General features: G+C 40.6%; 1 long non-coding RNA gene across 1 annotated transcript; it reads left to right on the top strand.

Moving 5' to 3' along the window:
• Positions 1-469: 469 nt before the first annotated feature.
• LOC111096100 lies at positions 470-88,543 on the top strand. Its single transcript, XR_005358850.1, has 5 exons — positions 470-591; positions 721-842; positions 81,827-81,947; positions 86,164-86,285; positions 87,452-88,543. It is a non-coding gene; the product is annotated as an uncharacterized LOC111096100 (long non-coding RNA).
• Positions 88,544-121,896: the final 33,353 nt, after the last annotated feature.

The following is a 121,896-nucleotide window of genomic DNA, read 5'->3' as shown; positions in this document are numbered from 1 at the left end:
ATTTCCATTATCTGACTACAGTAGAACAAATGGTTTGAAAACAGCACAAGCTAAATTCTAGGAAATTCTACATATTCTTGGGATAATGATTTGCAACGTTTTGAAATAACAGATAATAGTGTTCACCTAAAATGACCTGGAAACTCAACAAAGCATTTAAAAATGAACTGAACCAAATTTTAATGTTCTAGAAATATGTAGCATTATGAAGCTGGAACATGTTGTTCACGGATTGGTTTCATGTTCTGTTCTGGGGCTTTATCTTTTTTTTTTTTTTGCACTCAATACTACAAAATAGTAACTTGTATTATTCTCTCATGGCATCACATGTCTCCATTTTGTCACCAGGATGAGATTGTGTTGTCCCTCAGAGCAAGGACCAGGTCTTAAAATTCTTTTGCAACAATTATCACAGTACTCAACTGACAGGATTCAATATGTAGGAGGCACTAAACACTTGAAAGATTGAAATGTTTCTTTTTTCTTTCAGACTTATTGTCCAACTAACTCATTTCATGTGAAAACCCTAAACTGTCTTCATTACTAGTTTATAAGCATAGAAGGAGCTGGAGAATTCTGAGTATCAAAATGGTTAGTTATTCCTGCAGTTTAAGAAACAAAACTAACAAAACAAAACTTTCTCACTGATTTGGTGGCTGACAGATCTCATACTCTATGGTGCTAATTGCCTTACTCATTTTTTTTTTCCATTTGAAACAGAAGTACCAAAGCACATGCATGACCAGACTGAAAGATGGTTGTGTTCTGTACAGCGGCCATATTCTGATGGATTCTGGAAGACAGAGGGATGAGACAAGCGGCTGCTGGAGTATCTCCAACAGGTAAAGCCTATGCTCTCACAGGGTGGTGGCAATGGTCATGAGAGGTGGGGCCGGTTTCCAAATCTGAATTGAGTTTTTTGGTTGGAAAGACAGAGTCTGTTGATGACTTTGCGTGAGGAAGGAGCTGTTGAGGGTGACGCAGAGATTTCTAGCTTAGGGGACAGGAGATTGGAAAGGCCAACCACAGAGTCAGTGACAGAAGGCATAGTGAGGAACTGGATATAATGGATTTGGGTAAAGACATATTGAGTGTAAGTTCAGTTTGAGACTTTTGTGGTATGTGAGTACCTCACTTCTTAGAGTTTTCTCTCACTAATGGATATTATCCTTCTCCAGGCTTTCCCCAATGCTCCTCCCTGAGGATGGAACACATCTCTGATCCTAGCATCCCTTGAATGTAGTTCACTGTCAGATGTTGGTTAATGAGACCTGCTAGGGCAGAAGAGTCTAATGTCTATGTCAAGTCAGTACGTTTAGAGAACTCCAACACCCTACCTGCCCCCCATCCCCCAATGAATTCAATCCCTAAGCACCTCCCAGGGACCAGTCACAGTGCTGGGTATTGAGGCTGCAAAGCTGCACTAGACACTGAATGTGCTGTCGGGAGCACTGGGCAGGAGATAGACATACCAAAAATACAGCTCTACGGGGGGGAAGCACAAGAGTAGGCTGAACCTAAAATAATTTCAAGAAGGAGTTTGGTTTATGGTTGAAGGTCCCTAAATAGAGGTTCTGTGTTCCCTTTCTGGATACTCATCACTGAACTAGATACAAATCCAGCATAGCAATTTTTAGGCTGCTATCTAAGAGAGAAGCTGATGGACAGATGCAGCTGGAAAGCAAAAAATATGCCATCAAAACAGAGAAGACCCTTCAGGGTCGGTTGAAGAGTGTCAGTTGAAGAGAAGAAGACCCTTCAGGGTGAGAGTCAGAGTGTCAGTTGAAGGCTTTCTATTAAGAACCATGTATTTTCAGAAGTTAGGTCACAAACATTTGAGATTCTTAGTAAAACAAGACTGTAGAAATGGAATGCAGGATTGCATTACCTTGGACTTGTTATTCAGTCTGCTATAACATGTAGCAAGTCCCAGATAGTTCCAGGTAAGCCTGAGGACTCTGCTCTGCAAATCAGTTAGGGACCCAGTTTCTGTGAAAGTTCTGATATCTTTAATACATAGTTTCCACCATTGCTCCAGGCATTGACATCTGGCCAGGGTAAGGGGGAAGAGCACAGAGGGTGTTAGCGCAGGAGGATTTTATAGGATAGGCTGATCAGGAAGTGGTATAAATCACCTCTGATCATATTTAGTCTCCAGGTTACTGCAAAGTGGCCAAGGGCAGCTGGAAAAGGCAATCCAGCTGTGACTCCAGGAAGAAGAGGAAATGATTTGGTGAACAGTGAACAGTTTTTGCCACAGCCATGGGTGGGGATGGGAAAACTAAGCCAAAGGGGCGTTCTGGAGACACAGCCTGAAAGAAAAAGTTGGAGGGAAGAGAACAAGATAATCTCTATTGAAACAGTTTAAATTCTCCTTCACCTCTCTCAGGGAGTAAGGCTGGGTCACAAAGCAGTCAGCACTTCCAGATTTTCCAAGTGGCTTTCACAGATGGAAGTCAGCTAGGAATCTGTGTGTCTGTATGCAAATTTACATCTTTACTGTGAGCTATGAGTGTTGTATAGTATATTCTGATTATTATGCTCCTTTTTATGACATCATGTTCAAATGCCATTCATCTCTTAATAATAATAATAATAATAATAGTAGTAGTAGTAGCTATTATATATTGATCTGTCATTGGCCAAATTGAATTTTCTTGATGAATCTATTAAGTAGCTACTATTATTATAAGAATTTTGTAGATGAGGAGATGCAGGCTTAGAAAAGTTGCATTATAAGCAGTTAATATAAGGCAGAAAATGTTACTCTCCTACTTAAAAAATTAGTGGCTTTCTGTTGATTAGAATAAACCAACCTCCTTACTTTGGCCTACATATCCTCTATAATATGGCCCAGCTTAGTTCTCTTATTTCTTCCCTTCCTTCTCTATGCTCTAGTCTCAGGGGCCTTCTTTTTGTTTCAGATCCCAAATTAATCTTGCCTTAGAGCCTCTGGACTTTGTATTCCCTTGGCCCAGGAATGTCTGGATTGTTTTTGTTAATTAGGTTGCAGGTCAAATCTCATCTCTTGAGAGAGGACTTCCCTGACCATTCTGTTCAAATGAGCATTTTCCTCTCCAGAATTGTTCTCTATAACCTTTTTCTGTATCATTTTCTTCATGGCAGTTGTTGCCCCAGAACTCTTTTGGTAATGCATCTTATTTGCTGTCTCCGCTTTCACTGTAAAGCCCATGAAAATGATGTCGTTGCCCATTTTGTCCACTGCTCTGTTCCCAGAGCCTAGAGCAGCACCTGACATGGAGGGCACTGAGTAAATATTGCTGAATGAATGAAGAAAAGTGTAACTCAACCCAAGTTATAAATTAGCAAGAAAGTGGAGCTGATATTCAAACTTTTCTTGCTTATAGTAAAAACAGCTGGTGACCACCTACTATGAGGTCTAGTAGGCATTGAGTAAACACTGTTGGATGGACCCTGCAGCAGTGTTCTCCAGGACTGAAGACAAGAACTTGATAGAGCTCTGCTTGCATTAGGGACCTCTGGGCCAGATGCCCTATTTTTGGGTTCTGTCATTTGTGACAGTCTATGCAACCCTCCAAGTCTGAGTTTCTCTGTCTAAGAAAAGGGGTAAAATACCACTTATCTCATCTCATTCTTGTGAAGACTAAATAAGATAAGCATGTGAGAACTTCGCTGGAGACTCTAAAAAAATGATATGAGCCTTTATTTTTGTCAGAAAGAAGTAGAAATGCACATTTGCTTCTTCAGCCCTCTCCATGGTGCGGTTTGCATAATGGGAGGTGGGGCAGGTAAGAAGCGAGGCCCTGAGCTCGGTTTGGACTTCCTGGGGCAAAGCCAAGCCAAACCTGCACACTGATGATGGGGCCTGAGTACAGACCTGTCTTAGTGCCCACGTTAGCAGAAGCTGGGAGCAGTTTCTGGGGGCTGAAAATTTCTTTCCCTGAAAACGTGACCCCACCAGTGATCCACTCTGTGGTTGGAAGAAGCTTCTGTATCCCCGAGTGCAGAGACAATTACCCCCAGTAGGGATGTGCCATGGGGAGGGGAGATGGTTGCATTTTGCGACACCAGGTTTCACTTTACTGCCACACAGTTAAATGTGAATTTGTGATAGTAGTAACGGTGTTATAGGGCGTAGGGGCTTTTGCCAAATTTCTCTAGACATTCTTTGATGACTTTGGGATACTGAATTGTCTTTGCTACTCTTTTACAAGTTCGAGAATACACAAGCAAGATGATTAACCTCTGCTTCAAATAGATGCTTAACATGTTTTCTTGTGTGTTGAGGAGAAGTGGGCAGAACCCTTAGTAATTTTTCCCAATTGCTCATTTTACAAAGGACACAATGAGGTGCTATCTAAGCTTAGGATGCTCTTTTGTGGTGGAGTTGGGACTAAAACTGAAGTCCTCTGACTCAGAACAGGTCTCTGGACACAACATATCCTCAACTAAATAAATGTTAGAAAAGAGTTACTTTTTGAGCTTCAGACTTTTTCCCTTATTTGTCCCATGATACATGCTACTCTTCAGTTTAACACCTTCTAAGAAGCATATAGATCTCTGTCTTGTAAGCCTTTGTGCTGTCCTCTTTCTCAACATCATTGCAGGTATAGAGATTTCCTAGAGGAAATGTCCAAAAGTCTTTGGGAGCTGCTGAAGAGCTGGGGAACTCAGAGTGTAAGTGGAAAATATTCTAAGACTCTTCCTAGAAGAGCTTTTCAGCTGAAAGAGGTCATTACATTTTAAGGATTGACTTTATATCTTTTATAAGCTAGGGTTAATAGGATTTCTAAATTATTCGCTATATGGATTCTTTTCTCCCTTGTGAATTGTTGCACTTAAAAAAATTTAATTGTAGTAAAATACACATAACATAAAATTAACCATTTGAAGTGTACAATTCAATTGTGCTGATTATAGTCACATTGTTGTGCAACCAATCTCCACAATGTTTTCTTATTGCAAAACTGAAACTCTATACCCATTAAATAACAACTCCCTATTTCCCCCTGTCCCCAGCCCCTGGCAACCAAAATTGTACTCTCTCCATGAATTTGACTACTCTGGTTACCTCATACAAGTGGAATCATACAGTATTTGTCTTTTTGAGATGAGCTTATTTAACTTAGCATGCCTTTAAGATTCATACATGTCATAGCACTTGACAGAATTACTGTCCTAAAACTGAATATTCCATTGTCTGTATATACCACATTTTGTTTATCCATTTATCTGTTGATGGATACTTGGGTTACTTTCATTTCTTGACTATTGTGAATAATGGCTTCTATGAATGTGGATGTATGCCTATCTCCTCAAGACCCTACTTTCAATTCTTTTGGGTATATACTCAGAAGAGGAATTGCTGGGTCATAGTTAACTATTTTATTTTTTTGAGGAGCTGCTATACTCTTTTCCATAGTGGCTGTACCACTTTACATTCCCACCAACAGTGTACAAGAGCTCCAATTTCTCCAAATTCCTACAACACTCATTATCTGTTAGTGTGTGTGTGTGTGTGTGTGTGTGTGTGTTTTGAAAGTAATCATCCTAATGAGTATGAGGTATTTTGCTGTGTATTCTTACTGTATTTCCCTAATGATTAGTGGTACTGAACATCTTCTCATATGCTTGTTGGCCGTTTGAATATCATACTGGGGAAACATCAACTAGAGTCTTCTGCTCATTTTTAAATCTGGTTATTTATTTATTTATTATTTATTTGATGTTGACTTGTAGGATTTTTTAAAAACATTTATTTTATTTATTTTAGAGAGGGAGAGGGCAGAAGGAGGAGAGAGAGAGAGAGAGAGAGAGAGACTCCCCACTGAGTGTAGAGCCTGATTTGGGGCTTGATCCCATGACCCTGAGACCATAACCAAGCTGAAATCAAGAGTCAGATGCTTAACCAAATGAGCCACTCAGGTACCCCATACTTGCAGGAGTTCTTTGTGTACTTTGGATATTAATCCCTTATGAGACACATGACTTGCAAATAGTTTTCCCATTCTGTGGGTTGCCCTTTCATTCTGCTGTGTCCTTTAATACATAGAAGTTTTCTTTTTTGTGTGTATGTAGTCTACTTTATCTACTACTTTCTTTTGTTGCCTATGCTTTTGGTGTCACATCTAAGAAATCATTGCCAAATCCAATGTCATGAAGATTTTCTTCTGTGTTTTCTTCTAGGAGCTTTAGAGTTTTAGCTCTTAGGTTAAGGTCTTTCACCAGTTTTGAGTTAATTTTTGTATATGGTAGAAGATAAGAGCCTGTGTTTACTCTTTTGCATGTGGAGCTCCAGTTTTTCTAATGCCCTTTGTTGGAGAGACTGCCTTCTCTCCACTTAATGGTCTTGGCACCCCCATGAAAAATCACTTGACCATATATGGAAGCATTCATTTCTGGCCTCTCTATTCTATCCCATTGGTCTATATGTCTGTCTTAGGCCAGTGCTGCACTATTTTGATAGCTGTAGCTTCATAGTAAGTTATGAAATCACGAATTATGAGGCCTCCAACTTTGCTTTTCTTTTTAAAGATTTTTTTTTGTCTCTCCTAAGTCTCTTGAGATTCAACATAAATCTTAGGATGGATTTTTTCCTGCAAAAATTGCTGCTGGGATTTTGGTAGAGATTGCATTAAATCTATAGATTGCTTTGGATAATATTTAACAATATTAAATCTTCCAGTCCATGAAAATGGGCTGTCCTTCCTTTTGTCTGTATTTCATTTCTTCAGCATTTTTTTTTCTTTTTGGTAGTTTTCAGGGTACAAGACTTTGCCTCCTGAGTTAAATTTATTTCTAGATATTTGTGTGCATGTGCATGTGCTATTATAAATGAAATTGTTTTCTTTTTGGATTGTTTATTATTAACGTGTAGAAATACAACTTACTTTTTTTTTTTTACAACTTACTTTTTAATGTTGATTTTGTATCTTACGACTTTGCTCAGTTTATTAGTTATAACAATATTTCTTAGGAATCTTTTGGGTTTTCTATGTATAAGATTATGGTGTTTGCAGAGATCATTTTACTTATTCCTTTTCAATTTGCATGCCATATATTTTATTTATTTACTTATTGGCTAATTGCTCTGTCTACAGCTTCCAGTACTATGTTGCACAGGAGACATGAAAGTGGGAATCCTTGTTCCTGAATAATACAATTATCCTGTGTCAAAGTAAACAGCAACATATAGCAAACTGATTTCAAAGGAGAATATTGAGGCTGATAAAAGTCAGACAGAGGAATTTCTGTAGGAATATTCTTAGACTCCTGCATTGCTTTTCACTCTCTAGTGTGCTCCAGCAGGGACAGTGACCTAGGGCACAGTCACATTTAATAGATATTCATGAATGAACAGGCATTAAAGATTTCAGGAACAAGGCAGCAAAGTCCCTGCTTTTGAGGAGCTTACAGTCTCATTTGGGTGTATGTGGGGAATAAACCATGATCAAAGAAGCATTAAGAAAAATGTTGGAAGTGATAAAGTCCTATCGAGAACATTCAGCAGGATTGATGGGTAGGTAATGACTAGGAGATAGTTAAGGCCATCTCATCTGGAGAAGTGACACTTGAGCCGTGCTATAAATTAGGGCAAGCACCTGGCCATGTTAAGACCTGGAGGTATGTTCTAGACAGAGGAAGCACAGGTGAGTGAGTCTATGGCAGGAACAAGTTTGGTGTGCTCAAGCAAGAGAAAGGAGGCCAGTGAGGCTGAAGCAGAGTGAGCAAGGACAAAGTTATAGGAGATGAAGTCAGACAGGTTGGCTGGAGCCAAATCCTATAGGGATTTATTCTCAGAGTGATGTGGTTTGATCTACACAGTTAATCTCTGTGCTGCTGTACAAAGAATGGGTATGAAGATAATGGGCTGTACCCACATGGCTCCCACACATCCCCTTGCACAATCATTTTCACCCATTGAGCACAGGAAATCCCTGCACCAGAGGCTTGTCTTCCATTCTTGTACCAGGAACCAGCCAGTTTTGTAGTACTGCAGGAGTGATGAGAGGAGAATAGAAACAGAGAAGGTAAAGAGGGAAAACCAAAGCTCAACTTTAGGACATTTGGGAGACTTTGACTAGAGGTGAAAATGCAGCTGATACTGTTAGTACCTTGTCCATATGCCTGCCTTATCCCCTGGAAGCAGTCCTCTGCCAATGACCACCTGGGAGATGCCAGATAAATATTCAGATTCCCTTGCCCTTCATGTGATAGCTCACATGTGTTCTATGTGGTTTTCCAGAATTCCCCAGCAGGACTGATCCCCAGTTGCCCACGGAAGAATCTTGCTTGGTGGTGCACCATTTATTTGCTTCCTCTCTGTCCCATTTCCTACACCCCTGGCATTCATATTCTTGTCTCACACTCTGCTTCTGGGGTAACCCCACCTATGAGAAGCCTAAAGATTATTACACTGGCTGTTGGGGTTATGTCAGAGGATCCATTTATTGAGTACCTCCTGGGTATTTTTCTACAGACTTCTAGACATAGGAGGCAATATGAAAGCTTTAACTTGTGAATAGATTTTGTAAATTACAAACTGCTCCTGCAGACTGGATGTAAGCAAGCAAGATGAAATAACATCTTTGCTTTTTGTTCAGTTTGTATCTCCAGCATTTAACTCTGTGTCTGACTCTAGAAGACCCTGAAAATACTTATTGGATGAGTCAGGTAGAAAATATGGCAAATATCCAGAGATGAGATGAAATGCACATACTTTGTTATTTCTTAGATTTTTTCGGGAAACCCAAGGTGATGGATAAACATCCTTGATTCTCTTTCATTTTATCTCTGTTCCCAAGCTATAGCTGGGAGCTGGGAGTGAAGTGTTTGCTGGGGCTGTGATATTCACTTAGTTTTTCTTTGTTAATTTATCTGAGCTTAACTTTTATTTAATAATTAATTAATAATTAAACAAACATTATCCAGCATCTACTAAGTGTCAGGCACTCTGATGAGAATATGGGGATACATGGGCTAGCAAAGAGACACAATCCCTTCTCTCTTGAAACATAAAGATTGTTGGGGATAGAGACATTGCACAAATTATTACAGATCTACTTTTTAATTATAGTTGTTTTACGTACTATAAAGTATAAGTACAGTGTGTCATGGAGCATATAACTAGAGACCTATTCTGGTCCAGAAATCTAGAAAAAGTTCATTTGAGAAAGTAACCTTTAAATTGAAACTTAAACGTAAAGTGATTGAATTAAATATTTAGCTATTTCCTCTTTAGCTTTGAAATCCTGTGATTGTATTCCCACTTTAAACACGGTTTAAATTCTTATGTCAATCTCTGGGCATAGTGGTGGGTTGTGGGTCTAAGTTATGAAGCCAACTTCTTGCACATCAGATGACTCCATAACAAGAGGCACACAGGTTCTTGGTCCAGTTGATTCAACACTGTTCCCTACAAGAATGTGTTGAGGATTTTAAGGACACAAGATTGTGATGTGTCTGTACTTGTTCTGCCAGTTTTTCTAACTTCCTGTGTGCTCATTCTTATTGGCCTGCCTCCTTCTTCTGTTGACCCATCAACATATCTCTAGTGTGAATACTGCAGGGATATGCCTGAGGACAGATGCACACTTTTGGAGATGGAAACAAACGTGATTCTGAATTTGAAAAGAATAGGTTCAGATAATTCTCATGTATAGGCTCCAGATATTGGTGAAGATTCAAATTCAAGGAGCTGTAGAATATACATTTTTCTGGGTTCTCTTTTGTGTGTGGCACAATTACACTTACAGTATTTACCCTCACACCAACTGAAGGACACTAATTTTTTCCCCTGCTGACATGGCTTTTCTAGGTCTAATCTCCTCTAGAACCCAAACAGGGCAGCCGAGGTGCTGTCCAGCAATTGTGGGGAATCTTCATGGAATTTTATTATGAAATCTTGAAACAATAAGGTATCAATCCAACATTTCACTAATTTTTAATTTTTTCATAGAATTTGCTGATTAACTAATGGCTGAATAAGCCAGGAGAGAAAGTTCATTTCTTCCTAAGGCAAGTGACTCATTCCATTCTTCTTTTTTCTAAAATTTATCCATGAGAGACACACAGAGAGAAAGAAGCAGAGACACAGGCAGAGGGAAAAGCAGGCTCCATGCAGGGAGCCCGATGTGGGACTCAATCCTGGGTCTCCAGGATCACGCCCAGGCCAAAGGTGGCGCTAAACCACTGAGCCACCCAGGCTGGTGACTCATTCCATTCTTTAAATGGCTCTGTCCATTGGCTTAACCAATACCTATGTCCCTATAATGTCTTCTCCATTGCTCTTGTATATTTTCTGTACTCTGCTCGAACAGGTGTGGAGCTGGAATTTTTTTTTAAGATTTTATTTATTCGTGAGATACACATCATTACTAGTATCAACCACTAGACATATGAGTGGAGATGCTTCCAGATGATTCCATCCTTCAGCTGTTAAATCACTCAAGCCTTTAAGTCCTCCCCAGATGAAGCCAAGACATCCTATAGCAGAAACAGTGGTCTTGCTGTGACCCGAGTTCCTGACCCAACCAATAGTTTTTCTATGCCATTAAGTTTTAGGATGACTTGTTATGCAGCTATAGTAACTGGAACAGGTGGTTGTATTGTGCAAACAGTTGACTAAATATGCCTGCAGCTCAGAAGAGAGATTCAGCTAGAAATGTATCCCTCTGGATTTCTGCATTGTAGATGATGGCTGAAGCTCTAAGAAGACGTGAATAATTTAGGGCAGTGTGTAGATTTAGAAGAGGGTTAGGAATGTCACTTTGGGACATAACAACATTGAATGTCTATAAAAGACAAGGAACAGGAAAGAAGCCAAGAAAGGGGATATCAGAGAAAGGAACAAATACATGAGAGAGGGTTATTAAGGAAAGCATAGGATGAGCAAATTTTGTGAGACGTGTAGGGATCAGCACTCTCAGCTGCCACGAAGAACACTGGAAACTAGTTTAAAGATAAACAGGTATCCTTGTCCGGAGCCGTTTCTGAGAGAGAAGTGAGGATGAAGGGTGGATGGAGGTGTGGTGAAGAGTGGTAGCTTACATGGAAGGTTCTTAGTAAATATTTGTTGAATGAATCTGAAATGGAGTTCAGCAGAGATATGTTGGTTACAGATGGAAGAAGAGAGAAGTAGCTGACAGAGAGTAGAGAGCCAGGGAGTCTTGGTGGGGGGAAGGGGAAGAGAATATATTCCAGCATTTGTGATGGACGCTGCAGCACGGAAGAGCAGCTGTCTCTTGCCACCCTCCACCCGCACCGACCCACACAGGCAGCTGGGGTGACCCTTGTCCGGAGCCTGTTGAACACACACTCTGCAGTGACCAGAACTGCTCTCAAGCTCCAACCGGGGGCTCTTTTCACCGCATCACAGCACAGCCTGGATGACAGTGGCATGGCCACATTGCCAACACTTCCCAGAACATGCAAGTCTTTTGTTTAATAAGAGGGTGGAGGTTGGGGGAGGGAGAGAGTAGTCAGCCAACTATGAAACAGGTCACAGACTGTGGACTTATATACAAGTGCCATGGAAAAAGTTAAGAACAACATCTTTTATTCTGACAGCACCTTCTTTCTTCCAAAAGCCCATAACACTTTATAATTCAGATTTGTTCCCCAAATCATCCAATCCAGCAGAAACATGCCATTTCCTTTGTGAGTATACTGAGGAGGTCAAGAAAAGGGAGGAGGGAGGCAGGGTAATCCTTTCAGACAATTAATATTCTGATTTTTCACTTACATCCAGGTTTAGAACCAAAGACCTAGCTGTTTTTCCACAGTAGAAAGACTTTTCACTGACTTTATAATTTCTGTTTTACATTGTCAATTTAAGCTCGTTTTGAGATGATTTTTTTTTTACCACAGTTTCTTGACAAGTGGTTTAGGGATGAGTTATGCCAAAAATCTGTTATTTACTAAGTAGAGAGAATCCTTGTCTAAATATATGTTGTAATGCTGCATTAAAGGGATAGTACAGTTGACCCATGAACAACGAGGGGGTTGGGGTGCCACCTGCCCCTGTGCCATCAAAAACTTGTATATAACTTTTGACTCCCCCCAAACTTAGCTACTAATAGCCTACTGTGACCAGAGCCTTACTGACAGCATAAAGTCAATTAACACACATTTTGTATGTTATGTGTATTATATACTATGTTCTTATAATAAAGTAAGCTAAAGAAAAGAAAATGTTAAGAAAATCATAAGGAAGAGAAAATGCATTTTTAGTACTGTCCTGTATTTATCAAAAAAATTAAAATAAAAACCCATGTATAAGTGGAGATGTACAATTCAAACCCGTGTTATACAAGCATCACCTGTATTTCAGTTCAGCTGCCTTTCAGGCTCCCTGGTCCTCTGTTGGGCTGGAGAAATTCTAGGTCAATGGAAAATTATGATTGCCTGAAGCAAGTTAGGAAAATAAGTGAATTATGGATCTTTGCCAAGTCATGTGCCTAAGAAACCAACTCAGACTAACCAGGACAGCAAAATCCTCTTAAAAATGACTGTTAAAGTACTCCTGCCTTACATTTGCTTGCCAGATACTGCAGATAGGCCCCTTTTGACTCTTATATTCTGAAGCAGCTTCTTAGGAGAAATGATTAGAATCTCCATAACCTCAAGTAGTCAACTTGTTCTAAAGAAGAATCAGCCTTTGAGTCTTCTCCATGTCCTGGGACCTTATTTGCTGATGAATGCCTAAAACGGGTGTCCTCTTATTATGCCATTGAAGCCAAGTCAAGAAGCTGTCAAAGAGCATGCTGTTTCTCCTGCCAAATCATCGTGAGACACAAATGTTTCCAAACTTGCTTCTCCGCATCTCCCCAAATGTATTAACCAAAGAACAAAAGGGCAAAAGAACCAAAGAACAAAAATGCTCTAGAGCATTATTTTATCCTTTCTATATTTCTTCCCATAAGGACAATGGCTTCATTCAACAGGGATATTAGAGTCAATTCTAGGAGTTGTCACAGTGGCCTCATCCAGGGACATGGTGGACTCCAAAATAGGCTCTGTAAGGTGGACACCTGCTGAGATGAACCCCAGTCTGTCTGTATTGATAAGCTTTCAGGGGCACACCTGCAGAGGACCTTCCTTATTCCTTAGGCTTTGTGATGGTTGCTTGTATATGTCAACTTGACTGGGCCATGGGGCACCCAGATACCTGGTTAAACATTATTCTGGGGTGTATCTGCAAAAGTGTTTCTGGATGAGATTAACATTTGAATCAGTAGAATGAGTAAAGCAGATTGTCGTCCAGTATGTGGGCTGAGGCCCTCAGAAGGCGTGAAAAGAACAAAAAGGCTGAGTAAGAGAGAATTCACTTTCTCTGCTTGCTGGTCTTCAAGCTGGGACACCAGTCATCTCCTGCCTTTGGACTCAGACTCAGACTGGGACTTACACTATCAGCTCTCCTGATTTCCAGGCCTTTGGCCTGAAGGTCTTGGGAACCTTCAGCTTCTATAATCATGTGAAACAATTCCTTAAAATAAATAAGTAGGTAGATAAAGAAGTATGTCCTATTGGTTTTGTTTCTCTGGAGAACCTTTGTTGATACAGGTCTCTTGTCATGTTTCCTTTAGTCTCAATGTTCAGGTCATGATAAAAGACAAGATGGATATCCTGACAAAGTCGTGGTCTGGAATTGTGCATTGTGACCCAATGTCACAATGGGGTCCCTTCTTACTACGCTGAGTGGGAGCTTCAGTCTCGTCACTCAGATGGTTAAAATGACGGGGGGCCTCAAGTATTAATATGATCATCTCCTCTCTCCCATCTAATCTTTCTTGGGTTGTTTAGTATGAAAGCTCATTTACAGGGAATTTCTTGTTTAGAGAAGATAACAGTGTAGAGCAGATGACCAAGAAATATTTCTTCAAAGCAATTATAAATCCTTGACCATCCTGGGTATGACTGTCTAGTCTGCCAATTATTTAGGTTCTTTAATAGTAGAATCTCCAGCTGTTCACCTGCTTGCAGGTGATTTTAGTAACTAGTTCACAACTCAACTTGAAGATGATCATGGGACATGGAAAATAATGAAAGTAGAAGCAGTTCATGATTTTGAAGTAGAAAGTTCATACTTCCCTTTTTCTTGGTTCGATTGAGATAAGACTGAGGTTTAGAGATTATATCTGGGGTTTTTTTGGTGCCTTTTACTGGGGTAAAAAGTGGAATATGCCCCATCTGAAAATATCAGTTCCCACTCCTGTGCTATCACAGTTGGAGGTATGCATGTCATTTGTTAAAAATGGCAGCTGGTAATTTTGTGTATCCAAGAGAAGCTTGAAGAGAGAGCCTTGCATGAGCCTCCAAAGGAAGGATCCAGTTTAAAAAAAAATGACTCAGACACTCAAACACTTGCTTAAAATTTATGTGGGACATTTGAAATATTTCCACAAGAAAATTTAAATAAGCCTCATAATAATGATTAGACTGGGGATCCCTGGGTGGCGCAGCGGTTTGGCGCCTGCCTTTGGCCCAGGGAGCGATCCTGGAGACCCGGGATCGAATCCCACGTCAGGCTCCCGGTGCATGGAGCCTGCTTCTCCCTCTGCCTGTGTCTCTGCCTCTCTCTCTCTCTCTGTGTGACTATCATAAATAAATAAATAAAAATAATAATGATTAGACTGGCACAGACTGAATCAGTGGGAAGAAATCACAGTGAGGAACTGGGAAGATAGGGCAGCATTCTTATTTTTGCTGCAAGCTTACTGTATGGTCTTGGGTACAGCACATCGCCCCTCTGGGCTCTGACTGTCATGATATCACATGAATAAAATGGGGGAGATGTATGGTTTTCAAACTGTATGTCATAGTGTCCTGCTGTCTGCAGAGGTGAGGATAACCTGAATGGGGGCTCCCAGACCCTGTTCAACTGGAGAAGCTCCATTTTGATTGATTTCATATACATATGTGGCTTTCATGCAAGGTTTCATTTGAGGAAAATTGTCCATAGCTAAAAATAATTTAAAAAGAGCTTTACAAACCTTTGACTAGATGATCTCTAAGTGTTCTCTCAGTCAGAATATTTTGTGTAATTATTTCAGCACTCTTCACCAAGAGGGCAATCCCTGATATGTCCATGGGGCAGGAGAGGGGACAAGAGAGATACACCTAAGTGCTTAAAATGGCTATTTTTTGTGTCTACTCATTCAGCACACTTTGTTCATCACTCATCGTACCCCCAACTTTATTCGCTTTCTAAAAATTATCATTGCAACTTAAAAAGTTCCTCTATGGGGACTTATGGGTGGCACAGTCAGTGAAGTATCTCACTCTTAATCTCAGTTCAAGTATCTGACTCTTAATCTCAGCTCCGATCTTAATCTTAGGGTTGTGAGTTCGAGCCTGGTGCTGGGCTCCACACTTGGCATGGAGATAACTTAAAGAAAAAAAAAAGGCTGCTCTGAGAACCAAATGCTTACATGTATCAAAGATTTTTCTTCATGATGTTTGCCCCCTTTATACTTCCTCAAATGTTTGATTTTATTTTGTAGCATCTAGAATGCCCAGGCTAGATATTATTTCATTCAGAGAACATCCCAAACATCCCAAAGTCAATGGTAAATGTTTGGATTTTTTCTTCACTATTTGGCATGCTAGTTAGCACAAATGGGAGACAATTCACTGAAACTTTATCTGTAGAACCTAAAATCACATTTTGTGCATAATATCTCACTGGGGATAACTCAGAATCCTTATAAGCCTTTTCTTCTCCAGGTGGAGTTAATCAAAGTGCTGAAGGGCAGAAATCTAAATCTTATCTTGTCTTTTTCTCCTTTTTTTTTTTCCCATAAAAAGACCTTAAAATGTTTTAACAAATCCAGATTCTTTTATCATTGGTGCTTCAACTAGTCTTAATTCTATTGGAGCTTGTATTTTTTAGTCTAGATACCATCTGTTAAAGAAATGGATCATCTTTTAGGGTCTATAAAGCCAGGTCTGTGTTTCCAAAGCATGCCTTGAGATATGTACTTCCAAATGACACCACAACCTAAAAAGGAAGAATTAGCCTTTTTGTTATTGTTCTTGTTAGTTTTTTAAACTAGAAAAAAACTCATAAGGTAAAAATATTAGGCTTTGTCCTCTAGTGTTTTAAATGATTTTCCTTTTTACATCCAAGATTCTAGGATACTGCCCTTACTGACCAGGACAAAAATGGGACAGCTTCCCTTATCCATAGTTAAGGAACCACCTTTTATCTGCTTGCAGTAAGGGTTTAAGAACTTTTCTGCCAAATGTCTATGAGGGAAATTACATAGCAAGTACTTAGTCAAGCATGACTGTTGAGAAACTTGCTTGCCTAAGTGAAGCTCTCATTTTCCATTCTCACAGCTGTATCCACGGTCATCAAAGCAGTGGAGAGCAAAGCTTTATTTGCAAAGGCTACTCATTAACGAAATCAGTCTAAGAGAAGGCATTCCCTCTCTGTATCTCTATCTCCATCTATATCTATAGCTATACCTGCACCTGCGTCTACATCCACATCCACATTACAATTTCTATCTCTATCAATCTCAACATCTATCTATCTCTCTCTCTCTGTCCACTCCACTGTAAGCCTCAGAAATACAGGGACTGTGTTTACTCATCTCCATGTGTCCCACAGCACTTTTCTAGGGAATCAGACAATATCTGAAGAAGTGAATTATATAGCATCATCTTCCACATGTCTAAAGACTGAAGTCCAAGATAAAGAGGGATAAGTCAGTAGATTCCTAAAGTCCATTATCACCATGTCTGATCAGATAAATTACATTCCCAGGAAATTATAGCAATAATAACAAACCATGACTTATACAAGTTGCTACAGTTTTTGAAAAACCAGGACAGCAGACTTTATCTTTTATCATTTGATCTTTCTACTATGGCGTGAACATCATCCTGCTCATCTTACAGATGAGGAATCTGAGGCTCAGAAAGATTATGTGTCTGGTCTTAGATTACACAGCTAGTGAGTCTTAAGGCAGGATCATCTGCAGACTACATGCTTTTATCTATCTGCATTATGACCTACCTAAATGAGATAAGGGAAAAACAATTCAGTCAGTGTCTTATATAGTCCCAAATGCATAAGATATCTATATTATGCTTCCTTCTAGAAGTCCGGGCATCAGAAAACCAACCAAATTTTTCCAAAGTTGATAAACTTCTCTGTGAGAATCTGTGGCTTTGCAATAATTCTTCCCTCATGAGTATCTGTCTGACAACATCCTATGGCTTGGCACACAGCAGCCTCTCTACTCTCTATCTCATTTCCCTCCATTTGGAGTTCTGCAAGCACTTGCATCAGCTGGAACCAGATTGAGAGAGGTTTGGAGTCTCATAGAAGTATCTGGAAAAGACTTGCTTCCTGGAACCTGGAACATAAGTTTGGAACATATTCCAAACTTCTATTAGGACAAAACAAAGCAAACAAATAATCTCTGAATAGAGTGTTGATTCTCTTAGCTTTAAGGAGGTAAGTGGCTACCAAAAGATATTAGACCAGTAGCTACTAAAAAAGAGAAAACAATGGACTAATAAAAGTATCTTACTCCAAGAAGATCAGAAGCAAGGCCTTGCCCCTCCCCACCCCTCCATAGCAGTGGAACCAGCTGCTCTCAGGAGTTTTGACTATGATATTATAATACCTATTACTGTCTAGGTTTCTCATTGAATTTACTGCTTTTTCAATGTTGTCCCTTAAATTTTGGCACTGGTGGACTAAACTTACTGCCCAGCTGACTGAGTTTTTAATGGAGCTTGACCTTGATTTTTTAAGACTAGGGAACAAAGGCAAAGGGAGATTGGATCCAGGGAGGATCTTCCTGGGGTGACTTGACTTGTTTTAGTTCAAGCAAAAGATGGAGCCTCTCAGCAGTCACTTCTTCCATAAAACACTATTCTTCTTCCTCCTTATGTTCCATGCTCTCTGCTCTAGAGGTTTAATCTCTCTAAATATTCCCCCTGACAGAAGCTGCCTCTGTTACGCCACTGCCCCCCCTCCCCCGCCCTGGGAATAAAAGTCGAATTCCTTCACAGAGCATTTCTGGCTCCTCACATCCAGGGCTCACCCTACCTTCAGCCTTATTCCCCCTTCCTGTTTTCGTATTCCAAACATATGTGCTCCCAACTCCACACATGGCATATGTCTGTGTGCCTTTGTTGTATTGTTCATTCTGCCTGGAAATGCCATTTTTCCTATCTTTGCATTCCTAGAGTCTACCTTTTCTTCAAGACCCAGCCACAGCACCTCTTGACTAAAGTTTCCCTGATTACCAGGCTCACGATAACCCACCTACCCCACCTGTAACTTGGAAATTCTCCCCCATCTGGATCCTATTATTTACATACATGTTTTATCTTTCTGGGCTGGTTCTCTGTTGGCACCACCCCAGCCTTCACCTTGATGTACCTTGTTCCATGTTCTGGAATACTGATCCTTAAACACTCTGTCAGCTGGCTCCCTTGTCTGCCAGCTTCCATTTGACTTTATTTCATGAGAGGTACCAGTAGGGAGATCAAGATTGGGGAGGAGAGCCCTGCCCTCTCTGTCCCTGCTTTAGCACTGCATCTCTGCCAATAGCTGCCTCCCTCCAAGCCTGCAGCTTCTGCCAAGCAGCCCTTCTACTGTTCAGCTCTCATCAGGTTCCAGTTACACTCCTTCCTCCCCTGTTCCTCCAGCCATAGAACTAGTGATGGCTTACCATTTGTTGCTGCTGTCTGGATGCTTCGATAGCTCTTGTTAAATCCTGTAACACACTCACGCCTCTGTATGTGGTCCTTTCATTAAAATATTTTCATATCCACCATCTAGAGTGTGCTGTGTTTCCTCCTGGGACCCTTACCTGATATCCATCTTAAAGGCATTATTTGCAAGCTCAGGGAAAGGCTAAGGGGTAAGGTGTTTTGAATTGCAGTCCAGCTCTGCTTCTCACTACCTATAGAATATTGGGTACTCCCTTCCCCTCTCTTTGTTCTAGTTTCATAATTTGTGAATTATTCCTTCATGAATAATCTTGCAGGTTTGTTTTGGGGATCAAATGAGATCACAGGCCGGAAAGCACTTTGTATGTCTTTGTACAGTATTCGGTGTTATTCTGATTCATCTTTTAACCCTCCATGATGTCATAAGTACTCAATAAATGAGCTGTTTCATATAGATCTGTAGAATGAATGGATGGAAAAGATTGTTTTCCATGTATTTTTCAGAGTCAGCATTCCAAAAGTGTAGGAAGCAGACAATCTACATAGTAAGAATTCAGAGTAACAGAGGACCAGTACGTATCACACACAGAGAGTCAGCAGAGGCCCTAATGGGGAGTTTTCTGTTCAAAATCCATTTTGGCCAAATGTTCTGTAGCTGTACTGATTTTTAGTCTATTTGTTCTAGTGATTACCAAGAAAAAAGTGTTGCAGAGATCTGTTTTGAACTTCAATAGTGGAGGAAATGATAGGAAGGAAGAGGCCTCTGAATGTTGACTTGGGCCTGGGATGAAACTAAACATGGCTGTGGAGAAGTCTTAGCCTTCACCCAGACTTTGAAAAAAGCCAGATTCATTAGGAAAACTCTGTTGCTCCCCACAGATAGCTCTTGGTTAACCTGTCCCAGTTTCAGAGCCACCAACATCTCTAGCTGATTTTATCTGCAAAGATCACATACACTTTTCTCCATGAACATACAGAGCATACTATGGCAATCTGGTACCAGATCTGCATTGTGTTTAAAATGGCCATTTGACATCCATTGTGAATAGGAGAGTGTCAGTTGTCTGTGGAGAATTTTCATCAGAAATGTGGGGTGTAGTGAGTTAAATGGTGGCCCACAAAGAGATATGTTCATGTTCTAATACCCAGATTCTGTGCATGTTACTTTATTTGGAAAAAGGATATTTGCAGGTATAATTACATTAGGGATCTTGAGATGAGAACATCCTACATTACCTGAATGGGACCTAAATCCAATGATAAGTGTCCTTATAAGAGATAGAAGAGGAGACGAATCACGTGAAGGAGAGGAGGCACGTAGGCAAATATTGGAAGCTAAAGGATGCCAACAGCCACTGAGAGCTGGAAGAGGCAAGGAAGGATTCTCTCAAGAGCCTCAGAGGGAATACGGCCCTTCCAGCGCCTTGATTGTGTACTTGTGAGAAAATAAATTTTGCTGTTTTGAGCCACCAAGTGTATAGTAATTTGTAGCTGTAGGAAACTAATACACAGAATAAATAATGTTTGCAAAAATCCCAGAAGAAAATCTGCCAAAAGCCATTGTTCTCAGTGAGCTTAGTATATTGGAACAATTTAGAATCCTAAAAGTCTAACTTTGTGACCTCAAGGGCCCCAGGGGCCCAGGCAGTAACTGCTTCTCCAAACACGAGAGACATTTGGACACGTGACAGTTCTGCCATTTGGTAAAGGTGGCTTTCTTTATAAGCTACTTATGTGAACATGAATTGTTGTAAAATAAATAGGCTTGGGAACTAAATGGCCCCACTGAGAAGAGCTGAAGCCTGTGAGGAATGCCTGAGGCGAGGGGCCAAGATGAAGCGGTCTTTAAGGCATCTGGAGAAGAATGCTACACAAAACCCAGGGTAGCTTGGTTCAAGGACAGGAAGTGTTAAAATAGTGCCTAGTAAGAGCTGGAGCCAGGGACTTGGCAATTTATCATTTTTGTGAAAAAAAAATCCCGAGCACATTCCATTGAATGTCTTTATGAAGGTGTTTTGTGGTTTGGAACACTGTGGTTCCTGGGCACTATTTCTGACTTCCAGTGGAGAGCTGGGGAACTGTCTATCATTTACACCTCCTCCGTCTCCCTCTCACAAGCCAAGGATAATGCTTAAGGGGACAGCATCCATTTCCCCCTATAATAATTTATCTTTAGAGAACCTCAGCTCTTCCTTTGATTAAACAGCAATGCACTGTAACAAATATGCATCTGTCCAAACCTCTTCTATTAAGATTTATCAATATTGACCAATCCATGGACAGAAGCCTTTCTTCTTTTTTCCTCACCTTCTCTTTAGATTTTCTGGCCTTAAGGGAAACAAAAGCAAAAATGAACTATTGGGACTTAATAATGATAAAAGGCTTCTGCACAGCAAAAGAAATAGTCAACAAAACTAAAAGACAACCTACAGAATGGGAGAAGATATTTGCAAATGACATATCAGATAAAGGGCTAGTATCCAAGAGCTATAAAGAATTTATTAAACTCAACAGCAAAGAAACAAACAATCCAATCATGAAATGGGCAAAAGACATGAACAGAAATTTCACCAAAGAAGACAGACATGGCCAACATGCACATGAGAAAATGCTCTGCATCACTTGCCATCAGGGAAATACAAATCAAAACCATAATGAGATACTATCTCACACCAGTGAGAATGGGGAACATTAACAAGACGGGAAACAACAAATGTTGGAGAGGATGTGGAGAAAGGGGAACCCTCTTGCACTGTTGGTGGGAATGTGAACTGGTGCAGCCACTCTGGAAAACTGTGTGGAGGTTCCTCAAAGAGTTAAAAATAGACCTGCCCTACGACCCAGCAATTGCACTGTTGGGGATTTACCCCAAAGATACAGATGCAATGAAACACTGGGACACCTGCACCCCAATGTTTATAGCAGCAATGGCCACCATAGCCAAACTGTGGAAGGAGCCTCGGTGTCTATCGATAGATGAATGGATAAAGAAGATGTGGTCTATACATACAATGGAATATTACTCAGCCATTAGAAATGACAAACACCCACCATTTGCTTCCACGTGGATGGAACTGGAGGGTATTCTGCTGAGTGAAGTAAGTCAGTTGGAGAAGGACAAACATTATATGGTTTCACTTATTCGAGGAATATAAAAAATAGTGAAAGGGATTATAGGGGAAAGGAGAGAAAATGAGGAGGAAAAATTAGAGACGGTGACAGCACATGAGAAACTCCTAACTCTGGGAAACAAACAAGGGGTGGTGGAAAGGAGGGTGGGTGGGGGGTTGGGGTGACAGGTGATGGGCACTGAGGGGGCTCTTGACGGGATGAGCACTGGGTGTTATGCTATATATTGGCAAATCGAACTCCAAAAAATAAAAATAAAAAAAATAAAAAAAATAAATTCTGGCCTACTGAATTCAGAATCAACACATCATTTTTGATGTGTTCTTACTATTAAACAAACTGGAAATATGACACCTTCTAAAGTGTATTGGGAGTGTGGCCAGTAAATCTGATTCCCCCAGTAGGGGACCAGATCAGGTGAGGTCTCCGGGGACCAAGATTGTTTTTTTGTTTTGTTTTTATAGATTTTATTTATTTATTCATGAGAAACACAGAGAAAGAGAGGCAGAGAGACACAGGCAGAGGGAGAAGCAGGCTCCATGCAGGGAGCCAGACATGGGACTCGATCCCGTGTTTCCAGGATCAGGCCCTGGGCTGAAGGCAGTCCTAAACCGCTGAGCCACCTGGGCTGCCCCCCAAGATTGGTTTTAAGGACACCAGTCACCCAGATGTAGATCCAAGTGGAAGCTGATGTGAAACTCTGCTTAACGAAGAATGGAAGATTTACAGTCAGAAACGCCATTCCAGGCATTCATTCTGAAAACTGAGAGCAGAGAAGGGCTCAGAAGCTACGTGAGGGCCTGGAAAGGATGGGAGCTTGAAGCAAGTTGAGAATAGGGCATCCAGGACTCATTTTTATTGGGTGCTAGCCATGTGGTACTATGAGCAAAGTCAGAGCAAATAAGATCACAATTTGGGCAGTGTTCTATCCTGTCTGTGCTCAAGCTCACTCAGCAAGAAATGAGGCTCCTTTTTTTTTTTTTAATTCGCTAGAGCACTTACTGCATCAAAGATTGATTAAACAACGTTCACTAATTGACTTTTAAACATTAGGCAATAAATGATGCCTGGTTTGGGGACTAAGATAATAGAATTCATTTTAATTTTTCTGAGAATTAATAATCCTCATGGTATCATTTGATTAAGGACAGAGAGCTAATCAGAACTACCTGAGTGGCATTTACTTTCCAGACGTAGGTGTCTGTTGATTGTTATTTTTATGGTAATACCATTTAAAAATTATTCTCATTCCACTTTTTGCATTGATCCTTTTTCAATTCTAGGTAATGGTCAATTACTCTTAGCTGATTTTTTTTTTTTTTAAAGTACAAAATCTCTCTCAAACCTTCAGTCAAAAATGCTTTGTGTCCCGCTAAAGGGCTCCTTCACTATTGCTATTGTTACCTTTGCCATATGTTCTGGCCATGATTTTCTGAGTACCTTTGAAATGTGATCACCTCTGACATATCAGAAAAATAAAAAATCAGGAGACATCTCATCTATGCAGCCTGATTCCCAAAAGGTTCCCTAGAGACACTGAGCATGCCTAGATCCAGATGGGGATATATAATCTGAACTGCTGGTGAGGCCAGGAATTAATAGATCAAGCAGCAAGGAGAAGTCAGCTAAGCAAAATGATGCATGACATATCATAGAGAGAAGGCCGCAGCTGGAATGCAGTGAAGCACTGCACCCTTACTGTTGGAAGCTGTCGTGCAGACGGCAGTTAATAATACAAAGCAAGTGTCGGATTGGATTTACTTCTCTATCCTGAATTGTACCACAAGCACAAACAAAAGATGAAAACAGAACCCTGTTCCAGGATGGAGGTGGGTGGGTAAACACTCTGAGTTACAGAACTACCTTAGCAAAAGAAATTTCATGAAAAAGAAACCTTCTGGAGCCTTAGTTATACTTGGGAGGATTTCACACAGAGACACCTGCAGTGCAAAGCTCCCAGATATTTCTCCAGATTTTGTATTCCAAAGGTCCAGATGCCTTTCATTTGAGTTAGATCCCAAGTCTTAAGAAATCTGTTTAATACTTAGTAGTGCAATTGCTAGGTTGTAGGGTATCTCTATTTTTAACTTTTTGAGGAACCTCCATACTGCTCTGTAGCGTGGCTGCAGCAGTTTGCATTCCCAACAGCAATATAGGAGGGTTTCCTTTTGTCTGCATCCACTACTAGGTATTTACCCAAGGGATATAAATATAGTGATTCAAAGGGGCACACGCACCCCAGCGTTTACAGCAGCAATGTCCGCAATAGCCAAAATATGGAAAGTCCAGATGTCCATGGACAGATGAATAGATAAAAGAAAAAATATATACAATGGAATATTATTCAGCCATCAGAAAGGATGAGTACCTACCATTTATATCAACATGGAGTGAAATAAGTGAGTCAGAGAAAGACAAGTATCATATGATTTCACTCATATGTGCCATTTAAGAAACAAAACCAGATGAACATAGAGGAGGGAAAGGTAACATAAAATAAGGTGAAACCTGAGAGGGAGGGAAACCATAAGAGACACTGAACTCTAGAAAACAAATTGAGGGTTACTGGAGGGGAATTGATGGGATGGGGTAATTGGGTGATGGGTATTAAGGTGATGGGTGATGTAATGAGCACTGGGTGTTATATGCAACTGATGAATCACTAAATTCTACCTCTGAAACTAATGAAAAAAAAAAAAGAAATCTGTTTAATTGAGGACCCATCACTTGGGAGGAGAGGCCTTCTAGCATCCATGACAATATTGCCAGAGGTAGTGGCTCTTTTGTGAATAGTGTACACAATGTGGTATTCTTTAAAAATATATTCAATATGAATCATTGAATAACTACTATGCACCAGGCCCTGGGCTTGATGTTGGGAATATAACTATAAGGCATTTGAGAAGTTTGCAGTCTAAAGCATGAGAAAGAGAACAGGATATTATAGGGAGATTTACGTACCTTAGGAGGAGGTATAGAGTGGAAAGTAAAAAAGCAGACCCCGGAGCTACATTCCTTGGTGTGCATCTGGCACTCTGGCACTTTTTAAGGTGAATTTCTTAACATCTCTGGATCTCAGTTGCCTCATCTGTGAAATGGGTATAGTAGTAATTCTTTATAAGTTGGTGAAGACAGTGGATGAGTTAATTTATATAAAGCACTCAGAACACGGCTTGGTACATGGTGAGCATGTAAACATTAGTCTGTTTGAGAGACAAACGGGTGTTATGGAAGTGCATATGAGGAGTAGAGCACTTTGTCGTGTGGTGTCACGGAGGGCAGACATCGCAGGTGAGAGCCAAAGAGAGGAGGGGTTAGTGGGTGGGCAGGACATTTGGAGCCTGGGGAGGGAGGGAGACGTGTATAAAGAGGGAGACAGGAGTGATGTTGGCACACATCCCCGCAAATAATTTAATGTTCTCATGTTGCCTGATTCATTTGGCAAGAAAAACAGGTTCACAAGTTTGCTGCCTTCACCAGATGACAGATTCTCATTTCTCTAACACCTCTTCTGTGAACTGTCCCTGATAGATTTGGTTAGCTGCTCTCCTTGCTGTGTTTCCATATCCCTTAGTGACACCAGTCACACGACACCGCACTTGTTTACTCCTCTGTCTCCCCAATTAGGCTGTCAGCTCCAGTATGGCTGGATCTGCTGCTTTCCCCATTTCCTGGTGTTCCCAACATCTAAAGCAAGATCTGGTGCATAATAGGTACTCAGGGAAGGTGTACTGGATAAACTGTGTAGCTTGTGGGGATAGGGACAGAACAGTGCTAATTTTTCTCATCTCATAGCTCTTCCTCAGAACCCAATCTTAGTTTTTCTCCTTCCAAATGTTCTGTCCTTTTCAGATAGAGCATTTAATCTTTGAATTATTGCAGGTGCAAACATGTGGGCACAACTTTTCCCTCCAAAATTAATCAGCTAATTCTTTGTTGCAATGAGGTAAGCATTTTGAAGGAAAACAATGGACAAAATATACTTAATATCGACAGTTGTCAAAATCCTGAGAAGCTTGCTATGAAGAAATTCTCACTCTGCAGCTACATTGCAAAGTAAACCTCACACTGAAGCTTCTTGCTGACTTTGACATCAAATTTGGAATCATTCCCTCAGCATTTCTTAGATTATCTCAATTAATTTCCATTTATGCATTTTCCAAGGGCTTGTGCAAGAAGTCTATGGACAACTCACTTGTAGGCATTTGTCTTCTTTGTTCTTCTTTTTCCTCCCTCTTTTTGACACTGAAGTTTGGGAGTTTCAACATGCAGAGCACTGCTAGCCAAAGGACATTTTTCTCCTCACTCAGAACCACTCAGCATCTTTACATGGTTCCCTGAGAGATCATCTGAAGTGCAGAGACATCCCTAATGCATAATTTCAAAGGCCATTTCCACATTATAAATACCAGATCTTGTGAAATGGGAGCAAGACACATATTTGGCTTGTTGACTTATTGCACACACACTGAATCAGGACAGGAAAAGACCCTCTAAGGTCTTTGAAGGGTAGGCTTGTAGCCAGGGAAGTCACGTCGTCATTGCACACGTGGAAGATGCCTCAGACCTGTCATGGCCATGGCCTTGAAGAATGTGTCGACCCCCACATCTAATATACAAGAATTATTGATTCATTTATTTACTCAACAAAGATTTGCTGAGTGTGCACTCTGTGCCAGACATTGAGGATAAAGCATGTACAGGATAGATAAGGGCTCTGTCCTCATGGAGTTTACATTATCACAGGGAGAGACACACAACAAACAAATATGGAGATAAATAGGACAATTCCAGATAGAGGCAACTGCTCTCAGGCACACAGGGAAATAGTATAGAGAATGAGTAGGCTCAGGGAAAGCCTCTCTGTGGAGATGACATTTTAGTTGAGGTGGAATGTTGAGAAGAACATTTGAAGATGTGGGCAGGAGGAGAACATTCTTGGCAGAAGTTAGTGACAGATCAAGGGTCAGCTCCATGGTCCCTATTCCTGTAAGACTCACCAGTCACACCAAAAAAGAAAAAAAAAAAAAAAAAAAAAAAAAAACAAAGAAAAACAAAAAGAAAAAATTAACAACCTGGCCATTTCCAGATGACCTAGGGCCTCTGTGTGACACAATTCAGCTGACATCATGCACATCCACATCGCATTCTGATGCCTCTTCCTCCTTTCAATAGAGCAAAAGGTCTGAGGTGGGAATGGCCACTTCATTGGAAGGCAGAAGAGAGGGCTCTTGTGGCTGGAGCAGAGCAAGTAAGAGGTGGAACAGTTTGATTTGATTGTTATTGTTAGGATATAGAGCATAATAAAACTAGCTGTCATTGCTAAGTCTGATTCTTTTTTTTTTTTTTTAAGATTTTATTTATTTGAGAGCGAGAGAGAGCACAAGTGGGCAGAAGGGGCAGAGGGACAGGGCAATAGCAGGGATGCTAAGTGGGGAGCCCGATGTGGGGCTCTATCCTAAGACCCCAGGATCATGACCTGAGCCGAAGGCAGATGTCCAACTGACCAAGCTGCCCCATCGCCCAGCTAAGTCTGATACGTTTAAGAGCATTATCATATTTGTTACAGTAGCTCTATAAAGTAAGTGCTATTATGTCCTCCTTTTGTAGATGAGGAAACTGAAGCTTAACATACCTAAGGAGTTGGCCCAAAGTCACAGAGCTGCTAAGTGGTGGAGTCAAATTTATGTGTGTCCCTTCCGGAAACCAGACTCTGGTGTAACTTTGCTCATACTTTGCTTTTGAGAGGCGCTAAATATGGAAGCCAAAGCCTTGGCTCCTTAACATCCAGAGGAGCCTGGATGGAACAGCACTAGTGATCTGGTTGTTTCATTTTCACTCTGGCTCTTTTAGAAGAGGAAGAATGAGCAAACTGATTTTTCAGTGTGCCTTTTCCTTGTCAACGGGAAGAAGGAAAGGGTTTCCAGAGACCTACAGTAACAAAATAAGAAGTAGAGTTTAGGAAGGAAATGGTCAGACCACAAAGCTATTGAGAAGCATTGAAGCTGATTCTTCTCTTTGTCATTTATTCGTCCTTTTTTTTTTTTTTTTTTTTTGATAATGTGGTATCTTATCTCCAGAGCTCTAGCACTCCCCAACCCCAAGATTGCTTTTTACTTAAAGAGAGTTTCAGTTCAAGAAAAGACCACACTCTGGTCTCCTAAAGCACGTGAACTGTGTACCAAGGCCTAACCTCATAGGAGAAGGATCTGGAGGGACCTGGAGCAACACAACTCTAAGAAGCTGCCTTGATTAAGCTTGATCATTACTCATTCATATTAAACCTCTGATGAAAGGAAAGGATTTCAGGTAACTGAAAGACTGGCCAAACTGCCCTTGACTTAGGATAAAGGCATTCTGCTGGTGGCCCTCTTTCCTGTAATGCTTTTGCCATAAGGGAAAATTGAACTTCAAAGAGCTGTGTGCAAGAATTTTATCAGGAGGAAATGCCGTAGGATGTGCTTCTTCTCTTCTCACATTTGTAATCACTAATCATGCATGTTTTAATTAGAGGTCCTCTTCACATAACTTACCAGAGCTACAAGAACATTGAAAAACAGAAATGAAAACTTAATTAAACTCCTTCAAAGAACATAGAGGAGATTGAGTTTAACCACAGTCTGATTCTAGAACAAATTAAATATTTTAATTCAAGATAAATATAGTTTCTTACATGAGTAAACAAATTTACCTGGAAAATATTTTCTGCCTTCAAACATTGATTGATTTAAAATTATTTTTTTCCTATTTATGCAGCACATTTTACTTATTTCTCTCAGAATGCTAAAATGTAACAAATTCTCAAAAGAAAAGGAAGGCTAAAACTGAGTCCCAGTGCTAGAGTGACATGCTTTCTGAAACTGCCAAACTGGACACGTTTATATTTACATAAATTACATAAACTAACTCATTTAGTTTTCATAGGTACTCTATGGCATGAGATTCTTGAACCTATTTTATGGATGAGGACTCAGAGTTTAGGTAGATTCCATAATTTTCCCAAGATCTCACATCCAGTAAGTAGTAGAGCTGTGATTTTGGTTAAGGCAGTCTAGCTACAAAACCTGAGCCCATCGTCACTATAGTAGGTGGCTTCTCAAAGTCATCTTTTCTCTCTCTGCTGTACCACCAAAATATTTGATATTGTGCCTCTCTTAGAATATCTGGAGAGTACTGCCATCCTATTGGAATCTTCACTTTAATTGTTATCATAAATTGGCTGTTCTTTCTTTTGTTAAAACATTTTTTATCCTACAAAAGTAACAAACTTTTATACAAATAATGAAGATGTGTTAAAAAAAAAAAAACACAAGAGCTACAGCCTGAGTTTTAAAGGATTTTACAAAAAAAATAAATAAATAAAGGATTTTACAGGTGATGGATTTGATTGCTCATTTTATCTAGGCTTGTTATTTATTCCCAGTGATTCTCTGATGACCTTGTTCCCCCTCAGCCTCCACCACTGTTCTTCACTGGCTGGACTGCTTTCTGCAGACACCTGGCACTCCCTGCTGATGCAGTGACTAGACGTGTTCTCTTTCTCACCCTTATCTTGAAGGTTCCTGAAAACTGAAGATCATGTGGGTGCTCCGTACACTGTGAATGTTTCCTCACCACATAGAGACAAAAACCGAACTGGGCGGCATATATGATAAGACTATATCCAAGAATCAAACATATCTAAACAGAGGGAATTTGCTTTTGATTGATGTTTTGATGAATTCGCTGGAAAGTTTATTTTAGAACTCTTCAGAAGACATCTTATAGATGGTATAATCCAAACCATTATTTTACAGACGAGAAAACACACACTCAAAGAAATGCTGAGAAAGGAACACATACTTTGGCATCAGATAGATAAAAATTTGAATCCTGGCTCTGCATGCAAGTGGCTGGCTGTACCATCCTATCCCTGATGCCTTCTGAGGTTTGATATAAAACGGCGAAAATTGTTACATTTACTCCACCACCACTGCTATCCCTCTCTCTAATCTAAATCTCCCTAATCTCTTGTGTGGTTTCTTTTTTTTTTCAATAATAAATTTATTTTGTATTGGTGTTCAATTTGCCAACATACAGAATAACACCAGTGCTCATCCCGTCAAATGCCTTCCTCAGTGCCCGTCACCCAGTCACCCCCACCCCCCGCCCTCCTCCCCTTCCACCACCCCTAGTTCATTTCCCAGAGTTAGGAGTCTTTATGTTCTGTCTCCCTTTCTGATATTTCCTACCCATTTCTTCTCCCTTCCCTTCTATTCCCTTTCACTATTATTTATATTCCCCAAATGAATGAGAACATATAATGTTTGTCCTTCTCCGACTGACTTACTTCACTCAGCATAATACCCTCCAGTTCCATCCACGTTGAAGCAAATGGTGGGTATTTGTCTTGTGTGGTTTCTGAAGAGCCTCCTGATTTTTACTCCTTGTAATCTGTTCTCCACTTAGCAGCCAGAATGGACTTTCCTAAAACTAAAATCAGATCAGACTTTCTTTCATTGGTTCTAGGATAAAATCTCACAAAGCCTAGCATGAGCTGCCCTTGCCTTTCTGGGCTTTGCTTCTCTTCGTGGCTCCCCTCCAGCTACACAGACTTCCGTTCTCTTCTTAGAAGGTGCAAAGCTCTTTCTGGCTTGAGAGCCTCTGCATTAGCTGTTCCTGCCTTTGAGGTGCTGGCTGCAGGATGGTCCTTACCCGGCTGACTCCATTTTCCTTCCCCCATCCTGGTCACTCTACAAAAAGGTCCACATGTTGGCCTTTGTATATCTCATAACCCCTTTCACATTTTCCATCACAGCAATTATCATCATCTGCAATTATCATGCATTTATTTATTTGTATTTATGATTTTATTATTTGTTACACTTTGTCAAAGTTGCATTTATTTTCAGTGTTTCATTGAACTCTGCAAGTGTTAATACATTTGTAAATATGAAAATAGTGCAGAAGTACAAGAAATGAAACATGCAAATTCTCTTTACTGCCCAGTAGTAACCAAGGTTAACAGTTTCCTGTCCATATGTCAAGACTAACCTATACACATAAAAACATTCATACACACACACACAGTTTTTTATTTAACCAAAATGTAATTATACTGTACATGTACATACTGCTTCTGCCTTTTTACCTATTTATTCTTTTTACTGGCTAGCTTATCTGTACATGTAGATCTATATATATATATATATTTAACATCTAAATCATGTTGTTTAGCTATATCATAATTTATTTAAACCATCCCCTTCCTGATGGATACTAGGCTATTTGTTCCTTTTGTATTTTAACCAACCACACTGCAGCAAACAATAATGTACACATATATCTGTGCATGTGCCACAAAACAGTCTAGACAAGAGAGAATTACAGGATTTTTGGGTTAAGGAGAATAGGAATTTTAAATTTGAAGAGATACTGTCAAATTGCCTTTCCTATAATTACCTTGCTTTTAACAGAAAATGGATTAGGCTTAAATTATCTGTATCTCTTCCCAAAATATAAGATCCTTGTGAACAAAGCCCTTATTTTATCAGAGAAGCTTTTGACACAAAGGAATCCTTCTCAAATGATAGATATTTTTATTGGTAACAATACTAGCATACCTATTCATTTGATGTGAAATCATAGAGGGTAGCAACTTGTTACCATGGGATCTCCTTGGGGCTAGCAGAGTCAAATTTTAGGCTTTTTCTATATTCCTGGAACTGGGCAGGCCAGCACAGGGTAGAGGAAAGTAGCCTAGAAGAAGCCTGGTGGGCACAGCCAGGACCACAGGGGTCAATGACAGTCATGGTGAGTACTGTCAGGGCCTGGAGTCTGAATTGTGCTCGGACACTGGCTGGTCCTCAACTCTACCCCAGGGAGTTAGACGTTCAGAGAAACCTGTAGGACAGAGAATGCCGGGTATTACTGTCTGGGGCTCTCAATTACCAGCTACTTTTGACTTTGGCTAGAAGAAGGTACAAACATCTACTTCAGGCCACGTTAGATCCTGAAGCCCCATCACCAAATCAGCCATGAAACTTGTCAAGAAAGTAAGAATTCATGGGAGAAGTCTCAAAATAGCACATTCACAGACTACAAGAGGTTTTGAACTTTGCTCTGCCCTCTACCCTGCTACGCTATTCTCTACCCTCTAGCATTTTGGTGACCCAATTGTAGGTCTTAGCTCAAGCCTGAGCTCTTCCTGCTTAAAGCAAGTCTGAGAAAGTAGTAAAAGTGAGGAAGAACTGCTCAACCCGGGACACCTGCGTGGCTCAGCGGTTGAGCATCTGCCTTCAGCTTAGGGCGTGATCCTGGGTCCAGGGATTGAGTCCCATGTCGGGCTTCCTGTGAGGAGCCTGCTTCTCCCTCTGTCTGTGTCTCTGTCTCCCTGTGTCTCATGAATAAATAAATAAAATCTTAAAAAAAAAAAAAAGAACTCAATCCAGGGCAAGGGCTGGCAAAGCCAGGATCCCAAGGTAGGCTGCAAGGAATTGCCCTGTTAGCAAGAGAGTGGCCTCTTCTATACCTTCAGGTTGGACGTTGACCATCAAGGGTTGGACACATTCTCCCCCAGCCCAGTTTTATTGAGATATAATTGACGTATAACACTGTATAAATTTAAGGTGGATAGCATAATGATTTGATATATGTATATGTTGCCAAATGATCACCACAATACAGCTAGTTGACATCCAAGGTTTAGATGTTTTTCAGTGTGTGATGAGAACTTTTAAGATTTACTCTCTTAACAACTTCCAAATATGCAATACAGTTTGATGACTACAGTCATCATGTTGTACATTACATCCCAGAACTTCTTTATCTTATAGCTGGAACTTTGTACCCTTTAACCACCTTCACCCATTTTGCTCACCCAACATCTCCTGGCAACCACTAATCTGTTCTCTATATTTATGACTTCATTTTGTTTTATTTTGTTTAGATTTCACATATAAGTGAGATTACATAGTATTTCCTTTCTCCGTCTGACTTATTACAATTAGCATAATGCTTTCTAGGCCCATCCATGTTGTTGCAAATGGCTGGATTTCCTTCATTTTTTTATGGCTGATATATATCTATCACATTTTCTTTATCCATTCATCAGCTGATGGACACTTAGGTGGTTTCCATGCTTTGACTATTGTAAATAATGCTGCCATTATCGTGGAGGTGCAAACATCTCTTTAGGATAGTGATTGTTTCATTCAAATACATACCCATAAGTGGGATTTCTGGATCCTATGGTATCTTTATTTTTAATTTTTTGAGCCACCTCTGTGCTGTTTCCCATAGTGTCTATACTAATTTACATTCCTGCCAACAGAGCACATCCTCACCAGCATTTGTTGGCTCCTAATTTTTGATGACAAATTCATCTCATTAACCTTAATGATTAAACTCATATCTTGTGCTGTTTCTGATCACTATCAGTAAAGAGGATGTAGACTTAAGATCAGACACTATTATTTCTGATCAGGAGCTCATAGGGCAAAGGCTTCTCTCTTCCCTCCTACCTCATCTTGCATGATCCTAATTATTCCCACCTTATTTAATCAGATGAATTTTGGGCAGAGAATGAGAGAGAGGACATTCAGTTGTGGAACATGAGTTGCCATATTCTTTCAATTACAGATAAGGTTATTAATACACAAAGGTAACCTCCAAGGATGACCTGGGCTTAGACCTCCTGTAACCATTAGGATCGTGATTTAGCAGGGCCCTTGGAATTGACACATAAAGTCACCTACATATAATAATGGAACAAGATAAAAGCAAATAAACACACACAACTGCAATGGCAACCCTGGGGTTGGAGCATCTGGGCAGGTCTGGGATCAAAAAGGGGAGATGCTTCGGGAAGAATTCACCTGTGGCCTCCTTTTAAAGTAGAATCCAAAGGAGAATAGGCCAGTTGGAGAAAGGGAAGCATGGAGGCATGTCAGCCTTGCCAAAGTAGAGAACTGTGGGGCCAGTGATTTCTGCTATGATCCTAGCTCTGCAATCTTACATCTTGGTCCCCATGGTTTGTGAAGAGATGTCAGTGACTTCTCTGATATCCTGAGCTTTGAATTGTTCTTGAGTCTCTCTTCTCTCCATTGAAATGAGACTGCCTTGAGTCCCATTCCCTCAGAGACCTAGTTGTTGCTGGAAGGCAATGCATGCTATTGGATTATCAACAAAATCTACTAAACATAAAGTAATTCAGACTGTTACCCCTTTTCCTCACACATACAAAGAATACTGAAGCCTTTGGAAGGCTCACAGATGAGACATCAAGGACAGGGATTCACTGATCATGACATGCTAGGGAGAAGATATATGTTAATAGGCAGGCTTATTGTGTTTCCCTATTGACACGGTAAGCTCTCAGAGTTACAAGGGTGGCTCACATTTTGAACACTAAGTACTAGGCATTCTCATAGTCAAATAGTCACAACAACTTTTTTGAGGTATGTCTTCTTATTCACATTTTCCTATGACAAAAACAGAGGCTCAGAGAAGTTAACCAAATTCACACAGCTAATAAGTGGCCATGCCAGGGTTTCAATTCCTGTCATCTGGCTGTGTCTTGTAGAGGGCACCAATACCACTTCCTCCCAGGTTGAACCAGAAGTACTCAAGTGCTAGTTGCTCTTGATTCAAGTCAGTGTTTTTGGTTAAGAGCAGGCCTGATTTTAGTAACATCTTTCATTTCTGAAGAACTGGCAGAGAAAATGGGAGGCTTTGATCTCAAGGCCAAGCCAGTTTTCTACATCTAAAATCCAAAGGGCTTGATGTATCCAGGACCACATAAGACCACTTAATGTCTGTTTCAGAAGAAATAATTCCCAAATAGCTTCAAAATAAAAGTTCTCTTGCCTTTCTAGTGAGAACATGTAAATTGGACTTAAGTCACCTTAGAATCACATCATTTCTCAACTACTTCAATGTGATGTTCCAATCCCATCTCTTCAGTGCTGTTTCATGTCTTTTTACCTAGATAATCTTGGCCTGTAGCTCCCTGACACTTTCATCAGTAAGGTGAAAAATAAGACAAAAAAATCACTCTGTAGTTTACCAGTTTTCCCCCAAGCTTGTTGCTCAGCAAAATTCACATTCTACAAATCTCATTTCCTCACTCGTGTTTTTTTTTAATGTTGGGTTTTTATTTTAGGGGGGAGCATTTTTCAAAATTGTAAAATACAAGGATCTCTCTGTACTATTTTTGCAACCTCCTCTGAATCTATAACCATTTCAAAATGATTTTTTAAAACCTTGTGAAATGCACACATAATAAAGGAATATGTATGGCTTCAAGTGAACACCCATGTGCCTGCCACCCTGTGTAAAAAAATATAATATCCCCGGTGCACTGAAAGCCCACCTCCCACAGTGCCATATTCTCTTTTCCAGTTGTATTCCCTTGTCTCTTGCCCAGAGATGCTACCTTCCTGACTTGTATGTTTACCATATTTTTTTCTTCACTGACTTACCAAAAATGTTCATATCTCTAGATAATTTGGCATGTTTATTAGCTTTTATCAATGGAATTATTCTGCATTGTGTGAACTTTTCTAGGATTTTTTTATTCCTGAGATTCATCCATTTCACTGATGTAATTGAGGAGGTTATCAAGGGAGGACATGTTTCACCATTCCCACAGCCGGAGCTGTTTTCAAGAACCCATTCCTGAGAGAGTAAGGTGTCATTGGACCCATCTGTATGGTACAATGAGACTGAATCCCATTAAGGCATCTTTTAAGATTCTGCTGGGAAGGTGCAGAGATGTACTTGTTTTGCGGCTGCTTAAGACAAATATCCTATATAAGTTCCCTTGCTTGTTATATTTTCTGCCTACTGACCTGGAGTGTTTGGCTTCTTTCTTTGTCCTTACCTTGCCCTCCATGAATGGGCCAGTTTGTGAACTAACAGTCATTTATTTCTTTATAGGCTGTATGCTATTCCAATTGTATGATTATACCATCGTTCATCCAAACTATTTATTATTGACATTTGGGTTGTTCTCATTGTTTATAGTGGTGCTTTAGATATTCTTGTACACATTTTTGAATCCACACAGAGTTTTCTCTAGTATATTTAACTAGGAGTGGAATTATTGGATCATAGCTTAAGTACACATTCTACTTTACCAGGTGATACCAAACAGAAATTCAAAGAGTTGTACTTATTGACTCTCCCACTAATACTGGATGAGAGTTTCCATTGTTCTACAGCCTCACCAACACTTGATATTGTCACACTTATTTTTTTTCTCTGTCTGACACATGTGTAATGATGTCTTATTTTTTGTTCTAATATATATTCATCTGCTTACTAACAAAGTTGAGCATATTTTCAAGAATTTGTTGGCTATTTGAGTTTCTCTTTTATTGAGTGCTCATTCAAGTCTTTTGTCCATTTTCTCTACTGGGTTTCTCTCCCTTATTGATTTGAAAGGTTTCTTTTTGTATAGCTTAAATATAAGTAGATTATTGATTATATGTGTTGAAAATATTTTCTTTGTTTATGGCTTACCCATTATCCTCTTTATGGTGTCCTTTCAAGAATAGATGCTATTAATTTTAATGTTAAATTTTCTACTCTTACCCTGTTGGTGCTTTTGTATCTTAAGAAACCCTTCCAACATGAGGTTGTGAAAATATTTTCTGAATTATCTTCTGAAAAGTCTATAGTTTTGTTTTTTCATGTGTATATCTTCAATCCACATAGGATTGATGTTTGTGGATGATAGAAAGTAGAGGTCAAGTTTCATTTTCCCTCTATGGATAAACAGTTGCCCCAGTACCTCTTTTGGAAAAGTTGAAAGTGCTATCTTGTCCTCATTGCTTTGACTCCTGTCATAGGTTAAGCATAAACCTATGTGTGGGTCTGACTGTGGTCTCTACTGTGTCCCATCAATCTTTTTCTATTCCTGTGGCAATTCAACACTGTCTTAATTACTGTAACTTTATAATACATTTTGAATGACACTTTCCTCATCTTTGTTCATCTGGAGTAACTTACCTTTCTTGGCTTTTTGAGTTATTAGAATCAGATTATCAAGTTATATTTAAATTATTTTAGAAGAATTGATGTGTTTTTGATTATTGAGTTTTGTAATCCAATCCTTGATTGATTTGGTCATTTCTTTATTTATCTGAGGATTCTTTGGTGTCTGTAATGGACAGGATAGGCCAGGTTATGTTGTGGTTACTGCTAACCTTTAAACTCAGTGACTTAATGCAAAGCTTATTTCTTGCCTATGCTACTTGTCCACTGTATGTCAGCTGGGGATCCACTCTGGCTGATGAAGCATCACCATCTGTTTGCAGGGGTGGTGGGAAAGAAAGATTGCTGAGTAGTACACTGGTTCTTAAAGCTTCCACTCATCTTTCTTCATTCAAAGCAAGTCAGGTTGGTCACAACAGGAGCAGGAAAGTGTGTATATAGGATGAAAGAGAGCCAAATATGATTGTGAACACCAAAGCATCTTTATTTATTTATTTTTTTTTTACCAAAGCATCTTTAAATCAAGATAATTTTATAATTTTCTCTATAATGTCTTATTATATTTCTTCCTAGATGCTTCATATGTTTGTTGACATTGTAAATGGTTACAACATTTAATTTTTTTATTTGCTCCTGGCATATGAAATGTAATTAATTTCAGTATGTTGATTTTATTCAGCAACTTTGCTAAATTGTCTTATTAATTTTTAAATTTATCTGTAGTTTATTTAGGATTCTCCATGTACTGAATCAAATAATTTGTGAGTCATAACACTTTGTTTCTTTCTATTTCCATATCTGTTATTTTCTTTCCTTGCCTAACTGTTCTGGATACAATCTCTAATACCATGTTGAATAAAAATAATGATGTTGGGCATCATTATCTTCTTCCATATCTCAAAGACAAAGCTTTTCATTTTTCATCATTAAGTATGATGCTTCTTGAAGCTTTGTTTATTTGTTTTTAGTAGAAACTCTTTTAATAGATTTCCTACTATACCTAGTTTTCTTTTTTTTTTCCTGTTGTTGTTTTTTTATATCCCCATGACTTATTTATTTTATAACTGGAGATTGGTACATTTTGATCTCCTTCATCCATTTCTCCTGCCCCCCCCCCCCAATCCCCTGCTTCTGGCAACCACCAGTCTTCTCTGTATCCACGAGCTTGGTTTTGTTGTTGTTGATAATTCTTAATTTCTTAAGAATAAAAAAAGAAATCACCAGTGGGTGCTCACGTTGATAAATGCTTTTCCTGCACACGTTGGGAGAATTTTATTTTTTATTCTTTTTCATTTGTTAGTGAATTGAATTACATTAACTGAAAAATTACTGAAATTATGTTTTCTATTATGGAATCAGCCTTGCATCCCTAGGAGAAACCCACTTTCATCTTGATGTGTTATCCTTCATATGTTTTTCCGCATTATGCTTGTTAATCTTTTGCTTAGGATTTTTATAATTCCCTTCCTCATATACATCATTGTCAAGTTAGGTACTGAGGTCATACTATTACAGTATAAGTAGCTGGTCAAACCATCTTGGCTTTTACTTTCTTTGAGGGGGATTTTTTTTTTTTTTTTTTTTTTGTCAGCTCACTAAAAATATCCTTGTTTTAAGTAGATTTTAAATAAATTCTTGATATTCCTCCTTCTTCTTTCTTTCCCCCCATTCTTCATAGGCCTACTTTTTGGTATTATTTAATGTTATAATTATTAAAATTTAAAACTCAGCAAAATATGTAAGCAAAATATGTAAGAAAAATGTAAAAAAAGAGAAAAATGTAGTAAGCTATATTTTATTCAAAGGAGAGAAGGAGAGGAAGATTGAGGCTGTGGCTAATGTGTATTAGGACTGATTTTTAAGTCAAGTGGATTTTTAAAAACTATATGACAATTACAATATATTTATTGAGAGCTAATTTGTTTATGGAGACTTCACTATGTGTTTGGAATACTGATTTGCAGGCATTATCTTATTTATCTATGTAAGACACTTGCATTGACAACTTTATGGATAGAGGGACTAAGGATAAATGACTTGTCCAAGGCCACATACCTGCTAAGTGCCAAAGCCAGGACTCAACCCAGTCCTGTTTGGCTCCCCCAGACTTTGAGCTTAATGTCTGCATTATGCTGTCTGTCATGTCTCAGCTCACACACAACAAACAGTGGAGGGTCCCATTCCATGGATGGCTCAATTCCAACTCCAAATCTGCTGAAGATTTGGATAGAAGCTCCCAGTTTATAGGTAATTGTTTTTAGTTTCTTTAGGTCTTGACTCTAGACTCAGTTTTGACCAGAACTTAAAAATGAAACAGCCAGCAGCAGGCAGGACTGGTTAGTTTGAGAACCAGATCTCTTAAGAATCATATCATTCTATTTGGCCAAAGTAGTGACAGCAGTGAGCAGACAGTCTGAACCTTTCAGGTTTATGTTTGAATTTAAATCCCTATTACTAAGGAGAAGCTTCTTTCATGCTGTACGTAATTTCACACTCAATACCTTTTTCTTCTTTTACCTGTAGTAGACATTCTATTGTAGATATTTGGGTGTGATGGGAGTGTGGGTAGGTGGAATATATGAGGGTTGGTAGATGTCCTAGGTTTCAGTCAATTTGAAAATTAATTCAGTCATTAGGCATCAACTTTATCTGGGTGTGAGGAGTTCCCTTAAAAATAAAGAAGTAAAAAAAAATAAAAAAAATAAAAAAATAAAGAAGTAATTGGGATTGGCAAACCTGTGTGCTCTTTTTCTTAGAATATTTATAGTGATAGTACTGGAGTTCTCTGCCTCTCCCATACTTGCTATGTGGGTTTTATCTAATGATTCCAGACATCACAGAGGAGATTATGATTCTGAATGTTGTCCTCTCATTTTAAGAAGTTGGAGTGCCTTGATCCTAGTGGGAGATGATTTATTATATCCACCCTCAAAAGAGGCCTCTGAATATAGCCCTTTCTTCCTCCTGCCCCAGGATGAGCTATTCTAATCTGTGGTGAGAGTTACATATAGAAACTCAATCATTTTATCTCCCCTCTCATCCCTCAGCTACTTTCTCTGAGAAGTGGGTCATTGTAGGGACTGTGAGACAGGACAGTAGTGGGGCTAACCCAGGAGAGGCTGCAGAAAGTAAATGAGAGTGTAAGTCTTAAATACCTGGGCTAGAGATTGTATTGTATGAGCAACATATTGTATGATCTCTGAATTATTAGTGGGAATCATGAGATGAATAAAATATCTAAAGATACTTTTTACCAGGTTGGTGTCTATAGATTCAATACATTATTCCATAATCCCAAGTCACAGCTGTCATAGCTTATGCAAGCACACATGCATACCCATGCATGTGTATAGGGAAGAGAGACATGGAGAACACATGTTCCTATGATAGCAGACAAATGAATTTCAAGAGAATTTCAACCAATCAGGATATCTTAATTTCCTTCTGTAATTGATCATTTTTTAAGCCAATGTTAGAGATAACTCAAGAACAAAGGCCAAGACTTCTCTAATGAAATATGTCTCTTTAGGTCCTGTTCCTCAGAAGTGTCATTGGTGAACTTGCATTGGTAAAAGAGTAGGTGTCTCATATGGTGGCAGCATGGATCTGGGTAGATCAGACCCACAGAAGTCTGAAAGGACGTCAGGGTTGTCTTCTTGTAATTGTTCCTGAAGGTGTCCCATTCTAAAGGCAGGACAAATAGGCATGTCATTAGAAACAGTGGTACTGGTTGGGGATCATCTTCATGTCTCCATGCTGGGCCAGTGTCCTAACACATGGCTTATAACTAACATTAACATTAAAGGTAATGCACCTCTGAGCCACCTTGACCCTCAACTTGTCCTTCTGAAAGTTATCCTCTTACCTGTTCAAAGTAGTTGAGTTTTATATCCTTTTGACTAGTGAGATAAAGCTGGAAAAAGAAATTGGGTCTGACTCTCAGAAGGTCTTCAATGCCTGCTTGAGAGTCATTGTAGGTTCTGGAGAAAAGGAGCAATTGATCATGGTGCTCCTGAGGAAGATTAGTGTGGCGTAGACCCAAGGGGAGATTGGGGATGCAGAGCCTAGTTAGCATGCTATTAGAATAACCTGGGGAAATGATTAAAAGGGTTTCAATTGGAGCAATAGGAATAAGAGAATAAACATGGGAAATATTAAGAAATAGAAGAGGCAGAACTTGGTGAGGTGGAGAGTATGGTGAACCCAGTATTTACTTTCTATTTTATTTCTTCCCAGTGAATTCCCAGTTTGGAATGTAGCTCTCTTCCACATAATCCTGGGCTTCAGGGGGAAGGAAGCAGACTCTGTTCATCCCAAGCACCAGTAGATCTTGGCTAACCCATGATTATTTGCCAAGGGGATTGGTTTTGAGGTGGTCATGTGTCCAGGTCGAACCAGAGGGGTGTGAGGTAAGCTGTCCTGGGCCTTTGGAAAATGTCTCATTTCCTTGTAAGAAGAAAACACTCTTAGACATGTCCTGCTTTCTTTCCTGGTTGTTGTCATGTCTGGATGTGGTGCCTGTATTTACAGGTCACCATCTTGTTATCAGGCAAAGCACAGAAGATGGCAGAGCCAAGGGAATTTGGGGAAGTGAAGACGGGGCCTTGAAGATGAATCTTTGAGTTTCTTCTCATGTATGATAATACATTTCCTAATTGTTTCAGCTCCCTGGAGTCATTTTCTATGGCTTGCAACTGAAGCCATCTTGATGTCATAAGAGAGATGAAAAGTTTAAAGCAAGGATAAGGTTTCCCCGCTGGGACTAGGAGAATGGTGATTCCTTCATCTTGTGGTGAACAGTGCTTGGACTAAGTTCTATCAGATCTGGGCAAAATTGCTGTTCTTCTGCTTTTATTCTGCAACTTTGGAGAAACTGCCTAAGTCCTCTTAGTGTGTTTTCTCTTTTCCAGAAGTATAATAATTATGCATGTACTCAGGGTTATATGTACATAATACATATGAATGCTGTCACCAGTAGGCGCTCAGTAAATTTTGGTTTCCTACTTCCCCAATTCTACATCTGCCATGTGGTTCCAGAAAGGCAGTTTCTTCCTCAACCAAACCTACCAGCCTGCTGTTATGGAACCCAGCTCATACCATGCTCACACCATGCTCACACAAAATAAGAGATCAATAAGGACTGAACTGAAATGAACCAGAGGTTAGGGAGCAGAGAAGGATGAAGTTCATGGTTTTATCAGGGAGGGGATTGGTGGGCTAGGCTAGGAGCAGGCCAGAGCACAGTTTTGCAAATGATTAATTGAATAGGATGCTAGAATATCAAATGATGGATAATAAGCAGGCAGTTTCAAAAGGCCAAAATAGAGTCAACCATTTTGGCCTTTTGTTTTTTCTGTTATGACAGCACCGTATTTGTGTTAGTTTAATATTGATTTCAATTTTAAGTGGCATTGGGAGGCATCTAGGGAGGAGCCACAGGAGTACTAAACCTCAACATTTTTAAATGTTTTTTTTTAAAGATTTTATTTATTTATTCATGAGAGACACATAGAGAGAGAGAGAGAGGCAGAGACACAGGCAGAGGGAGAAGCAGGCTCCACGCAGGGAGCTGGACATGGGACTCAATCCTGGGACTCCAGGATCACACCCTGGGCCAAAGGCAGGCGCCAAAGCGCTGAGCCACCGGGCTGCCCCAACCTCAACATTTTTTAGGTGGTACAATAAGGGATTAAGAGACTTGGAATTTGAATTCTGTCTAATAACCTCTAAATCTGCCAACTTATTGAGAAGCAAACTCATTTAATTATTTAACATCATGTAAGAAAAAAAATTTAACATCCTTGTTCAGTTGGATGAACAAGGCAGCTTTGACATCGATCGCATAGAACCAACCTCAATCACACTTGTGCTGTAGAAGCACAGTTAGCAGCACAGTGTGACACTTGGCAGGCTGAGACCTGGGTATCAGAGGGGAGACTTTCCACGTGGGAGGAAGCAGGGACCTGGGGTGGCCTTGAATCTGTGTTTGTGGTTAAAGCCCTTGCATTCAGGCTTTTCATGGCTTGTCTCAGTGCCTGGAGGGGCCATACTACATGTATTATGCAGTTGCAACTGCAGTAAATATAAATTGACCTCATTTACTCATTGCTTGGGTGTAGAATTTCTGGATGTGGAAGGACAGATTGAATAGTAAAGCAAATTAAATGACAATTTTGAATGCTGTGATCATATTTCCTGGTTACGAGGGCTTCGGTGGTTTTTCTGCCAACTGAATAATTCTCATTTGAAAAACACAGATGTATGTTGGCAGGTCCTGTGCTATCCCAAACATACTGTGAGAAGCTCAAATATAGTTATTTAAATTACCGGATGAAAGCACGAGTCCTCACCCAGCTCAGCTGTTATAAATGCTTACAGGATCAGAGTGCTTGGCTTGGGCTTTGAATGGCAATTAGAGATGTAGGTGAGAGGAGAGTTATAGGAGCTAAAGATCTGGGAAGCTGGGCATAAGTGTCAGTGCTTCTTCGCATCTCCTTTCTCCTCATTTCTGTAGTAATAAAAAGAGATGTTGGGTAGCTTTCACCCTGGGATGAGGCCGGGTATCTTCACAAAACCATAGCAAGCACCCAAAGCAATCCTTTCTTTGCAAAGACCAAGAAACCTCCCACTTCCAATAGAAACTGTATCTACCATTTATCGAGTGTTTGCAAAATACCAGTCCCTGTGCTTTACGCAGTTTATCTCATCTAATCCTGAAAAAATCCTGGAAGGAGGTACTGGCTGTCACCATGTTACAGACGAGGAGGCAAAGGTGAAGAGAGGTGAAGGAGCTTGCCCAGCAGAACATGGCCAGTTAAGTTGCAGAATGGAGTCTCGAACCCAAATTCAGGTTTTCCTTAAGTTCCAAGGCCAACATTCTTAACCCTAGATTCAGTTGTCCTAAGCCTACTGCTAGTGAGCATGTAGTGTTGTAAAACTGAAGATGGCTAATAACTCTGAAGCCTTAGGGAATTCCACAGTGCTGGTAGGTATTTGGAACGGGGCCCCATGGCTTCCCAAGTGAGAGAGCTGTAGTCACAGGGTTAGCTTAATAAAAAGATTGCCTTTCATCCCTCACACGGGGATAATGAAATAATATGGACTCATCACCTGCTTGGCAAAAATCTCTACAGAGTTAGCCAGAGGAAACCTTAGGGGGTTTGGACCTGGACAAGGCACACAGAACAATCCCGAACCTGTACCCAGTGCTGGCTGGCTCTCTGCACAGCCGCACTCATGCTCAGGACCCGGTGTTACTCTCCTTCCAAATACTTGTTTTTCCCCTTGTCAGGCACCATGTTGGGTTCTATTCCTGCCTAGGCCACAATGGAGAATACTTGGATTCTTCCCTTCTGACAACTAATGGTTTCCTTTTACTCATTCTCAAAAAGATATAAAGAGATCTTGCAGGGACCCTTTACTCATCCTAGGTTGGGTCCTTTTGCCTTGTACACTCTGGAAAAGGAGGTTCTGTCATTTTCCTTGTCTTCCATGCTGCGGTCCACATCCTTTCTGAATCCCAACCTAAGTTTGGCTTCCTGAGGTTTCAACTCTTTCCTTCTTGTCCTTCTTGCATTGTCATTTGGAAACTGGGGGTGGCTGGAAGAGATGGAGGTTCTTTGTGGGTATTCTGAATCCTGACCTGAGCCTTGTAGAAGTTGACAGCCACTCTGCTTATTAAAGAGAATATATTCCTTGTATGTCTATTTTTATATCCTCAGAGCACTAGGAAGCCTTCATTGGAAGGGAGGCGATGTCTCCCAAGAGACTGAGCAACTTGGAAAATAATGGGCTTTCAAGCTTTTCAGGTGCCCAGAAATTGCTCTCTTTTAAAAACGACTTTTATGCTTTTGAAATAGTTAATTGAATAGCGTTTACATTCATAACACTACAAGAAATCATCCAGCCCCATGTGCAGTTGTGACAGCTGGAAAGTATTTTTCATTCATCTTCATGCATCAGACCTCATGGAACCTTCGTTGCCCCCTTCCCCTCTCCCTATAAGCCTATAAAATACATTTTCTTCTGCTGACACTGCAGCATGAACTCTCCATAGCAACTTATCCCCACACCACCTGTTAATAATGCCAAGAGTAATGTATTTAACTCCCTGCATACTGTGCCAAAATGTTTACACAATTGAGCTTATTTCAGACTTTAAAGAGCAGACATAAATCCTAAACTAGCTGTGTCCCTTCCAAACACTCAGGGAGTTGGTTGCAACATTTTTGTGGGTAGAATTGGGTAGATTTTTCCCAACTATTTTTTAATAAAAAGTAAGGCGCTCCTTTCGGGCTGCTTTGCTGTTTGAGGGTACTCAGAAATGAGCTGTTTTGCAGAACATTGTCAAATGTAAGAGTACATCTTTTTAGTCAAATATCCACTTTATTGGCAAAGTCCTTAAAACAAGAACTAAAACTTCTAAATGAAAAATTTGTTAATATAAATATCTAATGATGATTTTTTATAATGCATTACCTGAATTAACATTTACTTTGTATTTTACTGTTTATAATTTCAATCTATTTATTACTGTTCTTATGCAAATTCTGTACTGTACTGATCAAAATCTGGATTTTACACAGACAGACCTGAGATTCATACTAGAAAGTGGTCTGCCTAAGATAATACAGCTAGTAGGAGATGGAGCTGAGAATTATACTGTGATCTGTTTGCTCTAAAGCCAAGACTTTGCACTACATAAAAGCTTTCAAAAATAGGTTTCTAGAAACATCTCATGAGGAGATATTAAGAGGCATATCTCTAAAAGACTGTCCTGTGGTTAAGGTACCTTTGGAAACTTGATACTATATTATTTTTACAAATTCACACTGCACAAGTACACTTAAGGCTCTGACAAGTTCTGTGATAAAAAAAAAAAAAAGCCTGCTTAGTTCTGTGCAACCTAGAAGTTTCCAGACTTATTTGAGCATGATGCACTTTTTCCTTAGCAAATCTATTAACACTCAGAGAAATGTGGTCTGTGGAACACAGTGTGAGAGACACTGTACTGTACCAGCCTGCTTCCCAGTCAACATTGAGTGCCCTAGGGGCCAGCTCCTCTGTCCTTCCAAAGGCCTCTGATACACCTTTTTAAAAAGGATATGTATTTAAAAAAAAAAAAAAAAAAAAGGACATGTATAAAACAGTACTGAATCTCCCGTCAGCCATTCCTTACTCGTTCACTCAGGGCCTCTCCCTCTTAGTAATACTTTATTTTTTTTTCTTAGTAATACTTTAATCCGACTTCCTAAAAGCGATAATTTTTCCACATCTTTTGAAACAAATAGCAAAATAAGGCCTGGATTAAACAAAGCTCAACTGGTTTATTCAGATCCCCAGAGAGTCAAATATCTTACTTTCATCTGAAAACTTTTACTCAGCCCAGCAGAACTCTGTGCTTAAACAAACATGTTCATGAGACCCCACATAGTGATAAAGCCAGATGAATTGATCAGTTCCTTCAGAAAGCATTTGGTATCATGTATATGTGGTCAAAATCTAAAATGATGTCACTACTGGTAAATGGCCCAATGAGTAAAGAATTAGTTATTCTAAAGATTGCGAATCAAGACTTTTTTCAGGAAAGCCTATTGTCCACTAAATACCCAGCACTTAAAACTAAAGCAACAACAACAGCAACAACAAAACCGAAAGCCTTGCTTACAATTAATCTAAATATTTGAAAACCCCTTAAGTTCTAACTGGAATGTTCCCTTTTCTTCCAAATGCCTAGCATTATGTGAATATAGCGAGGAATTTTGAATCTTTGACTAATTTATTCCTTTCTGTTTTTTAACTCCTCCACTTCGTATCATACTAATCTGGTGCTTCCTATGATATTGACAGCCTGATTATTATTAGTTGGCTCTAGGCTGGGACCTTTAGCTATAAGTGTTAATTACCTTTTTATTTGCAAAGAATAAAATGAAAACTAGCAACACCAGGAAGAAATCATGTTCCTCCCGAAAGAAATCTGAAGCCAAAATCCACGGAAGGATACAAATTTCTGTCTTCTTTGTCTTTTCACTGTTATCCATCTAAAGCTATAATGTGTTTTTTCAAGAGATCCTAAAACAAAGATGCAAAAATAAAAACTTTAGAACCACAGTTTGGAATATGCAGCATAGAAAAACCAGCAGAAACTGTAGACCCCACATGACAAGAGCAATTTAAAACCACCAAAGGGAGAAATAACCTGGCAAAGTAAGATATCAAAGAATTTGGATCCAGAGTCACAGATGAAAATGTCAAAAGCTTGCAGCTAAGGATAAAATAAGGAATTAAATAAAAAGTTGTTCCTTTGAACTGGATTCTTTCCAGGTCAACAACTACTGAGTCGTTAAGAAAAACTAGAGTCCAGGGAGTCCCTGATTGCCCGTGACAGGCCTCCATTCCCCAGATGGAGTTAGTGTGCTGCCCTTGCCAATAGCACTGACTCACCCACCTCCGCAGGGTGTGCACACAAGCTCCGAAGAGCAAAAGCAGAATCTGGCTGCATCCGGTTGTGTTCCTGGTCAGCTTGCATTTTCAACCTCAGAGTGAGGGGCTATGACTTAAATGTGGACATTTCCTTAAAGTTCAGTTCATCCAGAGTGTTTGCAAAAGCCCAAGTGCTGCAGAGCAGTGAGGATTTTCTTATACCAAGAACAAAATTAAATGTTGTCTATCAGCTAGACTAGGGAAAAAAGTGATCCAAACCACATAATATGCTATTAGCATAACTATGTGCTATGATAATCACCATGATTGTCTCAGCATCAGGGTTGTAATGACTGCGGAGTAATGATGAGGTTGTACCACGCTGGCCATACTCTTTGGGCTGATCAGAGTGATCATCCTTGTGATTAAGGGCATTGTAGAACTTGCTTTCATTGGGTACTCCATTTGCCCTCTCTTTGGAGAGAGTGGCATCTGTGAATACAATTTTCCTTTTACTTGGGTGGCTTACTTTTTGATGCACAACTTGTAAAAGTCTGCTGTCATAGAGTCCCAGAGCCAGCAAGGTCCCTAGGGGTCCTTGAGGTTCCATGTGCACGCAGCACACAAACAGGGTCAGTTCGGTCACATCTGGCCATTGCAGCAATTTACACAGCTGGGATCCAGAAACATCAGTTTCACTCTGCATGCTGTGCCAAGCACCCCACAGAACCCTGGCCTCAAGGAGATGTGAAGGGCTCTGTCCACAGCCCTGGATTCTACACACCCAGGCCGCTCATGGGTGGACCAGATGATGCTGTGTGTTATGATTTGGGAGGAACCGGCACTTGTGCCCTCAGAGTCTCCCCATCTGCTGGCACTTTGCCTGAATTTCCAACCATTAGATTCCCTCCTCTAGGTGAAGGCAGTGGTTCCCTAATTCTTTTTTTTTCTTTAGTACAAAGAACTCTTTTTAACATCAAAAAATTTTATAGATATCCCACATTGTTAATATTTTTAGTTTCTGATGAGTGGAAAAAGATGCAAAACAAGCCACTAAAATCTCAGTGGTGCTTTTACATGGATTCATATTTAATAAGTTGTAATAATACCTTAATATATTTGACAAATAGTCACCCATCTATCTAAGAGCCCTATTATTTATTCAGTTTAGGGATAATGTTTTGGAAACCTATGAAATCATGCATCTCTAGGTCTGCATTTTTACTCCCTGCTTTCCCACTGTACCTACTCCATGTTTTATCACCAAGATTTACGGCCCTTTGAATGGAGACACTGAGTTAACCAGCATTTTATAAGTGTGCATTCTCTGGAACATTGCTTCCTAGGGTTCAAAATAAATATGCAAAAAAAAAAATCGGTAAAACCTGGGTTATACAAAGTCAAGAATTTTTCTTGACTGCAGGACTTCTCAGAGCCTTAACTGTTGACATGCATTTTGAATCACTATGAAGGAGGCACAGATTTCAGAATTCACTAAACTTGACCCATGGATCCTTTTTCCAGGCATACCTATTGACATATCTGGCAAAAGTGTTCTGAAGTATTCTGAAGAACACCACTTTGGGTTAAAACATTTCCCAAAGATCCCTGTTGGATATAAACATAATCTGGAAGAGGAGAAACTAGTAAGCCTTTTGTTTCCACTAGGATGTTACCAAGATTAGCTCCTGAGAGAGGTTGTTGAGTTGCCAAGGGAAAGGTCTTGAAGGAATAGCTTCTTAGACATCTCTCTTCTAAGGAGCCTGAAAACGTGAACAGCACAGCTTCTTGTTTCAAGTGACATTTATAGCTATACTTAATATCTCATTAGCTTCCTCCCTCTTTTATAAAAATCACAGAGGCCAAGGGAGCAAATGGCTGAGAGTCTGTCAGAAAATCATGTAGTACAATGCAGAAAATCATTTTGGTACCACAGAGTAAATGTTCTCTGGATGTTAGAAAATTCAAGGGGCACCTGGGTGGTGCAGGCAGTTGGGGATCCGACTCTTAGTTTCAGCTCAGGTTGTGATCTCAGGGTTGTGAAATTGAGGCCTGCGTTGAGACTCTCCCTCTTCTTCTGTCTCTCCTTCCCCACTCTTCTCTCTCTCTCTCTCCCCCCGCTATCAAATAAATAATTAAATCTTAAGAAAAAGAAGTAAATCATATGCAGAATTTTTGTCTTTAACTGAATACAGGTTTTGTTTGTTTTGTGTGGCATGTAAGGCATACGTCAGTGACACTTTGGAGGCCTGGCTCTGTCAGAGGCTGTGTGTTCTGGGTAGATGTGGGCTGGCTGGATACTGCCTTCTGATGGCTTCACGAGGTGTGCCCAAGCCTGAACACCCCTGTGATGATCCATTTGCTCTCACTGCCACCCACAATCTAAACTGAGCCCCAAATTGTACCTAGTCAAGCTTCACATCTCTGCACTCCTGTTGAAATTCTGACCTCCCTGGAAAAGATAAAAGTTCAAATGTGTTAAGTCTTTCACAAGCTTTTTTTTTAATGATAAATTTATTTTTTATTGGTGTTCAATTTGCCAACATACAGAATAACACCCAGTGCTCATCCCGTCAAGTGCCCCCCTCAGGGCCCATCACCCTTTCACCCCCACCCCCTGCCCTCCTCCGCTTCCACCACCCCTAGTTCGTTTCCCAGAGTTAGGAGTCTTTATATTCTGTCTCCCTTTCTGATATTTCCTACCCATTTCTTCTCCCTTCCCTTCTATTCCCTTTCACTATAACAAGAAGTCTTTCACAACCTTAATGTGACATGTGACATGGGATCGGTGAGACTGCAGTTGTGTGCAGAAAGAGGGGAGCATTAGGACGCTGGGGACAGCCCGCTGGAGCCACCTACAAGGGCATTTCTTGATAGAGACAAGGGACTCCCGAAGGAGCCTGTGTTGCCCCCATTAAATGGCAAGTCGAAACAGCCAAATCACTTGAGGTAAAGCAAAGGGCAGACCATCTGTGCTTGCAGATGCAGCTAAACTAATGTGAGGGAGAAAATAAGAGCAATTACTTAGAAATTTTAAAGCCTCAAGCAATTCTTCCTCAATCAAATGAATATATCAGGTTAGAGTGATTTTTGGACTTGAAGTTACTAGTAGAATTGTGTCAATTTGTCATTCTTCGTTCATGTGTAGACACCGCTAATAAGCACATCTTTGCTTCTCACTTATCTCAGTGGAGACATAATTTTGTTTTATAGCCCTTTCACATGACATCATGTTGATCAGTTAATAATTTATCAAGAACCTCTAGCCAAATATTAAAACAAATGTGCACCATAACACATCACTATATCTTTCTTTTGAACCATTCAGAGGGACAGGCATAAAGTTAAATCACAAAACATCTGTGCTCCTTCACATTCTTGTAATGATGTGATTTTAACTTTCCATGCAATTAGAATGAAAACCATCCCAATTAAAAGATTTGAACCAATGTGGTGTTCCTATTAAGGTGTTAGAGCATTCATTCTGTCAAATAGGGAAAAAAAATGGTTCCCTTTGAGATTTTCTCCATTAAACCAGTTTCCTAATTGCTACATGCTATTTAAATAGCTTTGACTGCACTTATCTCAAATGATACAGTTCAATTAGCCTGCAGAAAAATTTAGGTCTCCAGTGAAAATAAATCTCACAAAAAAACCCAACCTATATCAGAGGACACAGATATCTATTAAAATATTCTTGGTAGATGCTGCCTTTTCTTTTCTTTCTTTTTTTATGATGCCAAACTCAATTCCATTCTATTCTCTGAATATAAGCTATTATAATCAATCTTACTAGCAGTGTCAACTATAATTTATTAAGCATCTACTAGGTACCAGGCATATTGCATATTACAGAAGACTTGGAAGATACAGAGGCAATAAGATGCATTATTATATGTAGTTATTTTAACAATAGTCCAATGATAAATATGCATACTACAGGTGAGAAAATGAGATGGAGAAGTAATTAGAAAGCTTTTCCATCTACTTAATCAGTGTCCAAAGTGATATTCAAACCCAGTCTTTATTACCCAAGTTCTTATTCTTAATCATAGGGCCTCTCCTAGTCTTTGTTGGCCCTTCAAAAAAAAATTCAATGTAAGTATTATTTTCTTTAGTTAATTAAACAGCATATGTAAGATTAAAGTACAATTGTTCTTTCTTTATGTTTGATTTTTAAAATACATACATAAAACTAGAGAGAATCATATAATGGATCTATCTATCTATCTATCTATCTATCTATCTATCTATCTATCCAGTTTCATTTACCTCTCCACTTCTTTTTCAGGAGTATTTAAGGGCACACTCCAGCTGTCATGCCATCCATGAATATTTCAGCATGCATCTCTGTCTGGAGACATTTTCCACCACAGCCACCATGCCATTATCACGCCAAACAAGTTATTATCTAAACACATAGTCTGCTTGAGTCAGGGTCCTGGTAGGAAAACAGATGGCTTATTCAAAAGAGGTAATTGAAGAGATTTTAATAAAGGGACTGTTTACAAAGCTGTAGCCAGGGTTAAAGAAAACTAGCAAGGGCTGGTGCAGGGCCTGAAGGCTAGCAATGATGAGAAGCTGTTATCACCTCTCAGCCTGTAGACACAAGGCGAGGAAGGTTCCTGGAAGTTGGAGAGAATAGCTTGCCAGAAGGGAAAGAGGTGGAGGAATAAATAAATATTTTACTCTCCTTTTCACCCTCAGAGCTCCTCTTGGGGCAGTTCAATCTGAACTCCTAGGACAAGGAATCCCAAGTAATTAATACAGGGCTTGGCAAACATTTTTTCTGTAAAGGACCAGACTGTTAATATTTTTGGCTGTGTGGACCACATGTAGTGTCTCTCCCTTATGCTTTATTTTTTTTTTCTGTATGCCCCTTATGCTTTATTTTTTTCTGTATGCCCCTCCCACAGAAGGATAGTTTACAAATAAACTTATAAAATATTTAAAGTATAGAACGTGATGATCTGATATGCAAAAACATGGGGAGTGGAGCGTCCCCCACTGAGTTACATATCCATCACTGCACGTATTCACCTGTTTTTTGTTTGTTTTCTTGTTTGGTGAGAATATTTAAATCCTTTTTTTGGTAACCTTTAATTATATAATACAATGTTAACTAGAGTAACCATGTTATACAGTAGATCCTCAGATCTTACTTGTTTTATAACTGACAGTTTATACCCTTTTACCAGCCTCTCCTTATTTCCCCCAACCCCCAGCTAGCTACCAGCAGCCACTTTTCTACTCTGTGTTTCAAGGAGTTCCTCTTATTTTTCAGGTTCCACATATTTGTGATACCATGCAGTATTCATCTGGTTTATTTCACTTAACATGCTGCCCTCCACATTTATCCATGTAGTCCCAAAGGACGGAATCTCTTTCTTCTTTAAGGCTGAATGATTTTTCCATTATATATACATCATATATATAATGGACACATTATACAGATACATTTTTTATTTTTAGCTTACAGTCTAACGGCTAGATTTGGCCCACAGGTCATAATTTGCTGACTTTTAGTTCATAAAGACTAGTAACCTGGAACATAGAGGGAGTCAAGGGGGTATTTGCTTTCTGGAAAAGCAAAGGGAAAATATCTAGACACAGTAATTCAAAGACGGTTTGTTCAAATGAAGATCCTGACAAGATCCACACATTTAGTGGTATTTGGTAGCTATGTCTCTTTATTCTATAAACTCTTCCCTCTCCTTTTGGATAAATGCTACTGATCTTGGGGGAAACAAGTTCTTTTGTTCTGTAGACAAAATATTTGGCTAATTGCTTTCCTGTAGTACCTTTCAACATGTTTCTCTGTATTTCCTATAAACTGTTAGATGGTGATGCTTGATTAGATTAAGGTTCAAATGTTTAAGAAACAATGATTCCAAGTTGGTACTATATACTTCCAGTTACATCATATCAGGTGGAGTATGATGTTTCTGACTGTCCCACTTTTAGTGATGCCATTAAAGTAATGCCCAATGCTCTGCAAAATCCATTGATGATTGTTTCCTATATCCATCAATTCATGACTTTGGAAAATGATGATATTTTCATTTTAATTCCATAATTCTTTCTGCATTTATTAACTAGAATTCTTCTGTAATGATTTTCTTTACCTTATTAACTATTTGATTACCCTAAAATATAGGTCATACTGGGAATGCAAGATAAACACTTCGTTATTTACCAATTTTAACTTAGTGCCCTCGTGATCCCCAGCATTGATCAATGAGCTTTTTTAAAAAACTACTGCTTTGAATTTTTAAAATAAATATTTATATTATGTCTATATAATATCTAGACAAATCCATAAACTTAAAATAAAAATACACACGTATAGTGTATCAATCTATTGCAAACATCATTCTTTGTCTTTCTTACATTATCACATTTTAGGCAAATGAGCACTGTATTTGTGTGCGTGTGTATGTGGCTTAAAACAACAAAAATTATTTTTTTCATAGTTCCTAAGTCCAGAAGTCAATATGTGAGCACCGTTGCATTACCTCTAGAGGCTGTAAGGGAGATTCCATTCCTTGTCTTTTCCAGTTTCTGGTGACCATTGGCATTCTTAGGCTTGTGAATACATCACTCTACTCTTTACCTCTGTCTTGAGAAGGGCTTCTCTATGCACTTCTGTCTGTCTATTGTCATATGGATACTTATCATTGGATTTAGGTCCCACCTGGACCATCATGAGATTTTTAAACTAATTACATCTGCAAACTCTTTTTTCCAATTAATATCACATTCAAAAGTTTGGAGGATTAGAATGTGGACATAGGTTTTTGAGGGCTACTATTCAGTTCACTACTAGTGTCTTTATGGTTTTGTGATGATTGATCTATTTATAAAAAATGTGTTTTTTGAGGGCCATGAATGTAATGTAAGCTAATATTGCAAATATAGAAGCACTGATTGACACTGTTTTATACCAACATGACACATAGTAAAAGTTTACTAGTGACCTATGAAATATAAAATTATCAAGTCAGTGGTAATAAAACAGCAAAAATAAGAAAAATATACATTATTTTCGCTAGTACAACTATTTGGTACCCTGCCATCCTTTGGTTCTTTATATGTGTATTTTTGTGGTATGGATGAAGGAAGTAGGGTCAGAAATTAAAAAGTGAAAGAATGCATTGAAGGGGTTTACTCCCATTCGATCACAGACACTGGAATAGGCTTGTCTTATCTTTGAGGATTCTCTTGTAAATTTCGTATCCCAATGGCATTCCTAACACTTTTGTATATAGTAGAATGGCTTGACCCATTCTGTCATAGCACAGAAGACTTGGAAGATACAGAGGCAATAAGATGCATTTTCTCTATACCTTTTGGAAAAGAAAAAAGTAGAGAAAATGTTCAATTTTTTTGTTTGAAATTGTTATGCCTTTGTTTCAAAGAATGGGCATTTTTTTTCTTCCTTCAAAGATCCTTTTTTATTTATTCATGAGAGACACACAGAGAGAGGCAGAGACACAGGTAGAGGGAGAAGCAGGCTCCCTGTGGGGAGCCCGACATGGGACTCAATCCCAGGACCCTGGGATCATGACCTGAGCCAAAGGCAGACGCTCAACCACTGAGCCACCCAGGTGCCCTAGAATGGGTGTTTCTAAGAAGGAAAACTTCTTTGCATTTCAAGCATTCAGACAATGGTATCATATGTTGTCAAAATCTGCATTTTATCTGTCAGTGTCCCCGTAGTGACTGCAGTGTGGGCTCCTGTGTCCTTTTGGTAGCTTTCTTCCTTCCTTGCAGGGCAAAATATCTCAGGCTCATCTTACACATTTTCTGCTCTACATCTGTTTCTCCCAGCAAATCCTGTTTCTTTTAGTAGGAAATGATACTGAGAGCCTACTATGCGGGTGCTAGAGATCATTCCCTTGCTGAGTTGTAATTGTTTTTCAGATTTATTTCCTTTAAAAATTAAGTGTCTGTTGTTTATTTTCCATGTAATTGGGTGAATTTACATCTCAGTTGGCCAGAGATAGTCTGGGTTTACATCTATTTACCTAGTGCAGTCAATGGTACCACTTTAAAAGTATTCCCGTTAGGGATCCCTGGGTAGCTCAGCAGTTTAGCACCTGCCTTTCGCTCAGGGCGTGATCCTGGAGTCCCGGGATCGAGTCCCACGTCGGGCTCCCTGCATGGAGCCTGCTTCTCCCACTGCCTGTGTCTCTGCCTCTCTCTGTATCTCTCATGAATAAATAAATAAAATCTTAAAAAAAATAAAGTATCCCAGTTAGGACATGGTATATGACCACCCTACTTATAAGTCACTTAATCTCCGTGCCGAGCTGGGTAAGTTGGTGGAACAGGTGATCTTGACCTCAGAGGTTGTGAGTTGGAGCCCCACATTGGGCGTAGAGATTACTTAAAAATCAAATCTTTAGAAAACAAACAAATAAGTGTCTTAATCTGTTTTTATTGGCTGCCCCAAAGATGTTTCCTTTATCTTTAAAATCCTGTGGTTTCACGAGGAAATACCTTGGTATGGCTCTCTGGGTCAATTTGCTCATATAAATACGTGGTGTACTTTTTCAGTATGTAGGCTTGTGTCTTCTTGTATTTCAAGAAAGCTATCTTCTATAGTTTATAGGGCTAGTTCTGTGCCATGGCTTTGGATTTTTCTTGGAAGATTTTAATCATATTGAATTTTCCTTACCCATATTTTATATCTATTGTTTTCTTTTGTATACTCTTAGCTTTCTTTGAATTCTTCTCTCTGCCTTACATTTTTCTAACTATGTACTCTCTGTTACCAAGTCTTTCATGTTTCCTTTAGGCTTCATTCTGAAGTGTTTTTTTGTTTTTGTTTTGTTTTGTTTTTGCTTTATTTTCACAATTTTCCTGAACCCTGACAGAACTTTTTCATATCCTGCTGGCTTTCACACCATCTCATCTCTGATATTTTCTACTCATAAGTTATGCTAAGTTTTCATAGTTCCCATACCATTCTTATCTGGATCTTAGCCCTTTTGTAATATTAAGCTATGGTTTTCATCTGCCTCATGGTCATATTTTTCTGGTATGCCTTCATCAGTGCTTAATTTTCCTCTTTTTTTTTTTTTTTCATACAGTATCCTTATATGGGGTTTAGTCGTGATCCATTTTCTCTTGAGATGCCCCTCCTTTTTTCCCCCTTATTCTTTGAGAAGGAAATTCAGGGTCAGGGTAGTTTCCAAAGGAAAGTGGTTCTGAGGCTCCCCTCTCTGTTGGTGCCTTGACAGCCTTTCCAGTCAACAGACTTGCTTTCCTGCACCCCCTTTCCATCATAGGAGTTGAATCTTCTGTTTATCACTATTGTTTCTATCCCGCTGGTTTGGTATGCATAAGCAGTTTGCATAGCAGTTTATCTCTGAGTTGGCCTCTATCTTCCAGAAGGGTATTTCTGAGGCCTTTGAGAGATTAGGCTGGCCAGGCCCTGTCATTTTCTCCTGGGTGCTTAGTATGTCTTGTTTGTACCCATCTGCTCACGATAGCCCATGGAACTCTTCCCCAGTGTTACCAATTGTCTGTTTCCAGGTTTGCTTGCCAAAGATTTCACTGCGAGGGAGCTCTCAAGTCTCCTGAGACCATCGGAATGCTCTTTTCTGCCTACAAGTGCCAGCTCCATGCATGTCCTGAGCAGGTTCTGTTGTTGATGGTGGTTTGGCATTATCCACTTTATGCTCTTGGGGCTCCAGGGAAATTCCTTGTCATCTCACTCTGCCGAAGATGCTGTTTTATTTTTAAATCTTGCTATTCTGGTTTGCCTATTTTGTTTTATTTTATTAGAAGACTGAGGGATATTTAAACAGTATGCTGCTATAATTACTCTGTTCTGGCTGAAATTTGAGGTCACTTTTAAAAAACTGACCTGACATAGTTAAATTTGGAAGTATAGAAAATAAGACAGGACCTCATAGAATTCAACCCCATGCCACTTGGGGATAGTTGCAACCTGAATCAGGAATTAGATTTCCATACCAGGCCCAACTGTCTACAGCTGCCACTAGTGCTTCAGGCAAAATGGCAAGGAGGACACCATTTATTTCTGGTTGCTTCTTGCTGCCTCACTCACTACTGTGTCTGAGCCAGTGGGCACAGCGGCTTGAGTCTTCTGTATGAGTTATTACTGGACAGACCTTAGGGGGATATGGGCCATGCATTCAAAGTCAGGCCACATCAGCCTAAGTCAGAAAACTTGTAATTGGTTGAAGGCAGAGGGGTTACCATCTGTGAGCCAAGATATGGGCCAAGGAGTCCACAGGCAGAGTCCACAGTTGTTTTGGAAGGGCTGAGGAAGCAGGTGGGGCCCTGATAGGCAGCCACCCAGGCTGAGGCCACTCAGCCTCCTATTTGCTCCTGTGCTTGCTGGCCAGATTTGCTGCACATTGTCTGTTGTTTAACAGGGCTGTGTTCTTGGATGATGCTAGGGCTCATGGTGGGGCATCTTCTTCATCCAGAGCCTTAAACTGGTCACAGGTTTTGTTCCTGTCGGTGGAGCTGCCATTATCTCACACAAAACACTATTATAATTTGAAAATTCTCATGCCCAGTATCTGAGGGCAGATCAAAGCCATTTAAAACAAGTACCCTTGACCACGTTCTCCTTTCCACCAAGAACTCCATCTCTGCATCATCCTTTTTGTCTCTGTTGGATCCAGGAAAAAGACAGGTCTCTCTCACCAAAGCTAAAACCTCAAGTGTTCTGGAGAAAAAAGTGTTCAGGAGATGTTCGATGGAAAAATACTTGTACCATTTTCTGACTGTGTGGCCATGAGTGTCACTCACATTATCTAATGTCCAGTTTTCACAGAAAGTTGCATGGTTGGGGTATCGTTTAAGGTTTGCTTGCAGGTAACATAAACCATCCTCACTTATTTGAAGTGAGAAGAGATTTAAAACAGGGAATTCAGCACTTATGAAATCAAGGAGAGTGTTAGAGAAGCCTGCTCTAAGCTAGTCCTTCAGGAATGACTCCCAGGAAACAACACAGAGCCCACCATCCAACCAGATGCATCTGATTGGCAGAACCTAAATTGCAGTGGAAATCTTTGCCCAAAGGGAGCCATGGATACACAGTTTTTGGGTTTCTGGCCTCAGTGGTACAGACAGGCACACTGGAATGGCTCTGACCCCATTCACTGATAAAAGAGAAACTGGCTCTTACCAGAAGAACCAGTCACATGACTGGAAATGGAAGAGCCGTAACTGAGCCTAGATATAAACTCACATTCTTAAGACTGCCAGTCTCTGGCCTGTCCCAAAAGGCATCTCTGATGGAAGAAGAGTGAGAAAGCTAGTTTATAAGCATGATCAGGGCTTCCTTATCATAGAACATCTTTCCTTGACTGTGCCACCTAATTACCAATTACTGGTTCCATATCACTTTCTCCTCTCCCATCAAACTGCTCAAATGTGGGAGGAATCTTCTAGGATCTTACAACTTATGAAAACGACTATCAAAAAAAAAAAAAGAAAGAAAGAAAAAGAAAGAAAATGACTATCCTCAAAGTGCCCGGGTGGCTCAGTCGGTTGGGCATCTGCCTTCAGCTCAGGTCGTGGTCCCAGGGTCCTGAGATCAAGTCCGTGTAAGACTCCCTGCTCAGCTCAGAGTCTGCTTCTCCTTCTCCCTCTACCCCTCCCCACTGTGCAAGCTCTCTCTCTCTCTCTCTCAAATAAAAAAAAAAAACTTTAAAAAAATAGAAAGAAAATGACTATCCTGGCTTTCAGTCTGTTGTATGTGGACGGGTCTATACTTTGACTTATTATACTGGACTGTTTCCAAAGGTGGCAAATTATACTGCTTCAGTTTTTCATGGGAGAGTAGTTTTTTACACTAGTAAAAATTAAGTTTGACTTAAGATGGAATAAAACAGAAGTACTGATTCCTTCTGTAAATGGGCCTCAGAAAGTTCTGATGGATATCAAAATGCTCCAGGCCCTTCAGTCATTCATTCATTCACTTACTTCTTAACATCCTCATTCATTATTTGTTGAGTGTTCACTATGTGCCAGGAAAACATGCATTGTTCCTGCCCTCATGGTGCTAATAGTCTAAACATGAGGACAAACATTAAATCACTATTAAAGAGGTTTGGCACAAGGGGGAATGGTATTATGGCAGTAACAGCAGATAGGTGAGCACACGCCTCCCTGGAGGAGTTTCCTCTAAGCTGAAACCTGAAGGATATGTAGAGGTTAGCAAGGCAGAGGAGGAAGAAGTGATGTGATAGTGTGTTCTCTTCAGAAAGGGGCTGCAAAGCCAAAGTCCTGGGAGGGAGAGGGAGCAAGGTACATTTGAGATGGTGAATAAGGAGCAGCGTGGTTGAAGTGTGGGGTAGGAAGGACAGTGAACCAAAATGTGCTGTAAGGATGGGTGTGGGAGGTCATTTGCAAACTTGTAGGTTGATAGGTTGATTTAGCAGAATGCAACCCTCTGTTCTATTCAATGTGGTCATTTGAAGTTGCTGCTAAGCCAGATGGAAACACATGCTGAAATAGTGAGTAATGATCCATAGGTTAATAGCTTCCTATTAGTAAAAAGAAGCAGATGCTACTGGACCATACATGCAATTAAGAGATCTTGTTATTATGTATATTATACCTCTGTAATGCAGAGGTAAGAGATGACAAAGATGCACTCTTTGTCAAAGTGTATTTCTAATGTTCAGTGAATATTAGAGCAGTGACACAGAAAATTATCATCTTTTAAAAATGCACTCCTGATTTTCAGTATTCCAAAAATCAGGCCTTCATTGTTCAGTTATAGAGAATAGGTATTTCCATTTTGAGTAGTTAAATTTTTGTCTTTTATGTTTCCCATATTATTCATGAAAGGTGGATTATTTCATAATAATTTATTTTGCAAGGAGGAACATTGTCATGGTAATAATAAATTATTACTTTTAGAGAAAAGAATGTTTATCTTTCCTCAAAGTTTTGAGTTTTAGGATATTCCAATGGTGGAACAAATACTGGTGACTGGGGATGTGGTGGAGGTCGTCCCAACTATAGGCAGTGGGACAGCTGGAAGGAGAATATGAGACAGTTGGTATGAAATATTAGGAGAGTGTGCCGGCCCACACAAGGCAGTAGCTAGGCAGCCATAGGCATCTGCAAAGCCTGTAGTATCTCTGGGCCTTAGTGGGAGCCCTGACCTATAACTGATCCAACCTTGAGGTTGCTTCTTTGATTATCTGGCTCCCATCTAGTATGGACATGACACCAGAGTGGGTTAGAAGACTTTAAGTCCATAATAAATTCATTTCCACGTGTGTAAAAATGGAATGAGTGACAGTTGAGTGGTGGCAGATCCAGCCTTCCAGGGATTGCATGAACTTTTGCTGCTATCTCTTCCATCCCAATTCACTCATTCTCTTGGAAAATGTCTAATGAGCCCTACTAGGAGCCAGACTCTCTTCTAGGTATTGGACCAGGATCTGTTTATTAAATTATTCAACACTTATTTATTGACTATCAGTTATGTGCCAGGCATGGTTCTGATCACAGGCAAACACAATAGACAAGGATTCTGCATTCACAGAGTTTTTGCATTCAATGGATATTTGAGATGTAGAAATGCAGAAAAGTGCTAAACAGAGAATTTACAATAAGGTAAATAATTATAACATGGTGGCTACTTTAATTTGGATGGTGGAGAAGTCTTCCCAGAGGAAGTGACCTATGTGCTGAGATTCGAATGGTAAGAAGAGTAGTCCTAGGAATATCAAGGAGAAGAGAATTACATACAGAGGAACAGCTAGCATAAAGATTCACTATCAGGAATGAGTTTTGCATGTCGGAGGAAAATGTAAGTTCTTGTAGTTGAAGTTTAGTGAAGGAGAGAGAGGTACAAGAAAGGCTGGAGAGGTAGAGAAAGATATTCAGGGCCTTAGAGGTGAGGGTCTGATGCTTGATTTTTCTAAGTGCACTGGAAAGCCACTGGGAATTTTTCTTCAAAATTATCTGATCTGTATCTAGCTGTCTGTCTAGCTCCATAGAAAATATATTGCTTTCTTTGCTATTGCATACATGATGTGTTACTGTAGATATCATTCTGATCCTTGCCTTTTTCACTTAAAAATATACCTTGGAAAGCTAAGCCACTGGGGATTTTTAAGCAGGGAAATGACATGATACGATTTAGATTTTTAAAAATATGACTCTGGCTGCTAGGGGAGAAATGCAGGATATGTGTCTTTGTTTCAGCTGCTATAACAAAACACAATAAACTGGATGGCTTAAAAAACAAACATTTATTTCTCACATTTCTGGAGACTAGGAAGTCCAAGATTAAAATGCTTGCAAGTTTGGTGCCTGGTGAGAACCTGCTTTGTGGTTCATAGGCTGTTCTTCTCACTTGTCCTCATACGGGGGAAGGGGTAAAGGAACTCCCTGAGGTCCCTTATATGATGATACTAATCTTATGCCTGAGGTCCCTATCTCATGACTTAGTCATCTCCCAAGGACCTCAGCTCCAAATGTCATCACATCAGAAATTAGGTTTCGATGTGTGAATTTGGGCGACATAATCCTTCAGCCCATTGCAGTATGATACTAGGATTGTATGAGGTATGAAGGATGGAGAGTGACTGAGGTAGGACCCAGCCTCAAAGAGCTTCATCTCTCTTCTTAGCACGTTCACTCTCGGGACCAGTCTCATGTCCTGTGTACTTGTCCCTGGTATTTCACACTGAACTGTGGTGTCCCTGGGGCCAAGCTAGTGTCTTTCTTGTTCATCTCTGTGACTCAAATATCTAGCCAGGTGCCTGACACTATAGTAAATGCTCAGTGAATGTCTGTTGAATGGGTGAATTGACAAGGCTAGACAGTTGTTGTTTTTAAAGATTTTATTTATTTATTCATGAGGGACAGAGAGAGAATCAGAGACACAGGCAGAGGGAGAAGCAGGCTCCCTGCGGGGAGTCTGATGCGGGACTCAATCCCAGGACCCCGGGATCATGCCCAGAGCCAAAGGCAGACACTCAATCACTGAGCCACCCAGGCACCCCAAGGCTAGATAGTTTTATTAATAAGCCACCTTACCCTAAATAGCATGACTTTCTTCCCATGATTAGTCAATGTTTGTAATGGAATATCCACTGTGAGTGTCCTAGTGTAACACCATTATGTGACCACAGTATAAAAAATCAATGATTAGAGAATTTTGTGTTATATTTTTGGGAGGATGGACAGCATTCAGAATGGTGAAAAGCCCAGACACTAATTCATATAAAATGACTAAAAATACTAGGGATGTTGATGCTGGAGAAAATTTAGGGAAATGTGGCAGCTGCCTTCAAATGTGTAAGGAACTGTCATATGGAAGAGAAAGTGTGCTTATTTTATATTGCTTGAGGGAGAGAGGCAGGAGCACAAGCTACCCGTCTCAAATAAAAGAAAACAAATTTCTACAGCTACCCAGTAATAGAATATGTTCTCTTGGGAGGTAATGTGTGCATTGTCTCCAGAGATATTCAAACAGAAATTAGATATTAATTTGTCAGGGATGCTACAGAAGCAACTCCTGGATTTTATATAATGACAATAGCTACCCTTTATTTAATACTTAATCCTGCTCCAGACACTCTGCCAAGAGCTTTACAAATGTTATCTCATTTATATTTATAACAATTCTATGTGGTAGGAATTATCTATTTTTTTTTTTTTTAGATGAAGAAACTCAGGCTTAAAAGAGGTGAAGTGATTTTTAAAAGGGCATACAATTAGTAAGCGAAGAGCCAGGAATGCATCCAGGTCTCTCTGACTCTAAATTCTTTGTCCTGTATCATACTGGGCTCAGGCATCCCCAGGAGATTCCTAAACCATGGCCTCTTTCTCAGTCCTCCTCCAGATTAAGCCATAGCATTTCATTCCTCTCCATCACCAAGGATAAGAGGTGCTCAAAGCAGAGACGTTACTGGTGGGAGTTCAAGGCTAGATGCAGTGGGAAGAGCCCTTCTGTTTCTTCTGTGAAGCTGGATGGAGAGAGTTCTGGATAGCTCTTCCTGAGAGAAGCTCTCATCATTTCTCTAACACTGTGTCTTCCTCTAATCTTGTCTAATAAGACAGGCCCCTAGGTTGCCATCCACCAGACCTGCCTGAGGGTGCCAGCACAGGGTGGATTTCCTTCAGGGATCCCACAGGAGAGATAGCTTGTCAACAGCAGGAGTCAGATACTCTTGACCCCCCAGTCCAAAATTACCCTGACTTTATTTCAACACCCTTAACATATCCTGCATCCTCTGAAAGTTGATTTCTTCCATTCTAAGATTCTGATATTCTAATACTCTTGGAGTATAAGATACCTTCTACTGAAGATTCAGAAAGGGGTGATAGTGTTATAGACTGAATGTTTGTGTTTCCCCAAAATTCATATGTTGAAGTCCTATCCCCCAGTGTGATGGTATTTGGAGATGGGGTCTTGAGAGTATAATTAGGTTTAGATGAAGTTGTGAGGGTGGAGTCCCCGTGATAGGATTATTGTCTTTATAGGAAGAAGAGATGAGAACCTTTCTTTCTCTCTCTCTGCTTTGTAAGGAACATAGAAAGAAGGCACTGCCTACAAACCAGGAAGTAGGCTTTCACTAGACACCAAATCTGCCCGTGCTTTGATCTTGGACTTACCAGCCTCCAGAATTGTGAGTGATAAATTTTTGCTGTTTAAACCACCCAACCACTGATATTTTGTTATAGAAGCCCAGACTGATGAAGACAGACAGGAAGTGGTTTTTATTTTGTTTTGTTTGTATTTATGGAAAGGAATTGTTGAGTGAAAGGACTTTTGTTTGGCCTCTGTGGAGGGGAATGTAATGTCTATGATGGCCACAAAGCCAAGGAGACATCATATTTGGATCTCTGATGAACCAGCAATCCAAAATGCCTGTCTCATATTCATGCATGCTTGACAACTTAGTGAAAAAATCAGCATGGTGCCCCTTCCTTTCCCATGCTATCCGGAGCCCACGTGGGCAGCACTGCTTCCTAGGGCAGCTCTGGTGGAAACAGAGCTGGGGCAGAAAAGTTGCTTCACTTATGAGCCCTAGAACGGATACCCCCTGTAGCCAGTGAAAACCACATTATTAGTTTCCCTCAGTCTAAAGAGAACCCTGCACAGTGTATAGTGGTGAAAACACCACCCCATTGTGTACCTCAGGAGAAAGATGTATAGTTTTCCCAAAGAAAAGAGAACTTTTGGAAAGTAGGGACACATGGATTGCCCTGTGAGATCAGGGAAAAGAGAATAAAGCCAATTTTTATTGAGGGGCTACTCAATGTCAAGCATCTTACAGGTTCAGACAACATAAATCCCCATAACAACCCTGTGAGGATGTGTTGTTCTCTACTCATCAGAAGGTTTATAGGCACAAACTATGTGTTGGGTTCCACTGAGGACACAGTTGTAAGTAAAACTCACAAAGACCCTGCTCTCCATAAGCTTATCTTCTTAAGGTTATAATAATAATGCTAATGTTTATTGAATAACTGAGTGCCAGTTCTATTTTATGGGCTTTCCACACACTATTTCATTTAATTACTCAAAAACCTCACAAGGGCAGGGGTATGGTCAGTCCCCAGTTTGTCACTGAGGAGACAAAGGCACAGATAGGAGAATTAACTTTCCCCTGTGCATAGCTCGCCAGTGGCAGAACTGGTGTTCTGACCTAATCCAAGGGGCCTGGCATCAGAGCTCGTGCTCTTGACCTAATCCTCTTCTGCCTCAGGGGTAGAAATGTGTTCCAGATGAAGAGGGTGGAGCTCACACGGCCATTGACGGGCCACAGTGGGACTTGACCCCAGGTCTGTCTGACTCTAAAGGCCTCCCGCCTCTTCATGAGGCTCCTGACTGACAGTGGTGGATGTGCTCATCATCCTGATAAGACATCCTTCCTCTCTTCTCCCCTCCCCACTTCCAACGAATGTGTGATGAATACCTTCTGATTCTCACGGACAGTGCACAGTGCTGCATTCCTAATATAGATTAAAAGTCTCTGTAGATCCTTTGTTTTCCATTATCAAGGGTTGAGTAAACAGAAGACAAAAAGTTGCGAAAAGTGGAATCCGTGTGCATTCAAGAAGTCTGGAAAACTTTCTTGAACATTCAGAAAAGATGATTCTGGTTTCTCCCACAGCAGTTATTTTTAAATTGCCAAATGTTACTTTTCTCTTTCTTTTTTCTATCTCTTGAATGTTTTAGAATGTGCACAAGTCAGCAAAACTTGGGTTGCTTTTCTTTTCTATTCTCAGAGAGGCCTTACCCCAGAGGGCACGGCCTGGCATCGCGGGGCTGGGCTTTCCCACTTAGCGCGTGTTTCTTCAGCTGGTCCTGTCACTGCTGAGCGCGCAGCAGCGGAGGGCTCGGCCTCAATCTGGATCCACTGTGTTTTCCCTCTTATCATATTTCCATGCTCAGTGGACTCGTGAGTGGAGAGAGTCTTTGAACCGGCATGGCGGGCTCACCATAAACACAAGGACCTGTGAGCTGAAGAAGGAAGGAGGCTGCCCCTCCAGGAAGCTGTAGGCCTCACAGACAAGGAGGCAGCTCTGTTGGACTGACAGTCCTGTAGAGGAGAAAAGCCACGAGCGCCTCATGTCGTGTGAGAACACAGGGTGGACTCGGTTACATACTCCCCACTTGTTCTCCCAGCACTTCCAAGAAGATCTGGAATAGGAGGGGGGTTCTCTTCACGGACTTGCATTAACCTGTTTGATAAACACAAAACAACAACAATCTGACAGCCGTTCTGTATGATTCCCAGCTCCAGAGTATTTAGCACCTTGCTTAGGATGCCGGCAGATCTGGAGAGCTCTTCTGCTCTCCCTCTGTCACTGAGGTGTGCCTTGCCTTTTGGAGGTCCTTATCCCTCCCTCTGGAATCCCACAAGCCACTTGTTAGACGTCCCATCATCTGCTCACAAATTCCATAGAGCTTTATTTTATAACCATAAGTACTTTCCCTGACTGTGAGTCCTCTGGTCTACCTCCAGCAAAGAGTTTATGTTATGATATGTGTGTACCTTCTGTCCAGTTGAGTGCACTCACCCAGTCTAATTAGGCTGCCATTCCCTCATCCCTATTTAGGTTCCCAAAGACCAATTAGTCTTTCTTTCTAAGTCACTGTTCAGGTCAAATCTCTCTCCTCCTCCCTGTTCTGGGCTGTGCAAAAGCCAATTCACAGCTACAGTAAAGCTGGGCAATGGTAGGTCACATCTTAGAGCTGGTCAGGAGTTGGTGACAGTTTGGATGTGGAACTTAAGGGAAGGGAGGAGTCGGAGGTGGCTCCTAGACTTGGATCCCAGATGGCCTGGGAATGACGTTTCCATGCATAAGCACAAAGGGCAGACATAGCAGACACATGCAAGAAAAAGAAGAGCTGGTTTGTGAAATGAATACCTATGAGGTCTTAAGTTTGGGACATGATGAGTTTGAAATGTGGGCCAATAGGACTGCAAGTCTGAGGTTTAGGAAGAGATCAGAAATACAGATTTAGGGGTTCATCTGCATAGACATGATGGCAGATGCTGTTAGATTTGAACATCATTGAGAGTAATGCTGTGAGGACAGAGTCCAGTACAGCTTGGAGTAGCAGCCCATGGGGGAATGAGAGAAGATTAGAGAGGCTGGAGATGAGCCAAGGTTGTACCAGATCACTGAAGACAAGGGAGAGGAGGATTTCAGAATGTCCAGATCACTGTAAAAGTGGACATTTTGTTGTGACTTAAGCAGAGAAACAAAGAAGGTATGTAAAAAATCCACATGAAACAACAACAGCAAGAAAGAAACTCTGAAACCTTAGATGTCTCTGTACCTTAGATGTTTCTACATGAGCCCAGTGTAAGTCACAAAGTAAGCCTGAGGCATAACCATGCAGAAAGAAACGGTGACATGAAGTCACACACATGTCAGCAGGGCACAATGTGATGATGGTCCACATGCCAGGAGCACAACAGTAAGAATGCCTTGTTCAAAGGAGCCACAGCTCCCAGACAGTGCAAGGGAGATGATCACGTAGCAGGTCATTTACCCTGATATCACCTAGTGGGATCATTGACATCAGGCATTTTGCTGACTGCATCACTGAGCATGTTGATCAAGCCTTCAGTTCATGCAGCACAAATTACCCAAAAATAACGCATTTAAGGGAGCCAGTGATATACTATTATTTCTAAGTGCAGTTTGAATTGTCGTTCCTGTCATTTGTAATTGAATGGCACCTAACTGATACGGCTTTTTACTTGGTCTTCCTGATTTTAATTCTTTGGCCTATCTTCTACTACAAGATTCCCAGTGTTTTCTTTCTAAACTATACATGTAACAATAGCACTTCCTTGCTTATACCCCTCTGCAGGCTTCTCAGCAACTACTGGATAAAGTCCAGATGTCCTTGGGTATTATACAAATCTGTTATCTGGTTTCAGATGACTGGTCCCTTGCCACTTCTTTCTACCTCTCTTAAATTATGATTTAAATGACTGAACTCTTTCATTTTGAAGCGTTCTAGTTGGTTCTTCTCCAAACTCATCTGTTTTATCATGCTGTTGTGATGTTTCATGTTAGCAGTTTGTTTTAGTCTCTGGTTTGTAATTTTGCAGAGTGACTTGTCTGCAGCAGGGAAGTTTTTTCTCTGGCAGCTCCATGCATGCTAGGTTATAGACACTTCCTTCAAGATGCTTGTGTGTTAGCTTCATCCAGGGTCTGGTGGAATCCATCAACTTAGGACCAGATTCTACGTTAACCTCTTTGCTTAGGATTCTTGCACAATGGGAACAATTATAAGTTTGGACTGCATCTATTCATGAAGCACAGAGTTGGGATTTCTTCTCTTGAGAATGATTCTTTTCTGCCCATGTACTGTCTTGCATAAGCAGAAAATTTCCTTTTCACTTCCCTAGGCTTGTGAGGAGAGGGCGGTATTAATTTCTCTTTCACAGTTAGGGCAGCCCTTGGAGGCTCTGGTTTTATGCAGGTATTTCTGCTCAGCCCTCCCCCATCCCCCCAAGTGGGTGGGCCCAGACTATTTCCTATTCCCTTAAAGCCTAGCACCTCAGGGTTTAGAGCCAGTATACCTGTCTGACACCCCCAGGGCTACAGCAATATCAGAGCTTTTTAATTTTCCAACTCTGAGTTCCTTCTTTATTTCTAACATATGGAATTTCCTTGATTTCTTTTTCTTCTTCTTCTTCCTCCTCCTTCTTCTTAGCATGGTTGTTTCTTTGAATTTTTTTCCCTGGATTTTGTATATTTAACTAATATTTCAATTTATTTGTGGCTAGAGGGGAGTCCTCTCGTGTAAATACTTTCCTTACCATATTCTACCTTTTTAGCCAGGCAAAGAGGCTCACTATTTTTCCTAGTGTGCGACTTGCACTGTCCATTCATTCACCCCACAGATATATTTTTTGACTGTGTACTTTGTGCCAGGCACAGTTCTAGTGCTTGAAATATAGCATTGAAAAAAAAATAGAAAAAGATTCCTGAGCTCATGAAGCTTAGCTTCAGACAGGAAGAAACAGAAATGTGATGTATTAGGGCTACATGGATGAATATGAACAAATATCAAAAACAAACAACCGTATAAAAAGTAAGCTTCAAAATAATATGTATAGTACAATATCCATTTTATGATATTAAATACGTGTAACCCAGTATTATTTCTGGGTACATGATAGCCAGTAAACAAAAGTATACAAGGGAAGGTGATCGACCACATTCAGGTGGTTACCTCTGGAAGGAAGGGAGGGGGAAGACTATGCAGGAAACATCATCTGCTTCTTTAAAAAGAAAAGATTTTATTTTTAAGTAATCTCTACACTCAACATGGGACTCAAACTTACCACCTTGAGATCAAGTCTCATGCTCTACCAACTTAGACAGTCAGGTGCCCCTCTAATTTTCAAATATGTTTTTGTTATATATGTGAAGTAAAAGTGACAAAATGTGAAGATTTAACAAAATTGGGTTGTGGCTACACATATGCTTATTATAGTATGCTCTGCATTTTCTATATGACTGAAATAATTTGTAATAAAACGAGAATGCTAGAGAACATAGGCAGCAGTCTCTTTGACTTTGGCCATAGCACCTTCTTAGTAGGCATTCTCTGGAAGCCAGGAAAACAAAAGCAAAAATGAACTACTAGGACTTCATCAAGAAAAAAAAAAACAACAAAAAAAAAACTTCTGCACAGCGAAGGAAACAATCAACGAAACTAAAAAGCAACCTGTGGAATAGAAAAAAATATTTGCAAATGATATATCAGACAAAGGTTAGTATTCAAAATCTAGGAAGAACTTCTCAAACTCAACACTCAAAAAATAAATAATCCAGTTAAGAAATGAGTGGAAGACATAAATAGACATTTCTCCAAAGAAAACATGCAAATGGCTAACAGACACTTGAAAAAAGTGCTCAGCATCACTCATCATCAGGGAAATACAAATCAAACCACAATGAGATACCACCTCACGCCAGTAAGAATGGCTAAAATTAACAACTAGGGAAACAACAGATGTTGGTGAGGATACAGAGAAAGGGGAACCCTCTTACACTGTTGGTGGGAATGCAAACAGGTGCAGCCACTCTGGAAAACAGTATGGAAGTTCTTCAAGTTAAAAATAGAGCTATCCTATGACCTAGCAATTGTACTACTGGGTATCTATCCAAAGGACACAAATACTGATATGAAGGGGCACATGCATCCCAATATTTATAGCATCAATGTCCACAATAGCCAAACTATGGAAAGACCCAGATGTCCATCAACAGATGAATGGATAAAGAAGATGTGGTTCATATATATAATGGAATATTAGTCAGTCACCAAAAAGAATGAAATCTTACCATTTGCAACAACGTGGATGGACCTAGAGGGTATTAATGCTAAGCAAAATAAGTCCGTGAAAGACAAGTACCATATGATCTCACTCATATGTGGAATTTAAGAAACAAAACAGATGAGTATGGGGAAGGGATGGAAAAATAAAACAAGAAAAACAGAGAGGGAGGCAAACCAGAAGAGACTTAACTATAGAGAACAAACTCGGGGCTGCCAGAGAGGGGTGGGGAGTTGAGCTAAATGGGTGATGGGCATTAAGTAGGGCACTCATTGTGATGATGAGCACTGGATGTTATATGTAAGTGATGAATCACTAAACTCCACTCCTGAAACTAATACTACACTATATGTTAACTAACTTGAATTTAAATAAAATCTTGGGAGATAAATAAATAGATAAATAAAATGTGAATGCTAAATGACTTTTAAAATGAAACCTAAAAAGAAGTCAATAATAAGAATTATAAATAAATAAATTATATAGTGTTTTTGGAAGATAGTAGGTTACATGGAACAAAAGAGAAAAAGTAGACCTGGGTAAGGGATTTCAGGAGGGTTGCAGGTAGGCGATAGGCTGAGGTTCTGAACAAAGGTGGCCAGCGTAGTGTTCACTGAGGAGGCGTTTCTGAGGTAACTACAAGATTTTAGTGGAGAGATGACTTCTGCTGATCTTAGATATCATTTACTCTACTGAAACCGAGGCACTAGCCCTGGGAGAAGCTGTGTGAGTGTGTTATAGCAGTAGAACCAGCAGACTGAGTGATGAAGGGACGATCTGGAGTGCATGGCAGGTGAGGGATTTGTCTTGCTACCTTTCAGACATTTAGTTTCTAGGGAAAAGATAATGAGGTCTTCACTTGTCTAGGAGAAGCAAAGTTTATCCTGGAAGTTAGGTCAAAAGGAAATTACTCTTGGTGTTCTCTTCATGTTCATAGGGAACATGAAGCTATATGTGGGACATCTTCAATCATATTTTTCTAATCAATGTGTATGGCTGTTTTTAATGAATCATCCCTTGTGTAACCTGAGAACATAATAGAAACTAATATCTGTGAGAGTAATTCTGTATGGATCCAAGACCATGTCATTCAGATAATTAGCTTCCAGCTACCTCTCCTGATCTAGGGATATGTGTTTGAGTACTTAGGCTGGAGGCCAGGATTACAGAGTGATTTCAGTGATACCAGGTAACGTCATTTGATTTCCCCCATTCCACCCAGTCCTCCTCCATCGCTCCACTCCCTACCTAGTTCTTTCTCGAAAGTCTCATGGATTAGTATGATCCACCTTCACATAGCTACTTTTAAGTGTTTGAAGACAGTTATTATAGTTCCCCAAACCTCTTCTTCTGTGTGGAAAAGGCATTGGTTCTTACTATTCATGTGAGCCATGGCATGTTTTTCAGAGACAGCCCTACCACCCTCACTGGCTACCACCTTGCAAAGATATTCTATTGTGTCAATGTCTGTCTTAAATCCCATATATGATCAGAGAGCACAAAATACAGTGTTCCTGTTGGTATTAATACAGCCCAAGATTATATTAATGTTTCAATTAACACCAGTGTACAATTTTCACAAGGACAGCTACAATGCCTGGATGCATAATCCAAAGTTCACTATTATCCAGGTCACATTTGCATCTCGTTTGCAAAAAATGTGAAAAAAGGAGATCCCTGGGTAGCTCAGCGGTTTGGTGCCTGCCTTTGGCCCAGGGCGCGATCCTGGAGTCCCGGGATCAAGTCCTGCGTCAGGCTCCCGGCATGGAGCCTGCTTCTCCCTCTGCCTGTGTCTCTGTCTATCATAAATAAACAAATAAATAAATCTTTTAAAAAAGTGAAAAAAGTTATCAAAAGTTTCAGCTAAATCAAGAAACAGTACATTTATGACATCCCTTCAATCTACAGGAATCATTTTCATAAAGCAGATAGAACAGTTTTGGGAGTCTCATACTTAATAATCCATGCTGACTTCATATAATAATCCTTGCTTTTCTAAAGGCTTACATACCACATATTTTAAAATCTATTCTAGAATTAGATTCAGATTGATGTCATATTTAATGACCTATAGTTTCTGGAATTTATTTATCCTCCCTTTTTGACTTCAGAAATAAGTGTTTTCCAAGTTTCACCATTGCAGCATTACTGCTGGTATAGAAGGAAGGGCCGTGCACTGGCAGCCAAAGGACTGTGGGTTTAGATCAGATTTGCTCCTAGCTAGTTGTGTAACCTCGAGCAATTTGCTTGACCCATTTTTGAAATTTAAAGGTTTGGACTGTAACCACTCAGAATGCCTCTTGCTTGGTGTCTTTAAGATATTTACCCCTTTTTTAAATGAAAATTTTATTTATTTCTTTGAAAGAGACAGCGAGAGAGAGCATGAGCAGGGGGAGGGGCAGAGGGAAAGGGAGAAGCAGACTCCACTGAGCAGGGAGCCCAATGTGGAGCTCCATCCCAGGACCCCAGCATCATGATCTGTGCCAAAGGCAGATGCTTAACCAACTGGGGCACCCAGGCACCCCTATATTTACCCTTTTGATAAGAAATTACCTATATTCTTCTAATTTCAATGTATAGTCTTAGAGTGAATTGCTTCTCCCTGTTAATAATAGATGTGCCACACTGAAAAATAATTCAATATCCAAGTTGATTTGGTTACTTTTGTTCTTCTTTTTCAAAAATCTTTATTGAAATACAATTCACATACTATAAAATTCATCCAGGAAAGGGTACCATCCCATGGTCGTTGGCATATTCACAGAATTGTACATCACTACAGTCTAAGTTTAAAGTATTTTCTACCCTTGTTCTTAAGTGGACTGAAGCATCAGCTCAGCCAGGGGGCTATCCATGCTAGGGTAACAGATGTAGGTCCAGAGCTTGGAACCCTCTTTCAAGTGTTACCCCTTTTCCTAAATTGTGTGTCCTCATTCAGAAGTATAGTTAGTACTTAGAACAGCATTGGCTTGCTACTATGAATGAAAGCTTTGGGGAATGCCTACACACCTTTTCATGAATCCACTAAATGCTCATTCACTGTATTTTCCAACGGTGGTAGAAATTACATGACTATTTCAGTAGCCTAAAGAAGTGGGCTCTTGGTACCACAGGGAACTTCCCCCATTCCTTATTCATCAAAACATACTTAAGTCTCTCAATTCATGTATGAATGTTCCTTGAAACTACCATCTGCCAGGTTCTGGATGTTCAAAGCTCTAGAGATTCAGGGGTAAATAAGATAGCTGTTGTGGCCACTGTTGGAGGAGAGAATCAGGAAACAATGAGATAAGACTATATATAGTCATCGTAACAGTTACAGGAATGACAAAAACATCTGTTGAAAAGGAAGTTTGTAGAAGGCAGAGGGCCAATTGCTTGATCCTCAAAAATGGGAGTTTATGAAAGTCTGGCCTCCTAATGGAGAAATCACTTGGGTCAGAAAGGAAGCTCTCAAGGGCTATATTCCCTGTAGCAAACAAAGAAATACAAGTGGAGAAACTGTCTGTGCACTGAATACAACTATCTGTTGGGGAACACATGTGGGCTATGAAGTCACTCCTGGTCCATAGAACAAAAGACCTGCCAGTCAAAGTCTCTCACTGGTCTCCCTTGGAGAACTCTGAGTTTGGTGTGGATGTCAGGTTCTAATGGGACATAAGGAGATGACACACACTTGGGTCATTTGAGGAATCTTGAGGACAGGCACAGATTTTAAGGCAGGGGAGGGAAAACCACCAGACCTAAGAGATAGTACAGTGGCCTGGGGCAAGTCACGGAGGGGTGCTGTTATTATCCCCAGACTGAAGAGCCAGGAGCCTTGAGGACAGGGCTGCCCCACAGGAGGTGTGATCTTTGCCCTCCCCAGGAAGAAGGCATAACCCCTTCCCCACCCCAACCCCCACAGTTTGCACTCTTTTCCAAGAGTTCTCTGATGGCTGAACTAGTGGGAAGCAAGAGGGCAAAGGGTGCTCTTTGGTGTGATCCTTGCAGGTCAGTCTTCCAGAACACAGAGCAGGGTGGATAGGGTGGAGAGTGGATTTGAAGGGGCAAAAGGGGGAAGTTATGTTCTGGCCTCTCTCTTCTTCACAAACTCTTCTTCCTCCACTGCCCTCTAGTTCCTAAACTAGGTACGTGGTGTAGTATTGAAGGAAAAGCAAAGGGCAACAAAGGTCTGGAGTCCAGTATTCAGCGATTCAAAATCTCTGAGTCCCTTTATGATGTGGAAGACACCTAACTTATCTGAATCTGGTTAAGAGCATGGGCTCTGCAGTCAAACTACCTGAGTGCACATCTTCCCTCTGCCACTTACCCTGTAATTCTCTCTCTCCTGTCTCTCTCTGTCTTCACTTGTCATTCAATTCCATTTAAGAACAAAGTGCTTGAAAAGTACTCAGTAAGTGTTGGTGGTTTCTGTCTGTAGATGGGGATTATCTTACCTATTTCTTTTTTTAAAAAAGATTTATTTATTCATGAGAGACAGAGAGAGTGAGAGAGGTAGAGACATAGGCAGAAGGAGAAGCAGGCTCCCTATGGGGAGCCCAATATGGAACTCAATCCCAGGACTCTGGGATTACTTCCTGAGTCGAAGGCAGATGCTCAACCACTGAGCCAGCCAGGTGCCCCTATCTTACCTATTAGCGCTGTGAGGAGAATTAGACAAGTTAATGCATGTACAGAAGGACTTTGTGGAGCTCTGCATAACAACACCAAAGCCACAGGTTTCTGCTTTTCCTTCTTCTATCCTCTCATTCCTTCTTTCTTTCATACCCATTAAGCAAATCATTATGGAGCCAGACACTGTCCTGGGCACTGAGGAGCCAGTGGAGGGCAAGTATATAAGGTCCCTGCAATCCCCGAACACACAGCCAGTGGGGCCTGTGGATGATAAGCAAACAATCAAATCAATGAACAAGGTAATGTCAAGTGGCAGCAGGTGCCCTGAAGGCAACAAAACAGGCAACTAGATTAGGGACTAAGAGTGGGCATCTGGGGAAGGGAACTATATAGTGTGGCCAGGAAGTCCACCTGGAGGGGTGTTTGAGCTGGGACATGAAGGAATATAATATCCTGGCCTGGGTAGATAGTGAGGCCAGGTTATGGAAGGATCTAGAGGGAACAGAAATACAAAGTCTCTAAACAGGAGTGATCTTGGAGTTTTCAAGGGTGTAGGAAGAAAGGCCAGAGTGTTTACAGCCTAGTAGGGGATGAGGGTGTAGGGTGGGGAGGAGTTGCAGCTGTGAGGTTGTAAGTAAAGGCATGTCGTGATCTGAATCTGTTTCTTCATCTTGCTTAGACACTGTCACTGTGGGCTTGAGGATTAATGTGGCACAGAGAAGACCTGTAGTATGGTTCTGAGAAGAGGGCCAGCCCTGAGGGCTGAGACAACACAGGAACTGCTTCCCCAGAAGGGGGCACTGCAGCTGACACCTGACCCAGGGAAGATGACCTACGTGGAGAGTTGGTGGCAGGGATCTTTCAGCCGGAGGTGGGGACCTCTTAGACACAGAGGAGAGGATGCACAGAAAGCTTTTGCAGAACAGAAAGAGGAATAACCTGGGCATTAGCGCTGAAGCAGGTGCTTGGAGTTGGGTCTCAGATCCAGGGAGCATGTTTGCAGGGCTGAATGTGAGAGCCACGTCCTCGCCCTGTCTCCCAGCACACGACATGCCCATGGGGCATGGTGGCCACCAGGTTTGGCCAAGATCTTAGGTTGTGGGACAGAGCATGGTTACCTGCCTACTGGGTCTCGTGACTTCTCTCGCACAGTCTGCTGATTGCCAAAAGGCACCAGTCACCATCCAGAAAAGGACAAGTCCTCATGCTTAGAGAGTAAATGGGGATATTAATGAGTGTCATATGGTGGAAGGAGCTCTGGAATTTGAACCTAGTTCTGTCCCTTTATTTTTTTGACCTTTTGCAAACTACTTAATTTCTCCACGTCACAGTTTCCGCATTTATCAAATTGAGACATTACCTACTCCCCAGGACTGTTGGAAGCATTTGGTGACATAATGTATGAAAAGCTGTATTTCCATTCCCCCTGCCTCCACCCCTCTGTGGCCATCTACAGTCTGTAAGTAGATTCCGAAGCTTTTTGGATATCCTGTGATTGTCAGTCAAAGAAGCAATGCCAGGGAAGGCATCTGAAGAGCAGGTTTCCTCTGGGTTAAACCTGGCCAGCAAAATAAGCTCCCCAGTCCAGTTTCCTTCCTGCTAGGTCACATATCCAAAAGCAACGTGCTTATTCTCCAAGGCAACAGCAGATGCTTATATCAACAGAAGGGAGAGGGTCAGACATTTTAAAATAGAAAACAAGGTCAAAAAGCTCAATTTGGTCAGTAAATACTGACCTCTCACAAACATTTTTAAAACCCCAAGTGTGGGATCCCTGGGTGGCGCACCGGTTTAGCGCCTGCCTTTGGCCCAGGGCGCAATCCTGGAGACCCGGGATCGAATCCCACGTCAGGCTCCCGGTGCATGGAGCCTGCTTCTCCCTCTGCCTGTGTCTCTGCCTCTCTCTCTCTCTCTCTCTCTCTCTGTGTGACTATCATAAATAAATAAAAAAAATAAAAAATAAAACCCCAAGTGTAAAATTGGCTCATTTCATTAACTCTGCTTCAGATTCTTCAGCTGTAGCTACTTTCTCCTGCCTGAGGGGCCAGGCCGAGTGTCCCCAAGAACTTACAGAATGATAGGACCTGTGATCTTCATGCAGGAAACGTTCTATGCATTTAGATGGCATATTTTTTAGTCTGTTAGTCTCTATTTGAATATTTGAGTGGATTCTTGATGCACAAAATGTTTTCCAACTGCAGCTCAGCGGGTTGCTAAGGTGAAAGCGTTCGTGATTAATTCTGTTCATAAACACACTGGAAAGAAGAAAAAAAAGGCCCTGGTGTATATCAGCATTTTAAATGCTGTGACTTGGATTCAATTTAATTATTTCCTCCCTATGGCTTTAAATCGAAGGGCTTCAAAATCAGGAGTTACTACTCATAAACTTAATGCCTTTCCCCTGGTAAAAGCAAAGGAGCTCAGAAATAAAGGGGCCCCAGAGTGGAGGCAGTGTGAGCAGAGAGCGCAGAGAGCATTGGATGGGACATCCTGAGCCCCGGGGTCCCCAGCCCCAGTTAGCTCTTTCTGGGTGCCTCTGACTCATCATTCATAAAAACAAGGCCAACAGTCTCTAAACCTTTTCCAGCACTGAAAGGTTATGTTCTACAACTGTGGCAACGATATATGGAAATTGTCACTGCTCTCTCCCAGGGCCATAAATCCTGCAGAGTTCTGGAGTGCCAGAAGGAGAAGGTGGTTTGGTGCATTCACCTCCTTCCTGGGGCATACCTTGCCTCCTGCACAGTAGCAGTCATTGTACACCTCACCCCCCGGGCACCTCTCAGAATTGTTGTAAGGACTGAACATAAAAATAAGGTGATGAAGGCCAAACAGCTAACCTAGGAGCACTCCAAAGAGTTTGGGTTGTTGAGAGTCTCTGGATGGGAATGTGAAGTTAGGCCTGGGGATGGAGGTGGTAAGGGTAACTGGTCAGTTCACAAGGATGTGAGACAAAATGGCAAATGCAGCTCTCCCTCTGCTGAGGCTTCAGGGGCTCAGTGGGACCTGGCCTCTGGAGACTGACCCACTGTTCCCAGCATTGCCCTGTGGGAGCATCTGGGCCCAGCCCAGAGTAGAGAAGATTTGGCTCTGCATCACTGTGCATGGTGAAGATGGTGCATGTGTCAGTCTGGGGAAGGCTGCCTGGGTAAATTGTCCTTGCCACCCTGACAGCCACACAGAACAGAAGATTCAGAGTAGCTCCCACATGAACTCCACATGTGAGTTGTCCATATGGTCTGCAAATCTGTGGGACCCTAGCAGTCTGTCCTCAGGGGCCAGTTACACTGTTTGATAGACTTCTACCTCTACTTCATAGCCTTCTCCCTGTCCCCAGGTGTGTATAGCGACAGGAGTTTAATGAACATCAAAGGTGTCCTGGGGGAGAAACATCACAGAAGATCAAGGAGAAATGTAACTGGTGTTTGTAAAGAGGAACAGGTTCTTGTTTCTTCCAGCCATTCCCCATCTTTTCTTTTCCTCATTTGCTTTTTTTTTTTAAGATTTTATTTATTCATGGGAGACACAGAAAGAGGGGCAGAGACACAGGCAGAGGGAAAAGCAGGCTCCATGCAGGGAGTCCCGATGTGGGACTCGATCCCAGATCCCAGGATCATGACCTGAGCCAAATATGCTCAACCGCTGAGCCAACCAGGTGCCCCTCTCCTCAACTGCTTTGAAAGTATGAGTTCTTGTCCTTTTCTGAATGGTGACTGGTGCCTTCAGGCAGTCAACTGAGGGTGTGAGAGAAGTCATGAGACCCAGTGGGCAGGAAACTGAGCCCTGTTCCACAGCTTAGGAGTTCTCTGCTAGGTATATTAGTTTTTCATGGTTTAATGTGGAGATACTGTGTTTGCTTTGGATGAACTATAAGATTAGACATATTCTTGTAAGCAGGAGTAGAGTGCTCTGCTTTAGGGGTGATCAGCCTTATTTCCTTAGGTCAGGATCACTGGGATTCCAGGCCAGCTTGAGAGCTTTCCTCAGGACAGCAGTAAGACTTACCTGTCCTTCCTCACAGGGAAAATATCATTTTCTGCTCACTCTGGATATAGGAGTATTATTTTCTGTCGAAATGAAGAGTTCCTTGTCTTTTATGATCCATCTTTCTATCCCACCATTGACTATGCTCCTGAATCACAGTCTCATCTGTCTTCAGGGAAGAGACTGGGTGGCAAAGATAAAAAATCAAGCATTGATCATATCCTATCCTTTGTCCATAATCATCATCGATGCAGACACTATTGGTTACCTACTCAGCCTGAATTCCTTGTTTCTTCTTTGATGGTAGAACCCTGATCTTGTTCTGCTATCTCTCCTCCTCTGCATAGCCATATACCCAAAGAAGGTGGTCCTATCTCTAACTCAAAGATGGCCCCTGAGTAGTTATGCTATTCCATTCTTCCTGTCAGTGATTGGTTTATTCACAGATTGTGACTCAATCCTGGCCAATAAGATATGGGACAGGGGTTTTCCCTGTTCTTCTGTTGGACTTTGTAATATCTGCATGTGCTTGCTCTTTGGAGCTGCAACAGCCATCTTGTGACCAGCAAGAGAACTGCCCCAAGGGCCAAGCTGATCTGCTATGGATGGCAGAGTGGAAAGCTAAAAAGAACATGGTCCTTAGGGTTATATTCAAGCCCCTGAAATAACCAACCATGAAGCCACACTAACTTGGAATTTCTGATTTCTAAAGTTAGGCAAATGAGGATTCTCTTTTATTTGCAGCCAAAGGAACTGGACTTAGAAATTGGTGCCAAGAGGGGCTGCATGCAACAATAGGGGAATGGTGGGGAATGCGGGATCAGTTAGTACCTGGCCAAAGGCAGTGTACCAGGTATATTATGTGGTGGGACTTGAGTCAATCACGGCATAGACTTAATTATAAGTTAATTATTAGCTGTGGTCACCTGAAATGGAGTGCCCTGTGAAGATAAGGTTTGAGGGGACCAAGTGGCAGCTACTATATAGTTTTATAGAAAGTCTAAAGCAATCATATTCTATAGACAGGATTATTGCTTCTGTTTGAGCTGGACAACACTTAACAGGGAGGATGTCAAGTTCGAATTTCTAATTCAGGTACAACTGAAAATCAGGAATGATCTAATTGTGTAATGTTGAAAGACTAAACCACACACCAAGTTCACCCCTGCAGATTACTGAATTACAAATTTGTTAATATCACTACTTTACTGAGTGTCCTAAGTGAAAGTGAGGCTATGAATTGGAAAAGAGATGAACCCCCAGCAAAAATAGATACCTATGGGAAGAGCTGGATGAAGTATTAGTCTGGGTTGAGAGAGTTTCATATATATAAATAAAGACAAAGAGAGAGAGAGAGAGATTGATTGATTATAAGGAATTGGCTCATGTGATTTGGAGTCTGAGAAATCCTAAGTTCTGCAGTCAGCAAGTTGGTGGCCCAGGAGAGCCAATGGTATAAGTTCCAGTCTGACTGAGAAAGACCAATTTCCTATTTCAAAAATAGGTTCCCTACTCTTATACAAAAAAAAAAAAAAAAAAAAAAAAAAAAGTGGCGGAGGGGAGCCTTTTTGTTCTATTCAAGCCTACAGTGGATCAGATGAGGCTCACCCACATTAGGGAGGACAATCTGCTTTACTTACTCTATTGATACAAATGTTAGTGTTGTCCAGAAACACTCATAGACTAACACATGACTAGATATCTGGCCCAGTCAAACTGACACATAAAATGACCGTCGCAGATAGTTTAGTCTTTAAAGCCGTCACTTTCCTAAACCTTCCTTACTCGGTAGGGCAGCTCTCTCTCCCATCCGATGAAGCCATGTTTCCCTCCTGAAAGCTTTGCATGACTAAGGAGACAGCTCTCCTCTTTCTCCACTGCACCCATGTCCCCAACCCCTGCCAGCTTCTTTAGCTAGAGCCATATACCAGAGTGTGTCAGGGGACCAATTACACAATGAAAAACCCAGGAGTAGATTATTTTCACACCAAATCGAGTTATAAGAATTTGCTAATTATTTCAGGAAAATTCTAGTAAAGGTCAGCAGAAAAGAATTCTGAATATACAAGATCAAGGAAAGAGGGACGTAATTCTAAATGCAACTGAATTTGTCAGTAGGTGTGAACCAACCAGAGATTCTGAATTTGGTGCATTGGGTCAGTATATTCTACCTATTTGCTTAGTTGCATAAAAACTAGATACAATAGTGGGCATTGCTAAATGAAAATAAGTTGCCAGAATTTCACTGTTATAATGGAGAAGAAGGAATTTAAAGACTTAGGGAGATGACAGTGTTAGGATGAATCTGTCTAGTAAGGTTCACAAACCCACACCTTAACTACATGTCCCCTGAGAGGGCCCAAAAGACACCCCCTTCACCCAAGCTCTAGGAGTACATTGCTTAGGGGAGCACTTGCATCTTTTAAAAGCAATGTAGCAATCTTTTTGGCCGCAGGATGTTGCCTTCTATTTTCCCTGTGATGTTTGAAGTGAAGTTACATACTGAAACGTAACGGGAAAGATAGACAGCAATCAGTTTAGAGAGATTACAGACTGATATAGTTACTGTGGGAAAAGAGGAAGAGAAATGATCAGAAGTATGTAGAATATTAGAACTATACAAAATAATGTAGCGATACTGGGGGCCTGGTTGATGTTGAAAAATATGAATGTTAGTGGCCCCAGTCCACTTGGTATTGTGTGTGTGTGTGTGTGTGTGTGTGTGTGTGTGTGTGTTCTTAGGAGCAGCCAGCAAGCTAGTTATAGAAACAGAGAATGAGAGTGCTCAGATTTATCTGTGGCTGGTACTTTTGCAAAGGTGTACAAGAAAATAACAAGAGGGGAAAGAAGTTAATCACATGGAAAGGGTGCAGGTGTTAGGAGATGTCTGGACTAGGCAAGGAGGCCTCAGGAGAGAGTTGTCGGGAGGAAGTAGAAGGATTCAGACTGTAGATCCGGATGAGACTGAAAATTGAAGATTGGGTGAGATAAGAGAATGGTAGACTGATTAGCCATCTATCAAACCTGTTTCTTTTTCTTTCCCTTCCACAGATAGATTATTTTCCCCTGTCTTTCCTGTGAGCTTGTGTCTGAGTGCTGGCCAGTGGACTATTGTGCACTAGTTCTAAGTCTGGTCCACAGAACCTTCCATGTGCAATCCACCGTGTCTTTCCTTTCCTTATTAGTCTCGGAAGCCACAAGTTGAAGATGGTAGAGACACCAGATGGAAAGAAGTTGCATCCCTGAGTTGCTGCTTAGATGAGAACTGCCTACTCATCAGGGGCACCTGTTTGGGACTTTAATCAAGTAAGAAATAAATTTATATTGTGCTAAGATGCTGAAATTGCATGTTTTGTCTGCTACAGCTGCCAGTGTTCCCTAACTAATATAGTTGTTTAAAAAAAACAAACAAACAGGAGGGAAATTTTTGTTTCTCAATTAGGATATTCCAGAGGTGACACAGTTCCTGTTGATAACAAGGTCCAGGGAGTAGTGGTATGCCTGATGTGGAGAGGAGGAGGATGCCAATGGAAGGAAGACGTTAAAAGCATAGAGAGTTACAGTGTTGGATGTCAGTGTAGATATTAACATTGTCCAAGATGATGACAGGATCAATGGAGAAGAGGAGACTGTGAATCAGAATAATCTGATATCAGCTAGCTCTTATTGGGTGCCAAGCATTTTGCGTTTAATCCTTACAACCACCAGATGTAGTAGGCATTAGCCTCTTTCATAAATAGGGCTCCTAAGCCTTTCAGGATTTGAACTCTATTCAGTCTACTTGGCTTCAAATCAATATACTTAAGTACTATATTAAAGTTTCCCTGAACAGTATGGATTTAAACAGAAAAAAAAATGTGCCAATGTCATGGACAAAAAGATTGCAAAATATTAGAGCAGAAATCTCAGTCAAATATTAATGTCAAGATTCCTAAACAAGGTGCATAGATTTATTTCTCTGCGTTAATAACTACCTGGGTGCAGAGTGCAGACCCCAGAGTCTAGGCTATGGTCCTCTCTGATAGTTCCCTTTTTGCTGTTGTCAAGTCTCTTTAGTATTTTACTAAAGACCCTTCATTGAATTTCTTTGAATGACCCCATCATCTGGTCATTTGAGCCTCACTACGCGAAGGACTAAGCAGGGTCAGAGAGATGATGTGACCTACACCAAGCCCAGATTGACCAAGTCGGGTCTTCTGATCCTGGGCCAGTACTTTTTCACTATGTGGGTTAGATTAGAGATTTCTAATTTTTTTTAAAGCTATGGAAGTTTTTCTTAAAATAAAAACATGTTAGGAAAATCAGTACATACAATGGATAGAAATAATTGTGTATTATCCATTCCATGCCCACAATATTTCCTAATAGTAAAAACTCTGTTTCGATGAACTACGGTAGGATGAATGCCCCCTTCTTTCTGCCTTCTTCCTACAGCAGACCCAGAGACACCTCCCCATTTCAAAAACCCCCTAAGCAGTAAGTGGCTTTTAGTTCTCTAGTGACCAATGCAAAGAGGGAAGCATAACTATTTACAAGAGGAACAGAACCAATGCAGTAAAACCAATCCACCAATTAAGAGAAACACAGTAGAAGGCTATTCCAAATATTCTGAATACTAGTCCTCTAGAAATATATATGTGTGTGTGTATATATATATATATATATATATATATATATACTAAGACTTTATATAAATAAGTAAATATACATATATAATGTTACAGAATATTTATTTATTTTTAACCCAGAAACTATATTCTAAAGTATATATCCTAAAGAAATGACTTTATATCTAGTATGAGACTGTCAAGAGCATCATTGTTCTCAATAACTCCTAAAAGGAAATTACATACATACCTACCAAATGTAGAATGGATAAACACATTGAGGTACTTTGAGACATAGGAATAATATATAATTATTATTATATGAAGGAAAATGAAGGAACTACAGGAATATGAATGAATGAATCCTAGATAATATTGATATAATATATTAGAGGCTTGTGTGTTTAGAAACTGTATTGCTGAGGAAGCGTCCATTGGTTTAAGACTATAAAGAAAAGCAAGAAAATGATTCTAATAAGAGTTAAGATGATTGTTACCTTCCAGAAGCAGGGAGAGTATTAAGGAGAGAGGAAAGAAGAGAAGGGTACTTGGCCTGGATGGGGCTTCCCAAGATTGTTAATCTGCCTAACTGTTATTTTATGCACTTTTCCGAAATTATGCTCCCCAATTAAAATTTTTTAATAGCATGAGGCCACACATATGCACACACACCTATTCCTAAGGAGAGAAACCTTTGGTGGATTTCCCTACAAAAGATGCAATGCACTGTAATTAATATTAAATACTCATCAATATCACCTTCATATTAAACATAGCATGTTCTTTTTCAGGACTACCTTTTACCCTGGTTCTTCTGGCACCACCCCAAAGCACACTTTGGTGGCTTGTTTGGTTTAAGCTAAGATTAAATTCCACAGAACTTAGAGGAAGGGAGTTGCCAGATTAATTCTTTTTAGGAATTATCTCTTTTACCTGAGCTTTTTAAAGATTTTCTGACAGTTCAAGATGGGCTCTTCTGACAGGTTGCTGGGCTGGGACTATTCTCAGTTGCTAGGCATGAGAGAGGAGTAGCCCCCTCCTCTGAGAATTGAAGGACCATTAAAAAAAAAAAATCTGCCTGAACAGAAGGCCATTTCCAGTTTTGATTGAAGAGAGCTAGAAAGTCCCTGAAACCAGGGCCAAGATTTCATTTGGAAAGTAATTTTGAGTCTGCTGCAATTCATAGAAAAATGAAAAATTGAGACTCCAGTTCTTTGCCATAAGCATAGCTCTGGTTATTTGAGCCTAGACAAAAACACCCATACAAGGTTTAGGTTTGGTAAATTTAGCTTCTTGGGATACTCTTCAAGACAAAATAGATAAGAAATGTCCATCAAGATACATCAATGCAGCTAATTGCTCTGGGGATATTTCCTCTGTTAACCATCTTCCTAAAATAACTTTAGTTTTAGCACAGTGGATTCAAAGCCTCTCTTAATGATGATAATTAAATATTGGGGTCAGATGTCTGTTAAACCACTGGTAGTTCATAATGATGAAGTCATGTTATTGGCATCTGAGAGAATTCTTAACTTTCTGTTTCTCGTTGAACGTATATGTGCATCTAGCTTATTTCAAAAAAAGTTCAAGTTCTTAATGGGCACATTAAAAAAGAAGGGGGAATCAGAGCATATTTTTCATTTATCCCATTAAGAATTATCTGATCTATCAAATGAATTCTCCTTCCATCTATCAGTTTCAAGGTTGCTGGTATAACTTTATTATGCATATCCATAACTGGGAGTATTAACAACCAGTAGTATGTGGTAAATACACACGGCTTAGTCTATAGCCGAGTGTTACATACAGAGTCAAAGGCTATTGAAACATCTCTCCATACGGAGCACTCACTACATGGTGTCTCAGGCTTTTGCAGTGATAGCCACACCTAAAGTCATCTCCCTAAAGAGCATGGCCCTAGGCCTTGTATGGTTCTAAGACATCTGCTTCATCTAAGACCACCAGGAACTCTTCTCTTAATCCTTAGTTTCTTCTACTTATGAATACTCTCTTGTCATCTGTCTACTTCACTGTTTCAAATGGAGCCAATTCTGCCCGTGCCAAACACATGGGGAAGGGTCAGGAAGCCAGGACTGGACAAAAGCCCTGGTTCTAGCATTCATCCACATATTTTCCTGCACCCCTATTGAACTGTAGTTCCCAGGTCTCATTTCCCTGAGGGTTTTGATTTTTGGCCCGTGCTCCAGTTCCTGGCATCTACCTTAGGCCCGCCTTCTCGTCATTACTAGTCTAAACTGCTTCCCTTACTTCCCAAACCATGGCATCCCACTCAACTAATCTTTGTACTTCCTTCTGGTCTTTACACTTGCTCTGGGCTCCTGTGGCCAGTCCAGGCTGTGCGGTTCCCCCATCAGGCAGGCCACACTCATCCACCCATTGGAGGAGCATGATCAACCAACCATCTAGGGTAGTACTTATCACTGTGTTGTAATAGTTACACTGTGTTGTAGCTTTAAGACCATGAGCTTCCAAGGGCAGGCATTGTCATATTTATCTTTGATTCTTCTAGCACAGTTCACAGCACAGGGGACAAGTTCATTTTGTAAACCGTCCTGGATGCTTTGGGAAAAGAGCATGAAGTAGTTCATTTATATTACATTTATACTCTAGTAGTTCATTTTGCAGTTGGCAGAGGTCATTAAGGTTGCTATTTCATTCAGTTAATAATATTATGTGCAAAGCAATGAGTACAATACAGGAAAATACTTTTTATTTTTGTCTTGTAAAAATGAATAATCATTTTCTATTGATTCCAATCCCAATTGGGCTGAAAAGAAAAAAGAACAAAAGTCTTGTATATGTATGTATGGAGGGGAGGGGTGTCTGTGCACTAGGGGTGTGCTCTCCCTGTCTGACATTCCTCCTTGAAGTCCCTCCTCTCCTCCCACCCTCAGTTCTCTACCATCGGCCTCCAACTGTCTTCTCAACCCAGAGGAGACTTGACCTTTAGATGGGAGACTGGAGAAGATCACCTGGGTTGGGATCCTCCCAACCAGAAGATTGTCTAATTGCATGAGTAAGTAATTTTTGTCTAATTTTTTAGAGCAGTGTAAAACTACTGCCCTCCTTTACAACAGACATAGGTAATAAAGGCTTTTGGTGCTTGGGTAACACTTCCCTTGGAAATATTTTGTTCTTGGGGCACCTGGGTGGCTCAGTTGGTTAAGGGTCCAATTCTTGATTTTTGCTCAGGTCATGGCATCGGGTTTGTAAGATCAAGCCCTGTTTTAGGCTCTGCACTGAATATGGAGCCTGCTTGAGATTCTCTCTCCCTCTCCTTTTGCCCCTCCCCTACCTCTCTCTCTCTCTCTCTAAAAAAAAAAAAAAAAAAAAAGTATCTTATTCTCAAAATGTCTGAAAGAGTTACCACATTGATTGATGCCAAGCCAATCCTGGGGTAGTGCCTTTAAAACAACAGCAATGCTAAAAGGTTTAGAGTACCTGTGCAGTGATTTGACTCTTTAATCATTTTAAGTTACTTACTAGTCATTAGCTTTCCATCTAAATGATGAGTCTCTTAGGGGAAGGACATGGTGAGAGGGAATTTCAAATTCTCCATCTTGTTTGTTTTTCTTTTTCTGTTCTCAGTAGACAGTGCAATATCTGACACCTGGGTGGGCACTGCACAACCCTTTGTTGGATACATGTATATGTTTTAACTTCAGGAATACAATCCCTATTTAGTTAGCTAAGGAATAACTCCTGCTTACACGACTTAATGAATCAGTGGTGGTTATATGAGCAGGGAGTGTTGTAGGAAATGCCAGCCAATAACATAATTAGCACACATGGATAGCAGCCCAAGAAAAAGACTGTCCTTATGAGAAATGTAACTTCTGAAGCCAAACTAGGGATGTGGGTTAATAAGGAATTTTTGAGCTGCTGTCATATGCAAGATGAAACTTGCACAAGAACTCCTTTCTCTTCCTACTCCTGCACATAAAAATTTACTTCTGTGTCTCCTGCACCACCTTTGTATCCTCCTGTTACAATAGAGGAGCTTTGTATCAAAATCCAGCCCCTTCCCCTAGGTCTGGGCTTTCATTTCCCCAGCTTGAGGAAATGCATGCTATTTAATCTATATATTAGAGTTGTAGTTCTCTTTTATTTTTCAAACATGCTCAGATAGTTCTCATTTGCAAAAACAAAATAAAACTCTCTCTACCCCCATGATCTCCTCAGTGTACTTCCACTGCTGCCAGATTTCTAGAAGCAGTTTTCCACACTTGGTGTTCTCACCTCCACCTCGGTCTTCAGCATCACCTGGCTTCTGGCTCCATCACACCAGCAGAAGGCTCCCGCAAAGGTCATCATTGACATCTCCATGATGGGACCCAAAGGCTGCTTTAAGTCCTTGCCTAGGTAATTCAGATTCTACAGCACTGCTGACCATTCCCTCCTTTTCCTCCTGACTTTTGTGACTCAGCATTCTCCCGGTTTCCCATGGATCTCCTAGCCATTCCTTCTTTGTCTCCTTTGCAACTTCTTCCTCCTCTACCATGCCATTAAGCATCAGAATTCTCAACTCTTTGCTCTAGTACCTCTTCATTTTCTGCTCTGTGTTTCTCTCCAGGCCAGTGGCACTCAAATGTAGCTGCACCTGGAGAATCACACTTAAATACTTCTCTAAAAAAGTAAACGAAGAATTTATGGGGGTGGAGCTCTTAGTGTGTTCCAAAGTTTTAAGGATTTATGGGAATGAATATTTGGAAATTGGGAAACCTGGTTCTTGGAAGCAAAGACTGATAAAAGGCAACTCATAATCCAAGATTGCACTTGTTTTTCAAGGGACTTTATTTTTTGAGAGCAGTTCTATATTTGTTTCAAAATTGAGCAGAAAGTACAGTTTCCATATACCTTCTTTCCCCACAAATGCATAACCTCCCCATTGTCAGCGTCCTCCACTAGAGTGGTATAATCCATGAGCCTGCACTGACACATCATCACCACCCATAGTCCACAGTTTACATATGATTCATTCTTGATGTCGTGTAGTCATAGGGTTTGACAAATGTATAATGAAATGTATCTGTTATTATAGTGTCATACAGAATGGTTTCACTGCATCAAAATTAATCTGTGTTCTGCCTATTTACCTCTCCTTCCTCCCTAATCCCTGACAACCACTAACTTACTTACTGTCTCCCAAATTTTCCTTTTTTTTTTCAGAATTTTATATAGTTGGAACCATAGGATATTAGCCAGAATGGCCTCTTTCACTTAGTCATATGCATGTAAGGTTCTTTCATGTATTTTCAGGGCTCGATGGTTCATTTCTTTTTTTAGCTCTTAGTTACATTCCATTGTATGGAGGTACCACACTTAATCCATTCACCTACTGAAGGACATGTTGGTTTTGGCAACTATTATAAAGCTACTATAAACATTGGCATGCAGGTTTTTGCACAAGTCCTTTGGGTAAAAAAAATATATATATACCAAGCAGCATCATTGCTGAATCACATAGTAGGAATATGTTTAATTTTGTAAGAAATTGGCAAACTGTCTTCCAAAGTGGCAATACCATTCCTACCTGCAATTAATGAGGGTTCCTGTTGCTCTACATCTTCACCAGAATTTTGTGGTGTCAGTGTTTTGGATTTGGCCATTCTGATAGGTGTATAGTGGCATCTGATTCTTGTGTTAATTTGTGGTTCCCTGAGGATGTATGATGTGGAATATCTTTTCATATACTTATTTGTCATTTGTACACCTTCTTTGGTGAGGTGTCTGTTCAGATCTTTTGGTCAGTTTTTAATTGGGTTGTTCATGTTTTTTGTTTTGTTTTGTTTTGTATATTTTGTTCTTTATCAGATATGAATCTTGCAAATATTGTCTCTCAGTCTGTGGCTTATTTTCTCATTCTCTTGAGATGACACATTTTTGGCCTCCTTATACAAGTTCTTCAGGTACACTTTCTGGAGTTTTCTTGAGAGAGGCACTGGCCTTACTTTTCATTTAGTATCTCCAAAAGGAGAAGGAGCTCTCCTGTTAGTAGTCTGCTTGTGTACACATGTTCTTTTCCCACTTGCAAGCTGTAGGTCAACTCTCAATTCTGCATTTTGATGCAAATAAGGAGGAGACATCTCTCATGTCTGGATCAAGAAGGACAACCCCTCAAAGGAAGAAATTTAATACAAATGAGAGTGGCCCAGGAACTCAATTAAGTCACACATCTCCCTGAAAGTCCTCACGTATTCATTCTGGAAGCAGTGTATTTTCAAGTGCACTGGCCAGGACTGACTGATGTCCTAACAGCATATCCCCGGATAGGATTCCTCCAGCTTTTTCACCCCAGGCCTCTTCTGCTCAGGTTCCCTGTCATAGCAGCCTTCTTGGTTAACATTATTATCATTTATTTTCTTTTAATTTCAACCTATAACTCAGCAAGAATTGGAAGCAAAGGAGACTCAAGGCTGCCTCTCTTTTAAAACAAATGATATCTTGTTCCCAGCAAGGTGCAAGTCAGATGGAAGACATTTTTCAAAAGAGAAAAGGCAATTCTGCCCTCTTGGGGACTTTCAGAAAAAAAAAAAAAAAGACATGTGAGTTAATATCCTTCCTCTGGAGTGAAGCAGGGAGGAACTAAATGGGGTAGACAATGAGGAAATTAGTACCTCTGGGTGAAGCCTTCTGTATGATTTCATTAGTCTGGTTGAAATGAATTACCATAATTTTGGGCATTCACCTATTCAAATGTAAATATGAAAGCAAAATACTAGGTCAATTGTTTTGGGTTTATCTCCCCCCACCCCAACTTTAATGTCCCATGCTAACACTTTCTACATTGAGGACAACAAAATGGAGATTTCTTCTAGGATCACTGGTGATCCCATGGACCACATGGTAAATGGATCACATGGATAAAAAGGCCTATGTTACTCTCTTTATACAATAAATAATGCATATTATGAGCATTATAGGGAACAAATGAGTGCCTTCTAAATAATTGATTTCTGTTTCTTCCTTTTATCCTTTGGTCTGTCTCTTTTCCTTCTTTCCTTCCTTCCTCCTCCCTTCTTTCTTTCCTTTTTTTTCTTTTTTTTTTCCTTAGAATATTGGGACTTCGTGTGCATATTTGTTGGGTTTCCTTTCAAATATAAGAGAAGTATGATTTTCAAGTAGCCTTTGTAGACATTTGAGACATGCAGGAAAGACAAAAATCAAAAGGTAGAGGCTTGAGGCAGCAGATGGGAGGACAGCCTGATTTAAGCAAGGCTCCAAGGTGCTTCATTTTCAATCATTTGTGAGCAATTGCGCTTCGTATTTCCTTCTTTCTTCTATCTACTTTGAGAGAAAGAAGCTTAGCTGATCAGTGGGTTTTTTCCCTTTCACTAATTCGGCTATTAATCACACAATTTCTTTGGTGGGATGAGGGAATATGTCATGGAAATTAAAGCTCCTTTTTCCCCTTCAACTCTTGTCTTGTATTTGCAGCACACTTTGTATTTGCAAAGCAGTTTGATGGGATGTTTGATTTCCACCTGCATCAGTCCCAGTGAGCTAGGTTGTGCTCTGGAAATGAACAACCCCAATTCTCAGGGTCCTAAAACAAAACAGTTAGTTTATAGATTATGGTCCAAGCCCATCTGAGACTATCAAGGTGAACTTCTTATCATAGATACTCAGGGAAGGCCAGCAGAAACTCCATCTTAACACCTGCTTTCATGACAACAGAGGCAGGAAAAGACCAGAGGGCATAGCCATCATGTCCACTCACCTTTTTTTGGTCAAAGCAAGTCATAGGGACAAATTTGATATTTTTGGAGTTGGAAATTACAAACACTTCCTGGAGAGGAGCACAAAATACTTGTGAATAACTACACCATCCTCCGTGACACCTTAGAGGTAAAACACCTAAAGTTCAGAGAGACGAAGACACTGGCACAGGATCACCTGGGTGATTAGAAGAGGAGCTATGTCTTCTGACCTCCATGTTGGGTATCACTGACCCTAAGTGCTTGATCTATATTTGCAGACATCCCCCTGCCTTCTGGAAGATACAGGAGACATTACCTCTTGAGTATCATCTTGTGGCTTATCAAACTCTTTCTAAAATTTTATATTTTCTTAAACTCTCCAAGGCACATAGGGGTCATGTTATTTGGCTTAATCGACTATACAAGTGGCTCCAGAGTTATGTAACTGAGTAGGCAGCCATCTGGTCTAATTTCAGAGAGCTGAAAAGACTCCATAAATACTCCCCAGCCCCTACTCCTCAATGCCTGAAGCTCCCCTAATAGCTACTACTATTAATAGCTCTCATTAATTGAGGTGCTTATGTGTCAGGAATTGTGCTAAGCGCTTTACTTTTACAATCTCACTTAATCCTGCAAAGTGAGGAACGTTAGTGTTCCGCTTAACAGACAAGGAGTTCACAGTCCTTGAACTTTCCCCAAGTTGTACAGTGATTGAGTGATAAACAATGTTCTTTCTGATTGCCAAATCTATGCTTTTGACCTCCACTACTTCCACCTGACAGGGGACATTACTTTACATGCCACAATGACATATAAAATTTCAATGCAGATACTTCTGGGAGGGGTACAATGTCTTGGATAGTAGAAATGCAGCTTCTTTAAGGACAGTCCAAGTTTAAAAGGGGAAGATTTAGGCAAAACTTGAGGAAGGCTAGAGGACACATGCCACGGAATGAGAGTAGGAAATGGGAAGTTCCCCGTGTTAATTTCCCAACAGAGTAACCAAGTACTACAAACTAGGAGGGTTTAAACAATGGAAATTTCTTGTCTTAGTTTTGGAGACTAGAAGTCCAAGATCAAGGTGTCTGTAGGGTTGGTTTCTTCTGAAGGCTGTGAGGAGGAATCTGTTCCATGCCTCTGCCCCAACTTTTGGTAACCTCAGGCATTCATCTCTTGGCTCCAAGATGGTGTTCTCACTGTATCTCTTCATATTGTCTTCCCTCTATGTGTGAATGTGTCCAAATTTCCCCTTTTGATTGAGACACTGGTCATATCGGATGAGGGACCCACTGTGCTCTAGTATGATCTCACTTAACTAATCACATTCACAGCAACAGCATTTCCAAATAAGGTCAGGTTCTGAGGTACTGGGTCGTGGTGGTGGGTGTGGTGTTAGGGCATCAACATCTGGAGGGAATGCAGTTCAAGCTATGACAATCCCCAGTAAGGCCCCTTCATGCCTTTTTATTACTGGAATAGGTCACTGCTGTTAGGGATTCCCCACAGGCTGCCTGGAAAGGCAAGTGACCAACCCAGGAGAAACGGAGGTTGCTGGTGCTTGGTGAGGGGGATTCTGACCAGTAGGAGGCATGGAATTGGAGGTATCTGACTCCATGGTCTTGGAAGCAACACAAGAATCACCTGGTCCTAAAAATCTCTTTAAAAAAAAAAAAAAGAATCACCTGGTCCTGAAAGCCAGGCAAGTGTGTGCATCTGGAGAATAAAACAAATATGCATAACAAGCATCCCCTGGAGTCCTCCCATCCTACTCCCTGGGCTCCACCTCCCTTGCTTGCTCCCCCTCCCTTGGTCCCCCAAGGTTACCCACCTGCATTAGGCCACAGCTCATAAACTTTTGCCTCAGGCTCTGTTCCCTATAGGAACCCAGAATCAGTCTAATCTAGAACATTTTTTCGTTTTTTTTTTTTTATAGCCATAATAGCTTTGTGAAAGCCCCCACCCTGCTACCACCAAAATGTGATATCTCATTGCCAAAATAATCACTTTTACATTTTATTTTAGGTACATTCACTGGGAGGAAAGTTGAAGATACAGTATTTAGGGACGTTGTTTGTATTCATGGAAGTGCTTTTTTTTTTACGTTTCTCATTACTGGATATGTTTTCTGCTGAAAATAATCTGTCATCTTCCCCAAAGTGGGCATTATCTTAAAGCTGCAGTGAATAGAGATAAAGAACTGGAAAAAAAATCTTTTTTTTTTTTTTTTTTTGAGCAGGTTTGCACACTTCCATTTTCTTCTCATCCTCAGTCACTCAGACGCCTTCTAAAAATCTCAGAGACCTAGGGACAGATCACCTAAAGAGAAATGCAGCTGATCCCATTGGTATCAAGGAATTTTCTAGAGAAATGGTATGTGCCAAAACAATTCCAGGTATTTTCTTGGATGGGTTAACTTTATAAAAATGTAATGTGTATCTGACTTTTATTAGCCCAGGCGCTAGGGAAAGGGCTTAGCTGTTCTTGCTGATGCACTTTTATCACTGATGAATAGGATGGTGTGCAGGACAGGACCTGATTTTTGGAGGCCCTGGTCAGGCTTTACCTTTGCTGGAAAGGGAGGCAACCACAACCAACTACTTCATCTCTGGGCCTCATCTTCTTCATCCTGCGTGATGGGGAAAAGGGTGTGGATGTCTTCAAGGCACTTTCTGGTACTAGCCTTCAGCAATTTTTGGTTCACCTCAATTATGGACATAGTCAAATGGCTGGTTCACCAAGTGAGGAAAAAACAATCATTCTTATTTTATGTGTAACTGGATCTTCTGCTCACAACTTTTCTGAGAATAAATTTGTGAAGACCAGCAGGGAAATTCTTATTGTCTAACTTGGTTTAAGCAGCCAGTTTAGCCAGAGGGGGTCCTCTTCCTGGGGATGAGGTGTCTCTTACTTAATAAAGACTGCAGAGCTGGCTGCTTGGACCAGTAACAAATAAGAATCACAGCCAGACCTCAGAAGAGTTGTTACATGAGAAGGAGGCCATTTCAGCCAAGGAGCTTTGCCAGGAACTTGCTGGAGCTGAAAGAATAGACTCTGGTTGTTTTAGCATTGGAGAACATCTGGGTGGTTGGTACTCAGGCCATCAAGGAGCATAGCACCAGATGTGGACAAGAAAGGCACACACCCCTCCTCCAACACACCCAGAAGCCTTCCAAGGATGGGAAGAGTGAGCAAGGTAGTTCTCTGTAACATTGCACCTTAAACACACACATACACACACACACACACTTTTAAATGTTTAGATTGAAATAAGATTAAACCCTCTGGACACTTATCTAATTTTCTCTTCTCTATTTGCCATCGGATGAGGCTTTGAATGAACCCAAATAGCTATAGACCAAATAAAGAAACTGCATTTTCCTTATGCATCTAAGTTGTGCTATCAATTTTGTGAGCTCTGAACTTGAGGAACACCAACACCTATGAAAGAGGTAAATGCAGGGGATGCTCTCCAAGAAACAGTGATGAAGAGCCTGAACCCTGTTTCTCTCAGACCCTCCAGTGTCCCAAGGCACCTCTGAAGGACAAAGCATAAAACCATTGTTATTAGGGGTCTGTGGCCACATGGCCCCTGCTGTCAGCCCTAGCTCCCCTATTTACTAGCCCTGTGGCCACAGACATGTCATCAAGGCTCTCTGGCAGGATGAACATGTGACTTATATGAGAGAATGAATGTATTTAAAGCACATGCAGGAGGCTGTACACTCAGAGGTGCTACCTATACAAGAGGATGACAGAACCACATTGGGAATGATGGGAAATTCCATGGTTGATGCTTCTGAAAATTACATTTTGTTCACCTTGGGACCTCACCAGCTCTTAACTGATATAACCAAACAGCTAAAACTATGGGGAAATCAATTTACTCCCAGTCAAAAGTCTCAGTGTTCTGTCCTCCAAAAGAAATTTTCATTTCAAAAGAAAAATGAATCCCACTATGCTAAATTTATAATCTGCAAGTATTCCTGTAGCCTTTCAAATGGCAAGGTTTGGAAATATTTTCCCTGTCACCTCATTTCATGCTTTATCACTTTGCAAGAGTGAATGAGATGATAATCTCATACACCACCACTGAAATCTAATTTCCACCTTGGCAGAATTGTTTTCACACCTTCATTCACAAAATTTCTCAAGAGATACTCAGGCTACCAGTAAAAATATCTCCGTGTTCAGGCACTGTGGAGATACCTAAGTAAGGTAAACAATTGCATTTCTACATAATTTACCACTTTGCAGGGGCATGTCATGCTATGGTGCCCAGAACCCAAGAGTAAGATAGAAGTCTTGGCTTGGCTCTTCCATTAACAAGTGGCCCAATTGGAACAAGCTCTCTTCTTTATAAAATGGATTGCCATATCAATTCCCAGGCATCTGTGACTTTTTAGTATCACAGGTAACATTTAAGAAAGGAAGATTATAGAATGTAAAGCTTTGTTAATTTTTCTTTATGGACCATAGTGATAGTCATCAATAGTGCATGATTCTTCAACACTGTTACTAGTTAGTATCTATAATGAAATTCCTGGTGAATCCATATATTCCAGACACTCTTCAATCTTTACAGTGCAGGCATGATTATTTACGGCAAGGATCAATCCAGCAGCCAGTCCCTCTCCTTGACCATCACTGCACCTGCCTGGACTTACCTACCCTAAGAGGAGTACAAACAGAGGGGGGACTCAGAATGCATATGGTACAAATAGTTGTAGTTTTGGAGAGAGAAAGGCTCTGCACTGCCTGTCATCCTCAGTACTACTCTTTGCAAATGGCCAGTTGACATGTTTTCTTACTCTGTAACTAGATTACAATGCCTTCATTAAAATTAGTTTGTATATTGAAAGCTAAGAGAGAGCATGTTTTGTCCATTACTCTATTGGCACCGTAGTCTCCTGAAGAGGTGTCAAAAACATACATGTCAAATGAATAAATAAAAGAGGTCTAAGTGAGTAAATAAAAGAAGTTCAAAAACTTTTTTATGGTGTATCACAGCAGATCAGCTTCAGAATTCTTTCCTTAAATAGGCTACCTCTTTCTTCTTGCATACTCATCCTTAATATCCCAGAGACACACTTTGGCTTTGTCCATCAACCCTTAAAGGAGATAAGACCTGCCCCAGGTACATCTCTGTCCTAGCCCCTTATAACGTAAATTGAAACTCTATCTTTAATTCTATCACCTGTGCATAATTGCTCACTTAAAAATAGCTGCTTTCTTTTTCAGCCTTGCAAAATAGTGAATAATTTTCACAATAACAAAAAAATAAACCAAATCTCTCTTTGGATCCATGCTGCCACATTCCACCTGGCCCCTCATCTAGCCAGGGTTAGGCTATGAGAGTGTGTGCTAGTGCTGAGCTACCAGGCTGGACCAGCCTTCTGCTCACTGAGGTTAGGCTTGTTTGTGTGCTTACAGTCCTCCTGTTATTAGGCGACACATTGTGAAACATGAGTGTGCGGTTCTCTCATGAAATTTGACTTAAAAATAATAAAAACATGGCTGGTGCCATAATTAATAATTTGAACATTTACTCAGAAAATCATGGGGAGAGTACAAGAGAAAGAACAACAGACAGAAACAAAACTCTCTTTTATTGACTTACTAGAGAAAACATGCTTTTAGAATTGTGTTAGTAGATATTTTTACACACTGTCTTAAACTTAGCTTCTTCTCTCCCCTCAATTTTTTTTTTTTTTTTTTTTTTTGTGAAGTAAGGGGTGAAGTTGGGGACTGGTGTGCTGGGATCTCCTGCCCCACTGACCTTCCAGGGGAAGTCAGGATGGAGGCCAGGCTGATCCTCAGACCACAGGGAAGCCTGACTGAATTTGTGATGCACATGGACTTGTGGGAGGAGGCAGTGTGAGGTCTCTGGCTCCACTCAAGGAGTTTAGCTTTGACAAAGGCTCATAAAAGTGAACTCTCTTGCCTGTTTCACAACACATCTGTTCCCATTCCCTCCCAGAAAAGAAGGGGAGGAGATCTAGGCAGAGTTGGTTGACTCTGGGCAAGGGTAGCTTTAACTGGGGAGATGGAAAGAGCTAGTCTGCAAGTGTGGCCCTGGTGCTAAGGTGTTTGGACTCAAAGGTCTTATCAGGTGATCTTACCTTTGCTTCTGTGGATTTCTAGCATCTCGGATTAAGTAGCATCGACCTATTTGCCCTGGAAAAGACTAGAGGGATTAGGGCTCTCTGCACATCTTCATACCAAGACTTTGCTTGGTTCCCTATATTTACTCAATGCTCAACAGCCAAGTATAAAAATTGTAAGAATTTTTGGGATCCCTATATTTACTCAATGCTCAACAGCCAAGTATAAAAATTGTAAGAATTTTTGGGATTTTGGGTGGCGCAGCGGTTTAGCGCCTGCCTTTGGCCCAGGGCGCGATCCTGGAGACCCGGGATCGAATCCCACATCGGGCTCCTGGTGCATGGAGCCTGCTTCTCCCTCTGCCTGTGTCTCTGCCTCTCTCTCTCTCTGTGACTATCATAAATAAATAAAAATTAAAAAAAAATAAGTTTAAAAAAATTGTAAGAATTTTTTAAAAAGATTTTATTAATTTATTCATGAGAGGCACAGAGAGAGAGAGAGAGAGAGGCAGAGACACAGGCAGAGGGAGAAGCAGGCTCCCTGTGGGTAGCCTGGTATGGGACTCGATCCCAGGACTCTGGGATCATGACCTGAGCCAAAGGCAGATGCTCAACCACTGAGCCACCCAGGCGTCAAAAATTGTGAGATTTTTAACCTGGACTACACAACTATGTTCAGATGAAAAAAGGAGACCGTAAACACCTCTATAATAAAAGGTTACCTAGACTATCACCAGATGGAAAGCCCCTAGTCCAGAAACCAAAGGAATTGTAAGCCAAGGTGAATTTGAAAGAGCACCTGACCACAGACTCTTGGCCTTGTGCCTTCCTCTATTTCCAGCTGGTCTCCTTCTTCCCGAATGCATTGACTTCTTCCATTTGGCCATCAGATTCTCAAGGATAAAGACCATGCCCGAAAGTGTATCATGAACATTTCTGTAAACTTTTGAAGTTGGGCCTCTCATTAGAATCTCCACTCTAAAGGGGCTTTGTCTTAGTCACCACTGCATTCCCAGAGCCAGGCACATAGCTACAATCAGTATTTTTTTTTTTTAAATGAACAAGTTGATACATTTATTCCCTCTGGTATAGCACAGTGCCTGATATTCAGTAGATTCTCGATAAAGGTTAAACTAAACTTGGAGACAGTTCTGACTTCTTTGCATGACCTGTCTCCATTTTGTGAACCAGAGGATAAGGCTAATCAGGGAAAGGACAGAGGCTGAGGTGCCAGTCACTGACCTGAGTAGATCAAAATGAAGCTTCTCCAAGTCTGCATGCTGTCAATTTTTGAAAATCTGCTTTGACATCGTCAGAGTCTCTTTTCATTTTACTCATCAAATTTATGTCAGATACAGCCACCAACTGCTTTTAAATCAATTTCCATTTTCACGAAGATGGCTCTCTGCATTATATAATCAGAAGTCAGGAAGCCATAATCCATACAAATTACTTGTTTCTGCTCTTCAAAAAGAAACAGTATTCATCGCAATAAAACAACTACTGGGTCAGTCCTGTGCTTTCCCCTTATATTTGGAGTATATAAAATGGAACACTAGCAATGCAGCATTTGAGGAAGCAGAGTAGGTGTCCCACTCAATCCTCAGCGGAGATAAGGTGGCATTTAGATGCTATTTCCGGTGACACCCCGTTAGGTCTCAAGTACTTGTTCAGGATCTGGTTCAATATATGACAAGTAAAAGGCTTATCCCCTATTAGAACTCTAAGTAGTTTCCATCACTTTGTATCTGATTGCTTCATTTTATGTCCGATTTGAAAGAACAGGTTGAAAAATTGCAGTAATCAGAGAGAATTTGGGCATAAATCTTGCTTGAGAATCTCCTAAACTGCTATGTATCAAAGCCTAAAGCCAGGCTTTTATTGAAAAGAGCTTTTATTAGTATATAGAATTATGCATCTGTTGAGACTCTGATCAGAAAAGCAATAAATGAGAAGTCCTGAATGTCAATATGGGATGTTGTCCTAATTTATTTTTTCTGGAAAGAAAAAAATTATGTAAGGGCTTATTGATCAAAGAGATAGCTGTCTACTGGTTGAATTTCTTAGTTATCCAGAGAAAGAAATGTATAACATAGAATTTGAAATGTAAGGTAGTGATCAAAGGCGACTTTTATCCTCAACTGACACGTTTTGTCCCTCAAAAATTAAAATCTATAAAAAGATTTTTTCTCATAAAATTATCAACATTTCTTTTATTTTGTCTTTCAACGGACTCCTCAGATAAACGCTTGTCCCATGGAAGTTGGCTTACTGCAGACCTAGCTTATTCATGAGTCCTCCAAGGCTTCCAGCTCCAGGGACATTAGATTCCCAGCACCAAGTTGGATGCTTAGCCCAAATTGAATGCAAATAGCTGAATGAATGATTTTCCATGCTTGTTCATATAACCCCCTTCATCTTTCTACCATCCTAATTCAATACTTTCCTAATTTAATGTGGATTCTTCTGCAGAGTCTTTCTAGGCAAAATTCTACTCTCACTTATTGTAATTTTATTATTAATTTATGGAGAACCCACTCTCTGAAAGCAATTTAGGCCTTGTTCACTATCTAACATTATCTTCCAATTATTTTCCCCCAACTCAACTGCAGATTCTCTGAAGATTGAAAGCATTTATGATTTTTCTACCCGTACAGGGCCTAGCATGATGCGGGCACATCATAGACAAGGAGTAACTTGGAATGTTAATGACAGCAAATCTTCAGACAAATCTGGCAAAGTCTGGTGACATATAGGTCTGTAATCTCTTTAACTGGATTCTCTCCCTCATCCTTGCCCACAAATCACCACTTTCTTTCTGCTTAATCTTTTAAATCATGAGGCCCCGATGTTTTAGTAATGAGAACAGAGTAGTTGTTGACACTGGGCTCTGACACCTCATTCACAAGTTTGGTGAGCCAGTTGTTCTGTCCAGGGTGTCTGCCTGGGAGGCTCCAGACTCCAGTGGGAATGGGGCTCCAGACTCCAGTGGAAGGGGGGCTCCAGACTCCAGTGGGAGGGGGGACTCCAGACTCCAGTGGAAGGGGGGCTCCAGACTCCAGTGGGAGGGGGACTCCAGACTCCAGTGGGAGGGGGGGACTCCAGACTCCAGTGAGAGGGAGGCTCCAGGCTCCAGTGGGAGGGGGGCTCCAGATTCCCGTGGGAAGGGGGCTCCAGACTGTAGTGGAAGGTTACACTGAAGTTACAAAACAGTGAGAACTCAGGTTCAAGTGCTTTATAGTCAAAATTTGTAGGAAAGTTCTTTTTTCATGTGTGAATGCAAAAGGTTGAATATCTGTGAAGAAAGAATTATTTTAATCTGTCCTTCAAATTTAAGTCTTACAAGAGAAAATCTTATGCTACTTGGGGATCTGATCAAGATGGTAGGCTTATTTTAGATGACACTTTGTGTGTGGGGGGGTGGTTGTCTTAGCCACAAAGCAGAGCCTGAGAGAGGTTTGTGTGCAGGTAGTTGACTTAGAAAGTGATCCCAAGGAGCAGGAAGGAGGGACAAGGGAGCAAAACAGAGAAGGAGGAAAACCAAAAGGATGTATATTGAATTTGCCACTGTTTTTGCCCCTGAAGTTTAACCCTATGGGACATTCTGAGGAAACTATACCCCAGGAATGGGGTGGCAGTTGTTCATGAGCTCCTGTCCTCTGTGTCTCCACATTTTCAGAGATGCTATAGGAAGCATGGTTGGGTGGGGGTGGAGCCCAAGGTAGGTGCTGGCAGGTGGAGCCTGCACAAAGTTGGTTGAAGCCTTGTTAGGATGATTTTTCCCACATCAGGGCAGGGGTGGGGAAGACCTGGAGCCATGCACACAGACAACTCTGCCCAGGAATGTTCTCTTTGGCGGTAACACTGCCAGCAGGTGGGAAGAATCGTGATGGTACAGAGGGGCCTGGCCCCTGTCAAGCTCACTATTCTGTGCTGTGAAAAGCTTCAACCAGATATGGTCCAGACACAGAGCCTGTTCAATTTTATGTAAATTCAGTTTGTTAAAACAAGCCAGCCCCACCCCGCCCTCCCAAACTAAGGTACCAGCCCAGCTTACAGAGGAGGTGATTCCCCATTGCCTACTGAGCAGCCCGACTCCTATGCAACTTTGACAGAATTTTTTTTTATCACATCTCCTTGGAAACCATCCCAGTGTCTGAACGTCAGACCCAGGCACCCTGCACATCTGAGACAGGTGCTGACAAGGATAAGATGGGACAAAAATCAAAACTGTCCTTCAAGTGATACTGTGAATATTTGGCCCACTATAAGTAATCAATTTGTTTCCCCAAATTTATCCAGTTCCCAATTAAATTATGTCCATCTACTAAAAAGTAATTTTTAAAAAAATCTGTCTAGCCTTTTGATACTGGGCAATCCCATGACAAATTTATAATCAGTAATATTTAAAGTAAAACAAATCCACCTTTCAGGCCAGTAACTAGGAAAAATGACCATTTTCAAATACCATCTAGAGTTCATTATTCTCCATCACTCAACAGTAGCCAAGTGAGCCCCAAGTACAGAATATTAAAAATTTTATAAATAGGACTTTGCTCTGTTTCCATCCCCAAATTTTAGGATAATCATACTTTGAAGCAAAAAGTGAAGACCATTACTCAAAGCTATTCCCAGCCAGTGGGAGGATAATCACTTTCTTAAAATAACTCAATCAGAATACTAATAGGCAATACTAAATGGTGAAAACACTAATCTACAGCTATGTTTTTTAAGCTCCTCAGACTATGAGCCACATGCATCTGTCCATGGCAGGTAGTTCCTGTTCCCTATACTGTTAGAGCCAAAATGTTTTTTGTCCTTGTTGAGATCTAGTTCTCCAGCTTTTTCTTTGATGTCATGAGTTACCCACCCCTATCATACTTTCCCAAGACATTTTGTTTTAGCTATTTGGTTTCTATTGCTTGCTTCTTTATAAATAAATAAGTCCATATTTACCAGTCACTGATATTTCCTAAAGCAAACTGTAATAAAATATTGAGGTAAACACTAAGAAGCTTACTGAGAAGGCACCTGTGCTCCTAGAACATTGTCTGATTTGAAATTTGGCCTATGTTTTTGTTTGCTGGTTTGTTTGTTTTTCCTACCAAAGAAATGCTCACTCTCAGTGTTGTTTATTCTGTGGGTTTGGACAGAAGTATAATGACATGTATCCATCATTATGGTATAATACAGAGTCTTTTCCCTGTCCTAAATTTCCTCTGTACTCTGTTCATCCCATCCCCCATCCCTCTACACCCCTGGAAAGCAGGGCTCATTTTGTTGTGTCGGTGATTTGGCCTTTCCCAGAATGTTACATAGTTGGAGTCATACAGTATAGTCTTTTTAGACTGGTTCTTTCACTCAGTAATATACACTTTAGGTTCCTTCATGTCTTTTTATGGCTTGATAGCTCATTTCTTTTTAGTGCTAAATAACATTCCATTGTCTGGATGGACCACAATTCATTTATCCATTCATCTACCGAAAGACATTTTGATTGCTTCCAAGTTCTGGCGATAATGAATAAAGCTACTCATAAACATTGCTGTGTAGGTTTTTGTATGAACCTAAGTTTTCAACTCCTTTAGGTAAATACCAGGCAGTGTGGCTGCTGGGTCATATAGTATGAATATATTTAGCTTTAGAAGAAACTGCCAAAGTGTCTTCCAAAGTGACTATACCATTTTGCGTTCCCACCAGCCATGAACGGAAGTTCCTCTTCTTCCACATCCTCATCAGCTTTTTCAGGAATGTCAGCATTTAGATTTGGCCATTCTTATAGGTGTATGGTTGTATCTCATTGTTGTTTTAATTTGCACTTCCCCAATGACATATATTGAGTATTAATACTGAGTATCTTTTTATGTACTTACTTTCCATCTGTATATCTTTTTTGATGAGTCACCTATTAAGGCCTTTGGCCCATCCTCATCATTTTGAAAACGAGTACACAGAGGTTTAAATCGTTAAGTAACTTGATCAATAGCTTATTTTTTGCAGGTCATTTGAATCTAGGATTTTGTCACATAACATTCCATCCTCTTTCCATAAGATTTAAAAAAAGAGAAGTTTGAATAGGGACAGGAGGAAAAGGCAGCTGTTTTAGAATAATCATTTTTTAGGCCTCTTTGCACAGTTTTGGTTCAACCATGTCAAAAACACATTTTGCCCAGAGAACTTTTAATTTCAAAATTTTCAAACCTTTTATTTTGAAATCTGCATAACACATAGGACTACAATCCACAGATCTCTCATCTGGTTACCTTAAAATCATCAAAACATCACATGCCAGAAGCTGCTTGGGGTCTGAGATGGCTCTTAGTTTTTTTCTTTTCTTTTTTTGGCTCTTTTAGTTAGTTGGTTAGTTAGTTAGTTAGTTTGGTTTTGGCTTTTGCCTTTTTAATCTGAGCCCAAAGTTTTCCCCTCATCCCAAACTACTTGCTAATAAGAAGTGACATCTGAGTCTAAAAGCTGTGAACTTGATTTAAGTTTATGACCTGCTAGGAGAAAACTAGATTGTAAAATTTGTAAGTCAGCTGTTATCCTTCACCTGCTTGCACAGAATCAGAAACACTAGGTTACAAAAGAACCCGTTTGGGGTTGTTCCCTCTCCTTACACTCCTTCCCAAGCTCTGCCTTTTCCCTTTCTCCTGATAATAATACACATTCGTGGAATAAAATCCTTTATTTTGAAAGGAACTGAAAAGACCTTCATATCTTCAAATTTTTTAAGGCATTATTATTCCCTGCGGACGAACAAGGTCCCTTGGACTTGGGATGATATGCCTAAAGCCACTAAGAAGTCAAGTAGACGTGAACTCTTTTTTTTTTTTTTTAAGATTTTTAAAAATTTATTTATGATAGACATAGAGAGAGGGAGAGACAGAGAGAGAGAGAGAGAGAGGCAGAGACACAGGCAGAGGGAGAAGCAGGCTCCATGCAGGGAGCCCGATGCGGGACTCAATCCCGGGACTCCAGGATCGCACCCTGGGCCAAAGGTAGGCGCCAAACCGCTGAGCCACCCAGGGATCCCCTAGACGTGAACTCTTAAGTAAAATCTTTTTCTTTGGACATTTCCTTGTATTGTCGGTCCATTTTCAAGCTTTTGGGTTGGAGGAGACTAAAAATAAGATGGGCACATGGATTCTCAGAGTGAATAAATGTTGGCCTGTGTCAGTGAGCGCTTGTATAAGTTGGGCACTGAGCAAGTGCTGAGAATCTCATGGGAATAGCTGGACATGGCCCTGCCTGCCCAGATTCATAGCTCAGTAGACCTATGTGCATGCGATTACTGCACCCCATGGTGGGTGCTTTGATTTCAGGGTGTTCCGGGACCCAGAGAAAAATCACATACCTCTGATCTGCTTTGGGGGAAAGGAGAGGGATGTGACATCCTTCCTAGAGGATGTGACATCCAAGCTAAGATTTAATGGATAAAGACAATTTTGTTCAGTGAACAAGAGAATTTTGTGAAGGAAAGATTTTGGGGAAAAGTATTCCAGGAAGAGGATAGATAGAACATGTGTACAGACCCAGAGATGAAAGAGGGCAAAGTGTGTTCTAGGAACAAAGCAAGCACATTTAACGTAGAGGGCAAAGGACCATCATCTAGGCTACAGAATCAAGAACTCAGCTTAATTGGTGAGCTGGGTCTGACTGGCCCAAACCCACTCAGGAGCTTGGTAGAATCAGGCACGAGATGGTGATGAGGCTCAAAGACTGTCTCTGTTGTGTCAGATCTCCACAGCCCAACGAAACCTGGGTTTTCCTGACCGGTGCCCGCTGCAGCTAATTAGAGCATTGTGAGGCTTGCTAATTGCCTGAGGACCATTTTTATAGACCACAGCAGAGAGAGGGCACTTCAAAGTGCCCTTCTGTAGACCCCACAGAGGTGGTCTGAACCATCCCATATCTGAAGAAATAGAAAAGAAACACTTTAGCTTTATTGATTTTCTGGAAAGAATGTATTTGGGGCTTAGGGGAGGAAGCATGTTTTTCAGACCTTTATTTTGGGCATGAAATCTCTTTTTCCAAAATGAGGGCTGTGGAGTAAGGTACGGAGTACTTCCAATGGCAGCTTTGCTGGAGCTACTAACAGGGGAACCCGTGCATTCTCCTGCCACCCTCTGATGGAGTGGCTTCCAGAATTAGAACTTCACATCATTTATCTGCCAGCACATATGTAACTGGGGCAAGGAGTAGCCTGGGCATCTCGATGTATCCACTCACATTTCATCTTGTGCTTACAAACACACACCAAACCAGACAATCCTACAACACAACCCCAAACATGTTTGTATTGTGCATATTTGCTTTTCTGTATAAAAGGAAATTTTCCTGATTAGCCAGTTGGCCCCATGTCCCCCAATGGGCTCTTCATGGAACTTGATTTAACATTGACATCTTGCCGAGTGCTCCATAACAGAGAATAAATGAACAAATAAATCTGAACAACTATTTTTGAGCTCTTAATATACACCAAGCACTAGCACTTTTATCTTCACCGTCATTTAATCTCCACAATAACATGGTGGGGTGGGTACTCTCTCCCCATTCTATAGAAGAGGAAGCTGAAGAACACGGAGGTGGAATGATTTACCCTCCATCACAGCTGGAGGGAGTCAAGGCAGGCAGGACACAGAGCCCATCTGATTCCAAAGCCCTCTGCTCTTCATGACATCACACTGCATCCAGAAGGAACAGAAGAGAGCCTGGGGTCACATGAAACATCATGCTTTCATAGCAGTCACTTTGGGAAGACTTCACCTTGGCCTCTGCTGGCAAACTGATGAAGAAAGTAGAGGAAATGAGACAATTTAAGTTGGGGGGGGGGAACTCCCCTCTCCTCCCTTCCGAATGTGGGAAAATCTTATTCCAAAATGTGCCTTTAAAAAATAAATATGTAACAAGCATGTCTTCTTGGAAATAGTGGCCGCAGATCACTCACTTATTTCAAGCGATCATTCCTCTCCGGCCCTTGTGATGGGGCTGCAGGGGCTGCTGGGGAGAAGGCCTTCTGCTGGCACATGGGCCCAGCATCACTACCCTTCTGACAGGAAGAACTGAGCCTGTGCAATGTGATTTAAAGCATCAGCGACTAGGCCAAAACATCTAGGACTTTTGCCAACTCGAGGACAAAAGCTCACCCACACTTGTTTCTTAGAACACGCTGATCAATCAGTTCAGCTCAAAAGGTTGATCCAAGAAGTCCTGTTTAAAAATGACACCCAACACAGAATTGGAGCCTGGAGGATCCATGAGATCCAGTGCACTTAAGCTATCTGCACCTGCTCACCCAGAATAGCCAGTAAACTTGGGGTCCTGCTTTCTCCCCATCCTCTCTTGCCCTTTGAATTCACTCTTTCCATTCTTCCATTCTAGACAGTGCCCAGCTCAGAGTGGGCAACAGCACACAGGCTCAGATAACCTGTAGCCCAGCCAGATGCCTGGGCGGTAGTGCATCATGGTCATGAGTGTGTTTTTCCTATAGCCATGCTCCCAAGCAGACAGAGGTACTGTTACTGTGGTTCTTTTACATTACAGACACAGCAAGGGCAGTCCCAACATTTTTTCCTCTTTGAAAAATTGTCACATGCTTAAAAAAATAATAAAATTGTCTATTTTACATAGATGGGGTAAAATCCACTAATGTAGTAGTGTTCGTAGGCTTCCTTTCCTGTTCAGTCTTTACCTGCTGACCATCTCCCTCCTCTACCCGCCCCGCCCCCCCATAGTTCTCTCCCATCAACATCTACTCATGTTTTTTTATTAGTTCTCCTGTTTTGTACTGAGACCTTTATCATTTTATTAGGTTCCCATATGAAGTCTTTTGTGGTTTCATATGAATTTTAGGATAGTTTTTTTTTTTGATTTATGAGAAAAATGCTATTGGAATTTTGATAGGGATTGCATTATATCTATAAATCACTTTGAGTATTATGGACGGTTTCACAATATTAATTCTTCCAGTCCATGGACACAAGATAGTTTTCCCTTTATGTGTGTCTTCTTTAACTTCCTTCATTGATGTTTTATAATTTTCAGTGTACTTCTTCTAGGACTTTTATGATTTCAGGTTTTACATTTACATCTTTGATCCATTTGTTTTTTTTTTTTTTAAGAAGCAGCTTCTTTTTTTTTTTTTTTTCTTTATTTATTTATGATAGTCACACACAGAGAGAGAGAGGCAGAGACACAGGCAGAGGGAGAAGCAGGCTCCATGCACCGGGAGCCCGACGTGGGATTCGATCCCGGGTCTCCAGGATCGCGCCCTGGGCCAAAGGCAGGCACCAAACCACTGCGCCACCCAGGGATCCCCTCTTTGATCCATTTGAATTGGCTTTTGAATGTGATGTGAGATAAAGGTCTAATTTCATTCTTCTGCATGTAAACATCCATTTTTCTGTATGTAGCTATCATTTAAAAAAAAAAGATTTTATTTATTTGACAGAGAGAGAGAGAAAGAGAGAACACAAGCAGGGGAGGGTCAGATGGAGAGGGAGAAGCAGACTCCCTTCTGAGCAGGGAGTCCAATGACAATGCCCAGGCTCCTTCCCAGGACACTGGGACTATAACCTGAGCCCAAGATAGATGCTTAACTGACTGAACCACCTGGGCACCCTGGTAGCTGTCATTTCCAAGTTTTTCACCTCTTTGGTTAAATTTATTACTAAATATTTTATTCTTTTTGTTGCCATTGTGAATCGAATTGTTTTCTTAATCTCCTTTTTGGATAGCTCCCTGCAGCTACTGAAATGCAAAAATGCTACTGATATTTATATATTGATTTTGTATCCTGCAACTTTACTGAATTTATTAACCATTTTTTGGTGGAGTCTTTAGAGTTTTCTTCATATATTATAACATCATCTGCAAACAGATAATTTTACTTCCTCCTTTCCAATTTGGATGATGCCTCCTATTTCTTTTTCTTATCTAATTTCTCTGGCTGGCTAGGATTTGCAGTACTATGTCGGATAGAAGTGGTGAGAGCAGATATCCTTGATGAGTGTGTGTGAGTGTGCGTGTGTGTGTGGTGGGAGGGGTGCGGGGCGTGCTCCTGCCTAGGGAGTTCTGCAGCATGTGTTCTGAGCAACTCCATCAGCCGGAGTCAGCATCAGCAAAGACAACAGAGGTCCTTAATGGCAAAAGCTACAGTTGTCCCTGGTGGCAGCAAGGGCTGCTGAGGTCTTCCTGGCTCTCCTTGTCCCTGGAGGTGGTAGGTCATGGCCAAAGGGATTCCTCTTGGCCCCAAGCCATGCTAGGTTAGGAGATGAAGTAAAATAGGTAAAATGCTCTGTGTACTTTTCTACGTGTCCATCCTCAGTGTTTGAGCTCCTTTGGTGCAGCTTCGTAATTGTACTCTGGAGTTCTTTTACAGGGGTTTTTATTGATGTGTGGTTGTACATTGTTTTTTGTAGGGTGGACAAAGCCTGGAATCCCTAATTTGTCATCTTCTGAGGTCACTTCAAATGCATTTTAAAATAACTTTATCACATTCCTCAAAACAATCTAGCTGGGATTTTGATTGGTATTACGTTAAATTTCTATTAAATTTATAGATTAATTTCAGCAAAGATGGACCATTTTTATAGAACAAAATCATCACATCCAAGAGAATGAACTATCTCTCCATTTAATCAGGATTTTCTTCTATTCCTTAACAGAATTTAGAAGTTTTAGATATTCTTTGTTAATTACTGTGTACTTTATAACTTTTGCTACTATGGTGAATGCTAATTTGACTATATTTTGTGGTTGGATTTTGCTGCTATAGAAAAGTGCTTTTGATTTTTTGTAAATTGACCTTATATCTGGCAACCCTGTTGATCTCTAGTTAGGTATCAGTTATTAGCTGTAGAATTTTATCTCTGCCCACTCTAGCTAGGTTTGGGTTCTACTTGCCTTTACGGTGAGAATGTCTTATAATCCAGCTATTATTTTTTTCCTAAAGCATATATTGTTGCAATTAGGACTTGTCTGTGCTGATATCAAAATCCAGAAGAAAGACTGGGTATAGTTAGACAAATGGATAACAGTTTCTTTATGGTCAAGGAATATACAAATACTTGAGCATAAAAACTGTTAAAAAGAAAACCATAGGCCCAAGATGGAGTCACTTAGGTCAAGTCACCAAACAAGGGCATAATATCTAAACTAATTACAGTTTCAACCTTCCCCAGAAATGTAGTCTTAACTGGTTAGTCAGGCATTTTCTGGTCAGCATCAATGAGGTAATCTGTCACATGGGCCCTCTGTATCCCCTAAAGGAAGATGAAGTAATCTGCCCTATAAGAGGCCCTGTTCTTCTTCCTAAGGGAAGGTGACCTTGTCTGATACAATCCTTTCTTTTCTTGTGCTCATGTCCTGCCTCATTTCTGCCTATAAAACCCTTCCAATTTGTATGGCTCTTTTGGGCTCCCTACTACTTGCTAGATGAGATGCTTACCAATTCTTGAATGGCTTGATAATTAGATCTTCAAATTTACTCACTTAAATTTTGTTTTTTAACAAGCCGAAAGTCACTCACTGGTCCCAAGCTAACACTCAGAGAATCAATGATTATAATTCCTTAACAAACCCCCTGATTCCCTAAGTTTCTTCAACTGTGTCCTTCCTTGCTTCTTCACTTTAAAACTTTTGGGATTACAACCTGAAGTAATCGAGCCTAGTCAACAATGGGCCCAGGTCAGGGACAAATACTCTGGAAATCAAGGTGGAAACCCTCTCTCTTCTCTCTCTTCCCAGGATGTTAAAGAAGCACTAGGACAGGGCCTGCAAACCTGGCAGCAGGAGGGGGCTGTTCATTTGGGAAATGTTCAAAGCATTCTCTGTATCAGAGTTATAAATGGGGTCTATACAGGCAGAGTGAAGGGAAGAGCTATGGAGAACACAGAAGAGGTAAGTGATCTGCCCAATCTCACAGGATAGGGGAAATCTGACCTATGTGCAGAGAGTCTAACAAGCCTATGGTACTCCTTTTCTATTTCCACGGTAGGTTTTTTAACCTGAGTTATCCAGACAATTCTTTTTCAGGTCTTTGCTTTATTTTGCTTGTATAAGTAGTCCTTGAGGTGATCTAAAAATGAAAACAAAAGCGATAGCTGTATGAAGCTGTTTTTCTTTTACAGTGCCTTCAATAGCCGCGACTAGTAAGCGCCTTTCCAACGTTTGGACACAAGCCCTGCACTCACTGCTTTCAGTAATAATTTGTTTCAGATAATTTTGCTAGTGGAGTGTGTTTTGAGATAGGTGCTCTGACACCTCAGAAGGCAAATTCCAAACTCTTCTGGAAATGATTTTTCAAAAGAGAAACAGTCATGAGGAAGGATTACCAAGAGAACTTTTGGAAGCTGGCCACCCAATTAGGCAACTTTTCTTCTCCAAGGACCTGTAACTTGTGCTCACAGTTTCAGTATTTATATAGACACAGCCCTTGAACTCTGACATTTTAAAAAGAAACTGAGCTGTATCAGAAAGCTGGGATCTGTGACAGCCACGTTGGTCTCCTTGGAAAGCAAAAGTGCTCTCAGGAAAAGACAAGGGATTCACTCCTTAATCACACCGCCAGTCACTTCTCCTAAGAAAGGTTTGCAAATAAGTAGGAAAACACAACCCTGTTCTACATTTAGAAGAAGCAGGACCAGAGGGAGGAGAAAGGGGTGTAAGGAGATGGGGAGGGAGAGGCAGTACAGAAGGAGGTTTTCTGACTGAAAATTCACTGAGGGAGAGAGAGAAACATTGTAAGAGGAGAGGAATGTTCATGAGGAATCCACAGCCAAAAGACTCAAACAGTGGAGCATCGGGCAGATAACCAGTAAGGAGAGACCAGTGCTTTTTTAAAGCACGTCTGGCATTGGTCTTAGCTTTGTGAACAGAACAGAGGCTTTAGGAGCAGAAAGAGTTGAGTGCAAATTCTGACTCAGCTGCCTCCCGCTGGGTGCTGGTATTGTCACTGAAGCTCCATGGAACTCTGTTTCCAACATCTGTAAAACGAGGTGAACACCACCTACCTCCAGTGCTCCCAGAGGGATTCAAAATCAGGTATATAAAGTTTCTTGCACATCATACCTCCTATACTATGGTGTCCTTGTCAAAGATTAATCTTCCATCTTCCTTAAGACTGATTAGCCAGGAATGTTCTGAGGTTGAACTGTGTTCTTCTGTTATTTAATTATCCTGATGAAAGCCAGAGGGTAAGACCACACCCCTGTGCATGGTTGGAGCTTTCCCTGAGGAGAATGAGCATCACCACTGACATCTTTTCTTGGATGAGGTCAAGGTCAATCCTGGGACAGCAAATCAAGACGAGTGGAGGTGCTTAGGGACTGCCAGGGGGCAGTTCTTCCTCTATGGAGGTGGAGGGGCTTAAAATGGCTGGCCTTAGGCTTTTCTTCAGGAGATATGCTATAGGGATTCTCCCAGAAGAGAAGAAAGATGATCCCTTCAAGATTGTGGTCACTGAGAGCACATAGAGAAGAGCCTCCTTAGGGCTTCCACATGCCTAGCAGCCCTGAACATCACCACAGTGGTCTGTTATCATTTCTTCTGCCATTCCATCAGGAAATGGGATCAAGTAGAGGATGGAGGGGTGCAGGGGAGAGTAACCAAGGCCAGAGAGAAGCCCATCCCCAGATGCAGGAGAACGGACAGATGCTCAGAGGAGGGGAAGTACTGCATCTCAGAGCCTGAGCTGCATGTGGCAGGCAGAGAGCACCTGCTCTAGGACACCCCAGCATGTGAGGAGGACATTCTGATTAAGGCTGGACATCATACAGCCAAGGGAGGTGGGGCATTTAAAAGGAAGTATATAAACTTTTGCTAATGAATACATTTCTCAATTATTGCTAGCTCCAGTTTTGAATTAAGATGTTAGTTATCTTCCAGAAGAATATTAAAAAATATCTATATTCTACATGACTGGCTTTTGATGTGAGAAACTTCCTGCCATGGTGCTCAGCTTTTCCCAGCCCCGGGTTCTTCTGGGAAATGCTGGCCACAGAAAATGCTGCCTCTCTTGAAATGTCCCCCCGCTCCCCACTGCTCACTTGCCCCCTTGCAGCTGATCACAGACTGCTAAATGTACGGAACACCACTTAGAAAATGTCCCTGGCTTCCACACCCCACCTTAGCAGAAAGCCTGGCACTCAGAATCTTGTCTCACTCAGTATTTCATTTTACTTTATACAACCTACTGTCTTTTCTAAGGCCTTTGAGCCTTACTGAAATAAACATGAGGACAGATGGGGTTCCCTTGCTGCAGGTTCATGAATAAACAGCCTATGTCAAGTTCATCTTGGATTTTGTCTTTGCAGATGAGAAGTCATACCAAAAAAATATAGCATTTACCGAACAAAAATTTTTAAAAGGAAATTAAAATTATATGCACTAGATTCACACATTGAATCAAACCAAGTTAATAGGTGTTAAACATCTTCCCTGTTCAGGGTTCAAATATATCTCTGCTAATAAACACTGTGTGATGGGAATTTAATTGGGTTAAAGTGACTCTGGCCTCCAGAGAGGTTTTTACCAAAGAATCAAGATTCATATGGTTTCACTCATATGTGAAATATAGGAAATAGGGAAAGGGACTATAAGGGACAAGAGGGAAACTGAGTAGGGAAAAATTAGAGAAGGAGACAAACCATGAGAGACTCCTAATACTGGGAAACAAACAAAGGGTTTCAGAAGGGGAAGAGGATGGGGGGATGGGGTGACCGGATGATTGGCACTAAGGAGGGCACTTGATGGGATGAGCACTGGGTCTTATACTGTATGTTGGCAAATTGAATTTAAATATTTTTCTTTAAAAAATAAAACAGACAAGAAAAAGAATCAAGAGTCTAATTTGGGGATTTGAACAGAACCTAGGGACAGCACATCAGGATAGGATATGGGATGTTCTTTGTGCTTGAACAGGAAGGCTTCATCTAATGAAGCTGAGTGTCTTAATTGAGGAAGACATTTTGAGTCCATGTTCTCCACTCTAGGTAGGCTATCAGATACCATTCCCTGGGTAATTCATTGTTTCCAGGTCTCAGGAAAGTGTAGGTACAAATGAGTTTGTGTTGACACTAATGCCCAGATCCTGATGGTCTTCAGCCCCAGCAGCAGCATGCAGGACCTCAACAATTCCCCTTCCTCAGTCTTCCTGTTGCTCAGGAGCTTTTAGAGGGAAGAGCCCAGCCCTGTGTCAGATGCCCTTCATAAGGACTCACTCTCTTGCGAATAGCCACCTTTGGTGCTCACAGTCCTGGGCAAAGCTGGCCTCAGGTTAAAGACTCAGTGAAACACTGAAATCATCCTGCCTTGGTCCAGAGACCCATAACCTCTGAGAACTCTCTTGCCTGTGGGGCTCAGAACCCCAGAGATCCAAAGGGAATAGGAACCATGTCACAACCAAGTCACCCATTCCTTATCTTTTTCTCTTTCATTCATCCTCTCCTGTGTAAAATCTCCCTCCTCTTTTCTTCAGCAAAATACAAACCCCCAGCTGAATCTACATCCAGAGGGGTCACCACCAGCTGTTTTTCTTAAATAGTCACTTTAAATCTTCACTTGACCTAGCTGGGGACACACCAGATGCTGTTACTTTAAACAGAACCTCTAAACTTCAGTTTTCAGAAGAGGGTGGTTAAATGCCCTACTTGATGCTGATCAGCCTGTAGGTCTAGGACTGATGTGAGGGCAATGCATGGATGGACCTGTGAGGGTAGCACATGGATTGGTGGCTGCCTGAAGCTCTGAAGAGTGGCTGGGTGGGGGAACATAAGAACCTTTTTTAGAACTGATGCACCACTCTAACCTCCTGACCTCTGTCTAGAAAGCCTTTCCTGATCCTAGTAAGTAGATGGAACCTCTCTGTTTCAACTTACCATAGCTTGATGTACCTTCCAAACAGTTACATCTTACTCTGGTTTAGGGTTTTTATAGTCTCTACTTGATAAAGTTTATAGAGAGAGAATCTCTTCCCCTTGTCAGGACTTTGCTTATGGCAAATGTTGAACACTATTTGCTTGTTTGAATTAAATTCTGTTCAGTTATACTAGGCCCATTGGTGGCCAACTCTTCCGATGGTGGGAAAGGAGAAATTAAGCTTCCCCCACAGCACCCTGGCTATGCCCCACAGCAAACACCAGTATAAACTTGCCTTCAAATTCTGGCCTGGCTCTCTCAGTTCTTCTGGACACAAGATTAGCACTCATTCTCCTGTTTCATTACCTTCTTGGAAATGCCTTTAACCTCCCACTGTAGCTGCTGGCTGCCCCTGCAAGGCCCTCATGCTGAAGATTCTCCCCTCCCCCGCTGGCTTTCCCTTTGGGGATGAAACTTCTCTCCAGGAGCTTTCTGAATGGGGAAACAAAAGCTCTGCCTGGCTTTCTGAAGGAAAAGTGAGAAATGCCCAAGTAAATCAGCAGAGACTCTCAATTGGCAGATACCTTTACTTTTTAATTAAAATACCTCGTTTGGAGGTTACATGCTCCGCTTGTGGGAGGGTAAGTTATCCTATCACTTCTGGAAGACAATTTGGCTAGATGTCAAGCACATTTAAAATGTTCACATCTTTTAATCCAGCAATTTTACTTAGAGCAAGTTTCCTGCAATTCACAGGAAAAAAAGCGAGCAAGCAAGAAATTTAAAAAGGCATTCAACCTCAGCAGTAATAAAGAAAATGCAAATCAAAACACCAAGGTGCTGACTTTTACATACTCCTTGTTTGCATGTGAATTGGCCAAGCATTTTAGAGAAATACCCTGGCATTATATATTAAAATTTAAAATATACATCCCCTATTAACTAGTAATCCTAATTATAGAAAGTACCCTAAAGAGATAAAAAGCATTAGCATATGAAAGTACACGTGGAGAGGCACCTGAGTAGCTCAGGTGGTGGGGTGTCAGACTCTTGGTTTCCACTCAGGTCATGATCTCAGGGTCCTGGGATCAAGCCCCACATCAGGAGCCGCACTCAGCATGGAGTCTGCTTGAGATTCTTTCTCCCTTTCCCTCTGCCCTTCCCCCTGCTCTCTTGCCCTCAAAATAAATAAATAAATCTTAAAAACAAAAAAGAAAATATGTGTGGATATTTAATGCAGTACCAGTAGTAACTCCCCAAATCTGTAAACATACATGTCAATTGATGGGAAATGGCTTAATAAATTATGGTATGTCCATATCATGGAGTATTATACAGTTATTTAAAAAATAATTATATCTGTATGTTGTGCCCTGGAAACTTACTGAAGGTTTATTAAGTGAAAATAACGATTTCAGAGAAACAATATATGGTAAGGCTCCATTTTTATTTTTAAAAAGTATTCATTTATTCTTTCAACAAATATTTGGCTAACTCTGTGCCAGGGATGAAATGGTGAAAACCACATAATTTCTGCCTTCCTGTGTGCTATTTTAGCATGGAAAACACATAGAAAGGAAATGAACCTCAAGAAATCAGAGAAGAAAAGAGGTTGTATATTTTTTACTTACATCTATGCATTGCCTAAATTATTTCTCTGAGCCTGTTCCACTTTTGCAATTAAACAAAAAAACTTATGCACACACAAACAAAAAAATTATCCTGATGAAGTAATCAGAAAGGCACCTGGGGGTTTATATACAAAGAGATGCCACACAGTGGTTATGAGCTTGGCTTTGGAGTCACAGACCCAAGTGTGTTTATTTTTTATTTTTTTAAAGGTTTTTATTTATTTATTTATTAATGAGAGAAAACAGAGAGTGAGAGAGAGGCAGAGACACAGGCAGAGGGAGAAGCAGGCTCCATGCAGGTAGCCTGACATGGGACTCGATCTCGGGTCTCCAGGATCACGCCCTGGGCTGAAGGCAGTGCTAAACCGCTGAGCCACCCAGGCTGCCCCCAAGTGTGTTTATACCTCTGCCACTGACTAGCGCTGTGATCCTGGGTAAGTCATGTGACTTCTCTGTGTCTCAACCTCCTGCTCAATAGAATAAATATCATAATAATATTCATCTGGAAAGGTCATTGCAAGGATTAAATGACATATGTAAAGCATTTAACACAGCATCTGGCACATAGTAGATATTTAAAAAGTGGTAGCTATAAAAACAGTAAGGATTTTACGTATTGTTTAAGATTGCAACAAAAACCTTAAATGTCTAGCAATTGCCATATGAGTAATGGGTATGCTGGAATATTATAAAGTCATTAAACTCACAATTTTGAAGATTTTTCCTGAAATGAGAAAATATAACTTGGTAGTGAGCACAGACCTATATATTCACTATAATTCCCATTTCGACAAACATGTATCTGTGTGTATATATATGTATATATGTGTGTATATATACATATATATGCACTATAAGGAAATGTCTAGAATATCAACTAAGTTGGTTGAAGTATCTGTCACTTGCCCTTGTCAGTTTTCCAAATGACAAGCAGAAAAATCTCCTAACATAAAAAGGAGATAGTGCTTTCCTCTAAGCTTGGAAGATGAGAAAGGATGGGTTGTTCAATTTCCATTCCCCTTTATTTGGTGGCAAAGGAGAATCCCAAGTGATCATGAGAATTATGGCAGGGGAATCTGGCGATTGTTGAATTCCTTGCTTCTCAGAGTGTGGTCTGTTGATCACTCCAGAACTTGTGAGATGCAACCAGATCTACTAAATCAGGTTCTGCATTTTAACAAGATTCCCAGGTTATTCTTTTGCATATTGTGGTGTGAGGGACAAATGACATTCCCGTGGGGTACCTGGGCGACTCAGTGGTTGAGCATCTACTTTCGGCTCAGGTCATGATCCTGGGGTTCTAAGATCAAGTCCCTGAGGGGAGCCTACTTCTCCTTCTGCCTATGTCTCTGCTTTTCTTTCTGTGTTTCTTGTGAATAAATAAATAAAATCTTTTTTAAAGATGGCATTCCCTTGAGAATTTTAAGAGGTGGAAAGATAAGTTCAAGGTCACAAATGAGGATTTTCATAGCAGAGGCAGGTCTCTGGACCCCTGTTAGAACAGGGGGTTTCTTCATCGTATCTTGCTGTCCCTCACTATGTTCTCCCTCTATGCACCCCATTTGGTATACATTATCTGACCTCTCCTCCCCAGGTCTTTTCTTATTCTAGTAATTTTTACAGGCATGGTGTTTTACTATTAAGTCTGAAGTCTATATTGCACTGGGCAAATTATTCTTGTTGTATGGCAATGGGTGGGCTCAAGGTCAGCTTCAACTGCCTGCATTATTGAGAGTACCTTGGTCTAATTCCTCAGGAACTTCTTAAATGTCCATTGAGATTTGTCTCTAGTTCCTTATAAACTACTTCCATCAGAGCCGAGTGAAAGCATGGTCGAAAGGACAATGAAAAGTCTCATAATTTCTGACCACAGTCTCAGCACAAATGTTTTCCCAATCCTGCCCTTCCCTTTGTTCTCTGAGTCCTACCTGGGTTCTCTTCCCATCCTCTATCACTTTCATCAAAGGTTTAATTATGCTCCTGGATTTTGATCACAGATTTATTAAGTGTTTAACTCTATGTTCCCTGAATGATGGTTTCTCAGGAATGAAGTGCATTCAGAAGGAGAGTAGCAGGTCAAGCATGAGTGTAATTTGGAAGAGCTTGACATGTGCCACATCATCTCTGCCAGTGTGAATCACTGCTTTGGTTTTTCAAGCCCTGGACCTGCTGGACTGTGCCTGCCAAGTCAGCTGAGGTTCTCCAAATTAATTTTAAGGACATACGGTGGCTTGGAATTCTCCAAGTTACCAGTTCACAATAGTAAAAAAAAAAAAAAAAAAAAAAAAGACTCATTTGATTTCTCCTCAAACTATGATTCCAAAATATAAATTACCTCGGGATGCCTGGGTGGCTTAGCAGTTAAGCATCTGCCTTTAGCCCAGGGTGTGATCCTGGAGTCCCAGGATCAAGTCCCACATCGGGCTCCCTGCGTGGAGCCTGCTTCTCCCTCTGCCTGTGTCTCTGTCTCTCTCTTTCTGTGTCTCTCATGAATAAATAAATAAAATCTTTTATATATATATATATATATAAATTACCTTGAAATGGCTAGAAAATAATATGGCATTATACTAGATTAGAGATTATACATTTATAGGCCAAGGCAAATTCCTAGAAAGAATCTACCTTTTTGAAGACAACACACAGGACATGCTGGAAGCATTGCAAAATATTGAGTTAATCCTATTCAGTAAGATTTACCAAGTATCTCTACTGTATAATATACCATTTTAGATGTCACTGTTGTTGGAGGGAGGTGTGTCCAAAAACGGCTCCCTGATGGAGTTACAGTGTAAGTAAGTTGAAGAGAAATAGGCAATCTATCATTCCAGACAGAATATCAGAATGGTCAGAGGAGTCCATGTCCTGTGGGAGTTTGCACAGAGCATCCCTGTGTATGTAGGGGATCAGAGAAGGCCAAAAATGGGGTATTTGAGATGGGCTCCTGAATATAGAATAAAAAAAAAATTTCTTCTTCATTTATAAACTTAAAAAATTATAACTTGTGGGTTTTCTCAGAAGTCATTCAGAGATAAATAAAGAAACCATTAATTTTCACACGCTAATTCCCCCTTCTGGCCCCCAAAGTAACCAACATTCATAGTTTGGTATATCTTTACTCACTTACACATATCTACACATATATAGCTGGCTAAAACTTTGCCTTGTAGTTGTGTTGTTGTTTTATAAAATAGGATATTATATACATTATTCTGTGATTTTTTTATTTAATAAATTCCTGAATATTTTCTCAGTTTAATGCTTGTTGATCCAACTCATTGTTTTTAATAGATGCACAGTGTTTTATACAATGACTGTTCCAGAATTTGATTTACCGTTTCCATAGTGATAGACCTTTAGGTTGTTTCCAGGATTTCGTTATTTCAAATATTGACAGGAAGAGATGAAATCAGAGAGTCAAAAGGCCAGAAATATAACTTAGGGTTAAAGCATTTGTGGTCCAATAATTTCCTGTCAGTCATTGCACTGTTAGCAGCTATGCTAGTAGGGATCCTCTTTGTCCTCTCTGGCTCTGGGCTCTTCTGTTATCACTGACAATACTCATGCCTTACTATATTTCCTGTTATACCAGACTTCCAGTCATTTCTGCCTTTAAGCATGCCTTCCCTGTTCTCACATCCATTCAGAGCCTGCCCATGCCTCCTTCTCAGAGAACAGGGATCAAGTCACCTGCCTCTACGGACACCACCGATGAAATTGTGGTGACCATGTGGTTAAGGCTAGGCCCATCAGCTTCTGTCTTCTGAGAATTTACAAGTGGGGCCTTGAAACATGGTAAGGGCTATGTGAGATGCTGGAACTGAGAAGTGATTGACAGCTGAAGTGAATGATTGTATAAGAGCCAAGTACTTGCCCAAACAGAGAAGGTCAAACAAATGGAAAGGGCAAAGGATGAAGCAGATGTGTAAAGCAAGTAGGGGGAAGGGAGAAGGAGAGAGAATAAGAACCTCATTGACTTGCTACAGACTCATCGGTTCCTGGTTCCAGCCCTGTTTGAGGACTGATCATACTTTTTGACCTTGGGTTCCATAAGACACCTGTGTCTCCTTCTAGTTTCCTTTTGTGTGGACAAGATGAAGGGAGGGTGATTTTTTTTTTAATTTGCAATCAAGTGATTTGAACTAAGACTTTGACTGAGAGTGGGGTTAAGGGAAAGATATTCTTTTCCACCAAATTGAAGCTAGAGAGAAAGAGCAAGCCTAAAGCTCTCCTTGGGAGATGTGATAGCCTGCTCTCTACCAGTGTGGAAAGAGATACAGATTGTGTGATTTATTAACACAGAATGTTATGTGACAATAAATAAAAATACTTGGGAGGAAAAACTCAAAATGCTTCATTCAGTGAAGTTATTTAAGGTTGCACCTCTATTGGAAAGTGAGTCATAAGAATCAGGGCTCCCAGCTGGGTTTCATGGAGAGGATCAGGGATGGCTGGCTTGGGTCCTGTTACATCCTTTGTTATGTGACATTGGAAACTGGAGCTTCATTTCTGTAAACTGAAGACAATATGTAACATTTTTCAGGAGATTAAATGAAATAACAGATGCAATGTCTGGCATCATACCTGCCACCTTACCTTAAGCCCTTAAGAGCCTTAGCTCCATCTAGCTCTTTCCTCCCTCATCCCTCTAGATCTTCCTCTCACCACTATTTAGGAATACAAGTTCCTTTGAGTCCCATCTTCTGTAAGGTTGAAGCTGCTCTGCCCTCCTCCTGATGCCATAGAGCAAGGTAAGGAGAGAGGAGCACAAGAGACCATGGTGCCCTAACCAGATTGAAAGATATTAGGAGAAAGCGATAGGGTCCTAGAGGGTGTGGGGAGCGGGCAAGGGCCATATGTGTACCAGAAATCCTTGTACATATGGCTGAATTAGAAGCTATCACACAAAACAAGTTAGAACCAACCAGTGTATTCTTTTATTACTGCAAAGACCAGCTCTACCAAATAATCACAGCACCAAGTATTTAGAGACAGCTATAGATAACATCATATAGTTGATACCTGAATTGTTTGTTCATTAGCTAATGGCTATTCCCAAAGCAGTGTTCTAGAGGGACAGCTACAGTTAGTTATAACTTAATGTTGATTAGTGTGGCCATATGCTGGAATCATAGAAATCATAGAAATATAAAGATTGACCAGTCCTCTCTCTAAAGAGCTTATAGCCTAGAATGCATGTATAAAAACACATACACTTAAGGGATAGTAAAGGAAAGCAATTTTTAAAAATTAGGCCATGAAAAAATTCTAGTTAACATTAAACAATTATAAAGGTCTTAGCATCACTGGTTTCTGTGTAGGACAAATGGAGGACTTTTTTTTTCTTTAATTTCAAGAATTTTCATTCTGAAAAGAACAAAAATCTTTCTGGAAGGACTAGTACTGTCCAGGTTTGTGTAGGTAGGAGGTAGGAAGATGTAAGAGCCCTTTGCCACAGTGCCATGTCCTGCTTGACTGAGTCACTGTTTAATGATATAGTTGTCTGACTGACATTGCTTCTTGTATCAATGCACACAACAGCGTTGTACCTATTTATTTACCAGCCACTGGGAATAAAAGAGTAAGGAGTTATAGGGCTTCTTGCCCATTGGATCTCTCAGACTTTTGGGGAAGACAAGCATATGGCCAGATAAATTATGCTAAAATTTTGTGTTAAGATAGAATATAACTGTGCTTGAAGTGAACCCATAAGGCAGAGCTGTTCAGTCTGTGTAGAGAGACTGGAAGACTTGAGAGCTAACTATCATTTTACATGTCTGGAATGACCTATGTAAGTGTGTATGTGCAAGTGGTTATTAGTATGTGCATATACACCTCTATATGTACATGCATATACATACACAACACATATAGTGATGATGTCCCAATCCCAGCACCTTAATGCATGTACTGACAGAGATGAGAAATAGAGTCCTTTGAAAGGGAGAAATGGAAATGAAAACCTCAAGTCCATTTATAATTAAGGTTCAGACACAGATTGTTTGGGAGACCACATACATGTGTGGGTGGATTCTCCTAGAAGCTAAATCTACGAGCAGGAGAGGAATCATCAGAATCAAAAGAGCAAGACATGACCAGCCAGACTCTATGCTAACCCTGGGGGTTGAGGGGAACAAGTTGTGGTTCCAGGTAGCTTCTTGAAACTGTGTTCTAGTCTGGTTATACTGGAGACATGTGAGCATACTGGGTATACTGGGAAAGGTGTATGTGGACAGAACAAACAAGTAAGAACAATCTTACTGGATTCTTTACACTTCAAGGCTTGAGAGACCATGGTTTGGGGCCCTCTTAAGTTTTTGTGACAGAGGGAGAGAGTT

This window comes from Canis lupus, chromosome 5 (genome assembly GCF_011100685.1).
Source record: "Canis lupus familiaris isolate Mischka breed German Shepherd chromosome 5, alternate assembly UU_Cfam_GSD_1.0, whole genome shotgun sequence".
Classification (NCBI taxonomy): Eukaryota; Metazoa; Chordata; class Mammalia; order Carnivora; family Canidae; genus Canis; species Canis lupus.
The sequence above is the reverse complement of the archived record's forward strand: the minus strand, read 5'-3'. Positions and strand labels throughout refer to the sequence as shown.